Raw genomic sequence first — 144179 nt, forward strand, 5'->3', positions numbered from 1 at the left:
TGTATCTATTACAACTTTACAAAATACTGTTCTGTGAAAGATTGTCCTACAAAAAATGGTCATTGTAATAAGTAATAACTAATAAATGCCATCTATTTATAAAAAGACTATTGTCTGTAACCTGTGCATTGCACGGATAGGTATTTTAATAATAGCTCATTGGACCGACACTGGGAACGATAATTTTATTAATGATGTGTTGACTTGTTCACTGTCATGAAATGGTCCAATGACCAATGTCTATGGTGAAACCGGCTGAAGATGTTCAATGTGGTCGTGGAGCAGCGCTTAAGTAATTTTACCCTTCGATTAAATTACTCCCAAATCCCTTCCTTAACAGTGTATTTAGATTAATGAAGATTTTGTTTTTGATTTAAACCAAATTTTCTGTTTGGATACACACACAAAAATTATGAATTTAGATTTAATTTAAATCTAAATCCAAACTTGTGTTTTAATATATATAATTTGATCCATCTTCAAATCAAATCCATTTCTTATTACAATTCATTTATAATTTTAAATTTTTTCTACACTCACGTTATTTAAAATTTTAATAACATTATATAACACATTTTCTTCAAATTTTTATTATTGATTTTTTTGTAATTTTAATATCTTTTCTCATTCCTATCTCTTATCAATTAAATAATATAAATAAATTTATCATTTTAAAATTTTTATTTTTATTTTAAATCTCAACTTATCTCTCTTCTTTGTTTGAAATTATTAAAATTACCTAAACAAAAAAAATTTAAATGCATGATTTTAAACGTATGACTAAACGCCACATAAGAGTACGTTTGCATGCATTTAGATTTAAATTAAATCCTCCATTTGGATGTATAAAAGCCTTTGAATTTGATCAAATCTGAATCCATGTTTTAGTATAACTTGATTTGGTCAAATTTAAACTTGTGTTTCATTATAACTTTTTTATAATTATAAATTTCCTCTAGACCTTGGTTATTTGAAATTTCACACTAATCCACCCTCTTATTCTCTTCTCGTTTTCATTACCAATGTCTTTGTTAGGCTCATCATTCCTCTTATTTCTTGTTATCATCTTTTACCAGTTGAATAATAGAAATAATAGAAATAAGCTTGTCACTTTCAATCATATGTTTTTACTTCAAATCTCACACATCTTACTTTTACCTTTAAAGTTTTTTCCATTATCTAAGTAAATTTTTTTGAATACATAAATTTTAAATGTAAGATTTTAAATCTAAAATTTGTGATAGATTTATTAGTAATTAATTTTTTATCCAAAGCTTTTTGGTAGGGAAAATCACATTTAAAGATGAAAACAAACAAGGACCAATGCATAATAAATTATTATTAAAGTGAAAACGTGACTTATATTTCTTCAAATAAAATTTATCATTAGTTATTATCTATAAATAATTTTTTTGAGTGATCTTTGGATGTGATTTTTTTTTATTTTTTTTTTAATTTTTGGGGAAACATGGTTACATGTTCTGGGTTGGAAATATTCTGCTTGACAGTGACATGATCGTGGGTTTAAAATTTTGAGCAACCTTGAAAGTAAGCCCAGTTTACACAACCAAGAACTCACCTTCCGTGATGGACCAGAGGTCATGAAGCAGTGCTTGCCCGCCACGCCTTGGAGCATGAGCGTGTTATTATAATTATAAAGTAAAATATAAATTCAAAATTATACCGCATGAAGACATACTCATCTCCATCTAATTTGCTTTTTTCGAAGGAAAAAAAAAAAAAAAATCCTCACCTTCTCCTTTTTTTCAATACACGTTTTTTTTTGTTTTGGCAGATTTAAGGATCAAGAACGTAATTTATTTATAAATTAAACTAAATGAATTTTAAAACTATACTACAGGATTAAAAAAATTTGTAAAAATTATTTTTTCTTGGAAATGATCAGAATGTTTTTCATTTTTTATATGGTATTAACAAGTTAAATTATAAAATTAACAGGTGTTGTTGTAAAATTAAAAAGTAAAATCACATGATTAATAAGTAATACGGTTCAGCTGAGGAAGTCGCAGGTTTAACAAGTAAAATTAAATAATTAACAAAATCTTGTTGAGAACTTAACAAGTAAAAATATACAATTAACAAGTGATATAATTCAATTGAAAGAGCCACAAATTTAACAAGTAAAATTAAATAATTAACAAAATTTTATTGAGAAATTAATGAGTAAAAATATTCAATTAACAAGTGATATAATTCAATTAAAAGAGTCACAAATTTAACAAGTTAAATAATTAACAAGTTATGTTAAAAAATTATTAAGTAAAGTCACACGATTAAGTCTAGTTAAAGGGCATTTGGGTCATTTTAGTTAAAAAGTATTTCATTTAATCTTTTAATCTTACAGTATAATTTCATATTGATTTAGCTAATTTGTGAATAAGTCACACCCATGATCCTTAAATAAAATTCTTCCTATTATTTTCCTTTTTCTTTCACTTTCTTCAATTATTTCTATTTACTATTTTTTAAGTTTAAAGACATTGGCCTTTTTTATTTGGGAAAATATATCTACAAATTTTTGCAGTTTTATTTAACTTTGAATTATATCCTTATAATTTATTTTATTTTAATTGAGCTTTTATAGTTTGATCAACAAAATTTTTTAATCCTTAAAAGTTAAAATCCTTAAATTTTTTCTTTAAAAAAGTCAAGAACTTTTATATTTTTATTAAAATATTATATGACTTTTGAATTAATTATATAATTTTGATAACTCAAAATCTATATAATTAGGTTGCCTTCTAAATATTTTTTATACATATAAAATTTTCATAAAAATTAATAAAAATGTAAAAAGTGCATTAAATTAAATTTTATTTTTTTTATTTTGGCTCAAGGTATTAAATTAAATTTTCTTTAAACTCCAAGAGTATAATTTTAACTTTTAAACTGCAAAGACTTAATTTAAAATTAAATGAAATTATAAGAACCTACAGATAAATTATAATTATATAAGTTTATTTTTCATTTTTTTAAACATGATCCCTCTTCTATAAATACAAATATTATAAAAATAAACAATTCATCTACAATTTAATGCATGCGGCTGCGGCTGTATTCTCAATTAAAATGGGGCTAAAGTAGCCCTCCACATGCAGGGGCTTTGCTTACCTAACGAAGTTCTATTATAATATGTTTTGTTAATAGCAGGGGGCAACCATTGAAATAAAAATTTATGAGTCATTCAATTTTATTTTATATTAATTGTTAAACTTAATTTATAATTAAACAACCTAACAATTTACCTTTTAATTGTGAATCCACAATTCCTCACATTAAAGATGACACACTCATTGACCAAAATTGAGTACCATAATACTACTCCAAAAAGGTTCTTTTGTGTGTTCTAAAATCACATGCTCTCTTGGGATTATTTTCAATTAAAATATACATACTCTAATAGTTTCAATCCTTATCAAAAGGATTGTCTTTTGGGTGTAATTCTTTAAAATCATCAATTCACATTCTATGAGATTGCAAGAAATCAGGAGAAGTTTGGTCGAAACCAAATATGCATTATAAACTTAATATTTTCTTTTCTCTTGACTTGTAGGATTAGATACTATGGAATGCAAAGCATGATGTGGGAGGACCAAATGTGAGGAAAACTCATTGGCAGAGACTTTTCATTCATATTTGTTAGAATCTCTAGAAAGAAAGATACAAAAACATGTGCTTAGAAGAATATATTGCTAACAAAGATATCACTTTCACATATATCCAAGACATAATAAATGATTTGAACCTTCAATCAAAGCTCAACCATATTATAAGGTGAAAGAGTTGAAACTAACTGGTGCCCTCTAAAACAAGTTGGGTAACACTGATATTGACAACTCAGTTAATAATTATGATGTTATTGCTTATAGTGGCCTTGTTTGAAACAACCAAGGTAATTGGATTAAGGGTTTCTCAAAATATTTCAACTACCACCTCCATTATACAACAGAACTAATGGATATCTTTGAAGGAATTAAAATCTATTAGAATGACAAGTTTGTTAAAGTTGACATTTATTTTGACTTTTTTTAAACTCTCATGCTCATCCAACATGAGTTTTGATAACTATCCCCTCATTGAAATTATTAATAAAATCAATGAATTCATTATGAGATTGGATAATCACGTTTGATCACATTTTTAGAAAAGCAAATAAATATACTGATCACTGGCTTACAGATTGATCTTTAAATGATATTTTAAATATCAAAATTTTTGATTTTCCACGCAATTGGTGTGGGGATTTTTTATATTTTGACATAACTTAGTTTGTCATTATTTTACATAGATTTGTTTGTAGCCTTGTATTCAAAAAGAAAATAAAGAAAAAAATCACATGCTCTGGGATTATCCAAAGTCACGCCATATATGAGCAGATTAATTCAGTGACAATGTCATTGAATTTAAAAAATATATATAATTCTGAATACGTAACTTTTAATATGATGGCATTCGTGCAACTAATTTTATTTCAACTGCAGCAAGTGGGCACTGAAGCCAGGTCAGCTATTATAAACAAAACAGAGCATGTATGTGATTTCAACGTTTACAAGCTCACATGACATTGAGTGGGTCCTTCCAAACAAGTAAGGCATCACTTAAATTCTGAAATAATAAAACCAGCCAAACTACAAGATCTCCTGAAAAGGAAATAAAGACACGAATTAATTAAGTTTCCGCCCTTAAAAGTTAAACTCTCAATGTTGTGTTGTTTCCTGTCCACACTCAGAGATTAGGCAAAACATAGTTAAAAATGACCAAGTTTGATATGCCAAAAAGCCAATCAACTAGGGTACCAGATATGCTAAAAACGACCGAGTTTAGAGGATGTGAATATGTCAAAGCCACGCACTGATTTTAAACCTGATTAGTTGAAGCGTCAAAATCCATCACCATCATATATACGTACCAATGGGGTTAAATTTAATTGCATCTACGTTCCTGCAAAATTGCAAGCGATATCTACTTATTCCACTTTGTTTTTTCTTTAATTAAAAAAAAAATTTGGGCAGGAGCTACTAAGTCCACCTAAAAACACCAATATTCATTCATCAAAGAACGTTGACACTAAATATAAGATTGTTCAATTTCAATAACTCTATATGAACGGGTCATTACTCGTGGCAGGGGAATAAAGAAAATGTGAAGTCCCAGCGTCGAGTTTTCCCTCATGTTATAAAGTCTTATTCGGATAGCCAATCAAAATTCGGGCAAAAGTGAGGATTTTACCAATCAACAATTGGTGATGTGTGCAAATAACCTACATTATTTTTTTATTGAATATAATCTAGGTTATTTAAATGCCATTAGCAAAACTTGCAATATTATATGATCATCATGTCAAGAAATATTTATGATTTGATTGGACTAAAATTTAATAATGTTTCAAACGTTAACCAAGCATTAAAATAACTAAGCCGTGAATTTTATACCTTTTCATCGAGATGAAACTTGGATATAAACTTCGAATTGAAGGTCCTTATAAGTTACACCTAGCTAGCTTAATCATATCCAATTCAGAATTGAAACAAATAAATGCACTATTAGTTTTTTTTTTTTTTGCCAAGAAGATGCGTTATTATCAGCTCAAAACTAGGAAAAAAGATGGTAAATAAAGTTTAAAAAAAAGCATGTACGACTTAATTTAATTATTATGATGTGGCTGTATTTTACTTGGTCGACGGGTATGAAAAGGACTCATTCCAAACACCTTTACCACGCGGACACAATGGGGCCTTATAATGCTTACACCGCAGAGGATACATGCCTAGTTCATCATCAGATTGTTTGTCTTTAAAATATGATTATAACTTCATTAATCTCTACACAACTATATATATATATATATAGATAATTAATACATATTAATTTTCACACGTAAATGTTTATTTCAAACATGTCACGAAATGGACCCCAGGGTAAAACTTTAGCAGGGAAGCGCCATTTTTTACAAGTTGGAGCATAAAAGTAATTGAGAGAAGACATTGGACTAAAACAGGTATGCAAATTAACAAATGCTTAATTTCAACTCTGAATGAATAAGCATATATAACCGAGTAAACATCTTATTCTGGGCGCTGTACATATAAATACAGGTCACAAAATCAGACAAATACAGAGAAGAGAGATATACGTAAGGGGAGAGAGATGGAGACAAGAAGACTACTAGTATGGGTTTTAATGGGTTTTGCGATGATGTGTGGGGGAGGAGCACAATTAACGGAGAATTTTTACAGTTCGACTTGTCCAAACGTGGAAGCCATCGTGAACCAAGCAGTGACCAATAAGTTGGCTCAGACTTTTACCACCATTCCTGCAACTCTTCGTCTCTTCTTCCATGACTGCATGGTAGAGGTATGCTTCAATCTTCTCTTTTCTTTGTCTTCCTCTTTCAACCTTCAAGTAGTACTGTGAAGATTACCTGCTTATACCCAGTTCTAGATATATTTGTCAGCAATACAGAACCTTGATGCACTTTTTCCTCCTCTCATAGCTCTGATTGTAATTCCGTTGATTTGCCATTCTCATGAAAATTGGGTTGCGTGTGTTTCTTTTCCTTTTTCATTTTTGGGCTTTTTTTTTATTGTAATATTTATAGTGATTTGAAACGTTCACCAATGGGCGTAGCCCCTGTGACGCCAATTCAGAATAAAAAACCATTGACTAGGTGCTAAACTAAAAGGGGGGAAATGAAGAAGAAACCTGACCTGCTGAGTTAATGAATTAACCACCGACAATGTAACTAACGAATATCAAAATCGCATTTTCCAAAACGGAGACCGAATCCATTATTAATGAGTGCGTCTGTAACACGTTGGTAGGGATGCGACGCTTCGGTGATGATCGCGTCGCCGAACGGGGACGCAGAGAAGGATGCTCCGATTAATCTATCTCTGGCCGGAGATGGGTTCGACACCGTGATTAAAGCAAAGGAGGCGGTGGAAGCTGAATGCCCCGGCGTGGTTTCATGCGCAGACATTTTAGCACTCGCTGCCAGAGACGTTGTTGTCTTGGTAATCAACCCAAACCCACAAGCTTTTCCGATTCCATTAATCTCAATCCAAAACTCCAACATATTACACCCTGACAATATATCATCGTTCTTCAGGTTGGAGGCCCTTCATTCAACGTAGAACTAGGACGCAGGGATGGCCTCGTTTCGATTGCCTCTCGGGTCGAAGGAAACCTGCCAAAAGCAAACTTCAATCTGAACCAACTCAATGCCATCTTTAGCAGGCACGGCATGAGCCAAACCGATATGATAGCCCTGTCCGGAGCACACACGGTGGGGTTCTCGCACTGCAACGAGTTCACCGATCGCCTGTACTCTTCTCAGGTGGACCCTACTATGAACTCCGACTTCGCCCAGCGGTTGATGCAGCTCTGCCCCAGAAATTTCGACCCTCAAGTGGCCATCGATCTGGATGTTCAATCCCCACGAGCGTTCGACAATTTGTACTACCAGAACTTGGTTTCCGGTCAGGGGCTGCTCACTTCTGACCAGGTTCTCTTCACCGACTCCGATTCACAGTCAACGGTGGTCGAGTTCGCCAACAACCCTGCCGAGTTCAATGCGGCGTTTGGCACTGCGATGAGGAAGCTTGGGAGGGTAGGGGTCAAGACTGGGAAGGAAGGGGAGATTAGGATCGATTGTACTAAATTCAATTCTTCGTGAGATTTTCATTTTGTGCATGGTGTTCATCATACAGTAATTAATGTGTTGTAATTCTATATAAGTGTCCAATAATTCCAGCCAGGGAAGCCTATGTATTGTGTCACTCTTGGTTTTTCCCTGTAGTTTCCTTTGATTACTGAACAACAAAATGATACGCTTCTTCTCTTATAAACATGGCAAATTCGCAAGTTTAATGGTGATTTAGTCTCTTAGATATGGCGTGTATTAAGACATATATTAAATAATTGAAAAGGTCAACCATATTAAGAAGAACATGATCGGGTTAAAGGGTTTTATATGGATATATATATATATATATATATATTTTTTTTGTACAATGGGTTTTATATAGATTTAAAAAATTGAGGGAGACTGTCTTTGAATGTTGCAAAATTTGTGGGTAACGTAGAAGCTGCATGCTTAAAAGCTGTCATTTTTGAAATTCTGGCAATTACAAGACTATGTGGACGAATGATATGAGATAGAGTGGAAATCAAATGTAACCTGTGTATGATACGCGTCCAAAGTGTCCGTTGTAACTTGTAAATCACCACATCACGCACGCAACATAGCTGTTCTATGTGGACGAAAACACAGTTATATAGATTCTGTTTTTTACTATCAAATGTAGAAATTGGAAATTACTGAATTAGTGTGAAAATTGTCCCCTGGATTAATCATACACAGGTTAGAGACTTGGTAGGGACGCCGCTAGTGGAGATCAATTTTCTAGAATGTGGAAGGTTTCATCGTGAAATTGTGTGACTGTAGATCAGCACAAGCTGGAATGCAATTTGTCAATATTTGACGCAATTCCAGTTCCAGCTAAATGCATGACAGCCGACGATACTCATCACTACTCCCTGATGTCCTTCTTAATTTTTATAAGTTATTTTTAACTTACTTATGAAAACCAAGCTGAGTTAATTAGAATAATAAAATTGTGTTAAAAGTAACACTTTCAAAATTTGTCCCTGAATTTAAAAAAATGATTTGATATAAGGGAAGAGTTTTCTTGAAAATTAAAATATTGCACCCTTTTTTAAAATTTATTGGAGGGCAGTTTTAAAATTGTGTATCAAAGATTGAAAAAAATAAGTTAAAATGATTTATATAAAGGATCAAGAAAATTTTCTAGAATGTGATTAATAAATAGGAATGGGGGAGTGCTAATTAGAAGGAACTTGATTTGTTAATAACGCCTCTTCTTGGAAGAGAATGGACACTTTCGAAATTTTGATTGTTTGAATTTAGCAGATTAACTAATAATTTTAAAAATATTAAATTATTATTTTTAGAATAAAAAAATTTAAATATTCTATTTATTTTTATTGCAGTAAAAATAAAATTCATACCATATAAAATGAAAGAACATTCTATTCTGCACCTTTTAATTTGATTTAAGAAAACTTTATTTAAAAAAAAACAAATTGAGCAAAAGAAAGAGAGAGATGTAACTTCGAAGATATATGACTGGAATGAATTTCAACTTTCAAGTTGATTTTGAATTTAAAAACAAATTCGTGGCCTTAACAATAACTTATAATAAATAATTTAAATTGTGCGCAGAATACCAACATCGTCGATATGTCCGAGTGGTTAAGGAGACAGACTTGAAATCTGTTGGGCTTCGCCCGCGCAGGTTCGAACCCTGCTGTCGACGTTATTTTGCTCTGTTATCTTTCTTCTTCTTTGGTCGTCAATTGTCATTGTCATTGATTGGGCTGATTCCAGACCTCACTTTTTGCACGATGTCGCGCGTCTAAAGTTGACAACATTGCAATTCGATCCTTTTTTATCAAATCTCTTTCCACATATTTCTTCTTCTTTTTCGATGATTTCGTTCATATCCCCACGTGCTTTCGCCTTCCATATAACGTCGTGGCCCCTGCAAAATAATCCTCCCAACCAACACAACAATTTGTTCCTCCTTTTTTAATTACCACTTGCAAACTTTTATCCTCAAATCCATACTGTTTTTTTAAGGTGCAAAAAGAAATACTGTCTGGATAATTTAACTGGCGGCCACTGCTTGACCCAAGTTCATTAACCATCATCACATGATGAATTTGGTTCTATCCATCAAGTTAAAACAGGTTTCTTTGATTACATGTCATTGGGGATCTAATTTATATCTTGCATAATTTCCGATGTAAACAAAAGGGGGCATTTCAGCATCTAAGACGCACACGGGATTTTATTTCAAATCAGGTCCAATAAATTTTAAAAATTTATTACAAGGTCGATGTACTTAATTGAAAATAAGTTTTGAAGGGAAATGTGTAGAGGGTGCCCTAAATTATAAGACTTAAATCATCACACTAATTATGATTAAGCAATGATTAACCTAAAAAGATTATCCTGTAAAGATTAACCTAAACAAATCCGTAACATATATTTTCACAAACTATTTAAAATGAAGGAATATCAAGTCTTTAAAATACTTCAAGAACTCACATTATTTAATCAAACCTGTGCGGAAGTATGATTAGGAAACACATCTCAAGATAGGAAAAAAACGTGCCCTCTTATTTTCTCTCTGTGCCCTACTTTGCATAATATATATATTTACTAACATAACACTTGACTATTCAAATCCTTTCATAATTGGCAGCGGAAGGCCAACGTCTCAATTACATTTATCACAATTATTATCATTTAGTCCTCATACTTTATATATATATCATCTATTCATCAATAATTCATCACATGCATGAATTTTTCTTTTCACTCATATATAGTTAATATTAATTTCTCACCCTTGAACTTTAAAAACACAAGGGGAGATTATAGTAATATTTTAGTTTTCAAATCATGTATATAATAACTATTTTTACTTGCACAAATATTTTGGCCCACTAATATAAACAAAAACACCAAACCACATTTTCAAGGGCCTAAAATACATTTCTATCCAACCTAAAACCCACAAAGCAAGTAGATCTAGAATATATTATACTAATTGACAATATTATAAACTAAATACACAAATCAAAATAAAAAAGGAAGGTCTACAAAAATAATTATTATCACTTGGCTTAATGGTCTTTTCTTATATTCTTCTCAGATGAGCTAGCTCCTATAATATGTTAAAAAAGAGGGGTGAATATGTAATATATGAAAAAATTTAATCTTAGTTTATTAGCTTAACGAAGGTAATTAGTGAGTTAATAAGGTGTGTGGCCAGCAGGGTTTAACTTGGCATAATTGTTATGATTTTAGCACTAAAAGTGGGTTCAGATCGATGGCGGGCCACCTCAGCAAGGAAAGAGGAAGGAAAAGAGAAGAATTAATCTCTATTCCACATGCTGCGGAGCCTAGTTGGTTCGCCACAGTGCACAGAGACAAATTTAAATACAACGGGCTCTTCTGTGCCATGTGTCGAGGCGGAGGGAAGCGTGGGCTGCGGCGCACAGGCAAAATTTCTAATAAATTAGATTGCATCTATGCGAGAAAATAGAAGAGAAGGAGAAGAAGAAAAAGAAGAGAACACTAAGCTCTGCTAAGGCATGCATTTTGGCTTCCATTATTGACATTTTGAAACTTTCAAACACCCAAGGTAGGTAATCTAAGTCTCATTCTTCCTTTCTCTCCTTCATTTATGATGATTTATGGTAGGTTTTGAGTTGGGAAGATGAATTTTTGGTCTATAAGAGTATGGGTACGATTCCATTAGTTAAAATAAGTATAATGAGAGTTGTTTAATGTATTGAAACACCATATTAATAATTTTAAAAGTGGTTGGTCTATAGGAGCATTTATTATCCAAAAATTAACATAAATATGGTAGTTGAGAGAGGTTAATGTGCATTAATAATAGTTTGAGGTATTATTAATGATAATGTACATTAATAAAAATTAATGAGCCCATTCGGTATGAATGGGTAGTGATTATGAGTTGATATAATGGAGTATATGAAGTTATATGTTGATAAAGCTTCAAGAGTTAGACAATGATAAAATTCTTCTGGTATGGATGTAATGAGGTTCATGTTTGGCACTATTCGAGCTTGTTGAAGTTTTGGGAAGTTGGTATAATGAGAGGTAAACCTTTGACCTCTCAAAGGTTTGAGGTAATTGGGAAAAACTTAATCTTTATAGTTGAATGTTAATTGTGTTTATGAAGTGTGAATTATGAGTTAAATTAACGATGCATATTGGCAAAGTGTTTGATTGTGAAATGGTTTTTGGAAAGAAAATCTTAATTTTGTCACCCTTGATGTTTTATAAAATTGATTGTGATGTATTACTATAGGTGAAAAATTATGATGAATTATGCGTTGGATTGTGAAGTATTTGAGTTATGTGAGTTCATATATTTTGAATTGATTGTTAAAATGCATATTGTATGAGAAATATACATAGCATGATCATTGGCGGAAGTTCGCCTAGGGAGATGAGTAGATTGGTTGAAAATTCACGTGGTATTAGTAGTGGCCATTGGAATTGGGAATTAGCCATGGCACCGACCGTTGAAATCGAGAGGTAGCCTTTGTCTTATGGTTGATTCAGAACTATCTCACTTGTTTTATAAGGGACTCAAACCTAATTAGTCTCCATCGGTTCATGAGGAGGCTAGATTAAGGGTATGACACTCCATATTGTTAGTATTGGGGGAAACAGAATTACATAAGTGAGTGAATTAACTCTGACCCAGTAGCTCCTCATAAGTAAAAGGTTGGGTTAGTTCGTGAAAGACGTAGCCATGTGATAGCCACCAGTTTCCTGTCAGAGGTAATAGGAGGATATAAGGTTGGCATTTAATCATGCATATAAGTCCGACCATATGGTTGCTAGTTTTATGGTCCGACATATGTTGAGGGCGCATGGTTGTTATTTTTGCGATCATGTGTCATGTTTTTGCTAAATAACATGATAAAGTATTTTATGGTAAGCCCGATCACATGTTTATTATTTTTGTAAACCACGGCCGAATGTTATATGCTTATTTGTCTAATTGTATCTATTTATAATTAATATGCAACTGTATGGGTTAAGTGAAACTTGGTTACTGAGTGGATGAACTCACCTCTCAATTCTCAATATTTTTAAGACCTAACTCATTGAATCTGAGTCAAGAAAAACATACATAGGCTTAGAATTTATGGAGTAATCCTCTTTATGCCTCTCTTTTGTTACTTTCATGTGTATTTGTTAATGTAATTGCCAACTAAGATTATTTGCCATGATTTATGCACTACTCGCATGATTTTATGTATAGTCAGTGTATTTTATACCCTGGGTTAGTGAGTTTTGGTTGTGAACCTGTGGATAGGGCCAAAATATTTGTGCAAGTAAAAACATATGTATTTTGAGAAATTTGAAATGGAAGTGTTGGTTATGTGCAACTTTTCCTCCCCCTTTATATTTTATGAAAATCGGGGTTGAGTGGTGATTTTATGAGATAAGTACTTTTGATTATGTATGGTGCGTTGCACGAGTCCACAAGAGTTCATTGAGTGTAGTCGAATGGTTGATGTAAGCTATTGACACATGAGGTTGAGTTGGGAAACTTCATTTGTGAGGTTTTTTGAAAAAAGTGATCAAAATAGGTTTTGGTGTCCAACTTTGAATAAAAAATGAGTTTGAATATGAAACCGATGCCATTAGCTGAAGTTAGGAGAAAGCTCTGTGTAGACACTGAAACCACCTTAATTAAATATCAGACGAAGATTTGGGACGTGTCGGAAGTTCGCCCCGATGTTGTCATATGACAGCACTGATTTGTCAAATTTTGGGCAATGCGTCGTGGCACATGGTACAGAGGAGACACACCGTGGCTCACATGCTGTAAGCCATGGTACACGTGACACTTTCTGCACGAAATCTGTTTTTGAGTTTTAAAACTCATAATTTTAGGTTCCAATTGATTTTCAAACTTTCGCTTTACTTTCAAAAACTTTGATTTGGATTTATTAAATTATGTTTAAAATTTGAATTGTCAAAATTGGAATTCCTTTAAACAAATTTTGAGAAATCTCTTTTGTAAACTTTACAAAATACAACCAATCAATAACTAAGGTACATCGAAGTTATACAAATACATGATAATTAATTATAAATACAATTGACTAATAAATTCATCAAGATAACCATGTAAACAATCATATAAAGATTATGTTTATCATATTATCATATTAACATCTAACTCACGTAAATAATCTCAAAAATAAATTTAAGTACAAAGTTGGCACGATTGCCTGCAAGTATTGAATGTTCGTACAAAATTAGCATAAGTGGTTACATATACATTATGCACATATTTGCATCATGATCTCATTTTCACAATTACAATCATAGTCTTAATCATAGTCATCAATTACTCAAATGGCATAATAATAATAATAATAATAATAATAATAATAATAATAATAATAATAATCATAATAATAATAATATGCATGATCAATCTTTTTTTTATATCCCCCTTATTTCTTTTGACATGAAATTCGTGGGCCAACAACTGGAAAGGATCGTCCATGTGGTGAGATTACCCAAGGCCTTAATCTTATCATCAAGGGTTATTGGACCAAAGTTACCTTACTTACTTATAAACACAATTTTTTCTAAATCACACACTATGAGGTGTCATACCCATACTAACTCTACCTGAAACTCTAAGTAGGTCAGTAGGATTAAGTCTCTTAATAGAAACAATGTTATAGTACCCTACAAGGTAAGTAGCTACTATAACCCTTAGGATTAACAATATATAGCCAAGTACCATATAGATTTTGCAAAATTGCTAGCTCTTTCACTAAGATGAACTCCTGCAATATGATCTTGCTTATGAAAAAATACATTTCAATAACTCTCATATATATATATATAATTTATAATTATCTCACATGTTCATCAATTTTATTGCTTAACAAGCATAAAAAATCATCATATCTCAATTATGCCTCATGCATCAATTTTCATATTACCACATAAATCACATTAGCATTATATAAAAACTCAACATACTTATATACAATTTATCACCATATATAATCTACAATTTATAATCAAAAATATGCACATTATCATTAACTCTAAATCTCATTACTCAAATCATATCACATTATCCTATGAGAGCATAAATTAATATTAACAATTCACATTACATGCAAGCTTTTTTATTCATTTCTTTTTCTCCACATATGACCATCATACTTAAATTCTTTACATGTGCCCCAATTAATTTGATTACTAATTATAGGATCTTAACAAGGTCACATAAGCATTACAAACAACAATTTTAAGATTTGGATACACACAAACACATTTATTTGTTTTACAAACATAAATAATTAATTAACACACAAATGTATAATATAAATTTCTCCCAGTTCCCTCAAATTTTAAGAGGTCAAAGGTTACTTCTTAAGTTACATCACTTTCAAAGCTTTTCAAAGCTTGATTGGTGCCAAATGACAATTAACTACAATTAATCATATCATAATGTATCAATAATATTATTAAAATAATTTTTACTCATATTCCAACACTTAGATATTTATTTTCTTTTATTATTTTTCTTTTTAAGACTTTAATCTTAGTCTCTTGAGTTTTAAAATTTAACTTCGTGTATTTAAACATATCAACTTAGTTCAATAGCTTTATTCATAATAGTTTCATTGAAATTTAGTTAAAATCATCCTTTAAACAATATTTTAATATTAAAATTTTCATTTTTATTCTATAAATTCGTACTTAAAAATACTCAAAAATTATAAACATAGTCTTAAACCTAGAATCATCATTTTATAGCTTTAATAATTTACTTTGACTTCCAAATAATCCTCTAGTAATTAATAAATTAATTTATAATTTTAGATTTACTAAAAATCTAACCGTAAGTTAATGGATTAACTCAAAGGCCTCAAATTCAACTTTTATCAAAAAAAAATACTTTTAAATATTTATTATACTACCAACAACCTCAATAACCAAATTCATTTATCAAAAATTCTTTTTTTTTTCAAACCGTATATTTTGCATAATCTGAAAATTAGAAGCTAAGGAGTCAAAATGATTAAGAAAAATATTTAGGACACTTAAATAATTTTAAAATACTTAAAATTTTATTTAAAATATTTTATTATAAAATTCTACCTTCTAATTCAGCTCCCTGTTGTTGATGGACGCACGCTCTCGCTCTCTCTCTGTTCGTACCCGCAGTGGCAATTAAAAAAGAGGGGGGTGGGGGGGGGGGGGGACGGAAATAAGAAAGAAATTGTGTGCGTTGTTATATATATATATATATATATATGGGTCTCATGCCTTTCCCTCCTCGCCCTTTCTTCGTTTTTTTTTTTAAATACATTAGACACACAGATTGTCCAATCCGTCTTCTCCTTGTTTTCCTTTTTTTTTTTTAATAATAATATTTACACACTAACACACACGGTAAACCGTTTACCCCACCCCTTTGCTATTCTTTTTTTACTATTATTATTATTATTTTTTAAAAAAATATTAACTTAAGATTGTATCTAAATTAAATCCAAATAATAATCTCCTAATTAAAATTATTTATCTCTAAATATTCCTCTAAAATTACTCACTTATCCTTGATTAGTTTAATTAGTCTCGGGTTAAAATTTTTTAGATGTTATAAAATGACTATAATACCCTTTATCATTTTTTTTTCCATATAAAAGGAGTCCTTCTCTTCTCATTTCAATATGTCTGATTGACCTTGAAAACTTGCTCCAAGAGTTCTCCCCATTAAAGTTGAAGCCATTCGGAAGATTGTTCCCTCCAATCATAGCTGAGGCAACCAACCAAAGATAGAGAGAGAAGCTTGCCATAGACAGATAGAGCGAGAAAGAACTAAAGGAAAATTTTGGTCCACCTCCTCGTCTGCCTCCAACTTGCTCGCTTTCGCTTCTCTCATCATCACCAGCTGTCGATTCTCTACATTGTCTTCTTCCTTAAAATGTGCAAAGTTGATTTTGTGATTGCCAACTTCTTCATCTTCCTAGGAATCTTTTTCAATACATTGCTTGTAATGTTCACCCTGACATTACTAATATTCAACACACAATTATAACAAACAACAGTAATTAGGAACCATCAATCCCTCCTAAGCTTACCGTAGTTACAGAAGAGTTAAAATAATTAAATATTTGAAATATAATTGAAAAACTTTGGGATATCAAGAAAGACCTTTTAAATATGTAGTTTGAGCTTAAACTAATTAATATTTAAAATTATGGAAAGCATAGTAGATAAAAGCAAATAAATTATAGCAAAATAGGGTAAAAAATGTCATTTCAACACATGCTAACACATATGCTGTGGCATATGGCATAGAGAACTTAAGTTCATTACTGTGCCACATGCAGTGGCGCACATGTCATGTCATGACAGTATTTTGTTATCATGATAGTTTTTCAAGACGAACTTTCAACATGCATTATTTTCACATCTGATATTTGATTAGAGTAATTCAAGTGGCCATATGAAGCTTATTTCAATAATCTAACTAATGGAATAATTTTTGTTACGATCTGATATCGTATGTGAAATTTGAATACTCAGATGCAAAAGTCAAATTTTATTACCAATATAAGGCATCCAAGTGCTCAAATATTAAAACTTATATTACTAACTCAATTTTGAGCTTGAATCAAATCCAATGGATCAATATATACATGTATGATCAAGTAATCACATAATATCGCATCAAACATAATATTTGGTTACATAAGACCTTGATATCACATAATAGAGTAATTTTATAAAATTCTTCATATTTCATCACCAGGCTAAATCTTCACCACGCATCACATCTAATCATCATAACATACACTTGTATTCTTATTTGAGAATATTTCTATAATGTTTTTTTTCCAAACATACACATTATGCTAAAATACCACAACATATATTATAAGCACAGTTCAACCAAATAAGCATATACTAACTTAGTGGTTATACTAATATTTTGGCCCTTATACATGTATCCTAAAACATACATTCTCGGGCTAAGATATCAATTACACCACTCATACAAGCATCATGCAAGAACATATGAAATCCCTAATTGGCAACCATATGTTGACATGTAAATTCATGTACACCAAACATAAAATAAGGGCATTACACAGAAAGTAGACCAACTACTCCTGGCCCAACTCTTTTCCTTGTCTCCTCTCAACTTTAAAACTTGTAAAAGTATAAATCCATGGAGTGAGACAATGTCTTAGTAATTAAAATAATTTAAAACTATCTATCAATAGGAATAACTATAGACAAGAAAATAAAACATTATTTTCTCAACTTCATACTACATAAATATATATATATATATATATTAATATGTGTTAATTCATTCCCATCAAATGATTTTTATATACTCGTATCATCATTTATCCATCAAAACCTCCATGTTCCTCAATTGAACCTATAGATTTTACTGGACCAATTTTATGTACATTGACCCGAGCACATCTTTAATAGTAAAATCATCTAGCCAAGACATTCTATTCCACTTTTGAACTATGGATTTCTTATATCGCACATATGATTAGGGTGTCGTTGACTCATAACTGTACCTTTATAAGCACTAGAGAGTTGCTGATTGCCCAAATTGTTCATGGTAACAGCCCCTAAATAATTGATGCACTGTGGGTATCTTGGTATTAGTCCAACCATATGAATTTTTCACACTCCAACACACACATTGGTGAAAATCCCACCATCATGATCACACACATATTGCATTTTTCAAGTATAGAAAACACACACACACACACACACAAACACACAATACTTTCACAAATAACTTAATTTATAAACTTCAATGTCAAATCATGCAAATTTACAAATCATGCTCATTAAAATCACACAGTAAAATTAATTAATAGATAGAATGAATTATTCAATTATTTTAACCACTTTTTACCAAAAGGGTTACCCATGGTATAGTGTTTGCTCCAATAGTCCCGATGACTAGTAGGAGTACCAAATTACGTAAATCTACAATTTTAAGCACTATATGTTAGTTTGTCATATGTAACGTAAGCACTCATTAGCTAAATTAACTAAATTTAGTTATCCAACAATCCAAATATCTACCATTGAACTAGTCAAAGCTTTTACATCCTCACCTTATCTTAATGTAGCATATACAACATTAATTCATGCTTAATTTTAGGTCACACAATTCCAACAATCCTAAATTCACCTAGGGTTGATCTAAAACTAAGGCCCCAACACTTAAGAAGAGAAAAGGAGGAGGACTTCTTTTAAAAAAAATAAATAATAATAAAAGACATATGGTCATTTCCCTTCAAAAACTTACATATTTTCAATTAAGTATCTTAGTCACCCGGTGAATTTTCAGAATTTATTGGGTTTGATTTGAAATAAAGTTCCATCGATGATATTATATTGAAATTCTCCCATATGAAAATGTCTGCTTTAGCCTCGTTGTCTGGTGTCTCTCTCTCTTTTAAAAGTACCTGGATATTTTTTAATTAAGCAACCTTTTTTTTTATTTTTTAAAAAACCCACCATATCATTTATAACCTTCCAAAAGTAGTTTATTAAAAAAAAATAAACATTAATAAGCAATTAGAGACAGGTGGGTATCAATTTTTTAATTATAGTAAAAATACTCTTGCAGCCATAAGAAATAGTAAAGAAAAATTGATCAGAACAATTATGTAAATTGATATCTGAATTTGCAAGCTCGAGAATGTTTAATTACTAAGCAATCGAAAAGCGCGTCTTTACTCCTTGGTTATCCAAATTCCAAAGTGGATAATATTCTACATTATAATGCATATCCTTTAATTTACAAGAACGCGTGGTTGACTGGCCGGTCTCATGCATGTGTCATCCTCTTAAAATTTGAATGGGAGCATACAAGGTTCATCTTGTGCGACCAATAACTTTGGATTTTCCCTCGTCATATACCAGTCCCTTGATTACACCCTCTACTTTATATCTCTCCATGTCTCCTTTATAAGACCAAGTTGTTTTTGCAGTACTGTCATTCCAACCTAGCTACGCACCTAAAAGCTGCAATTTGAAAGAGAGAGAGATCAAGAGGAAGAGGATCGGAGAAGACGGAGATGGCGGACTGGGGGCCGGTGTTTGTGGCGGTAGTGCTGTTCATACTGTTAACGCCAGGCTTGCTGATACAGATACCCGGAACGACGAGGAGTGTGGAGTTTGGGAATTTCAGGACCAGTGGAGTCTCCATTCTCGTTCATTCTTTTCTCTACTTTGCTCTCATTTGCCTCTTCTATTTTGTTATTGGCTTCCACTTGTATTTGGGTTAACTAATTTATCATCTCTACGTGTATATCTTCACTCCCGATCTCCTTTCACTTCTGCTTCCTCTTTCTGTTTTTGCTTTTAGTGGCTAGGGTTTTACCAGCTTGGAGCGAGTTTCCTGGTAATTACTGTAAGCATGATCTCTTGTATTTTAATTAGTTATTCTCGTTTAGTTGGTTTAAATTGAGTTTAATTAAGTTAAAATATTACATGTGAAAAAATAACCAAATGAATTCGGGTATATTATCACTCATATGACTTGGTATCTCAGCCACTAGCTTTGACTGACAGGCAATTTCGTGAGTAAATCATGTACCCTCTGATCCTACCAGTAAACCAAAGTTATTAACTTAACGGTTTTTAAAAAATAGTAGTTAATATTTTTTAATTTGTAAAAATTATTTGACTTTCCAGTTTTATCATTCACCAAAATTAATAACCACGATAAAGTGTTTCTAAGAATTTATAACTTTTGGTGATATATTTAAGAAGGGATATTATGGAAAAAATAACTAATACTCTCCCATAGTTCAAAAAATATAGAATATTATTAATTGAATCTTACCCTCAATAAAATAGTTAATTATTTTTAAATTAATACTACTTTTTTATATTTACCCTTATTTTTCATTTATAAGGTGATTTATTTATTATGGCATTTTTGAAAAAATGCATTAATTACATTTAAAATATTAAAAATGCTTTATATTTTTTAACATTCAATCTCTCAAAAAATACTTTATAATTTTTGAATGGAGAGAATATACATTTGCCTCATATTTAGGATCAAATATGACTTTAAAACATTGTTTTATAATTAAAACTAGAGTGAGTATATATATTCATCTCAAATCTTACACTTTCAATGACTTTTAAATTCATCACTAATATTAACATATAATTAATAGACTCCTACAACTCTTTCATGGTGATCGTTATCATCTTTCTATCTTTATCTATTCTCTTCATCGAGCAACACTCAATAATACTATTACTAGCTCACTTTTTGGGTGTAAAGTTGACAAGAACACAATTTCTTTTTATCAATCTCTTTCACATTTTCTCTTCAAATATTATTGACGATTTCATTCGTATTGTCATCATCCCCCATATGTTTTGTTCTACTATATATTTTTCCTGGTCCCTTGCAAAATAATCCTCCAAAGTGTCACTTTAATTTGTTATTCGGATCACTACTAGATAAGTTATTTTCAAATCTGTGTTTCCTTTATAAGGAAAAAAACAAATTTAACCTTGCCCCTCTTTGCATTTATTTGGGTTAAAATATAAAACGTCGCTCAATAAGTTACAAAGCTATTCGAGCTAAGTAACTGAAGAGTCAAGCCCAATCTAAATAAAGGGGCTAGCATTGAGCTCAATAGAAGGCCACGATAAAATGAACATGCTGAAATCTCACCAGTTGCAAACATTGAACTATTGGCATATAAAGACACGATCCCAAGTGATTTCAAAAGTCACGGACATCATGCCCAAGTATTTTGGTGAGATGGGCTGATTGTCAAAAATAAGAAACACTGAGTAAAGATCATGTCATGAGTCTCGCAAGATCCCTAATTCTTTGACAGAATGTTCTAGGTCTTAAGGAAGAGACTACCATTACTCTAACTATAAATAAGATATGAAAATACAGAAGAAGGACAGTCAATACTCAACAAAGACTCACATTCTGCACTCTTAGCTTTTTAATTTTAGCAGTTAATTTGTACCTTTAATTTAAACTTGTAATCTTTTACATTTCAATAAACATCAAAAACACTCGTTCTATCAAGTTTTGCATATTTTTCACATCTGAATAAACTGTAGTAAGAGAGCTCGAGACCCTTTTGTTATAATTGAGACTCAGCATCTTTGTCACACCTAGTTATTTATTATTTACTGTAACACCCTCAAATTTACAAACTGATTTTTCGCAAATCATTAATTCAATAAATCATTTTTTTCATTGAACCCTCATCATACCCTTATCATGGTAGAAAAATTTCTACCATGGTACATCCAAGACAATATACCACAAGTCTTAAAATATCTCAAAAAAAAACAATTAGAACTATGAGGGACAGACAGGATCCTCATGGCATGATATTTAAATCAGGTCATGAATCAAGAGGGACAGATATAATCCTCTTGGTCATATAAATACTTTTAATAAAAAGGATTAGAGTTTACATGCTTCACAAAGAAGATATGTCCTAAGTTGGCACAAGATACATTGTATAATCCAAAATAAGAGGCAACGTAAAAGATGGTGTCTCATACACTATAGTTACACCTCTGGTGCTTTCTCGGCCGGACTCGCTCCTGTAAAAATGTTAACCACGGGGAATGAGACTTAAAAGTCCCAGTAACCAAAAATTAATATGTAATGATGCATGCGGATGTAACTAATCATGCGATTGCTAAGTGGGCACACAAAACATTTAACCGAACAATACTTTCAAACAAACCGAACAAGTATTTAATTTGCATGACTGCACCTTATATCCTCCTTTCACCATGCTCGGACGCCAAATCACCCGGCCAAAGGTGAGTTGGACCAAGCGACACGCCACTCATTGGGTCCAATGAGGGCTTACCACGTGGTAATAATTAACCGAACAGAAATTTCCATTAACACCATACATTAAAATACCCTGACAAGTCATGCATCATTCAAATATCCAAACAGAAATATATCTGAACAATAATATCTCATCATGATAAACAAAAATAAATTTTTAACCCACTTGGCAATGATTTCATGGAAGTATATAACAGTATTTATTTTCAATAATTCATAATTTTTTCAAACAACAAAACAACACATAACCATTCACAAACACACCCATCACAACACATTAATAATGGTTACATTGTGTCTTGAATAACAAGTTCCCCTTCACAACTCCTTTTTCACCACTATCTTTGTCAATATAATCTACATAATTATTTCACAATACTATATATTAATTTTACATTAAAATAAATAACTCTAATTTAAAGAGTTAGAAAGTCTTAGATCTATAGTCCATATTAACACTAATTTAAAATTTATGCCTCATTTAACTTCCCAAATTCTTTTCTAAAATTCTCGTACCCTAATGAACTATTTTTTTTTATCCTCAATTCACTTCTAGTATCACAATTTCATCCTTCTATATTCTAAAAATTCATCCAAAAATAAATTAAAAATTTAGAATTATCCTGAAGCCTCAAATCACCTTTCTATAACCTCAAAAATACCTATTCATACTTAAATAAATATTTAATAATCATAGGTTTATCCTTACATCTCAGATTCCACATAAATTCAACCATATAGATCTAGATTTTAACTCAAAAATTCTTAAACATGAGTTTCAACCTCAAGAAAATATTCTGTAATATTTTTTATATCCCTAAGAGTTTCAACCTATATTTTTAATCCATCATATCATCAGATTAACTATCCTATAGAAAAATCCTAATCAAAATATTTACTCTATCCTATAGAATAATCATATCACTAGAAAGCTAATATTATTTAGAAAATAACTATAAAATTAATTTTGTAATTAAATAAATTTTTAAATACTAATCTAAACAGGAAAGTTAGAACATACCTGAAGAAAAAGAAAATAATCCTCCCTTGCGAGAAAACGCCGAGCAACGTGAGAGGAAGAGAGAAAAATAATATAAAAACTGGGATTGTGAGTCCCAAAATTATATTAAAAAAAAACTATAGGTTTGAATTTAATTATTCAAACCTTTGGGCCAAAAGTTGCAATTTGCTCTAAATTGCATCTTAGCCTCTCATGCTTCCTAATGCACACACCCCCTCCTTTTTATACATGAAGGCACCTCTTCTCTTCCCTCATCTAATCAATGTGGGACTTAGAAACAACAACCTTCCACCCCCTTTTTTTTGTTCCTTCTACCTTCTCTTTTTTTTTAACACACACATAAAAAAAATTATTTATGTATTATATCTTAACTAAATATTGCTTATGTGGTTTTAAATTTAAATTTTTAAATTCATAATTAAATACCTAACCATAATATTATTTCTAAATAATCTCAAATAATATAAATTCCTATTATTATCATTTTTTTTCCTTAAAACCTAAATTTCACAATTTTTTATTATATAAAAATCAGGATGTTACATTTACACACGAACAACACTCCAAATTTTCCATTTGTTGTGAAGGATTCGTCCGTTCAAATAAATTTGGCACCATCAAAACAAGTTCATTGATTAAATGCATGCATGAGGGGTAAGTTTTATATTCCGCTTCTATAATCATAGTATCTTGAAGTCAAACAAGTCAATATATTTTGCCAATTCTCATAAACTATAAACTTAGTTATCAGGAAACTTTTTTTTTTTTTTTACCTTGGCTTAACATATATATGACTTTCCAGAGCGACGCAACGCATAAAAAAGTCTGCTTTATCTTCATGGACTTATTTTATAAAAAATAAAATAAATAATTGGATAGCTTTAAGCAACTTTCTTTAATGAAATCGCCACCATAATCAGCAACTATATTTTTCATAATAACAATTTTGAAAGTATTTTATTAAAAAAATTTCAACAAGTGGCATGAATACAAATAATAATAATAATAATAATAACAATAATAATAAGTAAAGACAAGTCGGTATCAATTTTTTTGTGTCATAAAAATGCAACAATATGTAAATAGATATATATATCTGAAATTATAAGAATGATTAATTAGTAAGCAATCAAAAAGCTAGCACGTCCTCACTTAGCTCCTTTACATCTAAAGTCCAGATTGGTTATAATAAAAAGAAAATCAGGTGGATTTTTAATGATACAATCCATATCCTTTAAAAGCAAGTGCGTGGTTGACTGATCTCATGCACATAAATCTGTAAGATTTGAATGGGTATAGGTTCACATCGGGTAACCAACTTTGGCCTTTTCCTCGTCATCAGTCACTTGTGTGTGTTCTTCCAAAAGAGAGACTATCTCTGAATGTCTCCTTTATATATATGAATGCGTTGCAGTAGTGTGGTTCAGTTCCAAACCTATCTAGCTACCTGAAAGTAGGCACAGAAGGAAGAGGAAGAAGAAGAAGAAGAAGAAGATGGCGGACTGGGGGCCGGTGTTTGTGGCGGTGGTGCTGTTCATACTGTTAACACCGGGCTTGCTGATACAGATACCTGGAAATGGGAAGATTGTGGCGTTTGGGAGTTTCGGGACCAGTGGACTCTCCATTATCGTTCATGCCTCTCTCTACTTTGTTCTCATTTGCATCTTCTTTTTTCTTGTTCGCATCCATCTCTACTTGGGTTAACTTGTGTATCGTCAATTCCCATCTCTGCCCTTCATTGATCGATCGGACGTTCGGTCACTCATGGTTAACGCTTTCATCCTTTTTTATGCCAACGTGATTTACTCATTTAGTCCCTCTTAATCTGATTGGTATAATGAGAATCAGGTTGAATTGAAGTTACTCAAAGATCTCTTGTACTCATGCGCGTCTCCTTATTGTATACGTAATTGATTTATGGGTAAATATAACTTTTAATCTCTATACTTTATTCATGTTTTGCTTTTGATTTCTATTATTTTTTTTTATATTTTAAGTTTTTATACTTTTATTTTTCATTGTTTTGAATCCTTTCAGGGTTCTTATACTTTGCTTTTAAAGGGATTGAAAATAATGAAAAATAAAAATATAGAAATCTAAAACAGTGAAAAGAAATATAAGGACCAAAAGCCGAGTAAAGTATAGGGATTAAAAATTATATTTACACTTGATTTATTTTATTGTTTAAAGAAATTATAAACATGGTTCATCTATACACACATGCGGGCGCATGCAAGCCTTGCGTACATGCTTTGCTTAACGCGATTTAACTGTCATTTGATTGCAAGAATAATTGCAGAGAGAAAGAATATCAATAAAAATAATAATGAAAGTATTTTACAAAATTAAATAATTGTCTTTACTATGTAATAATTTTTTGTTTCACGAGATCAACATAATGCAATAATAAATATGAAACGTGATTAAATAATTATTATATCCAAAGTGAAAACAGCATAAAAAAATTTTTATAATGAAATTTTTAATTTCCAGAAAATATTAAAATATTCAACGTTAAACTATCACGTTTTAAAAACGAATCGTCATATTTTTATTATATCTCAAAAGTAATCCCTATTAAGATTTGTAATTTTTTCACTAACCCACTAATTTCAATGCGCGGTTTTCAAATAACGTTAATATCAAACTGTAGCAGCATGCCCTCTTTCTCAGCAGACTGCCCACGAGTTTAAGGATGATTAAAGATATGATTTGATTCGGTTTTAATTAAAATATGAATCAAATCAATCAGTTTGCACAAAAAATAATACTTCCATCAGTTTTTTTATTAAGAATGATTTAGTTTGATTTTTATACAGTTTGGTTTGATTTAGGATATACATAAATCAAATTTCAATATTTTTTGACTCCTTTTTTCTTTTTATATTTCAAAATCAAGTCACATTCTCAACTTTATTATTTATAAATGAAAATGAATATCATATTAAAAATAAAAATTAAATTTTGTTATTAATAAATATCAGAGTATATGCATTATAAGTACATTAACACCGGTTATATTTCATTACAAATTATCTTAATATTTATAAGGAAAAGAAACTTATTCTAAATCAATGGTTAAACTATAGTTTTAGTCCTCTAACTTTATATAAGATTTTAATTTAGTCATTTAATTTTGTAAAGTATCTTTTTAATCCTTTAAACCTAATTTTATTAGTTTTAAATGATTATTTTCTATATCAATTATTGATATTTTGAAAAAATAAATTTAATATGTCAACATTTGAAAATTTTTTATTAATATTTAAATATTCAATGTAAAAATTTATTGGTATAAAACTAACAATGTTAAGATTAAATAACTAAAATAAATACTTTAAAAATTAAGAGATTAAAATGAAATGTTGTGTAAAGTGTTTTTTTCAGCCAAAATGTTGTGTAAAGTTAAAAAAATTAAATGTGTACTTTTTTAAAAAAGTATTTGACTCTTAATATTTGACTCTCAATAAAAGGAAAACATGTTTCAATAACATATAGTGAAGTATTTGACTCTCTTTAGTTAATAATGACAATATACCTCTCCTTAGATTGGACCATCTTTTACGTTAAAAGAAATTGGCAAAATTAAAAAGTAAGGTTAGGAGTTCTATTAAAATATTTTGGACTTAAACTAATTGAGGTTAAAATTTAAAAATAATAAATATTAATTAATAGTCTAATATTAATTATAAAAAATACACTTACAAATATAAACAAGGTACAATTCAAATTTAGTTAAGGTTTCAATTATAAAAAATACACTTAAAAATATAAACAAGGTACGATTCAAATTTGGGTAAGGTTTTAAAGGAAAAAAATTGAAACGTTAATCAAATCATTCAATTTTTTAATTTATAAAACTAAACCAAACCTTACTAATAATTTCTTTAGTTTTGATTGGATTTATTTGGTTCAATCATTTTTATTCAGTTTTGCTCATCTTACCCACGAGTACGCTTGCTGTGTATTTTCAGGAGTTACAAGCTAAGTCGTTGTATTTTTGAAACAAAGAAAGCGTCGTTGTTTTATAAGAAAATATCCGGACTGATTATTGGATATCTCAACCATCAAGTGGAGTAAGCACTCGACAGTCGACACAAAAAGAAAAAAATAAAAATAAAAAATGCCAGTGAAGTTACCAGAAAACTCCACGTATCCAATAATTCAAGGGACCCCTTAAAGCTTGTCTTCCTCTTAGCTTTGATGTGACATCGTATCTTACGCCTTTTAATTTTATTTATAAATTATTTTTATCAATTCTATTAATATTAAAAATATAAAAAATAAGAGTAAGTGAAATTTTAAATAATACTAATATAATAAAAATATAAAAAATAAGAGTAAGTGAAATTTTAAATATAACTCTCGAATGAAAAGTAAAAAATAAATTAATTATATAATATTATTTTTTATATTATTTTTTTTTTTTAAAAGTAATTTAAAAATTTTAATATAAAATAAAATAATTTTATCCTTATAAGTAAATTAAATTTTGTTTTTAAAAAGTGAGTTATATATTGAATTGGAGGAGTAAGCCTTGTGAAAATGAAGATGATCTTGTTCTTCTATTTTTACGTTGGACTCTTGTTTCGTGTTGGGCCTTATTTTATCCGCGTAGTTTCTTCATTTGGTCTTTGCTTATGCGCTACTTACGAGTCCATTTGTAATTGGTTTTATAGGTGTCGTCCGTCTATAGTTTATTTTGTTGCGCTACGGTTTTTACATAAAATATATTTGACCTTTTTAGTTTGAAAAAATAATAATTAAAGATCCTTTAAGATTATTAATTTTAATTAAAGACCATAAAATATTAAAATTTCAATTAAAAATCATAATATTTACTTAAAATAAAAATATTCATAACTTTATAAAATTACCCTCTATTAAATACTAAAATGTACATAACGCTTCTGAAATTACTATTATAATATCAGAATATTGTTAATATTATTTGAAAAAATAATGAACCACATTGGGAATAAATTATTTTTCAAGATGAAAAAATTCACTTTTAAAACATTTTAAAGTCACTTATAAATTAATAAATTAAAGTTATTTAAAAATTTACTAATTTCACTCAAAAATATTAATCGAAAGACTTGTCAAATTTCATGCTTATATATATAGAATTACCACTTGGAAAAAAAGGATGACATTGTTGAGATCACTATCTTAGTATAGAATATTACTAATATTAGTTGGGAAATAAGGAACTATACTTAGAAATGAATTATTTTGCAATATGAAAAAAAAATTACTTTTAAAATATTTTAAAGTTACTTATGAAATATATAAAAATGATTTAAAAATTTACTAACTTCACTAAGGCATTTAAGACAATCATATTTTTTTAAATTTTAAGTAAGGACCATGGTCCTTAATTGAAATTTTAATATTTTATGATTTTTAATTAAAATTAATAATCTTAAGATCTTTAATTATCATTTTTCCTTTTAGTTTTGATTACAAAGAAAGGGTAGCAACTAGCAGCAGAGGGTGGAGATGAAGAACGGGAATCTCTCCTTTTTCCTCAACGCAATAACGTTGGAAGCTCATCTTTAAACGTTGAATCCTCATGCCACATCCCGGATATGTGGGTTGGTTACGTTACCGTTTTTTGTTTCAATAAATTAAAATTTCAAAAAAAAAAATTATACTTTTTCATATCAGCTGCATATCAAGCCCTTTTTTCTGTTTCTAACTTTGACCTTGCGTTAAAAAAGCAAAAAGCAGAGAGAAAGAGAGGGTTTAGTTTTCTGTTATTGTCTGGCTTTCAAACAAAGTTGTCTCATTTTAGTTCATGCAAGAATAATAGAGAATTGAAATGAGGAAAAATAAAGCTAATCCCAGCAGGGAACACAATCTCTTACAGTGGCGACGTGTATGCGTGCTACACACCTACACGAAAACTACAAGCATGCAAATCACTCGGGAGGGTAATCATGTGAAAACTAAGAGACCGTACAAAGATTAGAGTTTGCAGCAGAGCATTACAATTACAGGGAGTACAGAAACAGAGGAAAGGGTAATCAGAGCATGTCAGAAATAGAGATGGACATTAAGAACAATAAAGAACAAAATAAGGAAGAGACCATAAATAACAGTGTGTACGAAGATGGAAGCAGCAGTGGTCTTCATGTTCATGATCTCCAAGGGTCCATTCTTCCCCGGCATCTGAAATATCAATCCCGGCGACAAAAACGCGAACAGGGCAGCTGCTATCAGAGGAGCACCCCAATCCAACATTCTCAACCCTAACACCAAATAACAAGATATGGATTTGGAGATATGTGAATATGAAGGACCAACAACATCTGTTACCACATATTATTCTGCTCCACCACGTGTAAAGAGAATTCGATTCCTCACCTAGAAATAATCAGTCAATCATGCTCTTTATTTATTTATTTTTCCTTTTTCCCAGTCGTGCTTGTGGTTGTTACTGGATAAGAAAAGGGAACGCATCGTTTTCGTTACGGGTCCATTTCAAAACGCTGGTTGGTCTGGCTGGCTCTATTATGATAGCATTTCAATTAAAATTCAATAAACAATGGTGATTATAGCTGGTTCATTAAGCTCCATCATTGTCCATCTAATGTTTGATTACAACCTTGTCCTCGTCACCCACTCTCGCTATAATGTCGAAGCAACAAGATGAAAAAACGGAGGAAAAAGCTACTGAAAATAAAAATCTCATTATTTTGTTCACCCAATGATCACTCGACTTTGTGCTGCTGTATTATAGCGACTAACAATAAAGAACGGAAATTTAATTAAGCAAAGGCTCTTTTCTCTGCTTTCGTATATTTATTGATATTCCTATCCGAAAGGGTTGTCACGATGGTGCTGAGAGAAGCCGAAGGAATGTGATTCTTCTGGTAAGCGTGGATGCAACACGATAAGGATCCAAAAAGCGGTCGAACTAGACGGGCTCGGGGTCATTAAAATGGGAATTAATTATCCTATTTAAAAATTGAGCGTGACAGATCTATCGTTATTAAATAATACTCTCATCATTTCAAATTATAAAATAATATTAAAATAATTTTTTATTTTAAAATATAAAACAATTTAAAAAAAATTAAAATTTTATTAATATTATTCTATAAATGAAGGGAAAATTGAATAATATTGTAGGTAATGATTAATTGTATAAACACGTTTTTAAAAATTTATAATTTTATTTTTTAAAAATAGATAAAGTATTACTATTTTATTGTATTAATACGTATAATTTTATTTAAAATTATTTTATAATTTCAAAGGGAAGGCGATAATAACTTGATTTGGATTATCCGGAGAGAGGGGTGGTTGAGTGGAGTGAGCAGAGACTGTAGGTGGGACCCAGAGGCTCACGGTTTTGAAATTGAGGCCAGACCTCTGGCCTTCGCTAGTGGAACGTGCACGCCGAAGTGGAGTCGGTGAGGCTGCGAAAGCGGGGAATTGGAAAAGAGATCGGCAAACTTTTGATCTGATCGAAAAAGGAAATGGCGGATTGGGCCCCAGTGTTCATCGGCGTGGTGCTGTTCGTGCTGCTTCAACCAGGGTTGCTCTGTTCCTTCCCTGGACACAGCAAGCAGCTGGAGTTCGGAGGCATGAAGACCAACGGCAAAGCCATCTTCATTCACACCCTCATCTTCTTCGCTCTCTACGCCATCCTTCTCTTGGCTCTCCACATTCATATTTACATCGGCTGACACTCCTGGATCTGGATCCTTCCTTCGCCACCGGTAACTCTGTATTCTTCTTCTTGATTCCCGCCTTTGTACAGTTACGCGGCTCAGATCTGATCTGGTCATTTATGCCTGTGCTGCTGGACTGCCAATTTTTAGTCTCTCTCTCTTCCCAGTATTGTTAAGTTGACTAATATATTGAACACTGGTCAATTATAGATCTTAAAATCCAATAAAGTTTGTTATATTTTTAATCCGATCCGTAACAAGATTTGACTTCTAGTCTTCTAGCTTGTTTTCGGGTTCCACATATCTATTCAATAAATGGCTAGCAGCCAAAATAGTTTATCTAACCATGATTTATCGTTATATGTTGGGACTTTGGATCAGACTTGGAAGATTTGTTCCGGTCAATAATTTCTGAGGAAATGATTCCGGTGGTAACTAGTCACTCATGTTATCAGGATTACACATCATATGTTCAGTCAGAGGTTTTATGAAAATATCAATTTCATCTTTGAAATTTTAATTTCAGCCACTTTTTTATTTTTTATTTAGATTTCTTGTAGTTATTGGTTCACATGACGGAGCCTTGAGGGGCCACAGGTAACAAAGTGTTCTTCATGGGCAGAACTTTACTATAATGTTAGTGCGAGGTTACCGAATTATAACTCTCACGGTAGAATTTAGGATTGGAATTTCTGTGTGCTGTGACTGAGTGAAACGCGAATCAGCAATACAGCGGCGATATCAGCTTAAATTTGCTGCATAATTAATTAAACTGCGGGAAGAAGCTGGGCCAAATTTAGTGAATCATAGACATGAGAATTCAGAAGATAAAATATTGGCATATTGCTATATTGTTATTTATAATTGTAATTAAGAAGATCAAACCGAACCTAGATGATCACTGACTCAGTTAGTCTCTTTATAAACTTAAACCTACATATTCACAACTCACAAGCATTTCATCCTTCCTTGTTGTCTACTCTGAGGAGGGGTATTGTCTCGCTCTGGACGCTACTATCCCTTCATCCCCAGTTCAAATTATACAGAAATCAAAGAAAAGGGGAAAAAAAAATTGAAAACATGAACACCTGCCATTGCAAAGTTTTGCTTACTTCTACTTGTAGGAATAGCGCGCTAAATATTACACATTCCTAGTTGATGGGGGGACTGAAATTTACAGAACTGACGTTGCTGAAAAGAGGACTAAGATTACTGTCAGCAATAATAACACAAAACTCGTACTGAACAAATGAGCAGAAGTGGCACAGCTTGGAAGCAAAATGGGATCAAGTGAAGTGTAGGTGAATGCCAACGGCAATAACCAGGATGGTGAGAATACAGAAGAATATGACGGCATGAACCAGAATAGCAATCCCGCTGGTGTTCATGTTCCCGAACTCCACTACCCTATACCTCGACGGTATCTGAAAGAGCAGCCCCGGAGATAGGAGGATGAAAAGGGCCACCGCCACAATTACCGGCCCCCAGTCGGCTCCCATTTCTGTCTCAAACATTGTGAACTCGTGGTGTGCGGTGTCGAAGCGTGTGGACGATGATGGAATGATGTCGCCATGTGACAGTTTCTTAATAAGTAGCGAGAGTTGCTTGGCCTGTAAGGAGAAGGAGATGATGCTAAACTTGGTGAGAAAGAAGAGATTGGGATAGCTAGGGAGGAAAGGTATAATAATGCGAGGTAGTGGATCTGCTTTATGAGGATTTAGGAGTGCTACTTTATTCATTCCCCCCCCCCCCCCCTAAGCTTCTGCATATAATTGATCACTCGGCCGCTTCTTTTTCTGTTTGCTTTACGGATTTATTAAAGTAGCTCTAACTTCCGGATTCTATTAAACTAATTTTATTAAAGTAGCTGCCTAGATTTGTGCAGAGTCTTTAAACTCGGAACCATGTATGAAAGCAGGAAAAGAATGAAATGAATTGACATGAGGTTGAATTCCATATATCGTGGACTGCCCCTTTCGTGGACCCCAGGCAGCACAGCATATTGATCGGTGGACAATTTTGCAACTGTGAACCAATCATACGTGTGGTTTCCATATCAAGTTAAAGCTAAATCCTAGAGATTTCCATTAACTTTTGTATTCTCCAACGTTTTTCTTTTTTTAAATCATACTCCGCGAAATAAGCCTTCTATGAGGGACTTGCATGTCCTTTGGCAGGAAAGGAAGAAGGGAAGGTGGGGGGGGGAATCATCATGCGAAAAAACAAAAAAAAAAAACAAGGAATTCGAAGGCAAGAAGAAAGAGGCGAGAAAAAAATCTCAGTTTAATTTCTGATAACCTCAATTTTAGATCTGTTTCGTGAAATTCTCATCAAACTCTCTGCATATTTGAGTTAACTCTTAGGTATCTAGGGTATTTAGTTTAGAGATTGATGAGGAAGAGAGTGGGTGATACTAGGACACACTGAGGAGTGGAGAGTGAAGTCGCAGACAAAAGCGGCCGTCTGGGATGGAAGAAGTCAAACGCAGAATCGTTGTATCCAATGCTCACTTTGATAAGAATACCTCACTCTTCTTGTCCATTTTCCATTTGAATGTTTCTTCCTTCCCTTCCTTGACATCCCCACCTTGTTTTATCTCTCATCCCTATCTCTGCTAATTAAGTTTGCTTCTTATAAATCCATGATCCTCCTCCTTCACGCTTTTACATCTGTCTCTGCCACTGCTTCCTCATCCCCTCGCTCTCTCGCTGATAAAAATGGCGGATTGGGGTCCTGTGGTGATAGGCCTCGTGCTGTTTGTGCTCTTCACTCCTGGCTTGCTCTTTCAGCTTCCAGGCAAAGGCCGAGCCGTCGAATTCTGCAACTTCCAAACCAGCGGCATCTCCATCTTTGTCCATACCCTTCTCTTCTTTGGCTTCATGGTTATATTCATCATTGCCATTGGAGTTCACATCAGCTCCTGATCCTTCCCTCCCTCCATTCTTCACGCCTAAACTTCTTTGTTTTACCTCTTGTCTTCCTATATTCTTATATGCTTTGTAATTTATTCATTATCTAAGATTTTTATTATGGTATCATTCAATTGCGCTTGTTATTACCAAACAAACTATATTAATTGGCACATCACTTGACATTGTCAACTGAAAATTTTGTGGTAAATCCTGTCCATCAATTACTCGCGAGACTTGAGGGTCAGAAATATCAAGCACAGAGGTTTTATATAAAAGTAGGATTTGTCCTCGTAATCCGAACTTCGTGATGATTTAGAAGACTGAAAAGGAAGATTTTGAGCCAACAATTAAAAGCAAGACTGATTCTGCAGTAAAACAAGGGAGACATAAATTAACCAGTTCATTCAAATTTCATCACGACTCTTTTACAACCAGAATGTCAGTAATATATATGAGGCAAATGCATCATCCTTCAATCTTAGCGTCTCAGACAATCTTTCCCCTTCTAGCCTTAAAAAAGACATCGGTCTCAGCTTTTGGATAAATCCCAACCTGCAAAAGTAGATATCCAAAGAGAATGGAGAGTTACAATTATTCAATTCAATCCACACCGAAATACGTGATCAACAAAAGCTTCAAAGCATAATTAAAGCAAACAAGAGAAAAAAGGAATCCCAAAAGGTCGTCCTTTACAGCAAGTGCGGGGTAAGTAGGGACTCACAGAGCACATAGTTGTCCCCCGGAGCAGAACCGAGAACGGTGCGACCCAATCGGCATAAGGTGGAAACCACCGTGGCCGTGTAGAATGTCAATACCAGAGCAATAACCCACGGCAATAACACGAAGCCGATGGCAAAAGCCAAGGACCCGAAGATCATCAAGGTCAGAGAAATCCCCAAAAACAGAGAAGCGCAAGCAGCTGGAGAGACCAGCGACGACAACAGAGTGGTCCAGAGATGTCTCATAACAGAGGACCATGATGATGAAGAGGAAGCAGCAACATGAGAATAGGGGGTGGAAAAGGGGAGGGGTAAAGAAGGGAACCTGAGAATGTCAACGATGATGGATTGGATCTCGTACAGAACCTTAGAATGTTCATCTTCATCTTCAACTAAGGTTCTCATAATTCTTTATGACTCGACTCGGGAAAAAGAGGTAAGCGGGGGAATCCCGGGAACATGTGAGAATGAAACGGCGAGAGGTTTACTCTATGGGATGATGGAACCAGATTCCCTCAGCGTCCCCCCGTGAGGAAATGCTTTTACCAACGTGACTGGACTGCATATCAAAGGATATACATAGGAAATTTTTTTTTTTTTTTGGTAAATAAAAAGATCAATTAAATAAAATGAAGGTAGCTTACATAACATAAGCCTGGGGAATCATAAAGGTTTTAGGGGAAAGAAAATAAGATTTTTCTTAGGGAATATTAAAGTAAACAATGCCAAAATTCTGAAATAGTAAACTAATATTGATTATCAAAGAATGATCAGAATGATGTTTCTACAAAAGACAGTTGTAAATTTTTTTTTTATAACAGATTAGAAAAAAACTACAACGATCAATTAACCTTTGATCTATCTTATATTTAATCTATATTAATAAGGCTCTAAGGCAGACCAAAAAGGAGTTGGATTCAATGGATAAAAAATGTCTTTAAATAAAACTTGTGATAAGTTTTGAGATGATATGTAATAAAGTAGTACAACAAACATTATTTTTTCTTTTATCCTTGATCATCTTGGCATTCCAATTACAAAATAGTGTTATAGTTGGATGACAATTTCAAGCACTACTAGAAGGATTGAAAACACATGATGAATAACTTTTGTCACTTGTATCATACTAAAGACATAGGATAAGTTAATTTTACTAGTTGGACCAGCTTAACCAAATGCATGTTACTAGATAAAATAAACAGATAATTTTAAATTATTAAAATTTAACTAATATATAATTGAAATAAAATAAATAATAAAAAATTTAATTTATAAATAAATTAAACAATAATATATAATTGTAAATTGTACAAGTTCCATTTTAACAATTTAAATTTATTTTTTTATGATAATTATTTATTAAACAATTAAATTTGCTGGTAAAAGACAACTCATTTTATGGGGATGAGATGAGGGGGGAGAGGGAGAGTGAGGAGCATGGATATGATAAGGGGCAGGAGGTGGGCAGGGATCATATCTGTTTCGATAATCGAGACAAACGGAAAGTGATGAAAGGGAAATGCAGGGGAGAAGATATTTCTTTTGTTCCTGTTATATAGAATATTCTCCAAATATTTTATCATTATTGTATATATATCTCAGTCATTATTAGGAGATATTATTTGATATTATTATGTAATTATTAATCATTATTAGGTTGTCTTTTTCTTGATGTATATATTGTACCCTTCTGCTCAATAATAGACAATATATTTCTCCATATGTTTCTTGCTTCTTTCATGGTACTAGAGCCGTATTTTTTTTCCGCTCCTTCTTCCAGTACTACATCTCCATCATCTGCTTGTTTCATCCTTAACACTATCCTTGGCTGTTCTTTTTTTCATCTGCTTGTTTCATCTATTTTATCTTCTTCCTCATTGAATTTATGGAACTTCTCTCTCTGATTAAGTCAATCCATGTGAACTCTTTTATTTTGGGATTCTTACTTTATCATGAAATTCTCGTTTAATCACTGTCTCCTCTTGGTCTTTCTTATTTATTTATTTATTTTTTACCCCTTATTCTTCCATGGAGAAATCTGAGGTTGCTCAACCTATTTCTGTTTTGTTGGCTGGTCTTAACTATCACTTATGGATGGAAAGTATGCGTGGTTTTTTGAAAGGCAAGAAACTTTAGGATTATTTACTGGAGATGTCTCATTTCCCATTAGATCCTCTTTTGAAGATAATCAAAAATTTACTAATCGGTTGGATGATTGGGATAGTAAAAATAATCAAATCATAACATGGTTTCAGAATACTTCTACCACTAGTATTCATCAACAGTTCGGGCGCTTCGAAACTACTAAGGAGGTATGGGATCATCTTGCTAGTCGGTATACCTCTTCTGATTTGTCTAATCAATACCAACTGCAGAAGGACTTGGCTATTCTCAAAATGGAGAAAGGTTAACCATTGCTTAAGTTTCTTTCTAAGTGGAGGCTATTTGGGACGAACTAGCCTATTCTGAGCCTACTTTTAAAAATGATGAGGATGCTAAAGTTTTCTTCAAGTGGCAAGATCAACTTCGTCTTATACAATTCTTGATGGCTCTTACTGATGATTTTGAGCCTGTTCGTGCCTTTTTGCTCCACCAAAGCCCACTTCCAACTCTTGAGGATGCTCTTCCTCGTCTCCATTCAGAGGAAACTCGTTTGGGTCTTCTCCAACGATCCCCTGACATGGCTTTCGCTACTCCTGGAAGGAATTCTAAGCTTTGTAGTCGCTGCCCTCAATCTACTCACACTTTTGATCAGTGTCCATATATTGAATGCAGAACTTGCCAGAAGAAGGGACATATTGCTGCGAATTGTCCTTCTTTAACTTGTCATTATTGTAAGAAGCCTGGGCATCTCATTGATCAGTGCCCCACTCGACCTCCCAAACTTGATCAAGGGAGGTCATTCAAGTCTGGTTTCTCATCATCCAAGCCTGCTCTATCTGTTACTGATGAGCCACCTATTGCTGCTACTTCCACTTTAGGATCCTCTACTATTGAACTTGAGTCTTTACTCCGCAAGCTTATCTCCAGCTCTTCCAGTCCACCTGTTGCCTTAGCCACACCTTCAGGTACACCTTCTTGGTATTTTGATTCTGCCTATTGTAACCATATGACTAGTCAAAAATACTTTTTCTCCTCCATGTCACCTAATACTACTGCTCACCCTATATATATTGCTGATAACTCCCAAATGCCTGTTAGTCACATTGGTACTATTTCCTTGCCCTCTCTGTCTATTCATGATACTTATTTAGTCCCTAACATTAGTTTTAATTTCCTATCTATCGGACAATTAGTTGATATGGGCTATGATGTTTTATTTAACAAATGTGGTTGTGTTGTTTCTAATTCTCAGACAGGACAGGTTATCGGGACTGGGTGTAAGGTTGGTCGAATGTTTGAGCTCAATACTCATGTCCTTACACCTCTCAGCAAAATGGCCGAGCTGAACGAAAACACCGTCATATTCTTGACTCAATTCGAGCCCTCCTCATTTCTTCTTCCTGTCCTGAACATTACTGGGGGGAAGCTACTTTAATCGCTGTCTATTGTATAAATAGAGTTCCTACCCCAGTTCTTGGTAATATTTCTCCTTTCGAGTGCCTTCATGGTATTCCTCCTAATTATAGTCTTTTGAAAGTATTTGCCTGTGTCTGTTTTGTTCTCCTCCCTCTACATAAAACTACCAAATTGCAAGCCCATGCCTGTGTTTGTTGTTTTCTTGGTTATGACCCTGAGCATAAGGGTTATCGTTGCTGGGATCCTATATCTCTTCACATTCGAATCTCTCGTCATGTTTTTTGGGAACATATGATGTTTTCATCCTTAACTGATTTCTCCTTTGTTTCTCCTCCTTCACCTTCTATTTTCACAGATCCTTCACTTGATCTTTTTCCAAGTGACTTTGATGCAGATTCCCCTGTAGAGCTTACTACTAATGCTACGCCTGCTCCTGATATGCCTACTGTCACGCCTCAAGATGTTTCTACACAAGCCACGTCTCCTGAGCCCGTATTGTCCGATGATACTCGGCCCCACCGTATAAGAAACCCGCCCTCTTACCTTAGCGATTATCATTATTTTTCCACTATTCTCCAGTTACAGGAACCCAAATCCTTTAAGGAAGCCTCTTGTGATCCCTTATGGCAGCAAGTTATGAATAAAGAATTGCAGGCTTTGGAGAAAATGCACACTTGGGATCTTGTTGATCTTCCTTCTGGTAAAACTCTTATTGGTTGTCGATAGGTGTACAAAAACAAGACTCATTCTGATGGCTCTTTAAAGCAACGTAAGACCCGTTTGGTGGCCCAAGGGTTTACACAGGAATATGGTGTTGATTATGAGGAGACTTTTGCACCTGTTGCACGCATGACTTCTGTTTGTAGTCTTCTAGCCATTGCTGCTGTTAAGCACTGGTCCTTTCATCAGATGGATGTTAAAAATGCTTTTTTGAATGGAGATCTAGAGGAAGAAGTGTATATGAAACCTCTACCTGGGTATCAGCATCCAAAAGATAAGGTTTGTTGTCTTCGTCTAGCTTTATATGGGCTCAAGCAGGCTCCTCGTGCATGGTTTACTAAGTTTAGTAATACTATGAGTTAGCTAGGCTTCACTTGTAGTCCTCATGACTCAGCTCTTTTTTTCGATCTACTGCTCGTGGTATTGTGTTGTTGTTGTTGTTGTATGTTGATGACATGATTATTACAGGCAGTGATGATACAGGAGTCCACGAGCTCAAGATATACTTGGGGCACCAATTTGAAATGAAGGATCTTAGTAACTTGAACTATTTTCTTGGACTTGAGGTCCATCATAAGAGAGATGGTATCTCTCTCTCTCAGGTCAAGTATGCTACTGATTTGATATCTCGAACTTATCTTTCTGATGAGGAGAGGTTGAAAATACTTCTATCGAGCCAAACGTTCACTATACTTCCACTGATGGCACCTTGCTAGATAATCCCACCCGTTACCGTCAGTTGGTTGGAGGCATCATCTATCTTACTGTGACCCGTCCTGATATTGCTTATGCAATCCACATTGTTAGCCAATTTATGTCAGAGCCTCGAACTACTCATTATGCAGCAGTTCTCCGAATCCTTCGGTACATCAGAGGCACTCTATATCATGGGCTTCACTTCTCTGCTAGCTCCTCTCTTACACTGCGAGCTTACTCCAATGCTGATTGGGGTGGTGATCGTGATGATCGACGATCTACGACTAGTTTCTGTATCTTCCTCGGCCATTCCCTCATCTCTCAGAAAAGTAAGAAGCAGACATTAGCCTCCCGCTCCAGTGCTGAATCAGAATACCGTGCACTAGCAGACACAACTGCTGAAGTACTTTGGCTTCGTTGGTTACTTGACAAGCTAGGAGCATCTCAAAGCTCCTCCACAAACATCTATTGTGACAGTCAAGCTGCAATCAAAATTGCTCACAATGATGTGTTTCATGAACGAACCAAATATATTGAGATTGACTGCCACTTCACTTGGCAGCATGTCGTTAGGGGCACTATCCAACTTGTTCCAATTCGAACCAAGCATCAACCGGCAGACTTGTTTACAAAGTCTTTTAATCCAAGCCGCTTTCATTTCTTGGTAAACATACTCAAGTTGCTTTTGGTCAAACCATCTTGAGTTTGAGGGGGGATGTTATCTAGAATATTCTCCAAATATTTTATCATTATTGTATATATATCTCAGTCATTATTAGGAGATATTATTTGATATTATTATGCAATTATTAATCATTATTAGGTTGTCTTTTTCTTGTCTTTTTCTTGATGTATATATTGTACCCTTCTGCTCAATAATAGACAAGATATTTCTCCATATGTTTTTTGCTTCTTTCAGTTCCGACTATGTTTTTATAGAAAGAAATCGCAATTATTTCGACAACAGAGGAAGCCGAGAATGTCCAGTTGAAAATTACATGCTAGAAAGTCTAGGAAGCTGCGAATTTTTAGAACACTATGAAAGGACCAAGGTTTTTAAATGAACTTGTCGAATTTCCATGCATCCTTGAATCAGGTTTAATCTTTTAAGACAAGCGAAAGATTTTATTCATGCGAGTGCCAGCGTGTATAAATTCTTCTCCTAATAACATGGAGAAGAAGAAATCGGGGATACATTCATTCTTTAGGAGACTGCAAATTTTAGTAACGAATAATCAGAGAAAAGAGGGGGATTTGCGCTGTGAGATTAAAACGACAAAGGGCGATTGATAGTTTGCTGTTGTTATTGTGTAGATGGTTACAATTTATCTATAAAAGAAAACAAGAACAAACGCTGTCACGACCCTGAAAACTATGGATTCTTTGTGAGAGATACATGAAAGCCAGACGGAGCAGTAGCTAACTTGATTCCTGAAACTTCATGCGGTCAGAGTTCAGTCGCTCAAGCTTGAAACGCTCTTGAACCCTAGATATATACAGAGAGGCTCTGGTGTCCACGCTCTCATCAGCAGCTATTCCATACATGTCTTCCAATTGGGCAACAAGGTCACCGCGTTTATAATCTGCCACCACAAATGAAACCTTCGGCTTTGACTGTGCCATCACGTAGTCCTGATGAGCCACGTGCCCGGCAGTACCAGAAGATGAAGATGACAAGCTCGGCTTCGCCTTGTGACTTGTTGAGGATGGCTTGTTTCCCCTATGGAAACCCATCAACTTCCCCTTCAACAGCTCTCTGCTACGCTTACGGGTAAACTCTATCTTCACCGCCAACTTCTCACTTCTAACTGTGTCTTGCTGTTTGCTATACTGCAATCTGCGTGTAACAGGATGGACTCCTTATATATTGCTCTGTCGCCACCTTTTCGTGCAGATTATTTATTTTACTGCAGAAGAACATGAGCATAAGCAGAGATGAGTAAATATATCCCCAGGAATAATGTCTTTAATTCATGTTGGCTGACGGATATATTCGAATCACTAGTTGATTTGATCTAGGTGCCTTTTAAGATATCAATGATCCAGTTGTTCCTTTATTATATACTTAAAGATACGAGTAGCAATCATTGCTTTCTTAAATCTGCTATGCTTCTGGAGATGCGAAGTTATCTCCTTAATCCTAATTAAAAATGCCATCTGGCGGATAGTAATCACTTTAAGATCCATCCATCAACTAATCACTAAAATGTTAATGTCCGCCTTACTTGCATGCCAAGAGTCACACACATGAAAATCCCCTGCAAACTGAAATGCATGAGCAAGCTATTGGAGACTTAATTGGCAACTCCTCCTTATTTAAAATCTTTCAACTTCCTTTTGTGTGCCAGGTTGCACAGTACATGTGCAAGGCAATCATATCTTTCCCTGAAAATACTGGATGGGTTTGTCCAGGAGTTTAATGTAGAGGGTTCTTTCTAGCAGGCTATCAACAGAAGAATTGAATCACTACGTCCGTTAATCTGTCTTGCTGTATATGAATTGTCAAATCATTAGCAGAATAATACGAGAAATCTAAGAATTTGGGGTTTCTAAGTATTTAGTAAAAAATGGACTCTTCAGACACTTTTTGAAGCCACTAACAAGGGCAACCACTGGAATCACCTGATCCCAGTGCAGCAGAGGCAGAGTAAAGAAATAGAAACCTTATCTTCATTGAAAAGATAAATAAGAGTAGACGGAATAGGAAGTGGATAAGGATGGTATCTTCTTCAATCCCTATTTAAATCTCAATCGCAACAGTGCTCTTCCTTGCGTGTTAGAACAGAGGTCGAATATTCTGCAGGTTGCACTAACGCAACGTTTAAGCACGTAGGCATAACAAGTGGCACAATTCCCTGACACTTGAACGCGACACGGCATCCATGGTACCACAACCTGAGAAGTGTACAGACGACTTTGTTTGTGATAATACTAAATGAGTTTTGGCCTTTGGATTTGGTCTCACGAAACCACGTAATCCAAACATCATCTGTGAGTTAGTCTAGCAGTTCTGCTCTTGCCTTTTGAGTTTTGAGCAGGACAGATGAGGCAAGCAAGCAAAGAGTGAGAAGTGTAAAATGGTCGAGCCCACTTGAATTGCGTTGCTTTAATCAGACATGTAGTAGCAAAAGACAGGCATCAAAAGTTAATGAGCGTTACAGGGTAAAGATATTCCACCCCATTGTCTAGCAAGACAAGTGAGGTTCTTTCTTGCTTTGCGTTTCCTTCTGCCTCCACGTTTAGTGATTCGGTAACTGAGCACCATCGTGTTTTGCATGTTAACACGTTCAGATATTTTAAACTCGTGGGCACGAATGGCATAGACTTAGGACACATTTTACTTGGATCTCAAGTCTCCAGCCACGGAGTGAACCATTGATTTTTGCTTTCTCGGGAAGGGAATGAGAATGGGAAACATGCGTTCAATTTTTGAGGTGTCGCACGGAGTGCTTTGTTATCTGAACAGGTAGCGGAGATTCGGTGGTTGCACGGAATCTCTATTATTGAACACTCTGATAGGCCCTCTTTGCCCTGTATTTGTGTAGATCGATGATATCGCATTCATATTCTTATTTGGCTGTTCTTCTGTTTGGGTTCTTGGCCGAAGAAGACGTTGATTTTGCTTCATTCTTTTTGCAAAATATTTATTCATTTGTCCACGTGTCAAACAGGCATTCGTGTGTGCGAGTTTCCTAAGAGTTTCGAAATCAGGTAATTGTATAAATATCCTCCACCTCCCAAATAATTTCCTTTCATGAATTAAAAGTTGAAATCAAACTGAGTCCTGCTAACAATGTTATAATATTTGGAAAAAGAAGGAGAAACTTGAGAAGAACAATCAGTATTTTGCCTTTATCTGCTTCTTCATGTTCTTCTGCAACACCTGCACGCATATTCTCACATTTCCTTGCCTCGTAGCTTTTATTAGAACTGTGCAAAAGTCCAACTCAAAACAATCTGATCCTGTCAGATTTAGATAAAAATTGATTTTTTAAGATTAAAAAGATTAAAAAAATGAGACTCTTTCTTCAAGTTGGACTAGACAATAGATCAAGCATCTAGACCACTTGATCTTATTCGGTCCTATAAATTTATTTAATATAGTTATAATTATTGCAATAAGTTAATTTATAATAATAATTAATAATTTTTTGTGTTTCATACTTGTGAATTCAGGAAAATTCCAACATTTATCAACATCAGTCTTCTCCTTTTATTGATGAAAGTTGTTGTTAACTTGGTATAATGAACTTTAGACACGTTGAAAGTTGATTAATATTATTAAAAGTTGTTTAATTTGAATCGTTTGTATTGTAATTGAAATATTTTTTATTGTTATTGAAGATTGTTTTGGATTTATAGTTATTGTTGTTATAAATTTTAAACAACTATAAATAATTTTATTATGTTAATTAAGTTTATTATATTAAAATAAATTGCCACCTCTTATAGTTGAAAAGGAAAAAAAAAACAAAGTGAGACGCTGAATAAGACTAAGACCAATCTCCTAGTCTTATTGGACCAATCCGGTCATATTCGACTTTAAGTTATATTAAGACTAGATTAAATTATAGATTGCTTAACTCAATCCTTTTTATAAAAATAATTAGACTTTGGATTAAGTTAAATTCCTGTCGAGTCAACCTTTTATGCAACCCTAGCTTTCATTTGTGGATCATATTGATGTGGCCATTATAATCTTCGCATACAACAACAAGATGCACATTAATCACAAAGTGAAAATATATATAGCCTCATTATCACATTTTGACTGAATTATGTATGTATGTATGTATATATGTATGAGTGATTAGAGGTTGGTGGTTGATGAGGGGTTTACAAAAGAAGAGAAGAAGGGCTTTAGATGCTAAATGTCCAGCGAAGGGTTAATCAAGCAATGATTTTAATGATGATTTTTTATTGCCTTTCAACTTTTTCTTTTTCTTGTTTTGGCACGCTGCTGGTTAATTGATTTTTAATTCTCTTTTGCGTGCGGTACCAAATACCGTTTAAATTTTAGAACCTTCCTTGCTGCTAAGGGATAAGTTTTTTTTTTTTTTTGGGGTTATATGATATTAACTTATATTGAATATGATAGGATTAGGGTTGACAGTGAGATTGCATATGATATACTATTCTTCAAAAGAATAAGATTTTTATACTTAATTTTATATATTTAATATATTTTTATACAATCAAATCAATGAATTTTAATATAATAATAATAATAATAATAATAATAAGAATTTGTTAAAAAATAAATAATTTATAAAATATACACAAATTTTAATTTAATTGAAAACTGACACTTTAAATATATAATGGAAAGTATTTAAGTTTTCCCTTCTACAAAATTATTCCAATCTTATATTTAAGTCGTATATTCTAAAAAGTATTAATGATCCTTTTTATAGGTCATTTTGTAAAAAAAAAACTAATTATTAATTACTTTATTTTAATAATTTTACTCTTTGATAACTTTCTTATATAGAGTAAAATGTACACAAGGTAAAAATTTTAAAGACGATACATTTAATAAGAGAAGATTAAATTTTTTTAAACAATATCAACAATTTAATTATATCTATTTAATTTTAATGAAATAGTTAAAATAACTTATAATATAAAAGATCAAAATAAATAAATTCTCCTTCCAATTTTATTTATAAGTAAGAAAAATTCTAAACATTATTAACTTTGTCTTTAAATTTAATAAGTTATTATCTCTATTTTCTAACAAAATTAAAAAGGATTATTTTTTAATATTTTTCTTAGCATTTAATATGTAAAAGAAGGTAAAGATTAATACACTAAAATATTTTCAGTGACGCATGTTGAAGCTTTACAGAGGGATCCATTCGTCAAGCAAGATGCAAGAAACTAGAACGAAGGATGTATAAACACTAACTGTAGCAGGAAAGAAATGTTAATTTTTTTTAGGAGACATTGTAGTGTCGAGTGAGGTGAGGATGATGGGCTAGGGTTTGAGCCTAAGAGTTGACAAATGTTAATGAATGGATGGGCCTGGTAGGAAGGTGTGGTATTGCATGGCATGGTGGTAAAAGAAAGTGGGAAGATCGGTGTCGATTTTGGTTGGCGGAGACAAGGAACAAGATTGGCATGGCTTCTGCAAAGGAGGCAGCAGAAACAGAACGTGCACAAGTGGGGGAGGAAGATTGGAAAAGTGGCCACAGCCAAGCTGTGCGAAAACCAGTCGTCAATTATGACTCGCACAGCCAAGGGGATCACGCTGAGTGCTGTAGAAGCAGCTTCAATTAATGCCCACATTCATGGGGGACCTTCCGTCTAGCTTTTCTCCTACATTTTGGTGTAACCAATCAATCAAACCCCAATCACATTGTTCCTTCTTCCTCTTCTCCCCTGTCTCTTCACCCTCTTCTGCATCATCTCTATGCATCTATATATATCTCCCCTCCCTCCTCTCCCCCAAACCATTCCTACTCTTTTCACTCCTCCCTACATCCTCCATTTTCCTTGCATTACATATGTCTCAACTCCTAGGCTTGTCTTCATTTGTTTTCTCATTAGTTGTTCGTCTCATTCCACTTGATGTTGGCACGGCTCAATCAGATCAAAGTTCTCCAGACATTCGAGTCCTTTTGTCTGATTGAGCCGTGCCAATATCAGATTTTATTTATGACAATGCATATTGTATCGTGTTCTTCCTTTCACTTTTTTATAAATATTTTTTTTGGTTGGGTGCTTTTACAAGTATAGCCTATATTATAAGACTAAATCAAGCAAATAACTCTACATTTATTATATTCTATATTATGATCGATTTATTATATTTGTCAATGATATGTCATTATATATTAATAACGAACTTCTTATAAATTTTTAAATTTTTAATAATAAACTCTTATATGAATACTAATTTTTTTGTGTATTAATATGAACCAGCCACATTTTTAAGTTTTTAAAAATTTAATTTATATTTTCTGACATAAGATTTTTTGTAACTGGTAAGCCAATTTATCTGAAGAAAAACAATGTGGGTGAGGGGAGATTGGGGTTGGCGCTGCATAGGGCCATTGTCTTTTGTTGGATGGGGTATCCATTTGCATCGTGTCTCGCGGAAGAAAAAGGAGCTAATTTAATTCGGCATTCTCCAGCGGGCCATTTTTTTTCATAATTGGGCCCGGCTGGGTGTTGGGCCAGAGTGCTTTTACGTCGTCGTCGTCACTCGTCCGTGCACAGATGCGCACCCTATTCGAATCTCAGCAGCAGAGACCATGGGACTCACGAATTTCGTGCTGACTGTGGCCGGTGTTGGCGCTGTCTTCCTTCTGCTCAGGACTGATGTCAGGCAATCGGCGGCTATGTTCCGGCGCAACGTCAAGCACATCCGCAACTGGCTTGAAGAAGAAACTGCCGCTTCATCCAAGTAAGCCTTTGTTTTGAAACATTGTGATTTTTCAATGAACTCTTGCGCGTCTTTTTTCGCTTTTATTTTTCCTACTCAGATTTATTACGTGTGGCTGCTTGATTTTTAACCGAACCATTTGAATACTGCGTTGCGTTACGCTGATAGATTTGTGGGTGGTTTCATTGCTTTTGGTTTAAATAATGTTCAGATCGTGCTTATCATCAATTTCATGGATTTGAATTGGGTGACTTTCTAGACGCACTGAGTGTTTATACCATTTCAGCCATTGAAATATAGATCAAAAGTTCAGATAAACTCACTCGTTTATTAATATCACGTGCAATATAAATTTAAAACTATTGATCGGTATTTTAAATGATACAGTAACTCAGGCAATACAAATTAAGTACTGTTATCGAATCCAACCCTTTGATGCGGACCTCTGGTTGCTTGCTTTTTGTACTCGTCTTCGAGAAGGGCGAGTCGGCATTGAAAGCATCTATCTTCTTTGCCGATCTTTGCTTCTTTTCTTTATCCCTTTCTAAAATTAGTAAGGGTCTTCCATGTGCTTGCACAAGGCATCTGCATTATTACTCCCCGTTTCTTCCTATATGACAGTGGAGCATATGTCTTGTTGCTTTATAAAAGCGTATGAAAAATTACGCAGCTGGCGAGAGTTTCGTGATCGTGTAGCATACGGAGTGGATTTCTTCACTTTGTTGGGATGATTGAGTCAGCCTTTGTTCTTATTCTTTCCCCTTCTGCCACCTCTGGCAGAGTAAAGGCGAATGGGAATTTTAAAATCAAGTCATAGCTTTTTGGGTTGACAGACATGAATGAGTTCTTTCTAGCCTGCAATATCAATATAATGTACTGGACAGGGTATAATTCTATTTTTTTCCAGTTATGATTAGATATACTGATAGGAACAAAATATCGTAATCGTAGATAAAGTATATGAGTAATGCCAACCATTATGGTGGTTGTTCTTTCTAGTGGTTAAATCGATAGATTGTAACATGATTCTTGCTATCTTCTTGCAGGGCAATGGATAAGTCCTCTCCGAAGGAACTTGAATCGAAGCTTCCTCCTAAAGACACTCCCAAGGAGGACAAGCACTAATGCTTGTGCAAGTGATGGGAGGTTTAGTGCAGTCGTCTTATTGTATGTATTTAATTATCCTTTTTCTTCAAGTTCTGAACGTTTGCATGAACTTGCTGATGAATAGATTCTTCATCTATGTTTATTCATAGAATCCATAGTCTTGTATATATCCATCAAGAAGAAGAGTACTCCACTTCTCCGAAGAATTTGCGCTTGATTGATTAAAAATGCTGAGAACTTTATTTTGCAGCCTCAGAATCTTTCGACTTTCAGTTTGCTACCTTTTCGTCACTACTCAAAGGTGACACATTATTCCACCTCGGAGGCATGCACATGTGTCTTCGAAGGAGAATCAATTTGCTCTAGCCCGTACATGAGTCATGCTCACTCAACCCTGCCATTCCATTTTTCTGGATGGAGCGTGATATTGATATTTTGAAAGAAGAATAAAGGTTGCTTCCCTGATGATGTCTCACTTTCGCAATAATCCTAGGATGAAATAATTCTTAATCCTCCACAGTCCCCAACACCATGCTGTGAAATCATAAGTGAGCCTCGTAACTGTTATTCTTATTTACAATACAAATCTGATAGTAATTTGGAATAGCCTTAGAGGTGATGATGGTGAAGCGAATCAAATTATGTTCCTTGTGGGAAAATACTGAGGGTTATGTAGATGCCAAGGTAGTTTACTGCTTTTAACGATGTTTAAACATCATAAACTTTTCAATGGTGAATGACAGTGCAGTAGTTTGGTGCTTTAACTATCCTTTGCAGACATCCAACGTGTTGTTTCCTAAGCTTGCAGCATGGAGTCAGAATCTGAGTTAACCAACCAAACATGAATTAAGGACACAAATCATGTGGCGGGAGGAAGCGAAGGAAGCCAAATTGTATGTCAGTCATAAACGTTAGAGAAAGAGTGATGATGGCCATCAATATCGCGGGAGAGGAAACAAGCAGAAAGGGACAAGAAAGTAGTGGAGTGGTTGAAATAGAAGAAGATGCCAAATCCAGTTGGAGCTGCGTGTCTCCGAGGAGAAGAATCTCATAATCTGAATGGCCTCAGCCTCGTGAGGGAAAGCAAGTGCACCTAAAACGTTGCCCTACTATCCCTCTAACTAGGGATAGGCTTCCAAATTTATCTGACTCATTCTGAAGGGAGGTTCCCCCTGTCCAGGACACCCCCCTTTTTAATTGTAGAGCCTTCCTCTTTTTTTTTTTAGAGTTATTTAATATTTTACAATATAAGATATTTTGAAAAAAAGTAATTTATTAATTAAACTCATTTTAAAAATTATCCTTTATTTTTTAATTTTTATTCTTTAAAAATATCATACATTCTCTATCTCCTCTGTTATGATTCTTAATTGTATTTAATTTGAATTTGTTGGTAATGACAACTTTATATCTATCTATCTAGGAATTGCATTGGTGCTCATCGTTTGTGATGAGCACCGTATGCTCATCATGCAAAGAGAGATCTTGACTCTCTATTTTAGCCTTATTTGATCCTTGTTGCTTATTTAAATTAATTTTTTAAATATTTTTAGAATTATATTTATTAAAATAAAAAAATATAAAAATTTTTAATATTAAATTTGAACTATTTAGAGTACATTTAAATAATTAATTTATAAAATTTATAAATTTTTTAATATTAAATTAGGTCATTTAAATTATACCTGAACTAAGTTTGTTTGTATAATCAAATTATAAAATTATAATTTTTTTAATATTAAATTAGACTATTAGATTAAATTTGTACTGACTATATTAGTAATAAATAGATATATTAAAATTTTAAAATTTTATATTTTTTATATTAATAAATATAATATTAAAAATTTTTAAAAAATTAATTTAAATAAATGACAAGGATCAAATAAAGGTAAAATAGGGGGTCAAGATCTCTCCTGATCTAATGAGCTTGCGGTGCTTATTGAAAATGATGAGCACTGGATGCAAACGCATCTATCTATCTATCTATTTTGCAAAATAATCCATCCCGCCTATATTACAATACAAGTCTTTTTTAAAAGCTTTCCTTAGTTCAAAGTATAGAGCATTTGGTAAGTGCTCTAGATATATTTTTCAATTATATTCTTATTTTATTAAGTAATTAATGAAGATGTTTTGAATATGTTAAATATTATATTTATTACCTTTAAAAGCACGATTGGAAAAATATAAAAAAATTTAAAAAATCAAGATGTTAACTAATATATTTTAGAAATGTAAATTAATTAATAATAATTTATATTATAGTCCAAAGGAAGTAAGGTAGAGGGAGTATTTAATTTAATGTTTGGATTATGAAATTCTATTGGATATTATGTCCTTCAATTGACCGGCAACTATGTTTTAGAGCTATAACATCAGTCTGTCTTTGTCCAAGGGCGTTTGGTTTGATTGGTTTAAGAAGTTGAACTAGCTTATCTTAATATCTTGAATTTAAATTTTAAAATATATAGTCACATTAAATAAATGTTAAAGGTATCTTTAAGGTGCTCATGAGATTTTTTTTATAGTAATATGAGTTTGAGTTAGTTTAAGTGAAACATGATAATGCTTTGGATTTTTCAAAGTATCAGGTGATGAAATAAACAAAAAATACCGATGCATCTCCTGTTAAGCTTAAGAATTTTATAATCTGTTCAGTACTAATGATTTTAATTTTATTTCGTTAAATTCGATTTTTTTTTCAAAAGATATATATTACTCTGCGATTTGTCTGTAGATATTTTTAAAATAACCAAAATTTCAACATCAGATGATGTTCGACTAATAATTACGATATTAAATTTTATTTTTGTACATATAATTCCATACCTTTTACAAGATGAAATCATGTAGATATTTTTAATTTAAAAATTTTATACCTTATTTCTCATTATGAAAATAAATTATTGTCCAATTTAATTTTATTCATGTTGTTAAATTTTAAATGGTAGGGAAGTTATATAGCCTATGAAGATTTAGGTAAAAAAGTAACACTTGAAATTGCAAATACCGCAGTCTCTTTCCCCGCTTTTACAAGGCACTTCATTTATACTGGGTTATATTTGCTGCCTTTATGCTTACACACAATAAAAAATGTTGCAAGTGACCTTCCAAACATGGCATTAATTTTACCATTTTTAGGTTAAAATATATATTTATTCCTTTAATTTTATATAAGATTTCTTTCTAGTTCCTCAATTTTATAAAATATTTTTTAAATCTTTTAACCTTAGGGTTGTTAATTTTATCTTAACAAATTTTTATATTAAATTTTTAAATATTAAAAAAATATTATCAAATGTTGATATATTAAGTTTAATTTTTTTAAAATAATAATGATTGATATAAAAAATAATTATTTGAAACTAATGATATTAGGGTTTAAGGCCTAAAAAGATTTTTTATAAAATTAAAGGATGAAATTGAACCTTTATATAAAGTTGGAGGATTAAACATATATTTTAAATTTTTTATTATTGTATTTTCTTTTTGGCCAGAAAAAGTTACCAATGTTTACTAATGTTATGGACTTATGATCAAATTGTATCATTTTATACATAGCTTTCTTAATTTTTTTCCACATAAAATTAACTTGGAGATTGTAGTTTGTTTGGACCTTGTTGGTCCTCCCTAGGGGTTTTCTCCTTTTCTGAGTAACCAAAAAAAAAAAGACAGAGAAATTTATTTAACTACCAAAATTAAATGGATGTTTGTATGATATATTTCTTATTTGTGGGGAGGTATATATAAATATGGATTTTAAAAAATGAATAAGAGATCCAAAAAATTTTAGAATAATAAATCCATTATACTTCCTCCATTTTTATTTATAAAAAAATTATTAATTTTAATTTTTTAAATAAAAATTACATTTTTCAATAAATATTTGTTATAAATTTCTTAAATTATCTCTCATAATTTCATTATTCACATGCATAAAAAATAATTAATGAAGGATATTTTAGTTTAATTTTTTATTTTTAATACGATTAATATAATTCATTGATTTTTTAAAATTGTGTGGTCTAATTTTTCTCTCCTGCTAATAATAAAAATTTATGGAGTAGTTTGAAGCTCAAAAAGTTAAACCGATCATTCTGCTAGAAAACAAAAGATGGAACGGTCAACTCAAATGCTGAACAGTGAAATGCAACTTGTTCTCTGATTTCACACCTAAATTTCCGACCACCACTCTTTTTCATAACAAGTTGAAAATAAAATGGAATATTACGGTTGTCTCATAACCATAACACTTACCTTCCCAAATTCGAACTCATTATTAACTCCAACCCGTGGAATTTTGTTTATGGTCGTCAGACAAATTGACCGTCGTTGGCAAAAATAAATGTACACAATTCAAGGCCCGATTTTGAAGTAGAGTAGGCCAATAATTAAAGAAACCGAAACATACAATTCTAATTAACAAGTCTGAATAAAATTATCTCCAGCTTCGTCACTCCCAGGAAAAAGGCAAAGTGGCGGAGCCTCCATCGTTTCCGATCACCTGGGGCTCCATTTGAAGCATCCCATTGTGATCAAAGTTGGTGGCGTTACCGTCCAGACCCAATCTGGGACCGCTGGTCACACTCCTTGAACACGAACAGTTTGGAGTTCCATCGTCATCTTCCAATTGAACACGTTCTTCCCATGGAGGTTGCGATTGAATTGGACACTCTATGCTTGACTCCACCATACTGAACTCCGGCGAACTTTGTGCTGACAGAAGATAGAGAGCAGAATCCCAAGGCATCATCTTCTGGCTCCTACTACTTCCCATTCCAGCTTCTTCTGGCGCCACCGTGTGGTTATTGTACCAATCCCCACTGATCACCTGCTTCTCCTTCATCTTCCCTGTATTGGCAAAGGCACGACCTTCCACACTCTGTTGCTCAATCTCAATCTTTGGCAGAATTGGTGGGTAACGATTATGGTAGCTCCCATGTTGAGCACTCCACATCTTCGCGTAAGGATCGTTGGCAGTGGGATTTCCAAATTTCAGCATTCTGGGTCCTGGGTTGGATCCATTACTTGCTTTTTATATTATATTATATTATATCACGAATGAACCAAGAGCAAAAGATTTGATGGCATGGAGATACAAATAAATAAACCAAACCTCTGTAATGAGCAGAGAATCCAATAGGTGGGGGACGAGATTTCCTTCTGCGCTTATTATGGCCCTCTAAACGTCTCCTGCAGCTCCTCTTGAAGCCGTCGAACTCATCCAGCGACTGAAATCTACAGCAAAGTAATAGAAAGCGTGTTCACGGCATCATGGATTTTCGCGAAGCTTGATTAACTTGAAGCCCGACCATTACCTGCTGCATTGCTGGCAGAATCTCTGTTCCTGTCCCTTCACCAGCACAAGAGATGTCTTGGAGTGAGGTTGACACACCCTGTGCCGCCGGTGATACTCCGTGCAATTCCTCAGGTCAAAGTTGCATCCGTCGACCGAACACTTCACCCTCTCCGGCGACTTGTGGTACACGCGCTTCCTCTTCGATGCCCCGCCGCACGGTGATGATTTTGAATTCGACATCTCTGCTCCCGCAGCTGACATTGATTTCTCCACCGGGCGTTCTCCAGTGTTCGGCTGATCTCTCAGCGGATCCCGTACTGACTCTTTTGGGTACCACTCCATTGGAATTACCTTCACTTCTATGCTCTGTTATTCGATATCTCTCTTTAAAGATATACCATACAAAACTGCAAACAATAAGTTATTCCCTCTTACGGGATTTCACCGAAAAGCTCGCGACAACTCGGAGGAACTGGGCTGCATAAAGGGAAGATGAATTAGGAGGGTAATTTGATTAAAACAATGATTAAAAAATAGTCATTTTTATTTTCAGAAACTTGAATTCCGACTAAGACGCACAGAAAAATAGGAGTAGATATGGGAACAAACTGGAATGTCACTTCAAACAACTAGGCCATCACGAGGATGCAAAGAAATGAACGTCAATTCGGAGTGATGCATAATCCACCGGGAGGAAACTGCATAAAAAGACATGTTACTGTGGGCACAAAAACTAGTGAGTGATGCTAAATTAAGGGCAGAGGAGGGGTCCGAGAAAATGGGGAGAGAGAGAGAGGAGCAGGAAAAGAAGGGCAAATGATGAAGCCAGGGACTGGGCCGAGGGAGTAGGTGAAGAAAGGACTGGGTGCAATAACCGTCTGAGTGGCCAAATATGGAGGAATGAGCTGTGAAGATGGAGAAAGAGGAAGGATTGATGCAACATAAATAGGAAGACAGTGACTTTGCAGAGAGCAGAAGCAGCAACAGCAAGCGAGTGAGAGATCTGCTTGTTTTTATATTTTGGGGAGTGAGTGAATGAGAAAGCAGATGTAAATAAATAAAGAGAGTAAATAAAATGGGTGTGGGGCAAATGGCATGGAAAGTGACTGAAAGGTTTGGACTATTCGGTTGAGAGAGAGAGAGAGAGAGAGAGAGGGTGACTTTACTTTACTGACTCTTTTTTCCTTTTTTTTTTTTTTGACACAATACAAGTGACTTTACTGACTCTATTTCTCACTGTTTTACCAAAAGCTGGTGAGACTCTTTTCGGGGAGCAAGCTTTGTGGTCTATGTCTATCACCAATTGGCAAACATTGCTCTTCTCAGTGGGTTAAATGAGAAAGGGAATATGGAAAATGATATCTCAATCTTCGTGCATATAATATATTATATTTTTATATTGATTTCGATTTACGACCACAAAATATAAATAGAGTTTGTTAATTGTGGGGATGGAAGTCATGTTTTGGTCCCCAATGGTCCATGGACCAACGGTATATACACTACATATATACCGCTTATTAATCTGATATTAAAAGATTATCTAAGTTATAGTAGGATTCATAACTTTAAAAACAAATAATTTAGACATATGTAATTAAAATATATACTATAATCTTCTTTTGATATGATAAATGAACTTCTCTTCCTAAATCTTTGGTTTATTATACCTTTAATAATGCTGAGTCTATCCTTCACGCCAGAGTATCAGATTTGTGCAAAACTAATGGTGGATGAAATTTTGATATTATTAACAGATATCTCCATCATGATGTAGTCAAACGCATCGCCCATATCCAACCTGTGAATCGATCTAGTACGGAGGACACACTTATTTGGAGACCTTCTTCTGACGACAAATTCTCTATCAAATCAACCTATAAAGCTATGGAGGTCCACAAATATCAAAACCACTCACATATCTGGTCTATAATTTGGAAATGGCTCACATATGAGAAAATTAAATTTTTTCTCTGGAAAGTTAGTTGGGATCGTCTCAAAGTCATGTACAATTTTTCTGATAGGAATAACCATCAGCAATGCACCTGCCCATTTAGTTGTAACTCTCCTGACTCTTTCATTCATATTCTAAGGGATTGTAGGGTAGTTAAAGAGGTTTGGGAAAAATTGGTAAATCTTAATAAATTTAATACTTTCTTCTCTCTTTCCATGCAGGACTGGATTCTTTGGAACACAAAAAATGAAGTTGGAAGCACATCCACAAGGAGATTGCCTTGAAAGAAACTCTTTGCACAAACCTGCTGGAACATATGGAAAGCAAGATACAAGAAGGCCTACTTTAAGGAAAATAATTTGGATAACGATATAGCCTTCACTAGTACGCAACAAATCATCCATGACGTGAAGCTGCAATCCAAAGTTAATCTTCTGAACAATCATAGCTCTCATGATACAACTAAGTAGATCTTGCCAAAGCCGAGATGGGTTAGACTAGATTTCGATGGCTCTATCAACTTCAACGGAGTTGCGGCTTGTGGTAGACTTATTAGAGATGATAAAGGCAACTGGATTAAGGATTTTTCTAAAAGCATTGGCTATCTACCTAGCACTATTGCAAAGCTAATAGGAATCTTGGAAGGTCTCAAACTTTACTAGAATGCCCAGATCCCTAAAGTCAACGTTTACTCTGATTTTATAGAGGCCTTATCTCTCATTAACCAAAGCAATACTCATAATCACCCCTATTCAATCATCATCAAAAATATAAGAGATATTACCATGCGTAATTGGAAGATAACTTTTAAGCACGTTTTCAGAAAAGCTAATAGATGTGCTGACCTTATGACATACAAGGCGTCACCGAATAATTTTGATGTTTATCTTTTTGATGTACCACTAACTGATTGTATAAGCCTTATGGCTTTTGAGCTTACCTAATTCCGGTCCTTGCACGGTTTTACCGTGGCCTTTTATTAAAAAAAAAAAAAAATATACTACCTTGAATCTTTAATTTGCCCTTGAATAAAACTGTACGGTGATGAAGTATAGTTTTTTATTCTATTTTGAAATTTATAGTATATTTTGCTAAACTCTTTAAGAGGTGATTTGTTCGCGATGATAAAAGTAGAACTAATGAAGGATATGAGAATCAGGGTCACTAGGCCAGTCATGGGAACTTGGTAAGAAGATTAAACTTGAAGATATAACGCTGTAAATGATCTTGACAAAAGAAGGACGTACTACTCCGTTTTTTTAATATAAGAAAAACTATAATGTTTCTCTTTGTGTATATTTACAATCAAAATTATGAATTTCAAAAAATATTTATCTTATTTTTTCATATTATTTCTCATAAAATTAATGTCTATTTTTACTAGATAAATTTGTTTCATTAATTGTAGAGATAATTTAGTCTTTTTTTATTTTAGACATAATCATTGTATTTAACCAACTTTTTAAAAATTATTTGAGTTGATTTTTTTTTTATATTTAGAAATTGAGGGAGTAACTCTCATCAATAGTACTGTTGAAGGATTAAGAATTTTACAGATCAGAGAGTGACAAGGGGTTACGTATACGGTCATATTTTTCGTGAAGCAAACTTTTTCTGCGAATATCGGATGGCTAATCATACTTCATTTGATCCAACACCTGATTGTGACGAGAGAGCATTTTAATGTGTGATTTGCAGGGGCTTAGATTTATGTTAACTTAATTTCAGGGCTGAGGCCTTGCCCCTCCCTCGCCAGTTAGCATCAATATACATGAAACAAATTGATGTGATAAGCACAGGCCACAAAAAATAATAATAATAATAATAATAAAATAAATCAAACATAGCTGCCGCTATGCGTCTTCTCTATTATCAATATTCGTGGAAAACTGAAAACGGACAGGAAAATTTCTGTTTTCAAAGTATTCTTATGAATTTTAAAATACAAGTGACTTTTTCTTTTGCTTCTTTGTTTTTTTTTTAAGTTGTCACTTTCACTGAAATTGCTACGAATTAGAATTCTTAATTTTAACTTAAAGGTCTCACACAACAGTCAACAGCCAAATCCTTGCTTTACGTCGTGTATGTGGCTATAAATGCTCGATTTGATTTGGCAGCTTAAGTTGCAATCCTCACCACTCAAAAACTCGCAGCATTCATACCAATTTCTCCTTCCAAAAAGAAAAGAAAAACATTCAGCAGAAAAAAGATGGACATTTTGAAGGCACCACTATTACATAAATATAATGCGTGGTCAATTATATTGCTGTAGGTTGTTGTAAGTACACTGAAGTCTAGCATATCATCATTACTGAGACACCACTATTACAAACTTGTTCTGCTCTTCTGCCTTCTGCTCCTTAAAAATAGGACAAAATGGGCAGCATCAAATCTAATTATCAGATCATATGATACACCTCTAGGTACCAGGCCACTTCAAAAGGCAGATGACAGGAAAAGAGAGAGTAAATTAAAGGATGAATGCATCCATTACTTAGTTATTCATATGAAACATGCCAGTATATATATGGGATTGATTGACTAATTAACGACACTATATATACATATGCATGATGAGTCAATCCCCCCTGAGACGAATGGGAATTAGAGGAAGTGATCTGGTATTGTAAGTAGGGTGGGGTTTAGAGTGGAAGAGTGAGAAGACAGTTCAACGAATGGAGATGATCCATCCATGGCAATTTATCACAGGATTTGAGTGGGAGATTAGGTAGTGGCTTTCTTTGCGGAACTTGAATCATCAATACAACCTTCAGTCTTTTTAAATTTATCTCAATTATCAATCTAGAATATATTTGGTTCAAGAGGAGGGGAGGAGAAGAGAGAAGGGAAGGATTTTAATGAACATTTATTTGATTTAGGAACTAATAATAAATTGACAATTTTATTCTTATCAATTTTAAGTTGATTTTTATTTTTTACTTTGATTTATTATTAAAAATAGTTATATTATATTTTAATATCTTTATTGTTTTAAGGATATGAACTTTTATTAATAATATTTTTTAAAAAATAAATACATTAACATTCTATTTTATCAATGTATCTAATGTAAAAAATATTAAAATTTTGGACAATAAAAATTATATATTAATTTTTGTGAAGGAATAAAATTTATTTTATTATAAAAGAAAGGAGTAAAGATAATGCATAATTTTTTAATATCAAACATAGTTTAAAATTTTAAAAATAATAAATAAATAATTTAATTATAATTTTTTTCTCTCCTCTTCCATCCCATCCAAAAAGTCCCAAATTGGAGGGGTGGGGTTGAACCCCTCCTTTTCCCTTCTACTTTTTAACCAACAAAATAAGGGAAGGGGAGCACTCCAAAAACCTTTAACCAAATACATCTTTTCGAGCTTTTAAAAATTAATCGAGGGACGTATTAACTATTAACTGTTTGTGTGTAGATTATAACCATTGTCATTTTCTGACTGGGGTCTTTAAATTTTGTCTGCAGAAGCTACACGAAAAGCAATCATGTGAACCATTAACGTAAGAGTTTGAATCTACTTCATTTGAGTAGTCATCTTCAAGTCTCTTCTTCAATTTGTCATTTACTATGCTCAAATTTCGCTTTCTAGTGGATGTGACCCTGCAATATTATATTATTGCAAGTGGCTACTTGTGCTTTTTAATTCTAAATATATTTACAAAGCTGTGCTTTATATTTACAATCACTACCTCCGATTACATTTTTGCTAGATCTTGATGATTAGAACTATCATTTCTATACAGATACATCTAGGATATTCCATCATATTTCTCTAATAGTTTGGCTACAATTAGGATGCATATACTTGTGACATGAGATGAAAAAACTTAAAACGGTATAATTTTCTATTTCATACTAACTAGTCTCTTGATATTTGCCATCAGCTTTGTTTGATATTTGATTCTATTACCCTCTAACTTTCATACTAATATTAACTGTTTTTGATGGCATTGGTACTTAAATTTGAAATGGAGGTGTTATAAGTTGGTGGATTAATTTGCTTGTGGGGTTCGAACATAAAAATATCTGATTGCCTAGCAGAGAATGATGTACAATAGACCTGGGCTGTGTGAAGGTAACTACAAATATTTTGACACCTAATTTTTTTTTCTTTCTAGGGTTTTAATAAGGATAAGTGCAAAGGGGCTTTTGAGAAGGAAGAGAAATTCAAGAAGGGGTGATTGTGTTGTTGTATTTGTCCGTCCTTTATTATTATTTTTTTTGTTTTGATTATAGATTGTATTCATAAGGTGAATTTTGTTTTCTTTTATTGGCTTTAATTATTTGTGATTGTATACTAACTTTTTTCATTAATAAAGTATCTCTTATTGTCGAAAAAAAGTTTTTTGATTAGTTGTTATTTTTTGGATTGAGGGTGAGAAAATAACCCTCATATACACGTCATATTAAAAAGTGACATGAATATTATGTCCCCTTAATAATAATGTAAAAAGGTTTAAAAAAGCAACATTAAAAATATTGTTTGTAATATTGAAAAAATATAAAAGATCAAATCGGTTAAAATTAAATTTAAAAGTTTCATTATTCCAATCAACCAAGTGAGTGCGTAAAATGATATAAAAAGATGGACAGTTGCTGATTCTCGATAATATCTGACCAAATAATAAGAGCAATCTATTTTTGCTCCATTGTGAGCCCGTGCTGAATGCGAATGAAGCAGCATGACTGAAGGAAATTTCTTTCAAACCCTAGACAACTTCACTCCATTAGGGGACCAAAAAAGAAAAAGTGACAAATAAACTTGATTCAGTAATTTTTTTTTAAAAAAAAGAGAGAACATGGGCAAGCATCTAGCTAGATTGGAAAGGAGCAAGAGAAAGACAACTATAAGTCCTAGGGCTATTCCCATCTAAAGTCCCTATCAGCACGCATGATAGCTCAGATCTCCGATGGTCTGCGAAAGAGTGCGAGCGAAAAAACGCATGGTATTGAAAAGAGAGGAACGTTCAATGGAGAAGGTGAGGTGTGATAGATCAATATAATCAACGAATTACCTTATTCTTGAATAGCAATGCCATTTTAATTCAACCTACACAAGTATGATAATATTGGCTACTAACATGTTGGTGATACGAGAATGAGGACGGCGATTATTGTCCTTTAGGTGTTAGTTTGTTGGAGGGACTTTAGGATTAGATCATTGGGTTGGGTTGAAGAGGTGAGACTTATATGGGTCATCCACACATATATTTCTTGCGGATTCCAGAAGCTACCAAAAAATAAAGAATTAAAATGGTCAAAGTAATGCTCTTAATACATCTTTTTACACATCTGGTATTCGTACAGAAAAGCTCGCTTCATTATGTATGAAGTATATATGAGTGCGTACGTACATTGATTCTGAACTAACTCTCCCTATTGTCGGTATTCGGTACATAACAAAAAATAACCGCCATGTAGATAAATAGTATTTACTATAACTTAAAGACGAATTAGTTAATTAGTATATATACTATCAAGATATAATGTTCTGTACCTAAAACTGGCAACATAGTTTGTGCAGTACTCCAAACTATACTTGTATAACCGTACTTCTACAGGGAGATAAATGATGCCACTTTGGTAACACTATATTACAAGATAAAACTATATATGGTAATACGATATATTTGTAAAACCTATACTATAATTACTAACTCATGTTCATGGTTTGGTTACTAGCACCAACATATAATACAGTTATTACTGTTATGTTTCTTTCACCTAATTTTCAGGGAAAAAATATGAAGGCACAGTTTAAGCGCTATAAAGTAGAATGTCGTATGCATGTAGTTAGAAATCACATATTGTCAGGTAAGAAAGACAAACACCCTATTCATTCGAAGCCTGATATATACATGGCTTGTTCTAGAATAGGTAGCTCCCAATAGAAGCTCTTAGAAAAAGAAGTAAACGCTTGCCTAGCACATCCGATAGAAACGGGGAAAAAAGCAAAACTGCTTTGTTTGTATTTCAAGTTTCAACATACATGAAAGTGATTGATACGTAGTCGAACGACCATCAGAAAAAGATACTACTACTGCTACATAACGTGTCCTTAATCAAAAGTAGTATATATCATGGAACTCGAGAGCCAATTAATTTTACATTATAATCTAACACTCCAGAATAAAGAGAGAGATATTGTACAGAGAGTGGTATTGAGTCTGAGGCAGATACGATTAATTGTTGGGCACAAATATAAGGAGAAAGTAATTGATGAGAATCCAGGAGAGGCTGGGCTTGTGTTATTAAAAAGGAGTATATATATGCATCTGACTTAAAATGTGCTCAAAGTTGTCCGTTGTCTTCTCAATTGGATGCGTGTGCACGCCTTCGTATGTCGTCACCACTACCCCTTCGTCTTTCGTTAGACGTTGCACTTGCTTCTTCACATTGCATCCTTGATGAGTACATCTGTAGTAGCTCCTGCAAATGCATATGCAATATATAAATATTCACTAAATTAACATGTATATTTATATATCACTCAATCAATTCAACATATGCATATTGGTATCACTGGCAAGATATATGAAACAGCTTTGTTTTGTATGTCATTAATCAATTTTGATATCAATTGATGTCTTATTAAGTTCCATGATAACATCAATTCAGCAAACAGTGGAACAAACCAGCGACTTCGCCTGAAAAGTACAGGAGATAGTCTCACACCACTGTTCTAACTCTCGATTGCGCTTGTCATATCATCAGTTTGGAAGGAGCACGATGCTGATATATATGTATGTATCTGACATGGCCAATTGAAGTAATTATCCCAAAATTATTCATGGATTTCATCGTACGTACTATCAGAAGGCAATTTTATTTATCTATACATCCAATTTGAGTTTGTTTTCGAATTGGCTATCCAAGTGCAAGCTAGTCGATAAACTGATATAGTCAATCCGCAATTTAGTATTTTATGGACCCTTTTCAAGATTCTTGATCTCTGCTGCCAATGAACATATGGGGTTATTAAAGATCATATACTTAACTAATTAATTGCGTGCACGGATCGATCGTGTGTGTGTGTGTGTGTGTCTTTCTCATTTTGATTTGACCCATATGCAAGTATACATGTCATAGAGCGGCACACCAAAGATAAATATACAAGTGAAAATAAACCAAACAGGTGAAATATCAAGAGCCAGGAAGAAAACCCTAGCCGTTAGCAAACCATCTCAAAGAGCATATCCAATCATATCAGTCCCAAAAAAGAAAACTGACTCAGAACATGGCAGACCATGCATCTTTCAAGGTTCTCATATTAGTAGGGAACATAGAATTAAATATATATATATATATAGCCCGTAAAACAAGACCAAAAGGTAAACAAGAAAATGAATCTAAATAAAAGGGGGATGGGAAGCGAAAAGCAGACCTGGGGAATTTGTTGTTTTTAACAGCTTTCTGGCCGTATTTTCTCCACCTGTAGCCATCATCAAGAATGTCAACCTGGCTCCGAGTTTGGAAAGCAAATCTAGGCTTTCTAACCTTCTTCTCTCCTTTCTTTTTCCCTGTACCTCCTCCAATCTGATCATCCTTCCCATTTCCACTCTGAGATAACTGCCCATCTCTCACCTCTCCTCTTTTCTGCAAATCACCGAGGCTCTGATCATGACTAGGCCTCAAACCCAGAAACCCGTTCGAGATTTGGCCCTCAAAATTACTAAATCCATGATAAGAGCCTCCCATGGCACTAGCTGGCATTTGAAAGCCTGAAGAAGAAGAAGCAGGACCAGGAAACAACACGGTATAATTCTCCATTGGGATCAAGCCAGCTTCTTTGTCTTCAGTATAAATGGTGACAGAAAAGCAGTTAGCTGGGAGGAGAAACTCTTAAAGGATGTACAGATATATATGGTAAAAAGGGTGAAGAGATAATTGAATACTGGTGGGGGCAGCTAGCGCTTAGAGGAGTGGCTAGCCAGTGAAAAATGGGGAGACATACACCGAATACGAATTAATATGACCGATGAGAAGGAATAAAGATATGATTTACGAAATGCGAGCCAATGCGATATATATTTGAGATTATAGTGTCGTAAACGGCACGAAAATTATCCTCTCATACGATGATGAGAAAAATGAGTTTCACTTATAAATTATACTCCCTCCATTCCAAATTATAAGATATTTTTAAATAAAATTTAATATATCAATAAAGTTCATTAAAGACATTTTATAACCTTAATTTTTCAAGATAAAAATATAAATTTTTAAAAATATCCTTCATTTAATACCCCATTGATAAAAGAATATTAAAAAAAATATGATAAGGGTAATATTAAAAAAGTATTGTTAATGAAAACTTTATTTTTATTAAAGTGTCTTATATTTTAAAACGCTAAATCTTTTTTAAAAATATCTTATAATTTGAAAAAAAAAAAAAAAGCAATACAAACAGTACGGAGGGGAGCTTATCAGAAAAAGGATCGAGAAAATTTGGGGCGGCTCCACATCATATCATTGGCAGGACAAGGGACATGAACGTTGTTAATTAGTGGGAATATATAATATGTACAGATCTGAATTACACATTGAATATAGTTACAGAACTGTCGGTGAGGGCAAGATTTTTGAATTATAATTGTCATCGCGATATATGTAGTACATATAGGCGGAAATAGAAGTTGGTAATTTGAAATTGTAATGAGGGCTTAATTTAAAATCAAAGATGAGAACACTTTATCGTGGTGAGTGGGTCATCCTTCGTGAACATTGTGGTTAATGTGTGGTAATCAGGACAAAGACTAGCAGCAGTTGCCTTTGAAGTTTGAAGTTTGAAATGATCCTTCGGCACATCATCACGCTTCAACGTGTATCACTTTCATACGCAAATTAATTATATGTGGTTTGAATTTCTTGCCTATCTACTCATGTTTTTGCCGTTGCTCGTTCTTTACAGTAATTCTAAGCAGTGGTTGAGTCGCTAGCTACTCGATTCTATATTAAGCAATGTATGCAAAAATCCTAGGTTGAAATTCAAAAATATTTTTCAGGCCAGCATGATATATACATATTCTCTTTCTAAAACGTGATATCAGTTGCAGTTACGAAGGAACTAATTAAAAACTAGTTCTGCGATATATATTTCTCTTTCTTGCTATATATTCTTTGGGGTACGTATAGTATTTAAGTTTGTATACTCTAATGGGGGTAGGTGGGTGCAAGGTTTTGATAGTGCATGTGGCAGCGGACCTTTAATTTGCAGCTTCCGCGAAATTGCTTATGATGGAAACAGTCATATGTATTGGCTACTAAACCTAATTACTACAGGATCGTATAAATTTCAAGACACGCCCGCCTCTCCTATTTAAGAGTGTCGGTTTTTAATTTTACAGCCTTCGGCTTTAATATCTCTTTTGAAAACATGGATATACTTTTTCGTCTTCAATTCTCTTAAAAAAAATATCAACTAAAATACTTTAATTTTACATAAAATTTTATTTTAGTCTTTTAATTTTATTTAATATCTTTTCAATCTTTTAACCTTAACACTATTAAATTCACTAACAAAAAAAAAAAACTACATTAAACTTTTAAATGTTGATAAAATATCTTCAAATATTGATATATATTAAGTTCAATCTTTTAAAGTAGCAATGATTAGCATAAAAAATAATCATTTTTAAGCGATGGTGTTTGACTTAGAAAATTAAAAACATACTTTGTAAAATTAAGAAACTAACTCAAAACTTTTTAAAAAGTTAGAGGAAAAAAGTATCCTTTAGCAAAAAAAAAAAAAAAATTGTCTCTTTTATTTAGAAAATCGTATGTCGCGTCGTTACAGTGGAGGCCTGTAATATAGAATAGAAATAAAAACTAATTAAGGTAAACTCACTACATCCCTTAAATAGTATGTGGAATATTGAAGTCATTGTCCGTGCCCCTTTGAATTGAAGTATACTATATATATAGTTCAGTAAAAACAGTGTTAAAAAACTGAACAACTTACTGAACTGTAGAGTTTGTAGTTTGTAAAAATGATTTGTGGACACGAAATAACAGAGTACAGGGCATATGGGTGTATGTCAAAAAGAGAGGAGCTGGTTTATGGGGAAGGTCTGAGGAAGAAATTAAAGGAGCAGTATTGTGCAGTTGAGTTGAGAGTGACCAGAAACTGTCATTAAATTAACAACAAATGGAAAGCATATTCAAGTGGAGTCGTCAAATAAACGGAGAAAACCAAGAATAAGACTAAATGCCAATCATGGTTATTTTTTGTCACTTCAACCTCCCTCCCTCCCTCCCCCTCTCTCTCTAGCTCACGCGCACGCGCACGCGCACGGGCGCGCGCACACATCTTCCGATCTTCTCCATCTACTGTATGTTTGAGTCTTTCAACCATGCATGCTGAACTGCAGCAAGCAACTATTCTTCCTCTTCTTCTGCGCGCATCCATAATGAATTATGTCCCTCGAGAATCCTATGGTGGTGTCTTTCTGAAGCTATGTCTTCTCTTTCAGTGTGTGTGAGAGAGAGAGAGAGAGAGAGAGACAGACAGAGACATGTGATGGGATAAAGACAGGGGATATGTAGCTAGAAGCATGTGGGTTTGAAGTTTGAAAAAAATGCGAATTAGGTCTGCGCAGCCTCTTTTCTCCAATGTCATTATAATGTGGAAGGAAAATCATAACAACGAGAGAGCAAATAAATAAATTAACTTCTGTTGGAACATTTTGCAGATAAAATTTAATTTGTTTTTTTTTAAGTTACATCTTTTTAAAAAATCATGTTCTTATAAATTAAAAAATATTTGTAAAAGATTATATAGAGAATTATAGTTAATAAAATCATATCTATCTAAATTTTAAAGATACATTTAGAGAGTTATAAAATCAAAAAGTATCTCTTGGTTAGAAGAAGTTTATTGCATGAAAACTCTACAAATTAAAAGAAATGTTTTTTTGTCATGGAAAGTTAACATAAATAACTCTTAGTTAATATTAATTATTAAACTATATACGTTCATGAACTAACATAAGAATATTTATGGATTAATATAAAATTATTCATGAACAACATAAGGGTTATGAGCTAACATTAGTTATAACTTTTAAGGAGAGTTTTATTACTTAAAATGTATCATTTTAAAACATTACTTCAACACAAAATTACAAATACCACTCACCATTAGTTATTTTGGAGATTCATTGATTAAAATTCGTTGCCTTTATTTTTTGAATGCACTAGAAATGAGGTCAAATTATTTCTTTATGAAAACCATTATTGTCTTGGCTTTAAGTCTTGATAGTGTAAAGCATACTCAAGGATCTTCATTGTATCCTAAAAGAAATTTACCATCAAGCCAACGTGCATTTGAAAATTGGAATAGATGAATTAAGTCTAAAGAAATAGTGCTGCTCGCGTCTTCAAAACAACGTACATAACTTTCTTCTTTTATCTCCACTTCTTTTATTCTTCAAATAGCCATCCCCGCTAACAACTTCCAATCGCTGCAGTTTGCATCAGTTTTGAAATTGGTGCTTACAAGTTAATATTTTCAACACGCTCGCTATCTACTATATATGCCAAGTTCAAGCAGTTAATAATTCTGCTAATAACCTTGAGGTACAAATTAGGAGGGTCTAATTATTGCCTACATGGCTGTTGTGCTGTGTAGACCGCAGAAAGCAAGCCACTCTGATCTTCTCCTCTGAAATATATCCAAACACGTACGGTCGATACATTTCCGGCAACTGCACGAAACCATCCATCCCTGTACTCTTAGCTTGGTCAGAGTTGGGTCATCGTGGAACCAGATGAGACTAGAAGAGTGCAGCCAATAAAGCGACGTCGTTTGTTGATTTTCTTCGCACACGTGGCTTGCATGCATGTACAGAAATGTGAGACGCGAGCGATCATAAAAGTAAAGGGGGCGTTTTAATAGAGAGAATCTAACTGATAAAGAAACAGGTAGGAAACTATAATATCGGGAATGATGATAATATGGGAAAGCTTGAAGTAGAAGAGGAGATCTAGAAATATTCAAAGTGGGTTTGAAAACGTCAAATGGTGACATGCCACGTTGTAAATATTTTGTTTGCAGGTAGCAAATCAACCTCCATGACCATGAATCCTAACTTCCCATCAATAATATTTGGATTTACATCACACACCTTAGAAAATTCCGAAGTGGCCAGATTCAGTGTTTGGGGTCCACCGTCTCCGCATTCAGTGTGCCACCATTCAAGGTGGAAGAATATACCTTCACGCACGTACAGCCACCCCGAGGTATACCTTTGCCTGCCTCTCTCTCTCTCTCTCTCTCTCTCTCTCTATTACTTAACTCGCTCTTTCATCTTTTTCCCTTTCTTCATTCACCAACGGTTCGTTACCCGTTCTGTATTATTTGTTTTCCTATCGTCTCTCTTTTCACTAACCAACAAACTCCATGAACTTGTCTCTTACTCGCCCTCCTTCTATCTTTGGATTTGTTCATCATATTTGTTTATATCAATAATATAATTTCTTCCAACATGCATGTGACCTTACTCTAGAATACCACAAGTCAACTAGGTCAAATGAAATATATAAATACTCTTTCCCTTAATTAGTTAAGTATAATAATGATATGTGAAATCAAAAAATTTGAACTAAATAATATTCTTATAATTAATCTTTAGCATGTGAATAAATTGTATTTTTCATAAAAATAAACTCTCATTTTGTAAGGAAAATTTGAAAAAAAAATGTCATAAATATTTCTTGTAATTTTTGTTATAAAAAATGAAATGGAAATTTCTCTTATAATAAAAGTTATATGGAGTATATATGATCCATTTGTAAGGTGGAGGGGAAAATTGATCCCACAAGCCCAGGAAAACAAATACATGTAGTGACTTAAATATTCCATTCGTCCCATTCAAATCATTCAAAAATTTCAGTCAACATCACCACCTCAAAATGGAAAAGAAAATACACGTGGGCTCATAAAAATTTGACTAATTTCCTAAAAAGTTTATTTGACCAAAATTGTATTCATGTGTTTTGACCTTAAGTAGCAAGAGTTGTAGAAAGAAGGTAGTAATAGTTTATAAAATAATTTTCTTTGATTGTTTAAAATGAAATTTCATCACAAAAATTTTATACCATACAAAAGAGTTAAGTTTTTTGTTTTGGCACAAAAAAGTTTAGGTGAGTCAGATTCTAAAAAATTAGGGGCTAAATTATTACCAATTGAATCTACCTTTATTGGTCAAAATAAAAAAGAGTTCAGTTTTATTAATTAAAATAAAATTCCTGATTTTAACAGATATAATTTTTATGCTATTATAATTTTATTGTTTATACATAGTTCTTTAGTAGTATTTAATTTTAATAATTTTATTATTTAATATTAATATTTATTAAAAATATTAATATTTATCTCTTGTGTACAAATTTTTCACCCACAAACTAATTTTTCTGCGTTGCTCACTGATATTATCGTGGGCGCGTTTTCATATATACAATGCCATGTTTGACCCACCAAGTCACTGCTCTATATTAGTATGTATTGATGTTGTTCAACAAAGAAGAAACTTCAAAACATATAGTTCGTGCGTAGAATATGGATGGAAAATTCAATTAAACATTCGATCCGTTTTTAATTATAAATTGCATGTTTATCTTCTGGACATATGCGTCCTTTGAAATTTCCGTCTCATAATTAGTTTGGACCCGAATTTGGTTTTCTGCCCTCGATCGATTTTACGTACGACAAAGTCTCATTGACCTTTAGCTTTAGTTAATAATCTCTATCATTGTCATATTACTCGTTTACAATAACTTAATTATGTGAAAACTATACCTTCAGAAATTTTCCCAACAGTTGCACGGGAGCTCGATTAGTTTGAAAAAATAAAATAAAATCATTACCTTCACCGCGAGCTAATCAAGTTTAATTTAAGTGCAAAAGTCTCATTTTGAATTCATGATTCATCACTTCGTCAGCGAGGATGTCTCACTGGTTCACACGATAGTGGCTTAATTAAGGCGCCACATTTATTGTAATCAAAATCTGTGTGCCCGTATGCGTTCGCGCGTGCGTGTTAGGATTTAGGCCTCATCAAGAGCACAAGAGTTGACATTTTGATTTCTTTTCGTACTTTAGGCTTTGAATTTAGACTTTTTAGTTTTCACGGATTTCGCATTTCTTACAACAACAGGAGAAGATTTTCACAGTATATAATTAACCAAAAGTTATTAACAATAACAATCAAAATGCTCATTATACGGGAATGGATTCTCCAAAGTTACAGATTTGTGAATTTCATGAAATTTACTTTTTTAAGGTAAGAGAAAATTTTTTTGCTATGTTTTATAAAAAGATAATAAAATAAAGGGCTTTTACAAATATAACCTATATTATAAGACCAAATCAAACAAATAGCTCAACATTTACTATATTTTATATTATGGTCAATTTATTATATTTATTAATAATATATTGTTGTATATTAATGATAAATTTTTGTATATTTTTAGATTTTTAATGATCAATCTATTATATAGTAATGATAAACCCCTTATATATCAATATAAACTGGTTATACTCTTAAATTTTAAAAAATTTGGTCCATATTTTTTGGGTACAAGATTTTTTTTTAGCTAGTAGGCTAGTTTATCAATAAAAAATAACTACAAATATAGAAAAACTTCGCAAAAATTCATGCATCTCGATTCTAAAGAATTTGCCAGCGAAGAATTGGCTAGGAGGAGTGAAAATTAACCTTGGTTAATGATTACTTCCTCCGTTCAATATTAAAAAAATATTTTTTAATTAAATTTCATCTTTCAATAAATTACTTGAGTTATTTAAAGTTATACATTCTCTATATATTTATTGCTATTTACTAGGATGTCTCAATAAAAAAGACTTAATGCTTATTCCCTCCATCCTTATATATAAAATATTTTCTAGAATCTTATTTTGTCCCTAAATATAAGGGATGACAATGATTTTTTAAATAATTAAATAATTTTACCCTTCTCTTAAAAAATAAAATAGATCATTAAATATATCTTTGTCCCACCACCATCATAATATTAATTATGATATTATTAGAAATAAAATTAAAAAATTATTGTATTTTTATGTAAGTTCAACTAAATAATAAACTTTTATTAATATACAAAATTTGATTAAAAACATGGAGTACATCTCTTAATTAAATAATTAATGCAAGATTCAAAACGTCTCATTAATTATCCTGGTAGATGGAAATGTTCCCTGTTCCACCAAACCTAATGCAATAATCAAGGGCCTCCGTCTATGATGTTTCATCCTTAGGTAGCCAGCCAGCCTCAACTAGTTCACTCTAATATCTCCCCCATCTTCAACCCATCCATGACTAATTTGTACTTCTAAGTTATAATTTGGTTAACACAGTAAAACCGTACCAATCAAAGCAGGCTGGAATAATATACTAATATGTGGAGATTCTTCTTCACTTTTTAAAAATTAGTTTTGAAACATGCTTTAGTATTCCTGTAGATTTAAAATAATTTAAGGTAACATCTAGGTTGATAAATTTGTATTTGAATTTTAGAGATGAATTGCAAATCCAAATCCAAATCTATATTAATCCAAACATACCATAAAAGAATTTAATAAGATTTTTGTATATATTTTTTTAAAATTGATGAAAAAAATTCAGAGTGATCACAATAAATTAAAGGAGAGACCAGAGGGAATCATGAGCACTCCAGGCCACCATTGATGACCGTTCATAGCAGCAGCAAAATGGCAGTATTTAATTACTTTAATTTAGAGATGCATTTGCATTTCACAGTAATTTGTTTAATTGTTAGGTTAAAAGTCAATGAAAATAAACAGTGGACCTAATTGTTGGCCGAAGTCCCCCGTGAGATGGCTACGTATGCCAACTTCCCATTCTCCCCCTGCTGTTAAAATCAAATCAATTACTTTCTTCGATTATGTTACAAGTTTTTTACCTCTTCATTTTTATCCTTCTTCCTCTGCTTTTTTCTATCTCAAAATTAAATCAAATTTTAGCAACTAATGCTTTAATTGAAAAAAGTCGTCAATCAAGAGTAGTGGGTGTCAATTCAAACCTGATAATGTTAAAGGTTCAAATATATTTTAGCTCAAATACGAGATCAGAGTGGGGTTTGATAATCCACAAAGGGTGAATACGACTGCTCAACTCTTGAAGTGCTAGTACACGTCATATTTTCAACACTACCATATACTGGTTTCTTTTTTTTCTTGTGAGGCTGCGCCTTCTGTTTGTGATTGTTCATGTGATTCTCATTTGTTGAAATTTTTGTTAGAGTCTGTTAAGATGTCGGATAGAGTTGGATTAAATTAAAAAGATGTATATAAATAAATAAATAAATAAAAAAGGCTCACAAACTAAATGTTCTAATGTTTTGGATAAAGGTGTGGTATCACGCTTCAAGTGCCTAGCAAAACCATCCTCCCCTATCTCTGCCTTATATTTATTTTAATTTATGTTATATATACCCTTATTTATCGATTCTGAAGGGAATATTTTGGAAGGCATTATCCTCGCATGAAGTTTCCCCACTTTCCTCCAGATTTGTGAAGGAGTGCTACGTTTTCATGAATGCGACGCTAATTGCCAATACTCGCTGGCATTATGCATCGGCATGTATCTTTTCATGCCATATTCTCTGTATCACAAGTGCAAAAAAGAGTTGTTTACGATTACGACGACGACGACGACGACTCTTCTCTTTTACCCGTGTATTCTAATGTAATTACTTTAACGCGTGATCTCAATAGCTGATAATTTAGTCAGACAAACCTTGACAATTAGGAAGCTGGGTGAAAGCAGGATTTCGTTCTTCATAGCCAACAAGTATTGAGCATTCTTCTGCTAAAGATTTTTATTTTGTTGTTCCTATTATTATTATTATTATTATTATCAGCATGTTAAATTTTGAAATTTTAACCCATATCATTAAATTAAATATTAAATTTCAAGTGAAAATTACTAGTTTATCACGACTTCAATAATAAAATAGGGGTAACATAATTAGGAACACGTGTGCACATATGAAAAATATCACTAATGTTCTATTTGGATTTCATACATTCAACTGTGTTTTCTTACTTTCTAGATGTGAGATGTTATTTGAATAATTTATAATTGAATAAATTAATTTTTAAAAAAATACTTTGAAAAAAGTATAGAAAGTGAATTTGTCAATGACCCATTTAGGAGCTTTTGAAACTAAAATGTAACATTGGAATATTGATTAGTAGGAATAAAATGAAAATATTTAAACAACTTTTAATTTATTAAATTAATTTTCTTAAAAAATATATTTAAATATAAATTTGATTATAATAATTAATTTTTATTAAATTAACTTTTGTTAAATAAAAACTTTTGACAAAGACTTTTAACTAATAAAAAATAAAAGGACACCGAATCTTTGATTTGCTACTGTTGATTATAATCAGCCGTATCTCATTACAAGTAGAAAGCCAATTAAAATCACAATCCATTCAAGCTTTTCAGTGACTCAATACATTGCAGATATGTCACATCTTATCTTTACGATAACACCGACCCATGAATCGATGATCGATGTCTACTTTTATTTTATGCAAAAGAATCACACAGCACGAAGGCTACTTTTGTTTTAAATCATTCTTCTGCCACTAATCAGACGAAAATAAAAGTTTCCCCTATGGTATTGCGCTGCCAAACACGAACACTTGTTATTCACCCCCTCTTCCTTCAAAATAACAAAGGATGACAAAGGAATGAAACTCGTGAAACTTCTGTTCAAATAATGTGAGAGATACATGGAAGGAATTACATGAAGGAACGCATTCGAGGCCTAGACAGAGACTGTGCCCCATCAACGAAAATGGTGGTTCCTGTCATAAAGCTTGAACCGTCACTGATTAGATAGACGATTGTGGAAGCCAAGTCTTTCTTAACATCAAGCCATCTACCCAGAGGCACTGCTTCCGTCACCAACTTCTCTGTCCTTTCCCTTCCTACATGTAATGGGAACTGATCCAGCACATGCAAGCCACGTGCAATCGCATTGACTCTGATCTGGTACTTCCCCAACTCCATAGCTGACGCCTGAAGATTAAAAAGTAGCAGCTCAATATCTACTTCAAATTAAAGTATCAAGTCATGTTAATGGAGGATAACATCTAAAGACTACCCAAACTCTATTGTTCCCAGAAATGACATGCAAAAGCAAAAGACTGTTTTCTGGACTTGGAAGTTAATCGGTTTTTAGTTGATTGAGGAGCAACTATACATATATACCGGAGCAACTTCTCTTGAATTGGACACAGTGTATTCACCACATTCTATTTGCATATCAAAAAATATCTGATTGATTGGCTCTTCTCTCGCATTCTAATTGCTCAGGTATGCCCAGAGCCCCAGAACCTAAACCTCAAGGTATGAGAGCCCCCTTTACATCCTAGCTCCTCTAAAATGACCTGGCATACAAAAATGCCAAGATTTTGTTTCCAAATGGGAAGTGTGCCCACCACAAGTTGTCAATGCAGTAACTGTGTAAAAAAAAGATCACACACAGTAATATATGGTGTCAAATCAGTTGCCAGGTAACAATTTTTCTCTGGATATATAAGAGAAACAAAAAATTAGAGTTATAAACCAAGTAAGTTGTTCATTAGATTGTAGAGCCAAGTTGTCACGTCCAATATCGAAAAGATTCGAGGCGGATTCTAACTATATAATCAGGTGTGCTGTATATCTCAATGAACTAGTTTTTTAAAAAAAAAAGTGACAATCTCATAATAAAATGATATCAAAACCAAACCCTAGTTTGTTTAGTTGGTAGGCCCTGGGCCACCTATGAAAAGGACATAAAATTTGAGGAGAGTCCTAATTATATAAGCAGGTACGCTATACATTCAATGAACTAACTTTTTAAGAAAAGAGTAACAACCCCATGGCAAATTGCTCTTTTATATCCAACAGTGGTGGAACAGAAGAACTACCTACATACTGTAATCATAAAGCAAGAACACTTTTTTTCTCCATTTTCCAGTTTTCTAGCATACAGAATGTTAACACATCAAAATTGACATGTTAATTTTGAAATAGAAAATTACTACCAAATGAACATGCCGCGATCATATCATTTGTGAAACAAAAAGCTGGTAATACATTTTCTCTTACCCTAACCAACTGCTGCACTCCTGCCAAGGTTGAGGCATACGCAGCGGCTCCTGGATAAAGCCCTCTTCCAGCACCGATTATTGTTGTTAAGAATATTATGGATCCCCCTTTCTTAAAGTCTCTCATCCTCAGACTCACAGCCTTCAACAAAAACGATGCAGCCATAAAATTTATCTTCACTATTTTCTTGAATTCGTGCTCCTTTAATTCTAGATGTTCTTGCATGTTTCCTGTTTCAAATTGTCAGAAGCCTAACTCAGTTTTTATTCCAAAATGTGTATCAATCTCCATATTTTCGCTAATCAATGCTCAAAAGCTGAGCGTAAGATGACATTCAAGCATATGTAATGCCCCTTAGATAAGCTTTTTACACATGTTCTCATCCACAGAAGATATCTGGAATACAATCAGCTAATGATATATAAGAAATTTATTATGTTGCCATTGACTTGTGTAAAACTTTCAACACAGTTTAAGCCCGAAAAATATTTTGAGAATTTGAATTACAAATTAATTTGCAAGAGCAACATATGCCACGGCACCGCCTTTCAACAACAACTTACTCAGTAGAACTGCACAGCACAGTGCTGATGGATCAACTGTTCTGACTTCACCTAGTCAAAGCACAGAGTTCAAGGACCAAACGATGAGTTTTCACAGTCTCTCATGCCCGAAGACTAACTGGCCATAGCCAACTAATGCTCTAATAGGCCGAGTCGCATAACTAAACTAGCCCAAGTTTGTTCGAGCAATCAACTTTTAGCTTATATATCATCACCCTAGACAGTCCAGTAAAAACCCATGTGTCACGCGGACTACCCTGGCCAAATTACTGAAAAAATTACTTTCAATCAGCTAAATTCGGGTCCAGAACAAGTTGGTAGACTGCCATAGTCTAACAAGTCAAAATGCATATGGACCCGCGTCACGCTGCAACATGTCAACATCAAACTGCAAATATTTTCTTCCAAAAAACTCTGCATATTTAAAATGTCAGGTCTATATATGTCCACGAAAGTACTCAGAATCAGCTGGCTAGCGGTCACCAGTAGCTGCAATGCACTGGTGAGACTGGTCCAGTTATACAAGCACAAGGGTTGTCACTTCTCCAATTACTGATCTGATTTGGGCCCCCGGCCTTAGAAAAAAAACAAAACAAAAAGAAAAAAGAAAAAGAATGTCCAGTGTTCCAAAAAAAAAAAAAAAGAATGCCGATACATACGGTATAAGGCGCAAAAAACCAGTCCCCACTAGAAAGTGAATGTTCCCCTAAGCCCAGAAAATCCATGATATTCAAAAATCAAAACAACCAGAAGTCAGGGAATTGCGTGATAAGGTCCGTACCGTAAGAACTCTTTATCGTGTTTCTCAACTTAGGAAACACCGCGACAGAACGCTAACGGTGAATTTTAGACCAAGTTTTTTTTATTAAAAAGATTAAAATCGAGACTCAATCACTAAATCAAAGTGCTTTTAGTGAAACTGAACAGTGGATAAACAAGAAATCCCAGCGGAATTAAAATAATTCCTCATCCCAGATATTTAAGAGCAGTACGGCATACCTTCGTAAGCAAAGCAATTTACAAAAGCATCCAGATGTCCCAGGGCATCGCAGCCCTTGTCAACGGCTTCACAAAATACGGCCTCGCTATCTTGCTCCATATCCAGTCCGATCACCTCGACGGGCTCAACACCCTTTAGGGAACCCAAGATTCGATCGGCAATACTGCGGAGGCAGGCCTCGTCTCCCAACAGAGCCAACCTGAATCAAGAGTGCATGGCTTTAGCTGATTATGCAACTCGGAACACATGTTTTCGCAGTGGAATGCAGGCTCACCTGCATCCTCGCTTCGCTAAGTGGAAGGCGATGCTCTGTGAAATCTCGTCCCTGCACAAGGTAAGCAATACCCGCTTCCCCAGGCTCTCCATTCGCCAGGCGTTGCTCCCTTTTCCACTTTTGATGCGTATCTCCAAATTTCATTCGATTTATAGATCAAATTTCCTATTTTCTTTATCACTGATATTAAGATATTACTCCCTCTTAAATTATAAAATATATTTAAGTAAAATTTTACATAATAATAAATTTTATGTATTAAAATAAATTTTATTACTCTTATTTTTTAAAAAATAAAAATGTAAACTTTTAAAAATATTTTTCATTTAATATTTTATTAATAAAAAATATTAAAAAAAGATAATATATGAGAAAGGTAATACTTTCTTTATTTTAAATTATAAAATATTTTTAAATAAATTTTCATGTATCAATAAAGCTTGTTAAATATACTTTATAATCTTATTTTTTTAAAAAAAATATAAAATTTTAAAAATATCCCTCATTTAATTCTCTATTGATGAAATAATATTAAAAAAAAAAATATATAAGAAGAGTAATATTAAAAAAATATTATTAATAAAATATTGTTTTTATTAAAGTGTTTTATATTTTAAAATGTTGAATTTTTTTTAAAAGTATTTTATAATTTAAAATGAAGAAGTATTAAAAAAATTTTATTAATAAAATTTTATTTTAATTAAAATATTTTATATTTTAGGATGTCAAAGTTTTTTAAAAGTTTTGTATAATTTATGATGAAGGGAGTAAGATTGAGTTGGCGTAATGACATTTCAATCACAGGACCATGTCTATCTGATTGTCTGTCCAAACATGCCTATTGTAAATGTGATCCGTTCGGGGGTAAAAAACGCTGTGTTTGGATTAAACTATGAAAAACGTCACTATAGTGTTTGGATACTTTGTTGTTCTTAAAAATCCATGGATACTTTTTTATTAACATGATTTATGATTTTATAAATAAACACAAAAATTAAAAGCCAAAAGTAAAAAAAAAAAAAAAAAACCAGATTCTCACCTGATCTTTAAGGTTAAACCAAAAGTCATTTCCCATCGAGGCTTTCCATGACAGAATTAAAATATTCTAACGTCCGAGTCAATTGTAAGAGAAACTCCTTTCGGTCCTACTTATACACACACATTTTAAAAATAATTTTTAATTTAAAATATAAGATATTTTATAATAATTAAATTTTTTATTTTATCCTTTCTTAATTAGCATGATCGTATTTAATGTAATTATATTATTATTTAAAATTAAAAATAAATATAAAAGTGTATATATTTTTTTAGGTTTAATGGTCATTTTTATTTTTGAAATATATACGAAAAGTTACAAATATTTTTAAACTTAATTATAGATCAATTATATCTCTTAACTTTAAAGATTCTTCCTTCTATCATCACATTAATATTAAAAACACTTACATTCATTAGTCATTAGTGGCACCCATTAATTTTTTTAATATATTATATCAAGTTAATGGTATTTGTGCCTCTCACCTCAAATTTTTTATAATAAAAAATATTACAAATATAATGTGGGCCCACTAATGGTGTGAAAATAGCAGAGTGATGAAAAAGAAAATTTTTAAAATTGAAGAATAGAATTGATTCATAATTAAATTTAGAGATATTTGTGATCTATTATGTATAGTTCAAAAACAGAAATAACTCTTAATCTTTTTTTTATTATATTAAAAAATATACGTGAAACGGTTTACAAGACTATAATGAAATTATAAATTTAATTTACATAGACGGTGAAGATTTAGGTTTACATTTAGCAAAAACTTATGTTGTTTGGAATTTTAAGACACACGTAATAATAAATTCTTAATAAAATAAATTGTTTATATTTACATTCAATATGTATTCTTAATATGCATGGTGTAATGAATTTTAAACCACAATATGTCATTGTTTATATTCTAAGTACTCCCTCTCTTAAAAAAAAGTATTTTTTAAAAAGTTATATGTTCAAAAGTGTAAGATATTTTTAGTGTTTTGAGGTGTAATTATTATCTTTTTTTAAAAGTGTTCCTATTAATAATGACTTTATATTTATTGTAAGATATTTAATAAGGGTAAATATGAAAAGATAAGGTTAGTTTAAAAATAAATAACTACTTTGTTAGGGTAAAATTTAATTAAAAATGTCTTATATTTTTAAACGAAGGGAGTATATATTAGATAATTTTGCCAAAAAAATGTACTGGATAATAAATTTTAAAATAAAATATGTTGTTTTTTTTATATGCAAGAGTGTAACAAATTGTAAAATAGAAATGAATTTCATAAAGAAATGTGAGTTGCACTATTTATAAGGTATACTCACTTCATTCAAAAATGTAAGGTATTTTTTGAGGAGTTAAATGCTCAAAAATATAAGATATTTTTAATCTTTTGAGATGTAACCATTGTATTTTTTTTCAAAAATATCCTTATTGATAATAATTTTATATTTATTATAGGATATTTAATAAAAATAAATATAAAAAGATATGATTAGTTAAAAAATAAATAACTATTTTATTGATTGTGAAATTTAATTAAAAATATTTTATATTTTTTAACAAAAGGAGTGTGTAATAAATAACAAAACTTACTTTAATGCCGCATATATTGTCAGGGGTGTAGATATTTTGTAATTAAATATAAAATTATATGTGATTATCAACCCTTTTTGCTTTCCTTTAAAACTTTGAAAAAAATTACAATAAGGTCTCTTGACCAAACTTAATTTTAATTAAAACTTGTAAAATTTTAAAATTTTACTACACATGTGAAAAATTAAAATAAAATTAAATAGCTGACTAAAATAATTTTATTATCCTTGATGAAGCTAGATGTATAAATAACTTATGTGTGAAAATTAATAACTGATGTGTGAAAAAAAAAACAATTGATATAGGTAAAATTTGCAACTCGTATTAACAGTATGACACCATTATAAATGTAAACAAATGAAACTAGGTGCATAAACAACTCATGAAAGAAAAAATTAACTAATATTTAAAAAATAAACAAGTAATATAGATATATGAGAGTTGCAAATTCATAATTGTATTATATTATTGACATGAGTTTCAAATTTCATTTACGTTTGTCGCTCCTTTTTCATATATTAATTGTTAATTTCTTTACATAAATTATTCATGTGTTTAGTTTCATCAGATATAATAAAATTATTTCAATTACTTCTTTAATTTTATTTCAATCATCCCCACGTATTCAGCAAATTTTTAAAATTTTAAGAGTATTGACTGAAATTAAATTTTTAGTCAAGGGTCCTTGCTAAAATTGGTCCCAAAACTCCAACTCATCTGGATAGTAGTCAACTAGTCTTTTAACATGAGGGATCCAAATTCACAACCATTATACTTCTTGCTTGCTAGCACCATATAAGTTAGCGTGCGCCTGTGCAAGTAGCACCGCGCACCGACATAGGCCATGCTTGGTTTGGCCGAGAAATCCCTGAACCTAAAGCTTTGTTTGGATAAAATTTAAACGAAATGCGCACCCTAGCCTCAAGTTAGAACGCGTACCAAATACGCTAGCAGGCCTTGGACGTAACACGGACCAAACAAGGTAATACGTGCTTACTAGATTTGATTTTATTTTTAATTTTTAAAAGCTATTTTGCAAATCGTCTTTTAAATCTTTTTCCAAAACAAAACAAGAAGAAAACATGTTTTATTATGTTGATTTAAAAAATTAAAATTTAAAAAGATCAATAGAGGCAATCAAGCAGATAGAAATGATTAATAGCAATGATTTATGATAATATTACTAATAATAGTTTCAGTAGTAAAATAAAATAGCTCTACAATTTTATTTTATTTTTTAGAAACGGACAAAATGAGAATAGTCTTTTTACCGGGAAAAAAAAAGAGAGGGAGACACAGCAATTTAAAAAACATGTAAACCAAAGAGTCTCATGCATGTTCTCTCTCGGTTCAATTCACGTGGTCAGACTTGTATACTTTTGAGAGGGAAGAACTTCGAACCCGTATTTTAAGCTACACCCGACAGTTCATCTCAAATTCACTTAAAAAAATTTAAAATCAGACTTAACAAAATAATAATTGTTGATGTTTAAACTGAATACTTGAATAAAAAAAATTTATATTTTTAAAAAATATATAAAATATAATAAATATTAATTAATTTTTTAAACTTAGGTTGTTTTATATTAAAATACCATATATTTGAATGTATTAATAAAGATATTTTTTTAAAAAAATTAAAACATATTTATGTTGTCACATTTTTATTATTTTTAATATATAAGATACCTCAAAATAATATTTAAAATATATTTTGATATTAATTTTTAGATTTTAAGTCCTACATTTTTTTTAAATTTTTTTAGTTCTGTACATCATTCAAATATCAAAAAATATATTTTATATTTTTTATAAAATAAAATAATTAATTTTAAAATAAAAATTAATTTTAAATAATTTTAAAAATAAAACTACCACTATTTGGGCCACTAGAATCCATAAAAAATTTGAGATGAGTTTGGCCATTCAAGCTATTCAAAAAATGTACTTATTTAGATTGAGTTTATATCCAGCTCATTCAAATTCCTAACTCTAGAAAAATTTCAATTTACTTCCCTCATGTGGCCACACACCAAGTCAATTCCAACTTGGATAACCACCAATTTTATTACAACTTTTTTTAAAAATTTAAGTCTTAGATATAAACATGTTGTTTTTAAATTATATTTATAAGTAACTCTTAATATATTTTATCTTAAAATGATATGGATTACAAACAATACTTTTATAAGAAAACAATTTGCACTTCACAAGTCATACAATTTGTAGATAAAGTATATAATTGAAATATTTAAAAAGAAGAAGTAAATTTAAAAAACAGAAAGTGAAAGAAAAGAAGGGTAGGGTCCGGGCCGAGTCACAAAGAAAGACTAGACACAGGGCATGGCTAAGTGGCTAACAAGCAAGAATTGTGGGGAGCAAATCCCGAGCCAAATGGTGGGTGATGAAAATTATCAAAAGGATAACGATAAAACACTCGACGCTTGTATTCTGCTGTCAATATATTGATTTCTCTTTCAAAATGAGAAGGCGCAAATCCAATAGCTTCCCTCTTGGAAATACGCGAGCTCACTCCCTTTCTCTCCCCTGCTCTCATGTCATTTATTCTACAGGTTTCCTTTTCTTATCATTGCCATTTCATTTTTTATCACATCTGGAAGCTATTCTGCATCATCCACCAATCTATACATTCTTCCTTGCTGAATTGCCACGAATTCAACTTAGATGTCATTTTTCTCTTGTGTTTTAGTCGGCAAGGCAAGCTTTTGTTTATTTTCCTATTAGTAGTGATTTTCAATCACCTCTTTCTTCGAACTCTATAGGCAACTATTTCGGCTAAGAATTTTGTGGACACCATGCAGCACTTAGTGCTTCTTTGATTTTTAGGATATAAATCACTTATCTTCTTCTTTCAAATAATTCTAGTATATTTTCTTTCTATACCTTGGCCAATACTGCTACACTACTCAGATTGGAAAGCACGTGCAAATATTTTGAAACCTATTTAAAAAAAGTGGGAAAATTACAAATGAGTCCTAAAAACTTATTTGCAAATAAGTTCCACGAATTTCTGATTGGTGTAGATATACATTAAGATTGATGAATGCAAAATTGATTTTTAGTAGTCCATGACAAACTAGCAAATCAAGTTTACTTATCAGAAAGCTCTAATGAAACTCACATCTTTATTTCCATACAGCAAAGCATATCACACATAATATAGCATATTAAAAACAACAGGCAATAGCACTTTCCCACTCAAACTTACATGCATAACACAACCATATTAAGAAATACAAGCTTGAAGATTCTCTCTCATTCAGTGTAGATACATGGTCATTTTCTTGTAGCTTCAGTTGCTGCAGCTCTAGCACCAAGTCTACAATGCCACCAATTATAAATGGGTCAAATACATAAATGTGATCTTCTTATCATGCGATTCTACAGATATTATCATGCTCCATCATGTACTAGTTCATGCGAATTCTGAAACATTCATTGAAGATTTGGTTTGAGATATAGTTTATGATATATCTTAAATGACATTTAAAGTTTAGCATCTCAAGTTGACTTGCATGCATAAGGAAAATTGTTTTGCTCAAAATTGGTGAGGTGTTTGGTTATCTGGATAATACTTGGGGAGGATAGGGTCAAGATTATGGAAAACAAAAATTTAAACCAGATGTTTGAGATAACTATTGAGAAAAACATTTTGTAGCAATGCCAATTCCTCTAAACAAGTGTTTCGAAGATCAGTGTGGCATTCCTACAAGACTTTGACATTCTATGTATTCAAGGAGATGATTTTAGGACTACCTACAATGATGCTGAATAAATAAGAAAGGGAATAGTATTATTGAGTGTGTGAGTGTAAGGAAGGGCATGCTAGAAATACTTACACTCATCATTTGTCTTGATCCAGCATTCCTTTTTTCTACTTAAGCCACCATTAGTTAGCCCATTTTTAGTGGGATCCAGTGGTTCTTATAGGGTTAGGACTGCTTTTCTGACTTGCACTCAGAAGCACATTTTCTTCCTTTGATCGGGTGCATGGCAGTATCGCCAGTATCATATCCATGAAAGTAATCATATAGGGCATTCTTGATTTTACCTTTTGAGACTTAATAATTTTTGCATTTAAGGATCTTTCAGAATGTACTTTTCTGTAGAACATATATAAAACTTGCACGCGCAAGATTAATGAACAAAATACGCTGGTACAACTGTAAGTTTGATTTAGTGAACGCTGAAAATATATTGATTTCAATTTTAGAAGGTTTTTCCCACAATTGCTTGCTACTAGGACTTTCCTGACCTAGAAGAGCAATCAACATAGACATCTTGCAATCAATATAGACTAATTTTGGCACAGTGCATTTTATTTAAAATCTGATTGGTTTTATACAATTGCCCGTAGACATAGTCAACAAAATTTTGATGTTTGATGGTTTGATTTTGTTGTTCCTTTATGTCTAGTGTAGTGCTTGATTCTTAATGAAAATGAGCAATCAATTATTGACAATTTATGACTGATAATCTGAGAATAAGACAATTCACATTATCTAGTTTGGATATATTATGTCTAATTTTCTTATATTCACATATTAACTTTTCTATAGAACTAACTACACTGGCCATAATAAAGAGATGAACATATAGTTCTATTTTCTTTTGCTTATTTGTTAAGATGTAGAAAAAATTATCGAAGATGATTGTGATAACTATGGAATTTGTGGTAAAAGGAAGTGCAAAAGATTTAATATCAATGACTATCTTTAGAGAGTTTCTTGCTGGTTAAAGCAGAATTAGCATAACTCTCAAAAGTGCTCAAGCTTTTTGAAGAAGTATGGACTTTCTTCAATAATTTGCTCATGATATGCCTAGAAGGCTGTTGTGTTTGCTTTAGTTGTGTTTCTCTAATTTTTCCTGTCTCTATGATGCACTGATTTGTTATCTTTGTCTTATGAAATGGTTCCACAAGGGATGCCCTTTTTTTCTTTACTTCTATTGCTATCTCTAGAAGTTCAATTGAGGATCTAAGTAAATATCCTTGAAGTGGACATACAGATGTGTTTCCATAATCTTCATCTTCAGCTTCATCAATTTGCTTTTTTCTAAGTGTAATGGTGCTAACATGGCTATCCCTTCCTAATGATTTATAGAACCATTCTTTTTTAGCCTCAAGGAACCTCTCCAGCTTGTAACTAATGAGTTTCAATTCATTCTCTGTCACCTCAACATTTCTCTCAAATGTGTTTTCTAAAGGCGTGGCAAATGTCGGTATTGCTAGCTTATTGGTGGCCATTTCTGCACTAAGAGTTCCTATTATGGAAAGCCTTGGAACAGCTCAGGGATGACAGTTAATGCTTCTTCTTGTGACTTCTCTTCATCTTTGCTGTCTTCAAATTCATAATAAGATGTTTGACTTTTCTGTTGGTTTGGCTTTAAGGATCTCGACTAGTTTATGAATTTAAAGCTCGGACTTGTGTTGGGTTGTATCTCATCAAATGTTAGCTACAGTATAAGGCAACAAGGGTTTCCTTAAATTAGAGTTGCAAAAGAATTGTATTGGTGAGAAACTGGAGATTAGCAAATTAAAATATGCATAATGATATAGGCTTTTAACTTGTCAAATCACATTGGTTTCTCTCCATTGCTTTTGTACTATGGAAAGAGTAACACGTCCTTTGTAGCATTCATGCTATTAAGAATTAGAACTATAATAACTTGGGAAAATGTGGACAGTCAACTTGCCTTTTATTTTGTATACCAGTGGTCCAAAATGTAGATTAGTTTAGAATGCCTAATCTTGGACCACTTGCTTTCAACTTCATCATGAAGCTGGCAACTTAGTAGTTTGATTGTTATTACAAATGATAACACCGCTTACTAAAGCTAATTTTGTAGGTTCTATTGTGCAATTGTATTAATAACTGCAAGTTATACAAATACCATAGTTGTGTTGACGTGAACTGATGTTGATTTATTCTAGAAATTTAGTAAATGCATTCCCTAAAGATCCATTTACATGTTCACCCTCCCATTTTTCCTCCCCCCTCTTTCCTCATGTAATAGAACAAAAGCACCACTGGAGAGAAAGAGAAGTAGAGATACCAAATGTAAAATCCTTAAAAATTCAATACTATTCTGCCAAAATTTTTGGTGTACCTACTGAAATAACTACAAGAAGGAAAGGAAGTGATGAAATTGAAGGATTAAAGAAATGTTCCATCCAAAACTGGTAAGGTTAAGACTGACTTTTATTTTTAGTTGCTTTTCATGGTGGTTGATGAGTGAGGTTTCGTTAGCAGACAGATTGTACCAGTAGATATAATGTGCAAGGGAAATGATATCCAAGATTTTTTTTTGGTATTTAACATTGATAAAAGTAAAAAAGGCACAAATGCCTCTTCATTGTGACTCTCTATGAGGTGGAATTAGGTAGTTTCCAGAAGGATATAAGATAGATGCGAGCATAGAGAAAAACATTTAGATAGATACAACATTATGGTTAGCTCAAATGCTGAGTGCTTACTACCAATTTGCTGTTTATATATATATTGGCCTATGTATAATTCATGAGGTATACTACATGTATTTGGATCTATGACCTTTGATCTTAAGTATTTGAATAGCAAATTCCATGTCAGATGTAGAAAGTCAAAGTTTAATATAGATGCATACATATTATAGATCAAATATATATATATATATATATATAGACATTGATATAGGCGTATTTATTACAATATAATGGATTCCATTTCCATCATCCTTTGATAGGCTATTATCATTTGCCGAGGGTTTGGTTAGAGATGACCAACCAAAACTGATAAGCAATAAAATTTAAATCCGATGCTGCAAAAGTTTTCTTATATTTCGCTCATTGGGGATTGCTAATACAATTGCTAAAATTTTAGATATCTAGTGGGGCATGCTCTTGACTATATTCATTTTTCAAGGACAACTACTACTTGATACAAAATCCCCACTTCTACTAACTATTTTTGTCTTTTGTGTATGATTGCAAATCATTTTGTCCAATGCTAGCCTTAGTTGTGATGATGTGATCTATTTTTCCCTAAGTTTAGCTTAAACTTTTTACTATTATTTCATAATCTTTAAGCTCAGGTTGTTATTTATTGAACATTATAAACACCTTAAGAAGTATTTGTTATTAATTTCCTTTACCGAGCCAAGGTTCAAAAATCTCGATTGCTTGAATGGAATTCATAAAATCTATCTTGGTGAATGTGATTGAAGGTTTTCTGCTAGTATATGATATAATATAATTGTAGTAGATGACAACTTTTGAAGCTGCCTCTACTCGAGTACAGCTACGGTGGGTAGCAAGCATATGCATACATAAACTCTTGTTCTCCACCTGTGAGGTAAATAGGGACCGAATCAAATTCCTATTAGAAGATCAATAAAGTGTGCGCGACTTTATACTTTATGGATAATAAACATACACGGTTGGATAAAGCTAGTCACCTCACTATCTTGTCAAAACAAACTACTAATAATTTTGAAAAAAATTAAAGCACCACAGTGGCCTGGATTACTACTGGATGGTGCAATGATAAGTTGAATTATTGGGGAGTCTAGTATTATTGCCTTACCATGGATGGGTTATATCCTACAGCTTGGACTGGTTGATAAAGAAACAAGCGACATGGGCTCTTATCCTATCTGAGAGAGATCAACTTCATATATTTCTCATCTGCTTGCATACTGTGGAGGAAATAGGGAAGCTGTAATACATGATGTGCAAGCTTTTTTAAGGCTTTTCTTGATTGGTTCACTCCTTTTTTTCTTATTAGCTTCTTAAAACTTGAGTACTTGACTATGCTTCTTTCTTAGTTCTGCAAGATGAACAATCTGAAAATAGTTGAAGAAAATGTTGCAGGGCAAAGTGACATGAAGAGCACATTATTGTTAACATGAGAATGTGTCCTTAAGACATAGCCTAACCTTAACATCATGTGAAGATGAGATAGGCTTCTTAAATGGTAAGAAGAAAAGATGTGAAAAATGAACCAAGCATGGGTACTTGATCAAATTTTATCCAATACATGCCCAGTAAAGATGAACATGAGTTGGAGGCATCTATAAATTTAGGAAACAAGATGAACACAAGAGAACAAAGGATTGAAGAGAGAGAAAGGGGAAAGGAAGGGAGCAGGTAGAGGAAAATTAAGTCAGACATGCATACTATAAGCAGTAATCAAAACAAAGGGTCTTCGAGTCTGCCTTGGTATGGGCCACACAAGAGATCTAGGAATTTTTAGACTGATCCATGACTATGATAGATGGTGACCATGTGAATTCCACGTGTAGATCAACAAAATCTGATTTCGTCTGCCTTGTCATCGACTTCACTTGAAGCCATTAATTCATCTCCACTGGTTGGCTTCAATTCCAGCTGATGCTTTTCGGTATTGGAGTCACTCTGAAAATCTAAATTATTTTTTAATTTTCTTTAAAAAGATACAAAAAGAAATTAGCTCAATGACCTCAAAAAATACAACTTCTATAAATTATAAATGAGATTTTTAAATATTTTAAAATATGACCATTCATAAAATTAATTAGATGTATTTTACTTTTTTATCCTCAGATTAGAATTATTATTAAAACACAATATATCTATTATAACTAATCCTTAACTAGCTGAATCTTTTCTTTTTCTCTCTTTGAATCATTCCTTTTTTTTTCTCTTAATATAATATTGCTCGAGCCTTTCTTCATCGTAGAGTTTTTCTTCTCTCTCCCTCTTTATTTTCCCAAGAACACTATGAAAAGAACATTAGACATTCAAGAGAAATCTTCATTTCTAAGCAGAAGACTAAGTTGAAATCTGTTATCAGATTTTCACCATTTTCACATTACTTGGTAACATTGAATTTTTTGTAGACTGTGTTTAATTCATTTTGAACAAATAATTATATATTTTTTATATTGTTGATGTACAATACTACATCATTGATATACGTATGTATATCAACGATACACAATTTTATGTTTGATTGTTTAGTTATGTTAATCTGTTATAGTATATCAGTAATATAAAATAGTATATCAACGATTTAGTATCGCGAATTAGTAACATGGAAAAACACATAATCATTTACCAAAAATGAATTAAACACAATCCACAAAAATTTTTGGACTCGTATTTTATCACAGAGAGTCAAATATCTAAATTAATAAAATAAAAAATCATAAATCTATAGCTCCATTTTTCCCGCCAATGTGTTTCGTTCCATTGAGTACCATCGATCTATCTCACCTTATGTTTGTCTCTCACGATCATGACTGTAGTTCATTCACACTGCTCTGCTGTCTTGCGTTCCTTCCTCTCGTGTCTAGTACCTTCTTCTCTCTCGCATTCATCTATGAAAAAGGCCATTTTAGACTATATATCTTACATTAATTGTATTCAGTTCTAGATATTTTTTGCATTTTGAATCCTTTGATATTTGCAAAAAGCAAATCTTAAAAGGTCAGTTTTGTAAACTAATTATAAACTAAATTTTAAAAAGGTCATTTTTGAAATTTAAAAAAGAATGAGTTATTTCTTTTATTTAGTCTTATGATGTGAGCCATGCGTGCAAAAGCCCTAAAATACAAATAAATAAATAAAATTATAAAAAAATATAAGAAAAATAGATAACATGAGTTTTGTAGCCCAAATGTCTAAAACTACTCTTTTTAGCAAAACCAACTCTAAAATTTATTAGAGTTGGTAATTTTTGTCAAGTTAGTATGTTAACCTAAATAAATTTAAAGTCAAACTTAGTAACATAGTGCTTTTTTCATGTTCAGGCCAGCCTGAATATGCTCCAAAAAAGTCCAACCAAGCCCAATGGAGTTTGGGCTCTAAGTACCTGAATAAGAAAATTACACTTTTAAAAATATATAAAATATTAATAATTTTTTCAAGTTTTAGGACATTTGAATTAAAATACCATATATTTGAGTATATTATTATAAATATTTTAAAAAAAATTATATTATCATACTTTTATTATTTTTAATTTATAAAGGATCTCAAAATAATATTTAAAATATATTTTAATATTGAATTTTAAGTTTTAAGACTACATATTTTTTAAAAAAATTTTAATTCCTCTAAATCATTTAAGTATCCTGAAAAATATATATTTATATTTTTTTACAATAAAAACAATTAATTTTAAAGTAAAAATTAATTTTAATTTTAATTTTAAAAAGAAAAAATTAATAATTTGAGCATTCTGATCAACCTGAATAAACCAAAAGGTTGGAGAGTTTCGAATCAGTCTTAGCTTAGCTATCCTAAATAAGCCTGGTCGGAAATTACTTGGCCAATTCAAATTACCATCTTTGGAATTTACCGGGTTTATTCATGTCGTCCTATCAGGCCTCACCTGAATTCCCTTCACCATCCCATCGATCTTTTCTTATTTCTTTTTTAGGAGAAAATCATCCTGTGATTTGATAAGCGGGAGAATTATTGTTGCATTATCACCAACCCCCCCCCCCCCCAAAAAAATGATTTTTCCTTTGCTTTGAGAAATAGCAGTTCTCTAATCAGGGACGAAGAATTATAGTTAAATAAAATGATTTATTTAATTTCTGTCCTCAATTTTTATTTTTTAAAAATTATTTTACAATGTAGTTCTTAATTTTTTTTTCAAAACAAAAAATATTTGTTTAGTTGTGTTAATTCAAAAAAATTTGTAAAATTAAAAAATCAATTGATAATGATTATCAACTATGATTAATAATGGTGGTTTATGATAAAAATTAGTCAAAAATAAGTGCATTTTTTAATAATTAAATGTAGTGTATTTTGAAAATAAAAAAATAAAAACAACTTTAAAATTTTTTATTTTTATTTTTAAAGATAAAAAAATTAGAACAGTTTTTAAAATAATTAAATTCAAAACACTTGCCCAAACAAATATTTTTAAATTTTTTATTTGTAAAAATTGAAAATATTTTTTGAAAACATGAACCAAACAAAAATATCTATGACTATATTTTGACTTTCTTTTTTAATGAAATATTTTGATTATTTTTCATTTTCAAATCTTAATTATATATGTGTGTGTGTGTGAAAATCAAACTTAATATTTATGTGTATTTAAAATTACAACATTAGCATTTTTTTATTAATAAAATTATTAATGAGAGAACTGAAAATACATTAAGGATTGAAGTTTAATTAGATTAAAGCAAAAATTCAAATTTTTCTTAATCAATAATAGTAAATTCTACCCCTTTCATTAAAAAATTTATAAGAATCTTACCTTTAATAAAATATTACTTATTTTTTAAAATGATAATATTTTTAATATTTATTCTTATTTAATAAATTTTTTATAAATATAAATTACTTTATTTATTAAAAATAGTTATTAAAAAAATAATGATTATTTTTAAAAATATTAATAATACTTTATATTTTTAAATGTATAAGAGTTCAAAAATGCCTTCCATTTTTTTAAAGGAAGGGAAAGTTGAAAGTGCAATTAATTTTGATTTTTGAAGTTGAACCCACCTCGAGGAAGAGAAATATCTCTAATCTATCATGGGAACTGAGGGCTCATCCGCGGGCATTTCGGAGCCTTTTGTTTCGGATTCTCAGGAGGCCCAGTTACCGGAATCCGAACGTATTCCGGGATGGAAGGACCAAATTACCATCAGAGGGTTGGTGGTCAGTGCAGTGTTGGGGAGCTTGTTCTGCGTTATCACCCACAATCTTAATTTGACAGTTGGGATTGTTCCTTCGTTGAACATCGCAGCTGGGTTGCTGGGCTTTTTCTTCGTTAAGATCTGGAATGGGTTCCTGTCCAAGTTGGGACACTCCACCAAACCCTTCACTAGACAAGAGAATACCGTCATTCAGACATGTGTTGTTGCTTGTTATGGCCTCGCTTACAGCGGTAGCCCCCTTCCATTTCTTTTGGGCCATGTCTTTGATTGTGCTGTTGGGTCAAAAGGATGTTTCATTATCATTTTAGACTTCTCTTGACTGAATCAGGGATCCAATTCTATTATTTTGTAGGGTAAGACTTGTGTTAATTCTATTCAATTAAATCACAGAGAATGAGAGAAGTGAATTTTAATAGGTTAATAATGCTGATAATAATAATTTATTATAAATAAATAATTTATAAAAAATTTATGTTTCTATGTTTTAATTTAATTGAAAATAAATTTATTAAATATACAAGTTCAAGTTTTTTCCTATTTTGCATATGACTGTAATTGTTTGGCTCACCTTGGAGGGTTTAAAGACTCTTGTAAAAGTTACCATCTTTGAGGCTAAACATGCATTGCTTTCTATTTTATGTGATGTTACGAGTAACAGGAGGAGCGTTTTGGATGCTTGAAGTGCCATTAATATTTGCTAAGTAGAGTTTGCTTCCCTTCCTCTGTTTCAGAAGGTTGTTGTGAATTCGATATTCTTAGTAATGACTCCTTCATTTTTTTTTAAATTATAAGAGCGTTCAGTTCGATGTTCATTTGCCAACTTCCTTGACAGTTGTCCTAAAACCAAATCCCACGGCAATCTCACTCATGAAGCATGCCATACGTTTCCTTAGTAGGAAATTAGGTGTCACTATTGAAGTTAAATTGAAAACAATGCCTGTGTAGAAAAAGGAAAGCTACAATCCCTCTTGTTACTAGTCCCTATATTTACCTCTATTCTGAGTTTCTGACCAGCTTAACCGTTCAGGTCATCTACTATTCACCATTGCTTCCTTTTAAACTTTTAATTGGTTGTTTTTTAGATTGAAACCTGGAATTCTTGGCACATTTCCTGGAATAATATAACTATAAAAATCAATGTAGTATCGAGATTTTGGAATTTTTACTTTGATTCTGTTGTTTAAAGCATAAAAACACAGTTAATAATGGATGTTAAAACACTATTTTTTGTTATTTGTATGAGGTGAATATATTTTTAGCATATTATGTTCTATTCTGTTTCTATACCCTGTCTCAGATAAACTAAAATAACTTACAATCTCTTGTTGCCAAGGGTATCTTCTTCTAGAGTGATGCGTTAATTGCGTTTACAATTACATATCAAATTTGCTAATTGTGACTGCTGACAGGTGGGTTTGGTTCATCCATCATTGCAATGGATGAGAGAACATATCAACTCATTGGTCCTGACTATCCTGGTAATAGAGCTGAAGATGTTAAAAACCCAGGCTTGGTTTGGATGATTGGTTTCATGTTTATTGTCAGTTTCCTTGGGCTCTTTAGTCTTGTCCCACTTCGAAAGGTAATCAATGTGGTTCATTAGTATTTTATCGAGTGTCCTGAAAATTATTTGGTTTTGTTCTTTCTTAGTTTCTGAAAACTATTTGCTTATATCATTCACTGTTAACTTTTAAATAAGATTTCATTTATGGCAATGATTAGGAGTTGACATCTGTATTTTGATTTCCACTTCATCCTGCCTGGCATGCATTCAATTTCAGATTATGGTCATGGATTATAAGCTTACATATCCCAGTGGAACTGCCACGGCAATGTTAATTAACGGCTTCCACACATCAATTGGAGCTGAACTTGCAGGGTATGCTATAGAATTTAACGTCAGAGCAGTTAGAAGCATACCTTATCTTAATTTCTACAAGTGTCATACTAGTTGACAACTATGATTTGGTGCATGGTAACAGCACTCTAAATTTTTGTGCCACTTTTAAGTGTTCATGAATTGGTTATGTTGCCATTTTGCTTTTATTTATGTATCACTAATGGATATTATCTATCAGGAACCAAGTTCGGCGATTGGGGAAGTATTTGAGTATAAGTTTCTGCTGGAGCTGCTTCAAGTGGTTCTTCAGTGGTATTGGAAATTCATGTGGATTTGGCAACTTTCCTAGCTTTGGTTTGACACTTTTTAAGAACACGTAAGACTCTTGTAATTTTGGCTTTGCTGGACTTGTCTATCTTGATTCCTTTGTCATTTCCCTCTTCATCATGTGACATACACTGTTCAATATGCTGATAAATGTGTTTAATTGCCAAATAGACTGTAGATTTAAGTTACTTTGGTTGTAGGCTATGTCAATATGCTTCTATGAAGAAAAGAGAGTGAAAATATGGACATGAAAGTAAGGGCAAAGAAAATATTTCTTGAAAGCTGTAAATCACACTCACATTTACACCTGTAAATCAATTGCACTCTATCGCTTATGCAATTGCACCCTTTACATGATGAGCGCTGCAAGCAACATCTTTCCAAATCTGTAACAATCGGAGCTGGAGCATGTATACAATTGGCTCTCAGCTTTTCATGAAGGCATAGAACATAGGAACAATAGCTTGCAACTCAAGAAGCTTACCAACCGATAGCATGTAACTTAATAAACTCAGCGAAGTATTCTCAAAACTCAATGGCATCACATCTTGAAGTGATAAACACTGGTAGGATCAGCATGGTTTTCCATGAAAGATACCCTCTAATTGGCAAATATGGGAACAAGTCAATTAGCAAATAACTATAACGCCTGGAACTATAAGCATGAGTGGAAAATAATATTCTTACTAAACCACATGAAAGCCTGAGAAAATTGCAGCATGGACTGAGTTGACTGAGGGACAATAGGCAACACAAGGTTGGTCCTTTTTGAGGTATAGCAGTAAAGCGTGAAAGGCTTTAGCTTTTCTCAAAGCTGTGAGGCATCCTGGTTCATGCCAAATCTCGGGAGTAGCAAGTCTGGATAATCATATATATCTATTGTAAATACTCTATAATTACTCCTGGACAGGATTCGAGAAGGTTCTGATAGTATAGTGAATATTTTCTTCTCTGTTTTTCAGCCTTGATTGTTGCTAGCCATGTCTATATATCTCTTGCTCTGTACAGTATTATCAGTCAATAAAATAAATCTTGTAACCCCGCATGAAGTCCAGGGAAAGGTCTGGAAGTGGCACAAGTAAGATAATAGAAATTGCATTCCAGAGTTGAGATTTGAGTTTTATGCCCTGACTCTTGAGTACTAACATTGGCAGGATCATTCTGTTATCAGTTGGCCTCCTCCAGTTCTGGATGTCCTTTTTGAAATGTTAGTTAGGGTTATTGAAATGAATTAAATTTCCCTGCTGCGTTATATAATACACAATGGTCGTGTCTATTTTTATGTTGATATTACAATTTTATGATGATAACTTTCCTTATTCCCTTCAGAGCAGCATTAGGTTTTACTTTGAGATTGATACAAATAACAAATGTTTCATGCTTCTCTGTCTGCAGAGGGTTTTAATTGCCCCACCTGAGGCAGCTTAAGATGAATATTTGTACTTCACTTGTACCTTGTCAAATTTTGGAGTAGTGATGATTTGAACGTGGTGCTATTTACTTGTAATTGGTAACCCTGTTGCTTTTGAGGAATGAATGTGAAGGGGTTTAAAGGTACAACAACTTATCTGAATATATGGTTCCCATTTCTTGCAGGTTCTACTTTGACTTCAGTTCAACTTATGTTGGATGTGGTCTCATCTGTGCTCACATAGTTAATTGTTCAGTTCTTCTTGGAGCCATCATATCTTGGGGTTTTTTGTGGCCCTTTATCTCTAGCTATGCTGGGGACTGGTATCCAGCTAATCTTGGTAGCAATGACTTTAAAGGTCTTTATGGGTATAAGGTATATATTATAGTTGCAGTTCACAGTTAAAATCATTCTAAGTTTAATGATCTATCTTTAAAGGACTATATTGTTTTGAAATATTTAAAGAAGCGATGTTGATTTAGTCAGGAATAAAGTGAAGTCTGGATCAATTTTGACTAAGGAACTAAGCTTTAGCAACCTAATACTTGGCTTGCGTATAATCCTGAATTGATCAAGCGTATCTGATGACCATTGCGTGATGAGGAAAATTTATTCACGACCAGTGTGTGGAGTTCCAAATTTATTCTCGGCAAAACAAAGTAAACACATTTTCTCTGAACAATTGCCATTCATTCCATTCTTTGTCAGTTTTAGAAGCCAGTTTGACTTAGGATTGGAATATCTCTGACAATGGCATATAAGCTCTGAAACAAGCGAAGCCAACTTGTGCTAGAGCCAGGGTTGTGCCAACCTGGAGTTGTTCAAATCTTCAAAGTGTGGATGACTCCCAAGCCCATTATTGGGTCCATTAATTTGAACTTTTTAAATGTTATTATCTGTCTTTAGTTATTCCTTAATCTTTGTGGTGGTCAATTATTTTGTTATCAAGACATATATTCTAGCATATATTGCTCCTTATTTTTCGGGTAGAGTAGCTAAAGGTTTGGCTACCAATACCTTATATATCATTCAAATGAGCAGAGGATTAAGCATATCGAAAAAACACACGAAGGTTAGTTTGTCCTATACAGTTTAACTTCTTCATGAATTAACTCTGAGGCTTTTTCTTGTTTACCACTAATTAGACTTGATGTTTTCTTTTCTTCCCCTGCTAATTAGTTAATTTGCAGTAAAACAATTGTATTCCTTATTGCACTGCACTGCTTGCAGGTGTTCATAGCTATTTCCCTTATTCTAGGAGATGGTGTATACAATTTGGTCAAGATTATAGTGATAACTGTAAGGGAGATGTGTGGAACATGCTTAAAACAGAACAGCCTTCCTGTTGTGGCAGGGGTTCATAGTGAGTAAAGTAAATACTGTCTAAGCCCCTCCCCCCCCCCTCCGAAAAAAAAAGGAAAAGAAAGAAAGAAATCTGATGCTTGTACTTTATCTTCAAGTTTTAATTAAATTTTGCCATGCTTAAGATATTTTGTCAAATGCCAACTAATTAATCTTTATAGTATTGACCAGTGACCTGAATCTTCATCCACATGGAGCTTGGCAGTATGAATAATTGATTGAGTTGTATTTTGTAAACCACTTAGCTGAATTGTACTTACACTTAGAAAGTGGTTGATTACATGCTCATACTGTTATTGTTTGCAATACGTAGCATTGAGGGGCATGTGTTGATGTGAACTTATGGTAATACTAATATTTATGACCTCTATAAATTACTGTTATCTGTGATTGTTAAAAAAATCATGTTGGTCATGTAGATTGATCTGTATCTGATGACTAATATAATCCTCATAATGAATCAATGGAAAATGGCAAAGGAACATATCTCTCATTTTCATGTCTTGCTTGACCTGGCTGGGATTTTTTTGTGCAAGAAAGCAATCTATAGAGCTCAATTGTGCCTCTAATGCTTGTTATCAGATGATGAGAGTTCTCAAGTGCGATTGGAACAAAGGATGAAGGATGAGATATTTTTAAAGGACAGGATTCCCTTCTGGTTTGCGGCCTCTGGGTATGTGGGCCTTGCTGCAATATCCATAGGAACAATACCAATTATCTTTCCTTCTCTCAAATGGTACCTCGTTTTGTGCTCCTACATTCTTGCCCCTGCTCTTGCCTTTTGCAACTCTTATGGTGCTGGACTCACAGACATGAGTCTACCTTCCACTTATGGTAAGATTGGTCTTTTTGTTGTGGCCTCATCTGCTGGCCCGAATGGTGGGGTAACAGCAGGGATAGCATCCTCTGCTGTGATGATGTCCATTGTGGCAACTGCAGCTGATCTCATGCAAGATTTTAAGACAGGTTACCTCACCCTATCATCAGCGAAGTCTATGTTTGTGAGCCAGTTAGTTGGAACAGCCATGGGTTGTGTCATTGCTCCCCTCACATTCTGGTTGTTCTGGACTGCTTTTGATATTGGATCACCTGATGGTCCCTATAAAGCACCCTTTGCTGTTATATACAAAGAATTGGCCATATTAGGTATTGAAGGATTCTCTGAGCTTCCAAAGCATTGCCTGGCCTTATGTTGTGGTTTCTTTGTGGCAGCTCTACTACTTAATCTTCTGAGAGATGCGACTCCCAAGAAGGTATCGCAGTATATTCCTATACCAACCGCCATGGCAGTTCCCTTTTTCATTGGTGCCTACTTTGCTGTAGACATGTTTGTTGGAACAGTGATATTGCATGTATGGGAGCGGTTGGATAAAAAGGATGCAGATGACTATGCCAGAGCAGTTGCTTCAGGTTTAATATGTGGTGATGGGATATGGACAATTCCATTAGCAATCCTCTCTATTTTGAGCATCAGCCCCCCGATCTGCATGTCCTTCAGCCCTTCTGTAAGCGGCTGAATATGAAAATTCATACCATATCTGCAGTTCCCTACATTAACTTGGAAACTGGAATGATTTTGCAAGCCCATGTAAATGTGTGTGTGTGTGTGTGTGTGTGTGTTCATGCAAATGTCATGGTAAATATCTATCTATAATCTATCTGCATTTTCTTGATCTGGATTAATTTCCATTCGTGGATCAATATCAGATTGTTGCACGCAGTCGGTGGAAGAATCAGTGGATCGTAATTAGAAAAATAGATCTCAGCTTCTAGTTTTTGTTCAACTCTTGGCTGTTGGGAGAAGAGAGAGAAAGAAGGAAGGGGGAGCTTTAACTTCTGTCGCGTGTGCATTAAAAATTACACATTCTTTTACCCTCTATTATGTGACCTAGTATATTGAGTGAAAGTTGCGTTACTTTCTAGGGCATGCAAATTTGGTTCCGAGACGTCTTTTAGGTGTCCCTGGTTTTCTCGTACTCATGCGTCATCTGGCAGTAGATGTTGCTGTCAGATTTTCCCTTGCAGTCATTCAAAGGTCGATTATTTTGCCACCTGGATACAGTGAAATTCTTTTCCTGTCTGTTCGACAAAGGGCTAACCCTATAGCACTAGCCTATTCCTGAAAGTGGAAAATGGTCTGAATGTGTTCCCTTTTCTATCCTGAGTGAAACAGTTTATCCTCAGGGCAAAGGGCGCTCTGTTCACATGTGGTAAAAAAACAAGAGCGTAATGTCACGGGATTGTTATTCTTTTTTTAAAAAGTTAGTTTATTAAAATGTGCAACGTACTCACTTATATAAAGTTAAAATTCTTTTCAAATTCCTTTGAGATGGGATTTAACAACTCTCCTGATCAATTCGTGATGCCCTTCTCACGGGTGGCCCATCAATTGGGCAAACTCGGGTCTAATTTTGATACTACTTTGTCATGAGATCATTACTCTTCCCTTAAAAAGCTAGCTTATTGAGGCATGCAAAGCACCCGCTTATATAATTAAGACCCTTTTCAAATTCCTTCAATGTGAGATCTGACAGTAAGGTGTAGCTGACTAATTTTACCATACTTAATAATTACTTTATTTTTTTTCCCCCTAAAGAGTTGAAGCATGTTGCTAATTTTCTAGTAGAAAGAAGGCAAGCATCCTAAAATACGTCAGCAAGCCTAATATATCATTACTTGCCCACTTAATGGGTAGAATTGACTTGTTTTATTCATTTGAATTATAAGATAACATTTACTAATTCAGAAAAGCAGCCACTTTAAACAATATGTGGCCTAAATGGAATTGTACGCCATTGGAATTTTGCCCGACTTAAAACAGCCATTTTCATTTATGGGATACACAGTAACCATGTATACCTGAATAACAAAGTTCATGTTACTTTTTAAATGGTGTCTTCCCACTTATGGTAAAATAAGACAGGTTAATCTTGCGTGGGAATCAAGAGTCAACGTGGAGCTAAACATCATTGGAATAAGAACCAAGTGCCCAACAATTCAAGTACAAAAATATCAGGAGAAAAAATAAATGAAGTGAAGCTACGGGTCCCCCATTCTATCTAACATAATTTCCTGGGCTCAAGATGACTTGTACGAATTATCATGAGGACCACGAAACATGAGCCACTCATGCAATTTTTCTCGCTAGTTTTGCTATGAGCACTGGCACGTTATGATGCCTTTTCCTTTTCCCCAAGAACCCAGCAATAATTCTTGCATGACCAGTTCCTGCCAAAAATGTATGATCAAAACCTCCCTCCTCAAGAAATTATGCAATTTGTTTTTCCCATTTGGGTGAAAGTGACTTGAAGTTTCTGCAAGGGAAAATGGTTAAAAAACAAAGAAAGAGAAGTGGGTGGGAGAGCTAGGTGGCTGAGGGCTATAAATATAATAATGCAGCAAAACGGTGACATTTTGTTGTTGTTTAATTAGATTAGATTGGAGAATCTAGTTCTCGAGTTTTTTTTTTTTCTTTTTAAATGGCATTACAAAGTTGGATTCTGTGTGTGAATGGAAAACCCAATAGCCTCGAGCCAATCTAAAGTCGTAGTTGGGGAAATTTTGGCAATGAGGCACATGGCACAGATTGTGACATCTTGGATTGTAAATTCACAAACAGCCACTGGAATCTTAATTTTTCAACAAGATCGTGAAAGCTTGGCTGAATCTCATCCAACCAATTTAGTGGCATATCTCAAACCACGAATGGCGATTTTTCATTTGCACACCCATATGTAGGTTCCACGCTTCTTTTTCTTTTTTCAATTTTCCCCCCTTGTATATGTTCATGGATTTTTTAGGGGAAAATACCGAAGCTATTTAATATCAAGTAAGGACCAACGGATTCTGAATTTTACTACAAGACTATAGCATTGATTTAAAAATAATTTTAAATAAAAAAAATATAATTCCATGTTTTTCTTTTTAAATTGATAAGTGATCATTCATTAATTAACAAATACTTATTTGTATTTAATAAAAAATTATTTTTTCTAATTTCAAAAATTTGAAAGAGCTTGATTGTATGGAAGTGGTAAGTGTAAATCATGTTTTAATAAGTATCTATTTATTAATTAACAAATATTCCCTTCATTTCTATGTATAAAAAAACCGTATCACACAATTTAAGAAAGTTAGTTAATCATAATAATTATGTTTAAAAATTAAAAAAATTAGACTAAAATATTTTATGTTAATCAACATGAGTATACATCAATTATTTTTCATTAATGTAAATTATGAGGAGTAATTTAAAAAATATGTAATAAATACTTATTGAAATAGATAATTTTTCTTATATAAAAAACAAATAAAAAGTGATAATTTTTTCTACAAATAAAAATGGAGGGAGTACTGCCTATTTACATTTAGCAATAAGTTATTCACTAATTAACAAATTCAATAATATGAAAAAGCTTGATTGTGGAAAAAAAATAAATTCAGTCATATTTCAATAAGTGGCAATTTGCTAATTATAAAAAGTATTTATTTTTATTTTACAAAAAAAATATTCATTAATTAATAAGTTAAAAAAAGAAAAAAACAAGTAAGGGTATTATAATTTTTTCCTATCTAAAATTATTTTTAGATTAGCTTTTTAATCCTACAATAATATTTTAAAAAAATTAGCCCTTTTTTAATATTAAATTATCTCAGCAATTGTTGAATGATATTTTTTTTGTTTTAATCACATGGCATTACATGTGGACAAAGTTTGTGAGATGAGAAGGTCAAGATAGCATTGAAACTTTTGCCGCTGAGTGATACGTAAAAATGACATCCTGTGAGCCTGGGGACGTGTCATATTTTCATGAACCTTAAAATTCAACTTATTTAAACTATTATTTTTTTAAAATAATAGCCAACAAAAAATTTCAGCCGCTAACCACAAGTTTTATATTACAAAAATATAAATTTAAACCCTCATACTTTACTCAAATTTTATTATCGACCCTTATATTTTTTGTATATTTTAAATTCTTATATTTTTATTTTTTAATATTTTAAATTAAAAAAATAAACACTTATAATAAATTTTAATTAAAGTATAAAAATTTAAAATTATATTTTTTTATAATTTACAAAGGTGCAGGTTTAAATTATATTAGCAATATAAAAAAATATAACTTTCAGTCCATGTACTTCACTTATATTTTATTATTAATTTTTATACTTTTATTTTTTAATATTTTAGGTACCTTCATGAAAAGAGTATAGAAAAAAAAAATGTTTTAATGCATGCGCAAAATAATCTGGATTTCTTACCAATAAATACTCTGGGTTCAAAATAAACCATCTAGTGAATAATTTCTTCATAAGTTTAGACGAAAATGTGATCACCGTACTCAGAAATCTGTAATCTATTAATTTGAGTAATTATTTTATATGAAAGAAAAAGAAACCTCTAGGCAGAATACGTTATTTGATCTGCTCTTCCTAACAACTGTCAACGTCAATTGCTGACCACAAAGGACAACACCGTTCACAAATTTCTTACAAGTTGTGTGAACTACGAAGTTGATGCTTAAATAAGTGAACAAATTTCTCCCTCCGTTCAAAAAATATAAAATATTTTTTAAAAAATTAAATATTTAAAAATATAAAATATTTTAATTTTTTAAGATATAATTATTATTTTTTTTTAAATAACTCAATTAATAATAACTTTATATTTATTATAGAATTTTTAATAAAAGTAAATATAAAAAATAAAATTAATTTAAAAATAAATAATTATTTTTTAGGGGTGAGATTTGATTAAAATTATTTTATATTTTTTAATGAAAAAAGTATATTATATGCAAGAGGACTATAGATTTCTTTTTTGATGTAATTGAGGTGAAAAATGAGTTTGATTAAAACATAGTTAATGGTTTTAATTAGCTCCTTATTTCAATGACGGAATGGGTCTTCTTCCTTTTTCTTTTTCTTTTCCTGAAACAGTAGTACCTATATTTCTGGAGACACGATAAATAGGATACCCATTTTTCTGTAACAATTTGTAATTAATTAATTGCACACCACATGTTGTGAGTTGGAATAAATATTGACTTGTTGGTTGACTCATTCACTTAAAAAGTATATAAGATACATTTGAAAATTATATTTGTTAAAAGTTTATTTAATGAAAATTAGTTTAATAAAAATTAATTATTGTAATAAAATTTATATTTAAATATTTTTTTAAAAGTTAGTTTGATAAACTGAAAAGTATTTAAATTAATGATAATTTGTGCTTTTAAAATATACTTTTAAATATAGAATAACCGAAAATGACATTGATTTATGATAATTGATAATTTTTTATATAAATATAATATATTAGAAATGTTTAAAATTTTAAAAAAAAATTAATATATTAAATAATAAGAATAATAAATGTATAGTTTAATATTAGAAAAAATTAAAACATAATAAGAATATCATGATCATTTATAAAAGTAGGTACAACCTAACTCTTGTTTGTAATTTCAAATTCATCAAAAAGTTGCGTTGCTAAATTCACATTTTAACCACTTTCAAAAAGTTATTTTATTCACATAAAAAATACTCAAAGACATTTAACATCTGGAATGTTAAAAAGTGAATTTGAAATGTTAAACATTAAAAACCCAAACGCAACCTAAGTATGTGTTTAATTTTTAATTTACATTTGACAAAAATTCATTTAAAAGATTTAATTATTTGTTGAATTTAGCAAAAACATATTTCAAATGTAATTTGAATAAGCTTTTGAGAATTATCCAAATAAACTCCAAAATTATCAAGATACATTTATTTTTAAAAATTTAAAACAATTCCCAACTCAGAACATTCCTTTCATACACTATCTTCTCCCAAGATTTAAAATACGATATTGTTTTAATATTAGATAACAACATATTTTACAGTTTTTTGATTAAATTAAACAATTATTATGATATCATACGAGATATTCATTGAATAAATAGATTCAGGACATTCACTAGATCCAAATTCTGCCTGGATTCATTCATTTTCCTCTCATAACTTCACTGATTGGCTGCACGCTAGCACTTTTGATGAGACCAGTTAATTATTATCATTATGCATTATTAATAACTTGGGAAAAAAACAAGAAAAAAAAAAACAGGTTGGGGTACTTGAGCAGAAACGACATAATCGAAGCTTGATTACGTACAGTGTTTTCCTTTTCCATTTGAAAGCAAAGTGCACGTTAATTAAAAAGGACAGCAGAGATATGAAGTGTGACGATCAAGACAGACTTATTAGTCAGATACAAATTCAAGCTTATCCCTTTGTGGAAGTGAACCTTCCTCACTAATTTATAGAATAATTAAATAAGAAACAAGGTATGGGAGGAAAGAAATAAGAGTGATTTGGGTGTTGGCCATGGCAATAAAAGATTAAGTAATATATTATATATGTATATATAAGAGTATGATATATAATTAATGCATTTCAAAGAGTGGCCCTTTCTTGTCTGCCTGGTGGGAAGCACTCTGTGACTCACCATGCAATCACTAACACCCGCGTACTCTTACCTACCAAATATTATTTACCATCACTAAAATCAATTGAGTGTGACACGGATAATAATAACATTGTGGCTTTTATGTATAGAAAAAAAAAATCTTGGAAGAGGATAACTCTGCTAAAATGACCTCCATATTTTTTGTATAGATTAATCTTATACCTACCAATTGTGGAAATATATTGAATAATAAAAAACTATTCTCTTTATCTTAAATTATAAGACATTTTTAAAGGATATTCATTATATTAAAATATAAAATATTTTAATAAAAATAAGTTTTCATTGATGGTGTTCTTTTAATATATTATACTTTTTATTGTATTGTGTCTTCAATATTCTTTCATATATAGAATGTTAAACGAAAGGTATTTTTAAAAGTTTATATTTTTATTTTAAAAAAATAAAATTTTAAAATATTTTTAATGAGTTTTATTGGTGTGTATAATTTATTTAGAAGTATCTTATAACTTGAGATGGAAAATATTATTTACCATTATTCACTCACATTTATCGACTTTTAAAGTTCAGGATGAACTACCTAGGCTGCAATTATTTAATTTAAAATCTGCAATTGTATTCCACATGTTATATAAGCTTGATGTTGTTTGTTGGCCCGAAAAAGACATTGTTTGTTTCAACTTGCTATGTATTAGGTGCACTTTAGTGACATATTAATTAGTCTCTCAGCTTCAAATTATAAAATATTTGCATGAGAGATTTGGTTAATCAAAATATAAAATATTCTGAAAAGATTAATATTTTATTAAATAAATTTATTTTAATATTATTCTTTTTTTTCTTTATATCTAATTTTTGTTTCTCTCTCTCTTTTCAATTTATTTAAGAAAAGGTATTTTTATAAGCTTATGTTTTTTGTTTTGCAAAAAAATAAGATTGTTAAGTATATTTAATGAGATTTATTTAAAAATATATTATAATTTAAAATGAAAGAAGTAGCTTTAAAATATCACTAGACATGGTATTCAAGATTGATTATGTGGTTTAAATATCATGACAATGCATGGATGGGGGTTTGATTAATTTTGTTATTTGATTTTTTAAATAAAAAAGATAATCCTTTAATTAAAAAATATAAGATATTTTTAATCTTTTAAAGTGTAATTATTATTTTTTTAAAGTATCCATATTGAATAAATATTTTATATTTATTTTAGGATAAAATACTTTATTAAATAAGAATAAGTATAAAAAGATATAATTAATTTAAAAATAAATGATTATTTTATTATGAATAAAATTTAATTAAAAATATTTTATATTTTTTTTAAAAAATAGACAATAAGCTCATGATTTGATTAAATTGCGTGCGCCTTTAATTTTGATTTAGATTGAAAGAGAGAGAGAGAGAGATGGGGGTGGGGCAATGATATCAATCTAAATGGACTTTTTTGAAATTGGAGGCAAAGGAAATTCATTTGGACCAATCATCCAACTAACCCATTCCTATGAATAATCATGAATCTTTGATTGGACACCAAACTTGCACGTTACTTCTCAGGATTGGACAAACAGTGCGATTGAGATTGAAATTTCTAGCTCCATTATCATTTCTTGTCAAATATCCTACAAAAATTAATCTACAAAACAAACCCCTTTTTTTGTGAACAAATTACCTTCCCTGTGATTACCTGCCGCCATGGTTAACATAAAATATTACCTTGTTTCCATAGTCATGAAGCGAATTTTAGCCTTACAAGAAGGCACGTAAAACAAAATTAAGTTTTATTTGGATAAAATATTTAATTATGTGTGTGTTTGTATGCACTCGAGGAACACAGAAAAGGGTAACGCACAGTCGCACACATAATTACAGGATCACACACACGCATCTGCAACAAGCAGACGACAAATGGCATCAATCTGCGCTCTTGAATGGTTCAATATCGTTAAATTCCACTTTATAAAAGGTGTCCACTATCAACACTTGACATGCTTCAAATAAAATTATTTTTATTGGAAGAAAATATTCTTTACATTTCTCTTTAAATATTTATTTAACTCCATCCAACTATATATTAATATGTATACTTTGTAATAAAAATCAAATATTTAAAAAATAAATTAATATTCATAGTGTATTATATGAAAAAAAAATCCAGGTAAAAAAAATCCGAACAAAATAAAAAAGACAGTTGATAGCTATTCTTAATGTCAATATAAAATAGATAAAGAATATTGGCGGAACCCACCTCAAACGGTTTATGAGAGAATTATAAATAAATTTTATGTAAAAAAATTAATTACTATAAAATTTATTAACAATACAATCAGTTGTTAATGGTCTTAATTTAATTGTCAATGAAAGTTATAGCAATTAATTTTTTTATATATGACTTCAATGTAATTCTTTCAAAACTTTTTTGTTGGGTGTGGATTTTCTGAAAATTAACTAGTCTCTCAGGTCTTTATAATAATATAAATAGAATAAACTTTAATTTTATTTATATTTATATAAAAATTTTCAAATCCCATTATATTATTTCTAATAATTAATTATTTTAAATATAAATAATATTAAAAATGTATATAAATATCTTATCAAGTGTATTACATTAAGAACTAAAAAATCTTTTTAAAAGGTGCCATAGTTCTAAGGGCCGAAGGAAGTATTATATTACTTTCATTTCAATTTATAAGACATTTGTTTAAAAAAATTATACATATTAATAAAACTTATTAAATACACTTCAATTTTTTTAAAAATATAAAATTTTAAAAATATTCTTTATTTAATAGTCTATTTATAAACTAAAGAGGGAGAATATAATGAGAAAATAATATTAAAAAAGTATAATTAATAAATTTTTATTTTTATCAAAGAAACTTTATATTATGATATTGAATGTCCTAAAAAATGTTTTATAAATTAGAATAAAGAGAATAAATAGTTAATTAAAATTTTATATTTTTAATATATTAATTAAATATAAAATAAGTTAATTGATACTGAAAAATACATAACAGATAAAAAATAAAATATTGAGTCCAAATCTCAATCCCTCACATTCGCGGCCCCCTCTTTTCTTTTCTCACCATCTCGTGGCCCTCTCTTCTCTCTTTTGCCATATCATCCCCCCTCCCTTATGACTGCGATCGCTTTTTTTTTTTTTTTGTTTTTTCCCTTCTCCTCCCTGTGCGTGAGGTTGGAGGGACTAAGAGCCTAAGGCCCTCTTCCCTACAATGTGGGTCCGCCCTGAATAAGATAGTAATTTAATTAAAGCTGAATATTTAATTTTTGATTAACTGGCAGAAAAGAGAGTGGATATAGTTTTCCAAGGCAAGTGGACTCTAGGCCTGCCACCGGGCAACTGAGGAGATGATGAAAATAAGAACAAATAGAGTGACACAATAATCCAATTCAACAGTGATCATTGGAAGTGGTACTCTGATCTGTTTTGTGAACAAGGAGCTACCTCCTCCTGCTCTGCTCTCTTCTTTTCTCTTGTCTAGGGAATAGAGGGACCCACCATTTCTTTCATTGTTCTTACCACAATGCTACTATTTCCTCAATGCTGATCCACCATCATCCTTTCCGTTTCTTTCAAAATTCTTCCTTTCTCATTGTGTTTCATGATTGTACGCTCTCATCTCATCTTGTTTGAATGACATGACAACTGAGAAGTATCGCTGCTTTCTTATCACACTCTACCACGTGGCCTCATACTTCGGTGTTGCAATTATGGGGATGCATGAGATTTATGTATTGAGGACGGAATGTAGTGGAATAGCATAGGGCTTAATTACTAAGTATGTCCGTACACTAATGGTGTGCAGGGAAGAGAGACAGAGAGAGGGGGGTTGTCGCGTGCGAGTGTGAGAGATGAAAGAGGCCGTTAAAGTTGCTTTCGCATCGCGCGGGTCAAAACCCGCTGACAGCTCCTCCGTAACAAAGGTCGCACTATCTACGAATTCACCAGAGATAAACACTGTACCGTCCTCCGTAAATTTAATCACTGAGAGGGGGAGAGAATTATACATGAAATATATATATATATATATATATTGTACTTTTGAGGAGAGAAAATTCAATTCTATTCAAGTTGTTGAAATAAAAGAGGGAATGATGTAATTTTGAAGTTGGTTCCGAAAGAAATACTTGGCATGGGGCACATTGGGATTTTAATATTTAATGGTTTGTCTGTCCCCCAATCTTTGCCAAAAACGGTGTAAAACTCATGAAAGCTGAGGACTTTTCAGGTCGCCTTCTTCTATCAAAGAGGACCCAGCTATTATTAATTTTATTATTATAATTTTCTCCCTTACCTTGCCTTGTTCATGGATCCCAAGGGCTCAAAAAAGCCAGATGAGGCGCCCAACAACAAGTTCTTGAGTCTCCCACGGCCACAATCCAACATGGGGGAGAACAATAAAGGGCCGGCCGAAGTGAGGGATTTCCAGATTTCCATTGCAGAAAAAGAAGAAAACAGCAAGAACAAGCAGCTAGCCCCCAAGAGAGCTTCCAACAAAGATAGACACACCAAGGTGGAAGGCAGAGGCAGAAGAATTAGGATGCCTGCACTGTGTGCGGCTAGAATCTTTCAGCTGACCAGAGAATTGGGTCACAAATCTGATGGAGAAACCATTCAGTGGCTCCTCCAGCAGGCGGAGCCGTCGATAGTCGCAGCCACCGGAACCGGGACGATACCGGCATCTGCTTTAGCCGCAGCTGGGGGCTCTGTTTCGCAAGAGGGGACCTCTCTATCTGCAGGATTGCACCCAAAAATGGATGAATTAGGGGGGTCCAATATAGGGTCAGGCAGTAGGACCAGCTGGGCAATGGTTGGTGGGAATTTGGGGAGACCCCATGTGGCCACAGGTCTATGGCCTTCTGTCAGTGGATTTGGGTTTCAGTCATCATCATCTTCTGGTCCATCTGCACCTAGTTTAGGGTCTGAGAGTTCAAATTACCTACAAAAGATTGGGTTCCCTGTCTTTGACTTGCCTGCAGCATCAGCCACAAACATGGGTCCTATGAATTTTGCCTCAATCTTGGGTGGGAGTAGTAACCAGCAGATTCCTGGTTTGGAGCTGGGGCTGTCTCAAGATGGTCCCATAGGGATTTTGAACCCACAAGCCTTGACCCAGATTTACCAGCAGATGGGTCAAGCTAGAGTTCACCTACAGCAGCATCAGCATCCTCCTGCTGAGGATGATTCTCAATGTTCTGCAGGGCAGTAGATTTTTCTGAATGAGTTTGGAAAAAAAAATGTAGCAATGTCCAGAGGCTGAAGTTTCAACGATGGCTTCTGTGCTGTATATTTTGGAAGACGCCAGGACATGGATGCCTCAGATTCAGAGCTTCCAATAGGACCTGGATTTGGTTTATCCCTTCTTGTTTCTGCACTGCAGTACTCAAGTCGCCGGGAACAGGTGCTTCACTTCGAGTTCAAGGTTTCTACTATTTACTCACTTTTGGTATGTATCCGCATGTGTTATAATTGTTGTTTATGATGTTAACTTGCAGATGGAATTGCGCTGCCAGATGGCTTGGGTTTGGGCTTAAAACTCTTGTTTGATTCAGAGGTGTTATTTATGATCACTATGTAAAGCGTCAATTATTCTGTTTCTCTCTTGTTCAAGGAGTGCTTATCTATTTGTGAGTTTGATGTTACAGATTCATAATCATATTTTCCAAATTTTTGTGTTGGATTTTTTTTTTTAACACTTTTTGCTGCAGTCCCTTAATCACTTTTGCTGCTTTGCTTCTACATTCACCACCTGAAATCTTTCCTTCACAATGCTACTGTTAACGTAAGAAGCTAGAATATTGAGGTATCAGTGTCTAGTGCCTACGGTTCTGCTTCTTTGAAAAGGGTATTTGTTTCCAAGCGTTTCTCATTCTTTACTCTCTGGAAAAGTCTTAAGATGTATACTTAGTACTGACATGACTAAATGAATAATATTGCTGAAGTTCTCCTGTTAGCATCTATAGAATGCCAGGAGCGAGGGTAATGTAGCAGGGGCGGAGTAAGCTGAAAAGTCCACTAAATACACCAAAATCCTTTTTTTTTTTTTTGGCTTGCTTTGTAGCGGGGAGAAAGACCCAAATAAGCGAGACAAGTGAACTTTCTAAAACTGCTCACTTTGACTTCCCTGAACTGTTTGAGCTTGAGCATCAGCAAACAAATTGTCTCAGTTTAACCCAATACTCCTGAAGCTAAATTCGTTGTAATAGTGAAGAAGGAAATTTCTGTGCCTTATATTTGCTGAAATGAGACTTCCTGATTATGAAGCAGTCAGTTCACATGTTGAACTTATTGCATGCAAACGCAAGCGATTATCTTGGGCAACTTGAAGCGGTGAAATTAAGCATTATATAAAAATAGTAAGAAATATATATGTTGCAGCTTCTTCATCTGTGAAGCCCTTATCGTGAGTTCCTCTGAGATAAACTGTTCAGCGTGTCTTCTACTATGCCAAGTTGAACTCTTTCAAATTATGTATGAATAAAAGCACTTTTACTGCCGCACCTTTATATCAGAAGACATGTAGCATTCAAGTAGTGGATGTATCACATGCTTGATCCGAAGCCATTATCTGCATAATTAGTTACATGATAATGAGACTTACCTGTAGCAATATATGCGCAGCTTCATGTCATATCTAGATTTGCGACAGCACATGAAAGGGATTAAATTCCATTTTTTCAACCAAGTCCATCAGTTATGTTTTTGTTGTGCTTTCACATAAAAATTGGTATGAAAGGCGGAGCATTTTCATCGTTGATTTTGTCAAGCAACCAATCACTGCCATGATTTCTTCAGCACCCACCAACCCTTGCTATCATTACGGAAAGCCTCTTTAGTTGAATAAAAATTGCATGCACATATATAATCACCCGATTTCGATTGACTCGCCTAGTGGAAAAGCACCAAAGGGAAATTAAATGAGGTTGTAATCCAGAACTACTTGACTTTTTGTTCAAGAATTTCACTAATTAGTTTGAAAGTGTCATTTGAAATGGCGGGATACGCGCGTTCCTCTAAACTACTTTCAGAAACTTTTTCTTTTTGGTTTGGTCAAAACTTTCAGAACTAAAGTGGCATCCCCATCCAAACGCACATGGGCCTGTGGTGCTATGAAGTGTGAATTGTAATTTGAGAATGGTTACGAATCTGATATCAAGACTCTAAAATCATGACAAGATCAGTGCCATTATAGATGACAGCGCAAAGGGATATTCAGGGAGCTTATTTGCAAATTGCAATATTTAGTTGAGGCTAACCTGTTTGTCAAATCTCAACTTGGAGCTTTGATGTTTTTATTTATTTGAGCGTGCTGTCCTTTTCAGTTGATTTTCCTCTCTGCGGACGAATCAGATTTTAATATTGTGGTGGTCTCTCACCCTCCATGACCAAAGTTACTTTCTTATACTTCCTCTGATGCACACCTTACACTGCATGTGCCTCTTCTTCAACTATTTTTTCACATTTAACCCATCTTTTGTCCATTTGTATAGTTTCACTGAATAACACGCGCAGTTCTCTTTGAACGAGCAGATTTTGATCAGATATCTGTTTTGACAGTGGCCCAGAATCTTACAAGCTATAGCAAATGGTATTTTATTTCATTTATTTTGAAATCTCTTTCCCTATCCTTTATTTCAATTAAAACTAAAATATTCCATTTTGGAGTGGGGGAAAACTTTACAAGATTCTGTAATCCATTTAAATATCGTCGTGGGGTAAAAACATGGGAATGATAGCTTTAAGAATAAGGAAATAAAGCATCAAAGCACTAGTAACCGTTTTTATGATTAGGGTAATAGTAGAGTCTTATTCTTTTTCATCCCATGAGTAATTTTCAAATGATTACATCTCCTTGAGTTATTCTGTTGTGTTTTTTTTTTTGGCCGGGTGAGTGATTGCATTTAAACTCAATCTTTTTATCATAAAAGCATAAATGACGGGAAAAAAAACGAAGATGGTTGCTTCAACTCATGATGATCATTTGACACGCTTAAAAAGCAAAAACTAGGTAACAAGATGAGAAAGGGAAAGGAAAAGAAATCCTAGTATTGATACCATTGAGCAGAGGATATATTTAAATAATAACAATTAATTGTTGCTCATGGTCGAGGTGGAAGGAACGGGTCATGCTGGCGGGAACGAAAACCAACCTCTTCTCATCTCCCTGTCTGACGCAAAAATAAGAGAGAATACAAAATTACAGTATATGCATAATCTGAAACTGTCCAACAATTTCCCATGAAACGTGTCTTAAAGACTTTACAGACTAAGATTTATTTATTCGTTCAATCACCGATCAAGTGCCATCAACTCATGGAATATATTATTGGGATTAGAACAATGGATGGAAATAATTGCATGTTTTAACCCTCTCCTAATCCTTGCCCCACCAAGTGTTTCCTTTTCCACGTGGGTCGGGCCAGTCATTCCTGAAATCCAGTTTAGAAGAGAATCGGACTCGAACCCAAATGAGCCATCGATACTAAACTAGCCCACATGCTCTGGGCCTCCTAAGCTTAGTTGGAGAAATGGCTGTGACATTAGAGCTCTAGGTAGGTAGCAGAAATGGGGAAGAAGGGAGAGTGAGAGTTCTTACTTCTAAAACTAAGAGAGAGGAGAAAGAGATAGTTGGGGGCATGCACAACACTATTGTCTGATTGTATTTGACCGTCGAGCTAATTTTGTCTTCCTTCCTAATAAATTTGACTTTGTTCTTTTATGTTACTTTTCAACTAATATACTTGTTCAATTCATCAGACTTTTAATTATATAGCCGAATGGCTAGATTTACAATCCCATTTATATGCATCGATGAAGAGTAGGGTAGGGCTTTAGAATAGCATTTCAAGTTGCTGCCAATTTTTGTTCTTGAGCTTAAGAGGCTTAATTCCATAGGGCAAATTTTAGTTTATTCAAGAAGATTTGGGCTAGGCCAAGAAGCAGAAGACTTTCCTGAAAGAAAGATTGTTTTCTATTAGTAAGAGAATCTTAAAAGCTGAGCTTTGACAAGGCACTGCTCTAACTAGCTTGTGTGCCTAAGATTAGGACTAACTGCTTAACTGGCTACTTTACTCTTTTCTATCCTTATGGGAAGCATGAAGGAATTCTTCTATGACTTAAGGCTCAAGGCCATGGATCACTCTTATTATAAATAGATCTTTTAATTGAACTCCTCAAACTAAAACCTGTTGTACACCATGGATGTCACAACATAACCATGGACTCAGAGGCCTATAAATAAAGACCTAGATGACACAGGCCTAGGACCCATGATCAACAAATGGATCAGATGGGACAATTGAGAATGCAAGCTTATAATGGGTACACAAGTGAGATGTGCCACCTTGGTGTTGGGAGAAGAATGAGGTAATATAGTCTGTTATGACACTAAGGGAGTGGGTGTTGATTGTGAGTTGTCTTCTCTCTCTTTACTGCTTCTTACTTTCTTTCTAGACTCCTGGTGGTTATTCTACACTTTTGGTTTTTCTTCCATTTTTGCCTATTACTAAGGATATGATTCCTTTGCTTTCTAGATATTTTCATGTTCATATACTCACACTAAACTAATATTGAATGATACATCCAGATATTTCATCCATTTCCATTATTATGCATATTTTCATTTTAAGAGCACAATAATTTATTGCTTTCATTGAGAGGAATGGTGAAAGCTACTAGGTTCAAGGATATGCAAGTTAAGGTAAAAACCTTGAGTGACTAGATAGAACATATGTACTTGGAAAATGATAGAGTGGAGTAGATAGAAGCAAATTCATATATGAGGTTGAGTAGGATTGAGGCGCTTGTCAAAAATTTAACTAAGGCACTTAACACCAAAGTTACAGCAATGGAATTGACTATTGAAAATCCTAGCTACATTATAGACATGCAAAATCGATTGATTGATCAACATAGTTCGTGTGTGAAAAAGAGAGAAATTGGCTCTAATAAGGGCTCTTCAAGGAGAGACTCCCTCCTCGGCTTGGGAGAGGGGTTTTTCCCTTTTTTACCCTTCCATTTCAATAATCCCCACCATTAAAATTATTATTTTTTAATTATAAAATTAATGAATAGTGGAGATTGGGGAAATAGAGGGGAGAAAATGGAAAGACTCCCTCCCCGACTCCTCGTCATATGTGGTGCACTAAATAAAAATAAATATTCTAAAATTTAATGGTATTAACCCATTGAATTAGATATTTCATGAATAATAGTATTTGCCTATTGTGAAATGTGAAATGCCATACTTATATAGGGTGATTTTGGCTACCATTATTTTGAAGGAGACGTCGTTCTCTAGTTTCAAATGTTACATAAGACTAATGTGATTACCTACTAGGCTTTATTGGCTAGGGCCATTAAAATAGAGTTTGTAACATCCCAAAAAAACTTAAACCCAAATTAACCAAGTTAAACAAGTTTGGGTTAGTAGTTGAGGGTAATTAGGTAAGTCAGTATGATGTGTGGTTTAAGAGGATTAACAAGCCTATTAGGTTGTAATTATAGCCTTAGAATAAAGTTAGGAATGATAATGGGCCATATAGGCCCTAAAAAGGAAAGAAAATATGAGAAAAGATGTCTTTGTGCCATATGCTACAGCATGTTAGAAAGCGAGTCTTTGTCACAAGCAAGAAGGAGACATTTTGATGGTAATTAATAGTCCACACCTAATCTATAACATTATCACACTAAGAAACTACCATTCCACATTGTAGCCTACTTTCTTTCTTACCAGAAGCAAGCCCTTTTTGGCGTTATATTTAATTTTTGAGTGAAAGAGCATAGATCTTTAATCATTCATTTTATACATAGATTGTAACACACCAAATTTTTTTTTTAAATAATTTAACTCAACCATAGTTGGGTTACAGCCACCCAACACATTTTTATATCAATAATTTCGATATAAAATATTTTATAATTGGCTTCAACTCACACACTATAACATTTCAGATAAATTTTTACCTCCCACATGCCATTAGGCTAAATCACATTTGTCCATCCTTATACTCCCAACAAGTAAACTAAATCACATTTGTCCATCCTTATACTCCCAACAAGTAAAATAAGCAATTTAATCAATTTTCAACACAAGCCAGTTATTTGACCTTATAATCATGCCATTTTAACCAATCCAAAGTAAACCAAATATTAAAATTACAGTCATCCAAATTGTACCAAAAATAGAAATAGTTTGAAAGGCATGATTACATTTATATATTCATATAATTGACAATAAACATAAAAAAGTTCTAATATTGGCAATATAACACATTATAAATCATAAATTAAATACCCAAAAGAGACAGTGGATCTATACCACTAAGCCTCTGGGACTCCTCCACGTGTCACTCGTGGCTCTTCTCCTGAAAATTGTTAACCACATAATGAGACTCAAAAGTCCCAGTAACCAAAGCCAATTTATGATAGTGTATACAAACAGTTAAGTGTGTACTTATTAAGTGAAAATTAAAAATAATATAATTCCAATAAATATAAGAAATATTACAATACACACAAACAACCATCCTTATATCCCTCCATTAACCTCGAGCCGTAGCCCTCACTCGGTGCTAAATTACCCGGCCAAAGGTAGATTAGCCCGAGCCCTTACAAACCACCTATTGAGCTCCAATAGGGGCGTACCACGTGGCACATAAATACAACAACAATAGCAAGTCTCCCAACACCTCCCACAATAATCAAATAAATTTATAATAATATTGCACAATTATATAATATTACAAAATTTATAATTTTCTCAATAATCACCCAATTAACATGAAGTAACACTAATCATAAATTAAAAGCATGGTTACCTTGTGGCTTTTTCAATAAATTATTCCTTAAAATTTCTCTCTCACCACAATCTTCACCAGTAATACAATCTACAAATAACATATTATTTATAAATATTAGTTTCAATTTTTGAAACTAATAAAATAATTCTAATAATAGAATTAAAAATATAACATAATTCCTAATCTCAATCTTAATACAAATCTATAGTTAATACTATTAAGTAAAATTTTTAACTCCTCTTTTAATTATCAATAAACATTAATAATCTAAAAATCAACTTCTAAACTAATTTCTATTATCAAAATTTTCTTTTTATTTTATAAATTCGTACCTAAAATACTCAAAAATTAAAAATTAAGTCTCTAGCTTAGAATCATAATCCTATAACCATAATAATTCATTTCTCATCCCAAATAATCATCTAAACCTCAATAAATCAACATATATTTTCAGATCTAGTCTAGAATTTGATCCATAAGCCACAAATTCAAAGATCACCAATAAATTTATACTCTAGAATATTTATTATACTACTAACAACCTCAAAAACCATATTTATTCAACATAAATTCATCCCTCTTCCAGATCTTAAATTTTCTACCACTACAAACTCAGAAACCAAAGAAAAAGGATGACTAAGAAAAAATTTTAGAACACTTACTTAGTCTTGAAAAGCTTAAAATCACACCCTAAATATCCTATTAAAAACTCTTACCTTAAAACCCAGCACCGGTGAATTTGGCTCACAGATGCTCTCTCTGCCGAAGCTCACGCACGAAAGAAGGAATGAAGAAATGAAGGAACAGGTGAGTTTTTATAAAAATTCAGTGGGTCCCACATTTTTTTAATTATTTTCTCTCTCTTCTTCTTCTTTTTTTTTATTATTTTTATTATTGTTACTGTTGAGGCGGCCGCACGTTTTCTTCCTTCTTCTTCCTTTTTTTTTTGCAAACCTTTACCTTTTTTTTTATTATAATAATAATTTAATAATATTTTTTTTTATTTTTTTAAATTTTTTTTATTTTATTTTTTTTTAGAATTATATCCTAAGTTAGATTTAATAATCATCTCCTACTAATTTTCTTACCTCTAAATATTATTTTTTTATTTCTATTAACCCAAATTAACTATTAAAATTTAAATTGGGATGTTACAATTCTCCCCTCCTTTTAGAAATTTTGTCCTCAAAATTTAAAGTTAGTAACTATTAACTACTTACTTAATCAAAAAGACGAGGATAATCACGTCGCATACTGTCCTCGGTCTCCCACGTAGCATCACCTGGAGTTGTGCTCTTCCAGATTACTTTAACCAATCTAATGGTCTTGTTTCTTAATTGCTTGTCCTTATAATCCACAATCCTTTCTGGTTCAGCTTTGAATGTTAAATTCTCCCTGAGTTCAATTTCCTCGGGTTCAATTATATGGGAAGGATCTGGTTGATACTTTTTCAGTTGTGACACATGGAATACGTTGTGTATTCCAGCAATTTGGGGTGGTAATGCTACTTGGTACGCTACTGGTCCAACTCGTTTTAAGATCTCAAAAGGCCCCATAAACCTTGGTGTCAACTTCTTAGCCTTAATAGCTCTTCCAACACCAGTTACTGGAGAGATTTTCAAAAATACATGGTCACCTACTTCAAACTCAAGCGGTCTTCTCCTCTTATCCGCATAACTCTTTTGTCTACTTTGAGCTGTGAGTAATTTTTGCTTGATTAAAGCAATCTTTTGGGTAGTCTCATCAACAATGTCTGGCCCCAAAACAGTTCTCTCACTTAATTCTGTCCAACACAGTGGCGATCTACATTTTCTTCCATACAATGCCTCATAAGGTGCCATCTGAATGCTAGAATGAAAACTATTATTGTAGGCAAATTCAGCTAATGGCAAGTGACTATCCCAATTACCTCTAAGCTCAATGGCACAAGCTCTTAACATGTCTTCAAGAGTTTGTATGGTTCGTTCCGTTTGCCCATCGGTCTGGGGGTGGTAAGCGGTGCTAAAACTCAGACGAGTACCCATGGCTTCCTGTAATGACTTCCAAAAGTTTGATGTGAATCTCGGATCACGATCAGATACAATATTTGTCGGCACTCCATGCAATCTCACCACTTCTCTTATGTAGATTTCAGTTAATTTTTCGAGAGAATACTTGATATTAGTAGCAAGAAAATGAGCTGATTTGGTGAGTCGATCTACGATTACCCATATAGTGTCATGACCAGAAGATGTTCTAGGCAATCCTGTAATGAAGTCCATAGAAATGCTGTCCCATTTCCACTCTGGAATATCAAGAGACTGTAGCATCCCGGCTGGTTTCTGATGCTCAATTTTGACTTTCTGGCAAGTCAAACAACGAGTTACATGTTCAGTTACATCTCTCTTCATCCTTGGCCACCACCAACCACGTCTTAAGTCATGATACATCTTAGTTGCTCCTGGGTGAATGGTATATTTACTCTGATGAGCCTCCTCAAGTAAGATATTTTTCAATCGAGTATCATTAGGCACACACACTCTACCTTTATATCTTACGACATCATCATCGGTCACATCAAAATGTTCAGCCTTTCCAGCCCCAATCTCTACCCTAATCTTATTCAAATAATCGTCCTTCTGCTGCGAAATTCTGATTTCTTCCCAAAAATTATTCTCAAATTCAGTAATATGTAGAGCAGCCAAACGATTTTCGACTACTTCTACATTTACTGCATGAAAACTACTCCATAATTCATGTTCTCTGACCATCATGTGAGCAGTATGTACAAGCTTCCTGCTCAGAGCGTCGGCGACTACGTTAGCTTTCCCTGGATGATACTTCAACTCAAAGTCATAATCCTTCAAAAACTCAATCCATCTGCGCTGTCTCATGTTGAGCTCCTTTTGATCAAACAAATATTTTAAACTTTTATGATCACTGAAGACTTCAAAAGAAGAACCATAAAGATAGTGCCTCCAAATCTTCAAGGCAAATACCACAGCAGCAAGCTCCAAGTCATGAGTAGGGTAATTTTCCTCATGAGGTCTCAACTGTCGAGAGGCATAAGCCACTACTCGATCCTCCTGCATCAATACACAACCTAAACCTTTCTTAGAAGCATCAGTATACAAGGTATAAGGAGCAGTTGGAACAGGTAAGGTGAGCACCGGTGTGGTGGTCAACCTCTTTTTCAGCTCCTGGAATGCAATTTCACACTCGTTCGTCCAAATAAATGGAGCATCTTTCCTGGTCAACTTAGTCAAGGGCATTGCAATTTGTGAAAAACCCTTAATGAAACGACGATAGTAGCCTGCAAGACCCAAGAAACTCCTAATTTCTGTCACATTTCGAGGTTGTTCCCATTTCATCACTGCATCTATCTTACTAGGGTCCACCGCTACCCCTTCTTCTGAAACAACATGGCCTAAGAATTTAACTTCTTTAAGCCAAAAATCACATTTGCTCAACTTGGCATAGAGCTTGTGCTCTCTTAATATCTCCAAAACAATTTTAAGATGTCTAGCATGGTCCACCTCATCTCGAGAATAAATAAGTATGTCATCAATAAAGACTACAACAAATTCATCGAGATAAGGCCTGAAGATTCGATTCATATAATCCATGAAGACAGCTGGGGCATTTGTTAACCCAAACGGCATCACTAGGAACTCATAGTGCCCATATCTAGTCCTAAAAGCAGTTTTAGGGATATCCTCTGCTCTAACCCTCAATTGATGATACCCTGATCTTAGATCAATCTTAGAAAACACCGCTGAATTGACTAATTGGTCTAACAAATCATCAATTCGAGGTAAGGGGTACTTGTTCTTGATGGTTACCTTATTCAATTGTCTATAATCAATACACAATCTAAGGCTTCCATCTTTCTTTTTCACAAACAGTACCGGTGACCCCCATGGTGATACACTCGGTCTGATAAACCCCTTCTCTAACAACTCTTCAATTTGTCTCTTCAACTCAGCTAACTCCGATGGAGACATCCTATAGGGTGCCTTAGAAATAGGCCCCGTACCAGGTACGAGCTCAATTGAGAACTCAACCTCTCGTTCTGGAGGCAAACCGATCACTTCAGTAGGAAAGACGTCAGGGAATTCTCTCACTACTGGAATCTGATCTACACCTTCTTCAATCTCTGCCTTGATTGAGAAGAAAATCATAAAAGCTTGACAGCCCTTTCTTATACACTGTTCTACTTGAGCTGCAGACAACAACATAGGACTTTGGGACTCTATAGGGGTTACAGTAAGAGCTGAGAGTGACACACTCTTTTTCTGACAATTAAGTACAGCTCCATTTGCAGACAACCAATCCATCCCCACAATAACATCAATCCCAGACAAAGACAAACAAATGAGGTCTATGGTGGTCTTTCGACCCTCATACTCAACCTCTACATTTAGACATGCCTTAGCAGTCCTTACAGTCAAACCAGCAGGAGTAGAAATCTTCACATCAAAAGGTAAGGTACACACAGGCAATTTACATCTTTTCATACATTCATCAGACACAAAAGAGTGTGTAGCACCCGAATCAAACAAAGCACAAATATCATTATCAAGGATTCGGATTATACCTCGGATAGCATTAGGGTTGTTAGCAGCCTCCGGCCCAGAGAGGGCATACACTCGTGCTGGTACTGTAGGTCTCTGATCATTACCCCTATTTTGGTTTTGATAGCAGAATCGAGCAATATGACCAGGCTTCTGACAGATGTAACAAACCCAACAATCACCAGAATGAAACTTCCCACACTTACTGCATGCTTGATTACTAGCAGCACCAGGAGTAGGATTAAAGGTAGCTGGGCTCCTATAGGACCCTTGACTTCCACTCTGATTCCCTCTGTAGCTCTGGCCCTTATGATAGTAGCCCTTCTTCTTCTGATTTCTAAAGCCTCCAAAGATTTGACTGCTCCTCTTCTCTACTCCACCAATGGGTCTGGTGTGGATAGGGGGCTTCCCATGAGGTTCTTTCCTCCTCTCTCTATCAGCTTCTAATCTAGCCTCTCTCTTCCTCCGAGAAACTATTCGAAGCTTATTGCACATCTCACTGAATGTCTTGATCTCAAAAGGGGCTAACTGTTCCCTTAGATCAGGCCTCGCCTTCTCTAGTAATCGTTCAGCCATCCACTCCGTATCTTCATGTTTCTGGAGGTAAGTAGAGTATTTAGATAATTCTGAGAATTGTTCAATAAATTCATCCTCATCTAATCACCCTGGCGGAATGCATGAAACTCAGCCTCCTTTTCTGCTCTCAGTGCAGTAGGAAAATAATTCTCGAACAATATGGCTTTAAAATCTTCCCAAGTAAGAGAGGAATCATCCTTCGGTCCTGATGTTTCCCACCATTTCTTAGCACTCTTCTGTAGTAGGAATATTGCCAGCTGCACCTTTTGATTAGAAGTGCACACAACCATACGAAAAATACTCTCCAATTGATCTATCCATTCTTCAACCACCGCCGGCTTAAGATTTCCATCGAAAGTAGGAGGATTAAACTTACGAAAAGTACTCCAGATCTTTGTGATCGTGGATGTCTGTTGCTCAGAGTGGAGACTCACATTCTTCGGACTAGTCTCATGGTGAGAATAGGAAGGTGAGCCTTATCAGCAGATTGGCTCGCATTAAATACCTTGGTATGGCTTCCTTCTTGTTGGCCATTTCCCTCTCGGTTGGAATTCTCCTTATATTGTCTTAAAGCGGCCAACTTCTTCTTCTTGTCTCTTCATGCGGTCACTAAGATTATATAGTAATCCATCATTTGCCTCATAGTTGGCTCATCCTGCCTTAGTTGTGACTGTATGGGCTCGCCCTGCCCAATTTGTTGCTGTGTGGGCTCCGGTTGTGGCAGTGAAGGTATGTCATTTCCTATTGGCTCTATAGAATCACCGGCAATTTCGCCACCTCTCCTAGTTTTGGACACCATCTCTCCCCTCCTAAAGGATGGAAGTCACATAATTAAGTTAACACTAATCTCAAGACAAGAAAAATAATGGAGAAGTATTATGATTTAATAATGTATATTGCCAATAAACTAGGTTAATGTATAACAATTTCATAATTTATAAGAATTTGAAACATGTAGCTCTGATACCAAAATTTGTAACACACCAAATTTTTTTTTTAAATAATTTAACTCAACCATAGTTGGGTTACAGCCACCCAACACATTTTTATATCAATAATTTCGATATAAAATATTTTATAATTGGCTTCAACTCACACACTATAACATTTCAGATAAATTTTTACCTCCCACATGCCATTAGGCTAAATCACATTTGTCCATCCTTATACTCCCAACAAGTAAACTAAATCACATTTGTCCATCCTTATACTCCCAACAAGTAAAATAAGCAATTTAATCAATTTTCAACACAAGCCAGTTATTTGGCCTTATAATCATGCCATTTTAACCAATCCAAAGTAAACCAAATATTAAAATTACAGTCATCCAAATTGTACCAAAAATAGAAATAGTTTGAAAGGCATGATTACATTTATATATTCATATAATTGACAATAAACATAAAAAAGTTCTAATATTGGCAATATAACACATTATAAATCATAAATTAAATACCCAAAAGAGACAGTGGATCTATACCACTAAGCCTCTGGGACTCCTCCACGTGTCACTCGTGGCTCTTCTCCTGAAAATTGTTAACCACATAATGAGACTCAAAAGTCCCAGTAACCAAAGCCAATTTATGATAGTGTATACAAACAGTTAAGTGTGTGCTTACTAAGTGAAAATTAAAAATAATATAATTCCAACAAATATAAGAAATATTACAATACACACAAACAACCATCCTTATATCCCTCCATTAACCTCGAGCCGTAGCCCTCACTCGGTGCTAAATTACCCGGCCAAAGGTAGATTAGCCCGAGCCCTTACAAACCACCTATTGAGCTCCAATAGGGGCGTACCACGTGGCACATAAATACAACAACAATAGCAAGTCTCCCAACACCTCCCACAATAATCAAATAAATTTATAATAATATTGCACAATTATATAATATTACAAAATTTATAATTTTCTCAATAATCACCCAATTAACATGAAGTAACACTAATCATAAATTAAAAGCATGGTTACCTTGTGGCTTTTTCAATAAATTATTCCTTAAAATTTCTCTCTCACCACAATCTTCACCAGTAATACAATCTACAAATAACATATTATTTATAAATATTAGTTTCAATTTTTGAAACTAATAAAATAATTCTAATAATAGAATTAAAAATATAACATAATTCCTAATCTCAATCTTAATACAAATCTATAGTTAATACTATTAAGTAAAATTTTTAACTCCTCTTTTAATTATCAATAAACATTAATAATCTAAAAATCAACTTCTAAACTTAATTTCTATTATCAAAATTTTCTTTTTATTTTATAAATTCGTACCTAAAATACTCAAAAATTAAAAATTAAGTCTCTAGTTAGAATCATAATCCTATAACCATAATAATTCATTTCTCATCCCAAATAATCATCTAAACCTCATAAATCAACATATATTTTCAGATCTAGTCTAGAATTTGATCCATAAGCCACAAATTCAAAGATCACCAATAAATTTATACTCTAGAATATTTATTATACTACTAACAACCTCAAAAACCATATTTATTCAACATAAATTCATCCATCTTCCAGATCTTAAATTTTCTACCACTACAAACTCAGAAACCAAAGAAAAAGGATGACTAAGAAAAAATTTTAGAACACTTACTTAGTTTTGAAAAGCTTAAAATCACACCCTAAATATCCTATTAAAAACTCTTACCTTAAAACCCAGCACCGGTGAATTTGGCTCACAGATGCTCTCTCTGCCGAAGCTCACGCACGAAAGAAGGAATGAAGAAATGAAGGAACAGGTGAGTTTTTATAAAAAATTCAGTGGGTCCCACATTTTTTTAATTATTTTCTCTCTCTTCTTCTTCTTTTTTTATTATTATTTTATTATTGTTACTGTTGAGGCGGCCGCACGTTTTCTTCCTTCTTCTTCTTCTTCTTCCTTTTTTTTTTTTGCAAACCTTTACCTTTTTTTTTTATTAATAATTTTAATATTTTTTTTATTTTTTTATTTTTTTTTAGAATTATATCCTAAGTTAGATTTAATAATCATCTCCTACTAATTTTCTTACCTCTAAATATTATTTTTTTATTTCTATTAACCCAAATTAACTATTAAAATTTAAATTGGGATGTTACATAGATGACGAAAGTTTGTTTAGCAATTAGAGTCTACCTTGGCTTGGGGACATCATGATAGCACGGCTTGGAGCATTCTCTACAACAGAAGATCATGTGAAAAGAAAGGATAAAGATATTCTTAAAAAATATGCCAACCATTTCTTACAGCTCTATGGAGACTTCATACATCAGCCTTTGGAGCTGCTGCATGTAACACCTTGTTTTTGGTCACATTGTCATCATATGGCCTCTTATTACTCCAAATATCTTCCTTCTTCTACTATGTTGTGGTGGCTCTTTAACTACGTCTTTTCACTTTTGTTCACCAATGTCCATTATGGAGAAAGAAGAGGTTGACTTTCAAGTAGTAGGTTGATGACATATCAATGATTTCCTTTTAATTTGTAACATCTTGGATTTTAATTCTTGGGTTAATTAAATAAATCAATGGTATTTTGGTAAAATTGAGTGTTAATTAATTTAATGATAATTAGTGATGGCTAATGGGCCGAATTGTTTTAGGTATAGCTTTTGGATAGGCTTTGTGGATGTATTGGGTCACTTAGGCCTAAATGGAAGGAGTGATTCAAACCAAGCTTCTCTATGCTATCAAAGCATTTGCATTTCAATTGGAAAATAACAAAAGTACACTGTGGCTTGGCAACTTGTTCCTCTTTGTGCCATATGTTATTGCACAAGAGCCATGCCTTAGGGCATATTGCATAAGATTACAGTTATTGTTGTTGTCTTTTGACAGCAATAGGGGCGAACTTTAGACGCGTCTCATTTCTTCATTTGACAGTTGATTAAGGCAATCTAGGTATTTATAAAGATCTTTCTCCTAAACCTAGCTAATGGCATTAGTTTCACAATTAAATTATTTCTCAATTAAAAATTAGACACCCATTTCTTAATTCACTATTTTCACAACCAAAACACAAACTTGGTACCTTATTTTACTTTAAGTGTCAAAAGCCTAAATTTCACCCTAAATCATACTCAATAGATTCACGGGCACTTGTACAATACACCACAACATCTAAATAACATATCTATCATATTTTTAATACTTAACACCTTAATAACAAAAACAGAATAAGGAGCCTCACATTCATAAATCATCATCTCATTCAATATCAATCACTTTTTTACTCATTTGTTACTTGTACTAGTATTTTGAACATATATTAGATTTTACAATTAACACATATACAATCTAAGGCCTTAAAAACACAATTTAGCTTAACAATTACGTAGCACAAACAAATAAACATAAAATCTCCTAGTTAGAAATATCATATAATTTATACACATAATACTCAAAATAGAAATGAGGCCTACAAGTAGGATGGGTATCCCATGCCTTAAGCTTTTTCCCTTGATCTCGAGCAGATGGGCTTGCTCCTATAATATTGAAGAGAGAGGAGTGACTACAACCATTTAATAACTAAGGTATATCTAACCTATACTAATGCACATTAATTAATTAAGATGCAAGTGGAAAAATGATTTCATTCTCATATTCAATCATTAATTTACAAATAATATTTTTTACACGTATTATATTAGTGATCTCACATTTTTCATGTGATATTCTCAAGATAACTCATAGACACATTTATAAAATGCTAATCGCATAACTTCACATGTTCATATCACAAGGGTCATAATACAAACAAACATGTGCCCTTAATAGCAATATGCATGATCATACCTATCTTATATACTTCTTATGCCTTCAAAATGAAATCATAGGCTATTCCATATAACGAGCTCATTTATGTAATGAGACTACCCTAGCCTTTTATGTCTGAGGAGCCACTTGGCTAAGGTTACTTAACTCACTTGTAGGTCACGGTTTCTCCCAATCCTTACACCATGGGGTGTCATTCTCCCTAAGCTAACTTCCTTGTTGAACCAATAGAGATTAAAGTAGGTTCAAGTAACTTAATATATAATGGGACAATCCCTTATTAAAGAAGTGGGACAATACTTACAATGATATTTAGGGAAACCATTGAGCTGTAATGGCAATCTTACCACATGAATTTCAACTCACTGCTTCTCTTCCTAGGTGAACTCCAGCATCATATGATCATGTAATACATAAATGCAATATTATATAGCATATGCAATACTCACTATACAGGTATGCTTAACATCATCGCTATACTCATATCATCTATGATCATCCCATAATCACACAGCAATAAGTCATAGAATTCCACATCACATTACATCATTGAACTTCTTATACAATGTATTATTGAACTCCATTTGGTCATAGAACTCCTTAGTTAAGCCATTTTCTCATTACTCAATAATTCTTTCACTATATATATAACATCATGCAAATTGTTGAATATTCATAACAACAAATATTCATTGTGCCACATTAATTTTAGATCCCAAGTTCAACATACAATTAATTCTCAATGAGTTTATAAGTCAATATTGATGAATGGCTATTAAAACTTCATAGGCCACACTTACATTAAGCAATTTTTTCATATTTCAAAATGGTTATAAATTTTGTAATTAATTAACATACAAAAATATAAGAAAGACTTTCTTGATTACCTCAAACCTTTAAAAAGTCAAAGGTTTATAGCTCAAACAAATACTTCCAAAGCTATTCCAAGCTTGAATGATGCCAAGTTGTAATTACTATATATTTATTCACATCAACAATTTGTCAATATCCTTCTTAGAATAATTTTCAACATCTAACTCCACATTGTTAAACTCTCAAAACTCAATCTTCTCATATATAATAATACCTATAAGGTTTATTAGCTTCCTTTAACTCATATTAACTTCCTTTAACTCAGACCCAATCATTAATTACATTTCCAACTCCCATCTAACTCATTTATAAGGGATTTTCAAGTATCAATAGCACCCAACAATAAAAAATGAATACATCCATAAATTCTAAGTTTAAATAACTTAAATAACTCTCATTAACTCTATTTAAGTCAATGAGTTCGAACCCATAGCCTTTATAGACTAAAAATCATCTTTTCTAGCAAACCTTAACTTTTCACTCAAGAAAATGAAAGAGAAAAAGATATTAATGTTTGACTTACCTCTAGTGATTATAAGATTTAAATTGCTCCTAACGCTTCAAAATTCCAAGTCCTAACATAGCTCCTTGATCTTCTCCTTCCTTCTTGATTAAATTCTCTTTCTTTTCTCTAGTTTTTTTATATCAGACTTGTGTTTGATAAATTCAAAATTTGACCATGCGCTATGACATGTGGTATAGAGGAGTTTGCTTTATGTTTTGGTGGTTCATGCACCATGGCATCTCGTGCACATATTATAACATGTGGTACAGAGCTATTTCTTTTTATTTTTCTCCCATTTTAAAGTCCAAGTGGCCCAACTCTGCTTCAGACTCAATCTTAGAGTTGAAATCACAACCTAAAGTTTTCATTAACTCTTTGTAACTACACATCATATTTAGTTAATTAATTAACCCTCAATTAACTAGGGGTTAGTTTTCTCAAATGTTACAAGGTTATAAGTTTGAGGTTAGGATTTTAGATGAACCTTAGTCACTTTGAGCAGAAATTTGTGTTGTTAGGTGTTATAATTGTTGTTATTTAAGCTATTAGGAGCTAAATGGAGTTAATAGGAGTAAATAAACTCTTTTCTTGTGAATTTGAGCTTGTGATTGGGAAGTTGAAGTGATGAAAGTATGAGATTAGAAGTTGTAAGTGCCTTTTAAATGGATATTTAGTGACCACGGGTTGTTATTGGTTGTATATGAATCTTGTCACATGGTTGTTGAGCTTGTGGTAGACTTAGAAAGCAAGTTGTGTGGAGTAACCTTTGAATTCTTAAAGGTTTGAAGTAATCTAGGGATTTCTAGCTTGTGCTATTATTTGTTAGATTGATTTCTAACTTGTGCTATTATTTCTAACTTGTGCTATTATTTGTTAGATTGATTTAGGTTGTTTTGTAAACATGTTAATGTAGAATTTATTCAAATATAAACTTATTTATTGTTTCTAAAAAAATATATGCAAGTGTGACTTTCTTAAATTTTCATTTAAGCAAACTTTGTTGGAAATGTTATATATTATTGATTAATTGTATTATGAAATTATGAAGTTTTAAATGCATGCTTAAAATAGTTTAACTAAGTTGTTATATGCATTCTTGTGTAATTTCATTATGTTATGAGTTATGAAAAAGAAAAAAACTTATATGCTTAACCTTGTATATTTAATGTACTTATTTTTAATTGAATTAAGACATGTGGATATTCTATAGATTATTTATTCTATAACAAAATCTTATTATTAATATTATTAATGCATTAAAGTCCACTTGTCATGATTTGATTGGATAACAATTTAGTAAGTATAAAAGACTAAGTACATAAGTCTTGGCCTTATAAAAATACATGATGAAGCCATATACATAGTGGCATAATTAGATTTTGGGTAAGAGGATGCCTTAGGAAGAATAGTGCTTATTTTTCACGTGAAATTTTATAACGATTACTATGGGTAGCCCTAGCGTTTGGTTTTTTAGGTTGGGTCTTCCTGAATCTCACATAGCAATAGGTGTAAGCATATGATGCCTAGATTCTATCCTTAACCATACCTTAGATTGGGTAAATGGTAGGATATTCAACACTCTAGTGGATTCAAAAGTTAAGGGAATTCATGGTTTGAGATTAAGTGAAGCTTTGGCCAGGTGACTTCTCATGATTGATGAGCTTGGGCTAGTCTATGCACCTGAATTTAGTTCTATTGACTTGTTAACCCACGGATTCATTAGGTAGTACAGAGAAGAGATAAGAAGTTATTGATCATGCATTTGCAATGCATATGATATGATATATTGTGATATATATATATATATATATATCTCTAGTTGGTTTTCTAATTCTTACTTTGCTTGCCTTAATTGTTTTGACTTACATATGCATGATTTAGACCTTTTCTTAGATATTAAGTAGTATTATACTCACTTATAATCTTCATATTATAGGCTCTAGCTTTAGGAAGGCTAAGGAGGAGGCATTAGAGGCTTAGAAATTGGTGGTTCCTATCATATAGCCTCTTTCTTTCATCATTAATGTGTAGTTAAATGATGATACATTGCCAACTTATGACAACTATTTTGGTTTACTCACACCAATGCATTTTATTTATGATTGATATTGTATTTAATGCCCTTACTTTATAAATGTGCTATCAGTATAATTCAGGACCTAAATACTGGTCTAAGTAGGTTATTTTTGCTTACGATTACTTTTGATTGGTGTAAAAGGATTGAGTTATAAGTTTATGTTATTTGTGCCTCCTTTACAATTTTTGTTGAAAACAGGGTTAGGAAGTAAAAATGTGTTGTGGCATGAATATCAATGTTGTTGTGCATTGTACAGGTGGTCCTAAATCCTGAGAATTTGGTCTAGGTAGTTGTCAAGGCTCTTGGCACTTGGTTGGGGTTTTGGACACCTTGAAAGGGTTTAAGTGTGAAAAAGGTTGAGTTTGGTTTTAGGTCTCTAACTTTTTATTATGATGAAACTTTGAAATAAAACCAACACAATTAGCTAGTTTACTGAATAAAGTTTTTGTAAACTCTTGAATTATCTAAATCGAACATCGAATGAAAGCTTAGGGTGAGTTAGAAGTTTACCCCTATGCCATGCATTTGACAGCAAAGCTATTGTCATCTTTGTGCAATGCACCGTGGCACAAGGGGGTCTCGCTACGGTAGACATCTCATAATTTTTTAAAAATTTTTATATTTATCCTTTCTAATTTCTAATTTTCAACCTTGGCGGTGTGCTATGCTTTCAATTACTTTGATTTGAGATTTGTTAGGCCCTGCTATGTTTAAAGATGTTTTAAAATTAGGGTTCTAAAGTATTGTTTACTTGTAACTTGTTCTCATGGGGTTCAAATCCTTGTAGTAAATTCTAAACTTGTTGATGATAAATTATACATGTTAGTTGTAATGTCTACTTTGACATTACCAAGACACATTACATGAACACACGACACTATTATGATAATCAAAATTAATTAATTTATTATATAAGGTTATCATAATGTAAGGGTTTAAAATTAAGTTTAAAAAATTTAAGATGTCAAGAAACTTTTTTTAAAAGATATTTGTACTGAAATAATAGTTTAAAGTAAGCTTAACAAAGTAACGGAAGCATAGGAATATAAATTAAGTCATACGATGAACAAGAAGGGAAATTTAGACACCTTTCAAAATACATCATCCATCATAATGCATGTGTCATTTGCCATGGTAGATGGCATGAAGAGGGCATTCTTCTCATTGTGCAGTGCACCATGATGCACCCCTATTATCATGATAGTAAATTATTGTCATGACAGCACCATAGGACCAACTTTGAAGTATGCTGTTTTGCCATCTAACATCCAATTTGAACAATCCAAGTGTCCACATGTAACTTTCCATGCCATCTAGCTATTGAAATTGATCTCACAACCAAACACTTTGTCATAAAAAATTGGACAATTAGATACAAAATTGTCGTTTTCCTTTTAAAACAACCATAAAGGTGCTTAAACTCACCAAGTAAGTGCTAATAATCTTAGCATCACTTGAACTAATTCAATTGGACCACAACACACCTAATTAAACAATCATATATCATCACATATACAATTAAAACATGATTCGACCATTAAAACTCCAATTTCATAATAATTTAAAGGGTGGCAATAAGACACATATAACAATCTCTTGGCTACTCAATTGCACAAATATTACAATAACACCACTTATAATAGTATCTTAATCCCTTACAATAATTTTATTTTGATTAAATTCTCTTTGGTTAAGATACTTATCAATCATATACTCATACAAGTGTACCAAGACAAAACATGTGATTCTAAGTTGGCGTAAATTTATAAATCATTCGTTACAATAATACCTAAAAGTGAGGAGAGAGAGAGCTATACAAATACAAGTCTCTCAATTCTCGGTGATACCTTCCTTCCTTTTTTCCTTATTCAAGCTTTCACCTATAAAATGTAACCATAGGGTAAGTTGAGGACTCAATAATAAAATAATCTAATCTATCCACAAGGCATACAAGAATAGTATGAGTATGTCAAGTGGACATTAAAAACATTTATCGAATGCACACAAACACATGATTATCATATATTAATTCATATAATCCATGATCAACATTCTCTACCTTATATCCTTCGACTAAATTTGTGGGCTAATAACATATTAGGACCAAGTTCATATAACTGGACTGGCCCAAGTTTACCAATCATAAAATGTAGCCTCGGCTAAAGGCGCATTCGCTTATTATGGACTATAGATTTTTTATTTCCTCAAATATCTAGGATGTCGTATGCTCAATTTATCTCAAAGAGTACTAAAACTTTCAAACAAGAAATATATTGTGCACCAAGGCCTCCACGGTGCCAGTATGTTATATAAATTTCATACAAATATCCCATGAAAATTCTAAGGTAAACTTTCACTCGCTCACAATGATCATGCTCATGCCAACTAATCATATACATTCTTTTCATCATGGATAATCATAATGCATTTTTCAACATTTCAAATAGCATCCAATTTCATAATGGTTTACAAATACAAGTAAAAAAGTATTTTGAGCATAGAAGAATACTTTAAATCATAACCACTCCACACAAATTTTCCAAAGCATCAACAAATCATACAAATTCAAATCTTTCATAATAAAATATACATATATCTTTTTGCAAGCCCATAACCACTCAAATATACACGTAAAATAATTAGATTATTTGATTACCTTAACCTTTTTTTTCAAAAAGGGTTACCGTGGCAATTTTTTAACTTCACAAAGGTCCACTAGTTTAATAAGGCTCGATCAATATTTAATCTACAAGAATAAATACTAATAATCAATTATAACTCTAATTATACCCTTTTTAGCCTAATTTTGGGTACCCACTGTACTCAAAATCTCACTTTAATATAATCAACGCTTCTAACACATTTCATTAATTTCATTTATCACCTAAGCATTTAGATAACACTAATTCTTTACCTACATTATTCCTAATTTTCAAATTTTCACTTATAGTTTGCCCAAACCTTAACCAAAAATCTCAAATTACTTTAAAATAATCAAAACTCAGTTTAGAGCTTGCCAAGGCCTTAAATAAGCCAATGAGTTCATTCTAAACCTAAGAAAAATTGAAATCAACCCCTAACAACTTTCAAACTCATATAATTTCTACATAGAAAGGAAAGGAGAAGGACAGGAAGCTTACCTAAGTGTGTGGCTAACCCAAATTGCCTCCAAAAGACTCTAAAAATATAGCCCTAATAGACCTCAGACCCTCTTCAGTAGCCTATCTTGTGTTCTTCTATTTTCTCCCTCCATTTTAGCTCATGAGACTATTGAATTTATGTAGATTTTTGCACATCCACCACGACGGATGGCTAAGTGAAGCTTAGATTGGGTTTTAGGCCTTACTTGATACTTGGTCCGCTCAAACTCAAAACTAGCCCTCTTCAAAGGCTACCTAATAACCTTATTAGTAGTCCAAAAATATCATTAACTTATTAATCACTCAATTTACCAACTTCCCTTTTCTAAACATAAAAACTCAAAGTTGAAAATTGAGGATGTTACATTAATACCTGTGATGTACTTTCAATATATATAGAAGTTCAATTTAATTAACCACAATAAATCTTTTAAGTTGGATCTTTTTTAGCTACTATGGTTAGTTTTCTTTAGTTGTGGTTGAATACTATTCATCATAGTATAGTGCTAGGATAGTTAATTCCTAATTACCATGATAAAATGTGGTTATATGGTTAAGCATTGTGGTAAATTAGGTGATTTTATATAGTTTTTTTTTATTGTAATGCACTAGTTAGAGGGAGTCCTTGTTTGGGTTTTCCTAATGTGAAAACCTATAAAATAGGGCATAAATGGAAGAAATATAGAATCTTAATTAAACCTTAAGGAGAGTGAAGGGATTTATTAGCAATTTCCTTAGAAATTGATTAGCCTACTGAATTCTTGACTAAGGAAAGAAGATATTCTTCCTACCCTTTGTGAACAAGCTTCCCTCTACTAAGACTGAGATTGACCACTAATTGAGTTGGGATCCTTTTTGCTGATAGGAAAGTTCGTGAATTTGATTTGATTAGTAAAGTTGTTAAGGTTGGCTCTTCCTTGCTTTACTTAAGCAATTAAGGGTCACACTTTCAAAAGTTTGTTTCTAGGGGTTATAAGCCCCAGTACTATGTTGTTGTCTATCCTCCTTTACATGATCGAGTATACCTAAATTCATACCTTTAAAAGAAGAATGATTCGTGCAAGGGACTATAGGGTCATTCAATTATATATGTCATTGCTTTTGATGTCCAAGCTTAATAACTAATGCCTAAAGTGAGAAACTCAACTTTTGTCATGGCTCTATTATGGTGGTCGCTAAAATGGCCTCGTCTTAAGGCGATGACATTTAAGTATGTTCCTAGGGTTTAAGACATTCCTCACTAGGGGATGTCTTTATTCTCACATGAAATTCAATCTGTCAAGTTCTTAGATCACTAGGCTACTTGAAAAGAGTGTTAAGGCATACAGTAGACAACATGTTGCCTTGTTGACCAGCTTAGGGTCCGCTTCATAACTTCTTTCCTTAAGTTGTAGTCTCCTTCATCTTTCTAGTGAACTTTTGTTCACATGAAATCATTGGATCCTCATAAAGTGACTATATGGTATGTTAGCATATTCATTATGGTCAATGATCATTGTAGGATATGTGCCTTCTTCGCAAGTTTTTAGTTGGGCAATGGGCCATCTTTATGAACATATGTTTTGAATGATATGATCTTCCTACTCGATGCTGCCTCCCTGTAATTCTTAGCTAACAGCCTCTAAAAAGTCTCTCTATTAAGGTTAGGTGAAGTGATATGTTACATACTTGACATGGCACTGTGCAGTGGCACTCGATCCTGGTGTTGACATAAAGGACTTTAAGGACCCTTTAGTCTACATTTTAATGTGGTAATTATTGAACGTGGATATTATCTATTTTCAAATTTGTTCCATATTATAATGTTTGAAGGACGATCCAAATATCTCAATGTGATAATGTCAAACTGGACTGGGTTTAGTCTACTAGTGAACTAATTTCCTTGGTTAGGGTTTGATCATAAGACCAACTTTAAAAGCTTACTGTTCTCCTTCTTACTAAACCTTAAGAGAGCGAAACAAGCAAGCAACTTAGAATGCTATTCCTTTTTCTTACTAGGAGAGGTTCAAAGTTATCTTTATTTTCATCTCCTATTCGTTAGCACTTTAGTTTTCTTGCTCATCTTAACGCTATAGGCTTTGTTTTCTAGCATTTGTGCCCCTATCCTCATAAGCCCTTGCTTGTTCGAGAACAAAACACATCTTCAATCCTCTCATTCTTTGAGAGAATCATAGCGTCTACTTTTATATTTTTCTAAAAATTTAATGTTTAAATTGAGTTAAAAAGTTGAAAGACCATATGGGAAGCTAGAAGTTACAATTTTACGTTCTTATAAGTACTTCCATTTCAAATAAACTGTTGCATACTTAATGTCAGGTAAACTTTTAACCATGTTAACCCATATATTTTTTTATTAGTTCACACAAATGTTAAAAAAATTAAATAGTAATATGAACTTTAAACTATTGATTTAGGAGCGATTTAAATCCTAAACTCATATTTAATACATTTAAAATCCTAAACAATTAAACCTGAGACAATCTCACTGCTACCGTTAATCAATCACGTCCGTGCGTGCATAATAATTGAAGCGATGAGGACAGGGAGAGGCAAGGCGTAACCATAACAAGCTTTTGAAAAAGAAATACATTGCTTCACCTCATCGATAGTAAAGAATTATCAAGGTCATTTATGAATGAAACAACGCAGGTGAATCAAAAAGCATATCTCGGGATCGTTTCTTCAGCTTTTCGGATTAAACAAATTGACCAAATTTTCAGCCGCATCGAGTCTTACTAGCAAAATTAAATAGATGGATGCCATTGACTGAGATGTGCAATTAAAAAGGTCTGACCATAAGTGATGCATCGAGCTACTAACGAGTTTTGTGCACAAGAATTATTAAGAATATGGCTAGGGTAAAATGCAGAACATAGTGAGCGAGTAACTGCTATTTTCATTCTATGCTTCTATCCCAAAAAAATTGAACTAATCCGTCACGATGACTCTGGCTTCCGCGTATATACACTCTCATGACTGTACACAGTGGAAAACATCATTAAAAAGGGAATATGACGAAAGCTATACAATAATAGCCCGAGCCCCTTTTCCCAAAAGTGTGTTTGGGTTGGCGAGAATTTAACAACTAATCTAGAACCTATCAGTCTTCAGGGCGATGAATCTCACCCATCATGATGCGGTTGCTCGATACCACGAAACCAAGGAGTGAAGGATCGAGCTGTTTCTTCCCTTTCTTCCCCTTCTTTTTACCACTCCGCCCTGCCTGGGTTCCACCATCAGAAGACTCGGCGCCAATTCCGCTGGCCGCATCTACCTCTGGAAGAACAGGCTTTTTAAGCATGTCTATAAAAGACGTCTCTGACACAGAACCTTCACTACAGGAGGAAGTCCTCCTAAACCGCACTTCCTTTCTCCCAGAAGCCTGAGCATCAGTCAAATTACTGATTGATGGGTTTCCTGGAGGTTCTCGTCTCCCTAGAACAGCACACGAATCTTACTTTGAAAGATCCAAAAGATGAAATATAAAACAGCAATGAACAGAGAGAACATGACACATTTTTACTTTGAAAGACTGAACAGATCGACTAGCCATGAAGAGAAAACATACCATCGCTGGCTAGAAGATTTATTACGTTGCTCTGATTGGCACTGATTCCAGATGGTTGGTCTGACTGCACATCAGGAGAGGATAAAACTCGAGATACAGGTGGGCGCTTATGGAAAGCATTATCAGACCCTTTAGTTGGAAGTGTCCTGTCAATACAAGACAATCAAACTTCTGGGGTGAGAAGAAACCAAATAATACTTCTAAATGAGAATTAAGTGGCACTCCTTATGCCAATTTATCCTCGGCTACCTTATTCAAAGCTCCTCTAAATTATGAGCACATAATTTTCCTGACCATTAGACAGTGAAATTCCCCTCAACATTTATTAAATTTACGCAGATAACTTAATTTGTCAGTAATTTCACTAATAAATGTAACATGACAAAGGGTTTGCAAACTCTAACTAAAAATTAAAGGGAATTATTTGCATATAACTCAATTTAAGGTTATCTCCATTAAAAAAAATTAAGAGATGCATGGTTAAGGATGTAAGAAGCTCTATTAGTGAAATAATGAACTATTTAATGGCGTGGGAGAGCCTTGGTGCAACAATAAAGTTGCCATCATGTCTTGGTGGTCACAACTTTGAATCGTGAAAACAGTCTCTGGCAAAAATGCAAGGTAAGGCTGCACACAGCAGACCCAAAGAAGGTCTGATCCTCCTCGTACCTTGTGTATAGTGGAAGCTTCATGCACTGAGCTATCCCTTGATGAACATTTAATGATGGGTGTTATCCGCACAAACTTGGAAGTCTAGAAGAATTCCTTGTCAAACTTTAAATGATAGGGAGATTATTTGCACGACTCAAAATTAAGGAAAGTTTTGCATTGAGCCATTACCACTCGTATTTAAACTATAAAGTTACTCCCCCGCCCCTACCCCCTTTTCCCTTTTTCTTCCCTTTTTGTTGGGGTCTCATAAATGTATGCAACCTTTCAACTTATAAAACAACAGTTAATTACATTCAACATGGGTACATTCTGAAGTTGTCTAATGACTATCAGCAAACATTATTCATCGTGGCATAGGGCAAAGTACACAAGGGAAAAAAAGTCAGAGTGGAATGGACAAGAATCCTAGATAATCCAAAATTACCCAGAGGGAAAATTATCACACCATCAATCCAAATGTAATAGCACCATGAATCAGTATCAACACACCCTTTGCAACCAAATTGAGATAAGGAATAGCACCACAAACAGGCTTGAGCTCAAATAATCTAATACAATTCTTACCCATCAACCAGAAGACAGATCAAAACATTTTCTAGAATGACCCAGACAATTAAATAACCATATTAGATTGAATTGAATTAAAATGTAAAACATATAGAAAGAGTATTACCTGTCACTAGAATTTTTGTCCCCATGTGAATTATTTAAAACTAACTCACGAACATACAATCCACCATCACCACCTGCAGTTTCATGTTCAACCATTATATCTAAGAGCTATATCTACTAAAGCAAACATTAGGGGGGAACATTACCTGCACTACTTAGAGAGCTATGCCTACTATGGGCCATAACAGGAAATTCCATAGGATGCATAGTGCCTTCAACTTGTTCTGAGAAGTCTGAGACACCGGAAAGTGACTTGCTCATTGTGCTTATAACTTCATGCTTTTGCCCCTTATTTGTTTCTGACTCAAGCAAGTCGTTTTCCATAGCTGACTTACTTAGTAGGAGAGGATTTCTGTAACCAGGATTTAAAGAATCCCTGTTAGCAGAGAAGAGCGATTGCTCTTCTACCGATGATCCAGATCTAGACCAGAAAGGCATTCTTTCATTGCTCCCTAAATTACTGTATTGCTCAGTCATGTTCATGCTTTTAAAATGATCTTGCATTAGAGCACTTGAATTGGCACTTTGAGACCTATCTATAAATGAATCATTCAGATGGATCTGCTGATCTTGTGGAATATCAAAGGGCTGAATTAATGAATTCGCCTCAGAAACTTGCCAGGACTGATCCTGATTTCTTGATGAAAGAGGATGCCATTTATCAACATGTGATTGTTGTGCTGATCGAAGACCCAGTTTTTGATGAATTAGGTCTGCTAAAGTTTGGGCTGAAATCTGTTCATGAGTTCCAGAAGATGCAGAAATGTCTAGGTCGGCTGATGGAATAGTAACTCCCAACTCCCTTCTCTGTCTCCCACCTTCAAGGTGTTGCAGTTCCAGCCGCTGTTCAGTCCAGCTATTTTCCAAATCCCCATTATTCACAGAGAAACCCTTGAACGCATCTGTGTTATGCGCAAAAAGTTCATCAGATGCTTGTAAATGAGAGGATAAAGAAGCAAGGTGACTAGGGAGGCGCATGTAGCGATTCAGTTCTTGCAAATCCCTTCCTTGTACAGAATTACCTGCACTATCAAAATTCATTGCCAGAGCACCAGCAGATGCAGGTGTAGACCTCTCAAACACAGAACTGGGGTCATAGAACCCTCTCTGGTTCTGCTCAGGGAGGTTCCTGCCCAGATAGCTCAATTGCTCCTCCTGTGGCAAAAGCCTCTGCTGCTGTTTTTGGAAATCTGAAGCATTATATGCAGCTGTGTGAGTCACTTGATGAGCTGCAGGATTTCTTAATAATTGTCCAGTTTCATTCATTGACCAAGACCTCCCAAAATGCCCTTCCCCTTCCAAACCCGGCTGCTGTCCAAGTGCCAAAGCAAACTGCTGCGGCCGCAACTGTTCTTGCTGAAAATGAAGCTGCTGTTCTGAAGGCAGGATATTCCCATGCCTTGATTGCAACAAAAGGTCTGACAAATCAGCTTGCCTTCCTTGGACAGCATGGGCCATGTTTGCTTGGATAATCTGCTCCATTGATGGGTCAAGATGCCTTGAATAAGAATTCTTCTGCAAGTCATGCAAAATGTGTTTCCTCAACTGAACCTGATCAAACAAGTTATCTCTAGCAAGATCAACTTTTGATGTCCCCAAATTTGAATCTGGCATAGGGGGGTGTCTCAACTGTTCAAGAAACAACTGCTTAGCTTGAGACTCTTGCTGTAGTTGCAATTTCATTTGTTGAACAAGTTGTTGATGGTGCATCTCTTGCTGTTGTTGAAACTCAAGCTGGCGTCTGAGTTCCATGAGGTGTTCCAAATCTGACCCTGAATTATGGATCATCTGCTGAATGCCAGTGTTATTGTTTTGAGAATGAGAGAAACTTGAAAATCTCTCTAAATTTGACCCAGTAAGGTGGTCAGGGAAATGATTAGACAGACTAGCTTGCTGCTGAAGCCGTTCCTTCTGCAGATTTTGCAACAAAAGATGCTCTGCTACATCAAAGTTATCATATTTTTGTCCCATGTGAGACATGTAATGCTCATCTAATGAACCCACAAATCGATCTTGATTAAAATGCCTGTTTAAGCCATAATCATCTGACCATGTCTCCCTGTTAGAAGGCTGACCAATCATACCACCAAAAGAACTTTGATCAGCGAAAAGGGCACCTCTATCTATTAATGAATCTAGAAAGTGACCCTGATCACCAATTCTTGACGACATATTGTACGACTGGGCACGTCTTAAGTGAGAGCTATCACTGAGCTCAGACATATATAGGCCAAAGGGATGCAGCTTATCAGCCTCGTGCATATCACTCCCTGAAACTTCATGTGCAACAGGTTGACCAGAAAGATTGGTATAAGATGAGGCGATTTCAGCAGGCCTCATCAAAGGGTTATCATTGCTGCTTCTAGCCATTTTAGATAAGGCAATGTCTACACAGAAACAGAAATTTGGATAGTGATTAGAAATGAATGGGTACATAAAGCATGGAAAATAGATTGAATGAAGATAAATTAGAAAACAACTATGGCAACAATAGAATGAGTAAGCAATCCCTCACCTTCATCTTGTGTGACAAAACTATTAAAGTATTGATCACCAGAGGATTTGGTTCCAGAGGTATAACCTTGAATAGGTATTTGTGACTGAAAACCCATACTTGACATAGTCTCAGGTTGGGATGTAGCCCAAGCTTGATCATCTATGATGATAGACCCATCATAGTCAAGAGCATGAACATTAGCTTTCAGGTTCCTTCCAGTAGCATCAAATACTTCTGACTGAGTAATAAGATCACTACCAGAAACTGAACCAGACTTTGCTCTGAGGTGAGGCATGACATGACCAAGTTCTTGAAAGGGAGAATCTTCAGGGGCATCTGACCTGCGAACTGGTAAGTCTGTGCCAAAAAAGCCTTGTTCAAACCATGAAATAATGTCAATCCCAAGAAAGGGGCCTTGAACTACCCCTTGCGGGTCAAGATAGCACAAACTCAAGTCCTCAGGTGCAACAACACTTTCAAGCAAATGCATCTTCTCATTCATCTTCATGTCTTGTTGATTAATACTTGGAGTTTGGTGCAGAGATGAAAATTCAAAAAGATTGCGAGAATCATCAGGTAGATCACTACTGATTTCTGATGCAGCTGATGATTTGACAGCATTCCCATTAGCATGCGTCTTAAGGGCCAAAACCAGTCCCTGATGGCTATCATAAGTTTCTGGTTCAGCAACATTATTGCTTTGAACACTTACCACCTTACAGCTGCTGGCATAGTTCTCATCTCTCTCATGTACACCATGGCTAGGCATATCTTTCTTCTTTCCTTCTTTAATAGTTACAACTTCTGAAAAGGCATATTAATTTGTAAATCATTAGATGAGATGAAATGAGAAGATTTTACTTTCGCTTGATTAGAATAAAGACAAGGAGAGAAAATTATTAATTTCTCACCATCAACAATATTTTTCAATGAACCATCAGAATTTGACGCTGCTGCTGCAATCAAAATTACATCAGAATCACTAAAGACATTAATTCCTGAATCAACTGTTCCTCCCATGCCAATTAACAAAGTTTGTTTTCCTTTAGTTAAATCAGCACCTGAAGAGAATCAGGGAGGAATTACATAAAAAGAATGGAGGTTAAAAATTTTACAGAACTAACTGAAACATGTACACAATTTATCACCTGAAATATCATTATTTGACCCTCCATCCTTTTCTCCAGAGGAGTAGCTGGAGATTTCACTGTTGGAAATTTTCCCATCCCATATATCTCTTAGTACAGCCTGCAAGCAATATTAAAACTTAAGAATGTGAATGATAAACATGCCAACCCTCAGGTGGTCTTCCCATCAATTGCACAGTAAGTTAAAAAGATTGCATAAAAGATAAAAATACAAAATCTTTTTACATGCAAAACTAGATGAGTGCCCGTACATTTTGCATGGAGTTTAAAGAATAAGCAATACTATTTATAGCTTATGAATTGTGGCTTGCTATAGATTTTAGATTGAACATTGATGTTGTTTGATTCATCAAAGGAACAGAAATCAAATATACTGCATCCACATACCTGTTCCTCAGCATCAGGAGCAACAAATGCCAATGGCTCATCAAATCCAGGTTGCGTTATTGGCGAAGAATCCTCAATCCCACTGGGCATGATTTTAAAAGTTGGATCAAGCTTTCGCCTACGATATATGTCAAGAAGCTTACCCCTGGGATAGCAAAATGAATTGACAGCAAGACTAGATGTCCCCAGCACAACTTTACTATCATCCAAAGGTGCGGACACCAAGTTAGAGCCCAAGAATGGTCTTCCAATTTGCAGGTTGCCATTGAAATTGGCCCTTCCACGTCCAGGAGAAAATCGCACATTGGAACCTTCTATACGTGCTTTCTCCAACCCGAATCCAGGTGCAGCACGATATGTAGCCATGCCAATTGCTTGAGCTTCCATCCGATGGCGTGGCCTCCATTTATCACGAGAATCTGCATCACGTTCCGAACCCAGGCGGTTGCTAACACCAGAAGCCTGTTTTTCAACCTGAGCATCTTCCTTTTCAGCATCACTCCTTTTGTCACTGCGAGAATCCTTTTCCTTTTCTTCAGGACCCCACCTTGATGACCACTTATTCTCTCTCCGAGAATCATGACCTAAGCCACGACCATCATGCCAGCGATCAGAGGAAGGCAGGGCTCTGTTCTCTGAAGTTGAGGTAATCTCTGGACGACGATCTTCTTTTCTCCGATCCCTTCTCCCCAGTAAGCTTGTTTCTCTCTCCTCTTCACGCCAGCGACGACTGATGTCAACATCTGGGGCAGTTCTCCTCCAATCTTTCTTATCTTGAGACCCATCCATACGCCAACTATCTTTCAGTATGGGGTCAGTAGAATTAGCCTGATGAAAATAACCAACCAGAAAAACATCCTATTAATTCCCCTTAAGAAGGAAAACTAATGAGTTAAAAGCTTACTGGATACAAAACAAAGGCAAAAATATTATTGAAGTGCAATAATTCTTCATTCCAACAAACAAAAAAAAAAACAAAAGAAAGAAAAAGAAAGAAAGAAAGAAAGAAAGAAACTAAATATTCCATATTTAAAAGAACTAATCCAGTGCTTAATCAGCAGAACAGGCATGAAGACAGCCAAAAGAGATTAGAATAATCCCCGTTCCTCCAATCTGTTATTTTTTTTTTTAAATTACTGATCCTTACAAATAGAAAGCACATAACAGACCTCACAATGCTGATTGACCACCTACTTAATAGTGTTGACTGCTAATATGTAACTTCATACTGGCCTGTTGAGGGAAAATAAAATCTGCTCTTGGGCAAGTTTCCAAGCTTAATGTCATACACTAAAACTCAAAAAAGGATAACAAAAAGATGCATAACAGCATTACATTTTATAACAAGCTGATGCCCTGAAAATTGCAAAAAAAAAAAAAATATTCTTTTGCATATCTATCACAATTCAACCAGGGGCAGCCATCCAGGGAGATAAATTATATCTTAAATTCTTATAAAAATTATAAAACTTAATTGTTATCTATTAGCTTCTCTAAAACTCAAACTACCACATATATTAAGTTCAAAATAAGTAATGTGCCCATTCTACCTTCTCCTCACTACAGCACTACCTACACGTGGAGAAGAAAGAAATTATCAAGATAAAATCATACCCATCTTCAAATTAAGAAGACAACACACGCTATGATGCACTAGACCACCAATCAGTTGTTTTAGTCAAGAATAAAATAATAGTAAAGGAGAGGCCTAACAAACAGAGATTTAGTAAGAATGAAAAAAATTTGATAATCCAAATCAATTGAAAACAGTGAGTGTTCCCTACCCCCGGTGAGTTGTTAGTTAGTATCTTCGCTTCAATGGGTTTAGAATAAAGCCACTGTGGAGATAAGGGTATACCACTGTCTGATGGCACTTGATCTGAAAGTCAAAGCAGTATTTGTCAACCAGCAGTCACTATATGGGCAAAATTTAGAAAAGTACTAAACTTTACTGTTATGTTTCACTTGTACAACGATGTCACAAGTACCTTTCGAATCATCTGGTATCCCTACAATCCTTTTCTCCCCACCATCTCCTCCGGATGCTTCATCTACCACAATCCAAAACACTAGTAGTTAGCAGCTTATTCAGTTCAATTTGTATATAAAACACTGATGGGATACATAATCAGAATAAAATAAACCAACAAATCATAACATCAAGAGATTTATCACCAATTGCAATCACATAACAGGGGCCACCACAAAATGAAAGATAAAACAAATTAAAGAGTATAAATAGCCCTATACCAGCCTTACCAACGAAGAATAACACCAAGATCACAATTGAAACAGACAACTGATGAAGGAGGAGAACAATACCATTCTTCACGATTTACAGTTAAAAAAAGGAAAAATAACAAAATTAACTTGACTCCTTGATAAGAAGAGGGGAGGAACGAAACATCACTTACAGGCAAATCAGCCCATTGGTGCTTAAAATCCTGGTCAAAAGATTGTGGTGACAAATAAATATAGTGAGACAGCAAGACTCGCTAGAAGAATCAAACCGATACAAGGGAAACCACGAAAAATAACTTCAATCCTCAATCGTGCCAGAAGTCAACCCCAAAAATACGAGGAAAATAGCCAAAGAAAATTGAAAATGACCACAAGAAAGATATAAGCATGTCAGGAATACCATTCATTCGCAGACAGCATCAGAGATTGAAATTCAGCGGATCCAGACAAGGTAGGAAGTAATGGTATGCAATAAAATAATACAACAAAGATGCCAATAATTAGGAATTAAGATGAAAGCCCTAACAAGAAAATTACCTTTGAGAGAGGAATGCCCATCAGCAGTCCTGGAGGAGAAGAGATCATCAGGCAGATTAACCTTTCCGTGAGCCATCGAGACTGAGTTGCCGGTGGTCCAATTCGGAGACAGGGAGATCAAATAAGGGGAGAACTAGAGAAGATGGGGGATGAATGCAAAACAGGGGAATGAGATACAGCTTCGATTGGCGGCAAGTGAAATGCGTCAAGTCAGGGATGAATCAGAAGGAGAGAGAGGTAGGGTTTGTTGAATTGCAGAGTAGAAGATGGATATAGAAGAGGAAGAAGAGAGAGAAGCAGAAGGCGAAGAGAAGAGAAGCAGGAGCGCAAGGGTTTGGGGTCAGGGGCGCATCAACAGAAGAATAACCGAGGAGCGAGTAGTGTGATTCAGATTAATTATTAATAATTTGATGCATTACAAGTCACCCAGATGCTTAATAAGTACGTCTCACCAGTTGTGCTTGTGCAATTTATGTTTATATTATACTTCCCCGTCCGTCTTATGATGTAATTTTTTTATTAAAAAACTTTGATATATTTTTTAAAAAATTTAAAACCATGTTTATTAATATGTTTTATTTTATCTTTATGTATGAGTAATGTGAACATGTTTTAATATATTAAATTAAAGGTAAATTTAGTAATGTGACTAAGATTTTAATGTGTTAATTACTTTCTTTAATATATGCACTTAAACTTAGATAGTGTTTATATCCATTGATTTGAATTTAAATTTTAAATTTATATATTTAAAATTTTGTGTTTGAATAATGTAAAAATTTTTAAAAATAATATAAGAATAAGTTAAGCTTGAAATAAAAATGAAAAATTGAG

General features: G+C 33.2%; 16 protein-coding genes, 1 long non-coding RNA gene and 1 other non-coding gene across 34 annotated transcripts; 7 read left to right on the forward strand and 11 right to left on the reverse strand.

Annotated features, from left to right (window-relative positions):
* The first annotated feature begins 6100 nt into the window (after window positions 1-6100).
* Window positions 6101-7799, forward strand: LOC129306536 (peroxidase 55). The gene is made up of 3 exons (XM_054947186.1): window positions 6101-6375; window positions 6843-7034; window positions 7130-7799. Exons 1-3 carry the CDS (start codon window positions 6169-6171, stop codon window positions 7694-7696), a joined length of 966 nt encoding a protein of 321 aa, XP_054803161.1. The 5' UTR covers window positions 6101-6168; the 3' UTR covers window positions 7697-7799.
* A 1478-nt stretch (window positions 7800-9277) lies between these two features.
* Window positions 9278-9359, forward strand: TRNAS-UGA (transfer RNA serine (anticodon UGA)). Its single transcript has one exon. It is a non-coding gene; the product is annotated as a tRNA-Ser (tRNA).
* Window positions 9360-19547: 10188 nt separating this feature from the next.
* On the forward strand, window positions 19548-20144 carry LOC129306982 (uncharacterized). Its single transcript, XM_054947818.1, has 2 exons — window positions 19548-19562; window positions 19681-20144. Exon 2 carries the CDS (start codon window positions 19768-19770, stop codon window positions 19975-19977), a length of 210 nt encoding a protein of 69 aa, XP_054803793.1. The 5' UTR covers window positions 19548-19562; window positions 19681-19767; the 3' UTR covers window positions 19978-20144.
* Window positions 20145-22075: 1931 nt separating this feature from the next.
* Window positions 22076-23706, reverse strand: LOC129306983 (uncharacterized). Its single transcript, XR_008592280.1, has 2 exons — window positions 23572-23706; window positions 22076-22291 (listed from the first exon to the last, which is right to left on the reverse strand). It is a non-coding gene; the product is annotated as an uncharacterized LOC129306983 (long non-coding RNA).
* A 5808-nt stretch (window positions 23707-29514) lies between these two features.
* LOC129307453 (uncharacterized) lies at window positions 29515-29933 on the reverse strand. The gene has a single exon (XM_054948425.1). The coding sequence runs from the start codon at window positions 29815-29817 to the stop codon at window positions 29611-29613; it is 207 nt and encodes a 68-aa protein (XP_054804400.1). The 5' UTR covers window positions 29818-29933; the 3' UTR covers window positions 29515-29610.
* Window positions 29934-30923: 990 nt separating this feature from the next.
* LOC129305559 (uncharacterized) lies at window positions 30924-31447 on the reverse strand. The gene has a single exon (XM_054945558.1). The coding sequence runs from the start codon at window positions 31368-31370 to the stop codon at window positions 30924-30926; it is 447 nt and encodes a 148-aa protein (XP_054801533.1). The 5' UTR covers window positions 31371-31447.
* A 625-nt stretch (window positions 31448-32072) lies between these two features.
* On the reverse strand, window positions 32073-32986 carry LOC129304746 (uncharacterized). Its single transcript, XM_054944515.1, has one exon. The coding sequence runs from the start codon at window positions 32765-32767 to the stop codon at window positions 32540-32542; it is 228 nt and encodes a 75-aa protein (XP_054800490.1). The 5' UTR covers window positions 32768-32986; the 3' UTR covers window positions 32073-32539.
* Window positions 32987-33501: 515 nt separating this feature from the next.
* LOC129307002 (uncharacterized) lies at window positions 33502-34406 on the forward strand. Its single transcript, XM_054947842.1, has one exon. It carries the CDS (start codon window positions 33971-33973, stop codon window positions 34175-34177), a length of 207 nt encoding a protein of 68 aa, XP_054803817.1. The 5' UTR covers window positions 33502-33970; the 3' UTR covers window positions 34178-34406.
* A 130-nt stretch (window positions 34407-34536) lies between these two features.
* LOC129307001 (uncharacterized) lies at window positions 34537-35438 on the reverse strand. The gene is made up of 2 exons (XM_054947841.1): window positions 34887-35438; window positions 34537-34717 (listed from the first exon to the last, which is right to left on the reverse strand). The coding sequence occupies exons 1-2, from the start codon at window positions 35287-35289 to the stop codon at window positions 34695-34697; spliced, it is 426 nt and encodes a 141-aa protein (XP_054803816.1). The 5' UTR covers window positions 35290-35438; the 3' UTR covers window positions 34537-34694.
* Window positions 35439-41086: 5648 nt separating this feature from the next.
* On the reverse strand, window positions 41087-41934 carry LOC129307376 (uncharacterized). Its single transcript, XM_054948313.1, has one exon. It carries the CDS (start codon window positions 41551-41553, stop codon window positions 41239-41241), a length of 315 nt encoding a protein of 104 aa, XP_054804288.1. The 5' UTR covers window positions 41554-41934; the 3' UTR covers window positions 41087-41238.
* Window positions 41935-47029: 5095 nt separating this feature from the next.
* Window positions 47030-49537, forward strand: LOC129305101 (uncharacterized). Of its 11 annotated transcripts, none has more exons than XR_008591870.1 (3): window positions 47030-47227; window positions 48253-48997; window positions 49091-49537. XR_008591870.1 is itself a non-coding variant. In XM_054945022.1 (3 exons), the coding sequence occupies exons 1-2, from the start codon at window positions 47076-47078 to the stop codon at window positions 48329-48331; spliced, it is 231 nt and encodes a 76-aa protein (XP_054800997.1). In that variant the 5' UTR covers window positions 47030-47075; the 3' UTR covers window positions 48332-48373; window positions 48564-49537. The 11 variants fall into 11 exon arrangements, 6 of the variants coding, with proteins under 6 accessions (XP_054800997.1, XP_054800999.1, XP_054801000.1 ...); XR_008591869.1 differs by having other exon boundaries at window positions 48253-48861; window positions 49065-49537; XR_008591868.1 differs by having other exon boundaries at window positions 48253-48861.
* Window positions 49538-52484: 2947 nt separating this feature from the next.
* LOC129306573 (squamosa promoter-binding-like protein 13A) lies at window positions 52485-54636 on the reverse strand. Of its 2 annotated transcripts, none has more exons than XM_054947250.1 (4): window positions 54225-54636; window positions 53635-54092; window positions 53433-53554; window positions 52485-53326 (listed from the first exon to the last, which is right to left on the reverse strand). In XM_054947250.1, the coding sequence occupies exons 2-4, from the start codon at window positions 53955-53957 to the stop codon at window positions 52770-52772; spliced, it is 1002 nt and encodes a 333-aa protein (XP_054803225.1). In that variant the 5' UTR covers window positions 53958-54092; window positions 54225-54636; the 3' UTR covers window positions 52485-52769. The 2 variants fall into 2 exon arrangements, with proteins under 2 accessions (XP_054803225.1, XP_054803224.1); XM_054947249.1 differs by having other exon boundaries at window positions 54195-54636.
* A 6885-nt stretch (window positions 54637-61521) lies between these two features.
* Window positions 61522-63551, reverse strand: LOC129306855 (probable WRKY transcription factor 75). The gene is made up of 2 exons (XM_054947623.1): window positions 62970-63551; window positions 61522-62014 (listed from the first exon to the last, which is right to left on the reverse strand). Exons 1-2 carry the CDS (start codon window positions 63353-63355, stop codon window positions 61837-61839), a joined length of 564 nt encoding a protein of 187 aa, XP_054803598.1. The 5' UTR covers window positions 63356-63551; the 3' UTR covers window positions 61522-61836.
* Window positions 63552-73203: 9652 nt separating this feature from the next.
* Window positions 73204-76709, reverse strand: LOC129306503 (uncharacterized). Its single transcript, XM_054947135.1, has 4 exons — window positions 76580-76709; window positions 76305-76504; window positions 74743-74972; window positions 73204-73665 (listed from the first exon to the last, which is right to left on the reverse strand). The coding sequence occupies exons 1-4, from the start codon at window positions 76669-76671 to the stop codon at window positions 73387-73389; spliced, it is 801 nt and encodes a 266-aa protein (XP_054803110.1). The 5' UTR covers window positions 76672-76709; the 3' UTR covers window positions 73204-73386.
* A 7223-nt stretch (window positions 76710-83932) lies between these two features.
* LOC129305560 (protein LAZY 1-like) lies at window positions 83933-84475 on the reverse strand. Its single transcript, XM_054945559.1, has one exon. The coding sequence runs from the start codon at window positions 84473-84475 to the stop codon at window positions 83933-83935; it is 543 nt and encodes a 180-aa protein (XP_054801534.1).
* Window positions 84476-90694: 6219 nt separating this feature from the next.
* LOC129305874 (probable metal-nicotianamine transporter YSL6) lies at window positions 90695-97486 on the forward strand. Of its 4 annotated transcripts, XM_054946041.1 has the most exons (8): window positions 91035-91103; window positions 91532-91607; window positions 92283-92455; window positions 92655-92752; window positions 92952-93089; window positions 94637-94826; window positions 95682-95814; window positions 96396-97486. In XM_054946041.1, the coding sequence occupies exons 3-8, from the start codon at window positions 92309-92311 to the stop codon at window positions 97328-97330; spliced, it is 1641 nt and encodes a 546-aa protein (XP_054802016.1). In that variant the 5' UTR covers window positions 91035-91103; window positions 91532-91607; window positions 92283-92308; the 3' UTR covers window positions 97331-97486. The 4 variants fall into 4 exon arrangements, with proteins under 4 accessions (XP_054802014.1, XP_054802016.1, XP_054802015.1 ...); XM_054946039.1 differs by lacking the exon at window positions 91532-91607 and having other exon boundaries at window positions 90695-91103; XM_054946040.1 differs by lacking the exon at window positions 91532-91607 and having other exon boundaries at window positions 91091-91226.
* A 9310-nt stretch (window positions 97487-106796) lies between these two features.
* Window positions 106797-108986, forward strand: LOC129304651 (transcription factor TCP20-like). The gene is made up of 2 exons (XM_054944371.1): window positions 106797-108720; window positions 108815-108986. Exon 1 carries the CDS (start codon window positions 107626-107628, stop codon window positions 108526-108528), a length of 903 nt encoding a protein of 300 aa, XP_054800346.1. The 5' UTR covers window positions 106797-107625; the 3' UTR covers window positions 108529-108720; window positions 108815-108986.
* A 25450-nt stretch (window positions 108987-134436) lies between these two features.
* LOC129305311 (uncharacterized) lies at window positions 134437-143732 on the reverse strand. Of its 3 annotated transcripts, none has more exons than XM_054945347.1 (11): window positions 143346-143732; window positions 142556-142618; window positions 142352-142446; window positions 140568-141395; window positions 140181-140280; window positions 139944-140093; window positions 139051-139836; window positions 136682-138922; window positions 136537-136609; window positions 135192-135337; window positions 134437-135058 (listed from the first exon to the last, which is right to left on the reverse strand). In XM_054945347.1, exons 1-11 carry the CDS (start codon window positions 143419-143421, stop codon window positions 134724-134726), a joined length of 4893 nt encoding a protein of 1630 aa, XP_054801322.1. In that variant the 5' UTR covers window positions 143422-143732; the 3' UTR covers window positions 134437-134723. The 3 variants fall into 3 exon arrangements, with proteins under 3 accessions (XP_054801322.1, XP_054801324.1, XP_054801323.1); XM_054945349.1 differs by having other exon boundaries at window positions 139944-139985; window positions 143346-143731; XM_054945348.1 differs by having other exon boundaries at window positions 139944-139988; window positions 143346-143731.
* Between the last annotated feature and the right edge of the window lie 447 nt (window positions 143733-144179).

This window comes from Prosopis cineraria, unplaced genomic scaffold (genome assembly GCF_029017545.1).
Source record: "Prosopis cineraria cultivar Desert tree isolate PC_DT_omini unplaced genomic scaffold, ASM2901754v1 PC3, whole genome shotgun sequence".
NCBI lineage: Eukaryota > Viridiplantae > Streptophyta > Magnoliopsida > Fabales > Fabaceae > Prosopis > Prosopis cineraria.

Coding starts and splice junctions, on each gene's coding strand:
- LOC129306503 (XM_054947135.1), bottom strand. CDS start 76,671: ATGGAGAGCCTGGGGAAGCGGGTATTGCTTACCTTGTGCAGGGACGAG. Junction 74,973..76,304: donor AAATTGCTTTGCTTACGAAG/GTATGCCGTACT, acceptor AATTTGAAACAG/GAAACATGCAAGAACATCTA. Junction 73,666..74,742: donor GAGTGCAGCAGTTGGTTAGG/GTAAGAGAAAAT, acceptor TTTAATCTTCAG/GCGTCAGCTATGGAGTTGGG.
- LOC129306982 (XM_054947818.1), top strand. CDS start 19,768: ATGGCGGACTGGGGGCCGGTGTTTGTGGCGGTAGTGCTGTTCATACTG.
- LOC129306573 (XM_054947250.1), bottom strand. CDS start 53,957: ATGGAGTGGTACCCAAAAGAGTCAGTACGGGATCCGCTGAGAGATCAG. Junction 53,555..53,634: donor TTCTGCCAGCAATGCAGCAG/GTAATGGTCGGG, acceptor ACTTTGCTGTAG/ATTTCAGTCGCTGGATGAGT. Junction 53,327..53,432: donor ATTCTCTGCTCATTACAGAG/GTTTGGTTTATT, acceptor GATCCAACCCAG/GACCCAGAATGCTGAAATTT.
- LOC129304746 (XM_054944515.1), bottom strand. CDS start 32,767: ATGTTTGAGACAGAAATGGGAGCCGACTGGGGGCCGGTAATTGTGGCG.
- LOC129306855 (XM_054947623.1), bottom strand. CDS start 63,355: ATGGAGAATTATACCGTGTTGTTTCCTGGTCCTGCTTCTTCTTCTTCA. Junction 62,015..62,969: donor AAAAACAACAAATTCCCCAG/GTCTGCTTTTCG, acceptor ATGCATTTGCAG/GAGCTACTACAGATGTACTC.
- LOC129305559 (XM_054945558.1), bottom strand. CDS start 31,370: ATGACCAGATCAGATCTGAGCCGCGTAACTGTACAAAGGCGGGAATCA.
- LOC129307001 (XM_054947841.1), bottom strand. CDS start 35,289: ATGAGAACCTTAGTTGAAGATGAAGATGAACATTCTAAGGTTCTGTAC. Junction 34,718..34,886: donor GGGGGACAACTATGTGCTCT/GTGAGTCCCTAC, acceptor CTACTTTTGCAG/GTTGGGATTTATCCAAAAGC.
- LOC129304651 (XM_054944371.1), top strand. CDS start 107,626: ATGGATCCCAAGGGCTCAAAAAAGCCAGATGAGGCGCCCAACAACAAG.
- LOC129307002 (XM_054947842.1), top strand. CDS start 33,971: ATGGCGGATTGGGGTCCTGTGGTGATAGGCCTCGTGCTGTTTGTGCTC.
- LOC129306536 (XM_054947186.1), top strand. CDS start 6,169: ATGGAGACAAGAAGACTACTAGTATGGGTTTTAATGGGTTTTGCGATG. Junction 6,376..6,842: donor TCCATGACTGCATGGTAGAG/GTATGCTTCAAT, acceptor ACACGTTGGTAG/GGATGCGACGCTTCGGTGAT. Junction 7,035..7,129: donor CCAGAGACGTTGTTGTCTTG/GTAATCAACCCA, acceptor ATCGTTCTTCAG/GTTGGAGGCCCTTCATTCAA.
- LOC129307376 (XM_054948313.1), bottom strand. CDS start 41,553: ATGGGTTTCCATAGGGGAAACAAGCCATCCTCAACAAGTCACAAGGCG.
- LOC129305560 (XM_054945559.1), bottom strand. CDS start 84,475: ATGGCCACCAATAAGCTAGCAATACCGACATTTGCCACGCCTTTAGAA.
- LOC129305101 (XM_054945021.1), top strand. CDS start 47,076: ATGGGACTCACGAATTTCGTGCTGACTGTGGCCGGTGTTGGCGCTGTC. Junction 47,228..48,252: donor GAAACTGCCGCTTCATCCAA/GTAAGCCTTTGT, acceptor ATCTTCTTGCAG/GGCAATGGATAAGTCCTCTC.
- LOC129305311 (XM_054945347.1), bottom strand. CDS start 143,421: ATGGCTCACGGAAAGGTTAATCTGCCTGATGATCTCTTCTCCTCCAGG. Junction 142,619..143,345: donor TGGGCATTCCTCTCTCAAAG/GTAATTTTCTTG, acceptor GGATTGTGGTAG/ATGAAGCATCCGGAGGAGAT. Junction 135,059..135,191: donor AAATCTTCTAGCCAGCGATG/GTATGTTTTCTC, acceptor GTGCTGTTCTAG/GGAGACGAGAACCTCCAGGA.
- LOC129307453 (XM_054948425.1), bottom strand. CDS start 29,817: ATGTTGGATTGGGGTGCTCCTCTGATAGCAGCTGCCCTGTTCGCGTTT.
- LOC129305874 (XM_054946039.1), top strand. CDS start 90,749: ATGGGAACTGAGGGCTCATCCGCGGGCATTTCGGAGCCTTTTGTTTCG. Junction 92,456..92,654: donor GTCTTGTCCCACTTCGAAAG/GTAATCAATGTG, acceptor ATTCAATTTCAG/ATTATGGTCATGGATTATAA. Junction 92,753..92,951: donor ATTGGAGCTGAACTTGCAGG/GTATGCTATAGA, acceptor ATTATCTATCAG/GAACCAAGTTCGGCGATTGG.